Source organism: Convolutriloba macropyga, chromosome 6 (genome assembly GCF_964194025.1).
Source record: "Convolutriloba macropyga chromosome 6, txConMacr16.3, whole genome shotgun sequence".
Lineage (NCBI taxonomy): Eukaryota > Metazoa > Xenacoelomorpha > Acoela > Convolutidae > Convolutriloba > Convolutriloba macropyga.
In genome coordinates this window covers 22785326-22891270 of record NC_134473.1, presented here as the reverse complement: position 1 = coordinate 22891270, position 105945 = coordinate 22785326, and the positions used below count along the sequence as shown (strand labels likewise).

The 105945-nt window shown below is 31.3% G+C and overlaps 2 protein-coding genes across 2 annotated transcripts in view; one reads left to right on the top strand and one right to left on the bottom strand.

The window, feature by feature from the left end:
* LOC142340873 (putative 4-coumarate--CoA ligase 1) overlaps positions 1-13325 on the top strand; it is a 27837-nt gene extending 14512 nt beyond the window's left edge. Inside the window, exons 3-5 of the mRNA XM_075391629.1 lie at positions 11006-11212; positions 11874-12024; positions 12860-13325. Of these exons, the coding sequence (XP_075247744.1) occupies positions 11006-11212; positions 11874-12024; positions 12860-13227 (726 nt within the window). The 3' untranslated portion in view covers positions 13228-13325. The remainder of the gene's footprint in view (positions 1-11005; positions 11213-11873; positions 12025-12859) is intronic.
* A 3536-nt stretch (positions 13326-16861) lies between these two features.
* On the bottom strand, positions 16862-99459 carry LOC142340872 (uncharacterized). Its single transcript, XM_075391628.1, has 4 exons — positions 99005-99459; positions 33438-33540; positions 18575-18843; positions 16862-17911 (listed from the first exon to the last, which is right to left on the bottom strand). The coding sequence occupies exons 1-4, from the start codon at positions 99123-99125 to the stop codon at positions 17121-17123; spliced, it is 1284 nt and encodes a 427-aa protein (XP_075247743.1). The 5' UTR covers positions 99126-99459; the 3' UTR covers positions 16862-17120.
* Positions 99460-105945: the final 6486 nt, after the last annotated feature.

Sequence of the window (105945 nt, the reverse complement as noted above, 5' to 3'; positions counted from 1 at the left end):
CTCATTTTAAAAGCACATATTAACAAGATTTAAAAATCATCGGATAAAATATGAAGTACATATATTCATTTTTTCTTATCTACAAGATAGATGGGACCTGTCTGTCCATAACAGGAACAGTTAACCAGTCGACAAAAAGAAGAAAAGGGGCAAAGTTCAAAAATCCATGGAATTTTGTTAAATCCAAGAGTTGCTAATGTCGTCAGAACAATTAGCTTTTAACTAAAAATCGTGATAGATTCATTTATAAGTCCTGAAGGGACACAACTTTGGTGAGCTTAAGCTATCAGAGAGGAGAACAAAATTTTACAGATACAATCAAAACAGAAAAAAAATCATGAAAACCCAGTGTACAGTGTATTGAAGTCATTAACATCATGAATTATTATCTGAATATTACGTAGTACGATTTCAGTTACTTATTTTGGCAATGAGGGCAATATTTAAAGGTAAATTTGGTTATATTTACTTCGAGTCTCATTTGATAATCAGTGGTATTTACCATTAACTCAAATATTTCAAATGAAAACGCTTTGTGACCAAGATATAAAACATCGGCGGCAACATAAAACAAAAAATGTTATATAGTTAAACGGGAATATTTTATGGAATCTTTTCAATTAATTATTTTGTTAATTAGCGCAAACTAGAAACGTAAATTTGGGTATACGCACTGGAGTTTCATTTGGTAATCAGTGCGATTTATTAACTCGAGAATTTTAAAGGAAACCGCTTGGTGACCATGATATCCAATATCAGCGATAACCTAGAAGAAAAGATTTGAAATTTGAATCAAATAAAATTTGATGGGACCTGTCATTGATGAGTCTAGGTCTGAGGTTGGCAAAAAGAAAAACAAAAAAAGGAAAACGTCAAGAAATTGTAAACAATCTGACAGCAAATGAAAAAATCGATAAAACCATTTGTTCTCAACTGATGGCGTTAAATAGTTTAATTAGCGCCAAAAAAAGGAAACTATAGAGACAATTTCCTCAAGTTCTTTAAAAAATGATTTTGAAAAAATTGTCGAAGTTACTAAAACAATAAGGTATTCAGTGCACAATTTGGATAATTGTGGTTAAATTGTTGTTTGTTCAAACAATAATAACAATCCCTAATTACTGTGGTAATGTGACATAAAAACTCACCAAATACAAAACCATATACGATAATTACAAATTGTTAAGGATAACTTGTAGTATCAGTGCTATTGAAGCCAATATCCTTCAAAAGGAAGCAATAAATACCTTGATTTATAAATGGAAGCGAATGATTGGAAGCCAGTGGGATCACTCATTGATCAGAATAAGTCTATGACTACAAAATTACAATAGACACAGGCCAAATTCAATAGAAACTTGCAAGAAGGAAACGTTTGAGCCAATAGAACCATAAGCTATTATCTGATAACAGTTTTTATTATCAGCTAAGATTTTTTAGCGCTAACGGTAATTTCTAAAATTGTTATAGGATGACAAGATCTGAAAAAGGAACCATAATTATGAATAAGTAACCAAAAACCACAAAGTTTCAAGAAAAATACTAGCATCTGTGCCTTAATTGGAATAACCGGTTGGCAAAAAGAAAAAAGAGGCGAAGTTCGAAAATCGATGGAATTGTATAAAATCTAAAACTATCATGTGCCGTTGGAAACATTACCTTTTACCTATAAATTTGCAATAGATTCACTTTATAGTTCTCAAGGAATATGATTTTGGTGAGTTTAGGTTTGAAGAGAGGACAACAAAAAAATCAACAGACAAAAAATTGCAGAAAAATAAAAATATATATATATGAAAATACGGTAAACAATGTAATGTATTCATTGACGTCATGAGCTAATAGCTGATTATTATTTGGTATGTTTTCAGTTTTTTGATTTTGCTACTGAGGGCAAAATATAATTGTAAGTTTGTATGTATTCACTTGAGTTTTATTTGATAATCAGTGCGATTTATTAACTCGAGAATTTTAAAGGAAAAGGCTTGGTGACCATTATATCCAATATCGGTGATAACCTAGAAGAAAAAATTTGAAACTTGAATCAAATGAAATTGGATGGGACCTGTCATTGATAAGACTAGGTTTGAGGTTGGCAAAAAGGAAAACCAAAAAGAAAACGACAAGAAATTGTAAACAATCTGACAGCAAATGAAAAAATCAATAAAACCATTTGCTCTCAACTGATGGCGTTAAATAGTTTAATGAGCGCCAAAAAAGAAACTATGCAGAAAATTTCCTCAGTTTCTTTAAAAAATGATTTTGAAAAACTGTCGAAGTTTTTTAAACAATAAGGCATTTAGTGCACAATTTTGATAATTGTGGTTAAATAGTTGTTTGTTTAAACAATAATAACAATCCCTAATTACTGCGGTAATGTGACATAAAAACTCAGCAAACACAAAATAATGTACGATAATTACAAGTTTTTAAGGATAATTGTAGTATCAGTGCGATTAAAGCCAATATCTTTCAAAAGGAAGCAATAATTACCTTGATTTATAAATGGAAGCGAATGATTGGAAGCCAGTGGGATCACTAATTGATCAGAATAAGTCTGTGACTACAAAATTACAATAGACACAGGCAAAATTCAATAGAAATTTGCAAGAAGGAAACGTTTGAGTCAATAGAACCATGAGCTATTATCTGATAACAGTTTTTATGTTCAGCTAAAATTTTTTGGCGCTAACGGTAATTTGTAAAATTGTTATAGGATGACAAGATCAAAAAAAGGAACCTTAATTATGAACAAGTAACCAAAAACCACAAAGTTTCAAGAAAGCTACTAGCATCTTTGCCTTAACTGGAATAACTGGTTGGCAAAAAGAAAAAAAGGGGCGAAGTTCGAAAATCGATGGAATTGTATAAAATCAAAAAATATCATGTGCCGTTGGAAACTTTACCTTCTACCTATAAATTCTCAATAGATTCACTTTTTAGTCCCCAAGGATTATGATTTTGGTGTGTTCAGGTTTTAAGAGAGGACAACAAAAAAATCAACAGACACAAAATTGCAGGAAAATAAAAAAAACAATATATGAAAAAACGGTAAACAATGTAATCAATTCATTGACGTCATGAGCTAATAGCTGATTATTATTTAGTATGTTTCCAGTTTTTTTATTTTGTTATTGAGGGCAAAAAATAATTGTAAGTTTGTATGTATTCACTTGAGTTTTATTTGATAATCAGTGCGATTTATTATTAACTCGAGAATTTCAAAAGAAAACGCTTGTGACCTTGATATAAATTATCGGTGGTAATATAAAAGAAAAAAGTTGAAATACAAATCAAATGAAATTCAATGGTACCTGTCATTGATGAGACTGGGTTTCAAGTTGGCAAAAGGAAAAATAAAAAAGGAAAAGGTCAAGAAATTGTAAACATTTTGGCAGCAAATGAAAAAATCAGTAAAACCATTTGTTTTCAATTGATGACATTAAATAGTTTATGTAGCGCCAAAAAAAGAAGCTATTGAGACCTGTCAGTTGACAAAAAATATCTTGCGGAAGAATACGCAACAATAACTTGCAAAATTTGAAACAAAAATAATAACTTGAGAAAATTGTCTAGGTCATTAAAACAATAAGGTATCCAGTGCACATTTTGGATAATTGTGGTTAAATTGTTGTTTGTTTAAACAATAATAACAATCCCTAATTACTGTGGTAATGTGACATAAAAACTAAGCAAATACAAAATAATATACGATAAGTGCAAGTTTTTAAGGATAACTTGTAGTATCAGTGCTACTAAAGCCAATATCCTTCAAAAGGAAGCAATAATTACCTTGATTTATAAATGGAAGCGAATGATTGGAAGCCAGTGGGATCACTCATTGATCAGAATAAGCCTATGATTACAAAATTACAATAGACACATGCAAAATTCAATAGAAATTTGCAAGAAGGAAACGTTTGAGTCAATAGAACCATAAGCTATTATCTGATAACAGTTTTTATGTTCAGCTAAAATTTATTTTAGCGCTAACGGTAATTTCTAAAAATGTTATAGGATGAAAAGATCTAAAAAAGGAACCTTAAATATGAACAAGTAATCAAAAACCACACAGTTTCAAGAAAACTACTAGCATCTGTGCCTTAATTGGAATAACCGGTTGGCAAAAAGAAAAAAGGGGCGAAGCTCGAAAATCGGTGGAATTGTATAAAATCAAAAAATATTAAGTGCCGTTGGAAACTTTAACTTTTACCTATAAATTTTCAATAGATTCACTTTTTAGTCTTCAAGGATTATGATTTTGGTGTGTTTAGGTTTTAAGAGAGGACAACAAAAAAATCAACAGCACAAAATTGCAGAAAAATAAAAAAAACAATATATGAAAATACGGTAAACAATTAAATGAATTCATTGACCTCATGAGCTAATAGCTGATTATTATTTAGTATTATTTCAGTTTTTTGATTTTGTTATTGAGGGCAAAATATAATTTTAAGTTTGTATGTATTCACTTGAGTTTTATTTTATATTCAGTGCGATTTATTGTTAACTCGAGAATTTCAAAAGAAAACGTTTGTGACCTTGATATAAATTATCGGTGGTAATATAGAAGAAAAAAGTTGAAATACAAATCAAATGAAATTGAATGGTACCTGTCATTGATGAGACTAGGTTTCAAGTGGGCAAAAGGAAAAATAAAAAAGGAAAAGGTCAAGAAATTGTAAACATTTTGACAGCAAATGAAAAAATCAGTAAAAACCATTTGTTTTCAATTGATGACATTAAATAGTTTATGTAGCGCCAAAAAAAGAAGCTATTGAGACCTGTCAGTCGACAAAAAATATCTTGCGGAAGAATACGCAACAATAACTTGCAAAATTTGAAACAAAAATAATAACTTGAGAAAATTGTCTAGGTCATTAAAACAATAAGGTATCCAGTGCACGATTTCGGTATTTTTATTTGAACATCATTAATAATCCCTAAGTGTTGTGATAATTTGAAATAAAAAGTAAAAAGAAACGAAAAAATATACAAAAGTTACTAAATTTTAAAGACAACTCGTAGTACAAGTGCAATTAAAGCCAATATCTTTCAAATGGAAGCAATAATTACCTTGATTTATAAATGGAAGCGAATGATTGGAAGCCAGTGGGATCACTCATTGATCAGAATAAGTCTATGACTACAAAATTACAATAGACACAGGCAAAATTCAATAGAAATTTGCAAGAAGGAAACGTTTGAGTCAATAGAACCATGAGCTATTATCTGATAACAGTTTTTATGTTCAGCTAAAATTTTTTGGCGCTAACGGTAATTTGTAAAATTGTTATAGGATGACAAGATCAAAAAAAGGAACCTTAATTATGAACAAGTAACCAAAAACCACACAGTTTCAAGAAAGCTACTAGCATCTTTGCCTTAATTGGAATAACCGGTTGGCAAAAAGAAAAAAAGGGGCGAAGTTCGAAAATCGATGGAATTGTATAAAATCAAAAAATATCATGTGCCGTTGGAAACTTTACCTTTTACCTATAAATTCTCAATAGATTCACTTTTTAGTCCCCAAGGATTATGATTTTGGTGTGTTCAGGTTTTAAGAGAGGACAACAAAAAAATCAACAGACACAAAATTGCAGGAAAATAAAAAAAACAATATATGAAAAAACGGTAAACAATGTAATCAATTCATTGACGTCATGAGCTAATAGCTGATTATTATTTAGTATGTTTGCAGTTTTTTTATTTTGTTATTGAGGGCAAAATATAATCGTAAGTTTGTATGTATTCACTTGAGTTTTATTTGATAATCAGTGCGATTTATTATTAACTCGAGAATTTCAAAAGAAAACGCTTGTGACCTTGATATAAATTATCGGTGGTAATATAAAAGAAAAAAGTTGAAATACAAATCAAATGAAATTCAATGGTACCTGTCATTGATGAGACTGGGTTTCAAGTTGGCAAAAGGAAAAATAAAAAAGGAAAAGGTCAAGAAATTGTAAACATTTTGACAGCAAATGAAAAAATCAGTAAAACCATTTGTTTTCAATTGATGACATTAAATAGTTTATGTAGCGCCAAAAAAAGAAGCTATTGAGACCTGTCAGTTGACAAAAAATATCTTGCGGAAGAATACGCAACAATAACTTGCAAAATTTGGAATAAAAATAATAACTTGAGAAAATTGTCTAGGTCATTAAAACAATAAGGTATCCAGTGCACGATTTCGATATTTTTTTTGAACATCATTAATAATCCCTAAGTGTTGTGATAATTTGAAATAAAAAGTAAAAAGAAACGAAAAAATATACAAAAATTACTATATTTTAAAGACAACTCGTAGTACAAGTGCAATTAAAGCCAATATCTTTCAAATGGAAGCAATAATCACATTGATTTATAAATAGAAGCCAATGAGATCAATCATTGATCAGAATGGGTCTATGACTACCACATTACAACAGATACATGCAAAAATCAAAAGAAAATTGCCAGTAGAAAATATCGGAGCCAATAGAACCATAAGCTTTTCTCTGATAACGCTTTTTATGTTCAGCTAAGAATATTTTTAACGCTAATGGTAATTTTTAATATTGCTATAAGGTAACAAGATATCAAAAAACAACCACAATTATGAACAAATAACCTAAAATCATAAAGTTGCAAGAAAACTAGTAGCAATTGGGCATTAGATGGAATAGCCAGTCAACAAAAAGAAAAAAATGGGCAAAGTTTGAAAATTCATGGAATTGTATAAAACCAAAAATATCATGTGCCGTTAGAAACGTTAGTTTTTAACTAAAAATTCTCACTAGATTCAAGTATAGGTCCTCAAGGGATACGATTTTTGTAAGTTTGAGCTCTAAGAGAGGACAACAAAAATCTACGTACACAAAAATGCAGAGAAAAAATTATGAAAAAACGGTAAACAATGTATTGAACTCATTGACGTCATGAGCTAATATCTGGCTATTATTTGGTATAATTTGAGTTACTTGTTTTAATATTTAGGGCGACATATAAATGTATATTTCTGTATATTCACTTGAATTTCATTTGATAATCAGTGCGATCTATTATTGACTCTAGAATTTCGAAGGAAAACGCTTGGTGACCTTGATATAAAGGATCGGTGGTAATATAGAAGAAAAAAGTTGAATTTTGAATCAAATGAAATTGGATGGGACCCGTCATTGTTGAGACTTGGTCTCAAGTTGGCAAAAACAAAAACAAAAAAGAAAAAGGTCAAGAAATTGTAAACATTTTAAGAGGAAATGAAAAAAATCTATAAAATCATTTGTTCTCAACTAATGGTAATAAGTAGTTTAATAGGCACCAAAAAAAGAAACTATTGAGACCTTTCAGTAGACATAATAGGTTTTGCTAGATAAAAAACAACAATAACTGGCAAAAACCAGAAATATAAAAGAATTTGAGTAGATTGTGTCAGTCGTTAAAACAGTAAGGTATCCAATAAGGTATGCACAATTTCAATTTCTTTAGTTTAATTAGTGTTCGTATAAACATTAATAACAATTCCTAACTTTTGTGACAATGTGAAATAAAAGCAATTAAAAACAAAAAATACAAAAAACTACTAAGTTTTAAATACAACTTGTAGTATCAGTGCCATTAAAGCCAATATCTTTCAAAAGGAAGCAATAATCACCTTGGTATATAAATGGAAGCCACCAATTGGAAGCCAATCAGATCACTCATTGATCAAAATATGTCTATGACTACCAAAAATACACTAGAAACAGGCAAATTTCAATAGAAGATTGCCGGAAGAAAATGTCGGAGCCAATATAATCATTTGGGTTCCATTTGATATTCAGTGCCATTTTTTTCACTCGATAATTTCAAAGGAGAACGCTTGGTTACCTTGATATAATATATTGGCGATAAAATAGACAAAAAAGTTGAAACTTAAATCAAAAGAAATTGGATGGGACCGGTCTTTGATGAGACTAGGTTTCAAGTTGGCAAAAAGGAAAACAAAAAATGAAAAGGTCGAGAAATTGTGAACATTCTGACAACAAATGAAAAAATCAATAAAACCACTTGTTCTCAACTGATGACATTAAATAGTTTAGTTTGCGCCAAGAAGAAGAAAGACACTATTGAGACCTGTAAGTAGACATAATAAACAACAATTACTGCCAAGAATCAGAATTTAAAAGGAATTTGAGCAAATTTTCGAAGTCATTAAAACAATAAGGTATCCAGTGCAGAATTTCGATAATTTTGGATAAAGTTATGGATAAAATTCCCAAATTTTAAAGACGACTCTTAGTATCGGTATCATTAAAGCCAAAAGGTTTTTAAAAGGAAGCAATAATCACCTTAGCTTATAAATGGAAGCCAATGAGATCAATGAGTTATAAGAATAAGTCTATGGCTGCAAAAAGACAACAGATGCAGGAAAAATTCAATAGAAAATTGCCAGGAAAAATTGTCGGAGCCAATATAACCAAAAGCTAATCTCTGATAACACTCTTTATGTTCAGCGCAGAGGTTATTAAACGCTAATGGTAATTAACATTGTTATAACGTGACAAGATATCAAAAAGGAACCACAATAATGAACAAATAACCAAAAATCATAAAGTTTCAGGAAACCTAGTAGCATCGGGGCATGAAAAACCATTCAACAAAAAATGGACGAAGTTTGAAAATCCATGGAATTGTATAAAATCAAAAAATTTCATGTGCCGTTAGAAACATTATCTTTTAACTAAATATTAATAATAAATTCAATTATAAATCCTCAATGATATGATTTTGGTGAGTTTAAGCTCTGAGAGGACAACAAAAATCTACAGACACAAAACTGCAGAAAAAAAACAATTTTTGAAAATACGGTAAACAATGTTTTGAATTCATAGACGTCATGAGCTAATAGCTGATCATTGTTTGGTATGTTTTCAGTTACTTTTTTCATTAAGGGCAACATGTAATGGTAAATTTGCATATTTTCATTTGAGTTCAATTAATAATCAGTGTAATTTTTTTAACTCGAGAACTTCAAATGAAAGCGCTCGGTGATCATGATATAAAATACTGGCGGTAACATAGAAGAAAAAGTTGACATTTGAGTTTTTATGAAATTGGATGGGACCTGTTAATGGTGAGACTAGGTTTCAAGTTGGCAAAAGGAAAAACAAAAAAATAAAAGGCCAAGAAATTGTAAACATTTTGACAGCCAATAAAGAAATCAATAAAACCTTTGTTCTCAACCAATGACATTAAATAGTTCAATTAGCGCTAAAAAAGAAACTATTGAGAACTGTCAGTAGACATCAAATATCTTGCAAAATAATAAGCAACAGTAACTTGTAAACATCGGAATAAAAAAAATAATTTGAGAAAAATGTCGAAGTCATTAAAACAATAAGATATCAGGTGCCAAAATGTCAACATATTTTGTTAGGTTTTTGTTCGTTTAAACATTAAAAACAAATCCTAAGTGTTGTGATAATGTGAAATAAAAAGCCAACAAACACGAAAAAATATACAAAAATTACTAAGTTTTAAAGACAACTCTTAGTATCAGTGCCATTAAAGCCAATAGCTTTTACAAAGAAGCAATAGTTGCCTTATTTTATAAGTGGAAGCCAATGAGATCAATCAGTGATAAGTCTATGGCTGCGAAAAGATAACAGATACAGGCAATAATGAACACAAAATTGCCAGAAATGTGTCGGAGCCAATATAACCAAAAGCTACTCTCTGATAACATTCTTTATGTTCAGCTAAGTGTATTTTTAACGCTTGTGGTAATTTTTAAATTTGTTATAAGGTAACAGGATATCAAAATAGAACCACAGTTATGAACAAAAGTTTAAAAGTAAGAAAATCGCAAAAGTTTCAGAAAACTAGTAGCATCAAAATCATAAGAGCAAGAGCTAGAAAACCCTAACCGGAACATTTTTTGATTCAAAATAGAGCACAATGAATCTGTCATTAGGGATACAGACAAAGAGGTTAATAGAATTGACTTTAAAAACGGTTGAAGTTCAAGTTTTTTTTTCGAAAGAAGTTTCAGGCTTATTAACCGCTAGCTATGCATGGAAAGAACATAGGTTCACTTGATCCTCTGTAGGAAGACAACTGTTTTCAATCAATGAGGCGAAGACATGTGACGAGGCAAATGCTGGCAAAACATAAGACAATAATTCATTAAAACCTACGAAATTGTCGAAATTGTAGTGTCGAAGCTATGAAAACCATGAGCGATGCGTTACAAAAAAAATAAATGTTTATTGGGCCCCTTTCGGTTGTAAACGATCTCTTTATTAAAAGATTCTTGATATGAAAAACTGCTTCTTTCGAAAAGACGCGAGAAAAACTAAAAAATTTACCAGTAAATATTTAAAGTGTGCTCTCCGATAGAAATCGAATCTTTTGGATTGTAATTTTCCCGATGAGACCAAAACTAGCTTTTCTTATTCGTGCTCCTTTTTGAAGAACCCAATAATTCCTTTTTTGCCGTTAAAAACAATTTTATCGGGTTTTTGTTACAAAAATAACTAAATTTTATCAAAATGACGCTAAAAGTGAACGAAGTCACACACAAATATCAAATGTACTTTCAAATATCATGCACTTTGAACATCGATAACTCTTTGAACATCAAAAAATGGAAATTCAAGAGAACAATTAATTTCAATTTATACGCCTGAAAAGCTTTCTTTTTATACTAATCACGATTCTCTACAAAGAGTATATCGATCGGCCAAAATTGGTTAAACATAAAAAGAAGAAAACCCATTTGAGTATATAGTACCTACCCCCAAAAAGTGGACTTGGAACAATAAAAAAATAGATGACTACGGGCACGTTTTAAAATGAGCTATGCTTTTATTCTAACTTCACCGCGTTCACAGCTAAAATTACATGATTTTCGGATATATTAATTGTTTTTCGCGACATTTCACGGCTATACGAGGTTACTCCTCGATCCGGTCAATTCAATGATAAAACTAGTGTTTATTTTTGCAAAGAGTCTGTTGAATTGGTGACCATTCTGTTTCAGGACGTTGTTTCTGCGTCTGCGCCCCTCTCTCTTGACTCCGCGGAGGAACTTGCTAATGTGTTGGCAGAGAGAGGCTCAAAAGAAGCAGTTATCAGACAGGGATGGGGAATGACTGAGCTCAGTGCACCGGCTTCTTTTGGGAGTCTGCTAGAGACGGATAAGGCAAAGCTATATGGGCATCTTGGAGATCCCTTGGCTATGACTGAGGTCAGTTCCATTTTAGTTTCGACTCCGGGGGGGGGGGAGGTTGAGGGCTGCATTCTCTCCATTCTCAACTTTTTTTTGTTGAGTCAGTTTTGGGCAAACATATGCTTACGTTCATCATTTTGCTAGCATTTTTGATTTGGGCGAATAACAGAAAAATATCTTAAGGTTTCTACAATATATTTATAATTTGCTCTCTTTGATACGTGATCTCTTAAAGGAATTAGTCATGCAAACAATTGAGAAAGCAAAAAAAAACTAATTTGCAAATATTTGTTAATTTGTGTTTGCACTTTTTTGCCCCTATTTTCAATGGCGAGGGAGTAGACTTGGAAATTTGTCATGCATATAGTGCAAGGTCATGATTAGCACTAAAGTGACATATGAGGGTTTCTCATTCCAGTAACATACGAAAATGACAACATAGACAAGGTTACGAAAAAGAGCTATCGGTGGAGACATGCTACGACTTTTGTTTTTGATTAGCTTTGATGAGTTTTATTAGTTTTTCTGCATAGAATAAATTGCATGAATAGTAATTAATTTGAGCAGAACATGCTTTGCAAAATAAACATTTTTTTGAAATTCAAAGTTTATTGTAATGTAAAATTTTGTTGAGTTCAAAGTTGTAAAATAAAACTAGTTGTACTTGTAAATGTCACAGATCAAGATTGTGGACTGGGAGTCAAATGAGACAGTCAGACATGGACAGGAGGGTGAGATATGTGTACGTGGTCCACAGGTGATGCAGGGATATTTCAGAAATGAGGAAGCAACAAAGAAGACTATTGACGAGGAAGGCTGGCTCCACTCTGGTATTGTTTGTAGCGGATTTATTTATGATGTGATCCTAGTATTTTTCAGTCTACAAACTCATGGTATTTAATGGATTCAAATCATGCAACATGATGCAAAACTTGCAAGATTCTCTTGGGCCAAGAATCTTGTCCAAAAACTAAACAGCCTCTCATTTCTTCTGTTCACAAACGACTAGGGCGGTATATGTTTTTTCATATCCAAAGACATTGGGTTGTAGTGGTTCTGACTTTGTCAGATCTGCAGTTGGTAATTCAGAGAGAATTGGAAATCACAAAAGTAGAGTCAACCAATAAAACCCGGTCATCATTTCGAAGTGTCCATCCTTGTTGCTCCGGGCGCAAATTTCAAAGCTTTGGATTTCTTTTTGGTGCAATTAGAACAAATTGCATAAATAGTAATTAATTTGAGCAGAACATGCTTTGCAAAATAAACAATTTTTTGAAATTCAAAGTTTATTTTTTAGTATTTTGTCCAACCACCAAGTCTTATGCATGTCGGGTAATGTGGGATGGTTGCTCGATTTTCTATGGACTGCCTCTTAAAATTCTGCAATGAATTAATTATGGTGAGATCAAATTTGAGCCCACCCCCCCCCCCCCCCCCTGAAAATGATCAGCTTGTTCACGGAATGGAAAGAAAACAGTTCCGCCATAGGATTTTTTTCTTTTAACGCAATTGACTTTTCGTTAACTTAAAAGATCAGCTGACTACCAACCCCGGGCAAGACCGGATGGTTATCCTGCAACGTCTTGCAAGATAACCAGTCGGTTTCCACCACGGAACATCTGGTTATCTTCTGATAACTTAAAATGCACTTAATGCCATTTTTAGGTGACATCGGAAAATACGCTAACTCTCAACTCCTGTACACGGATCGACTTAAAGAGATTATCAACACCAAAGGAAATCAAGTAGCCCCCGCAGAGCTCGAGGGCATCCTTCTGAGCCACCCCGCAGTGAAAGAAAGCTGCGTGTTCGGAATACCACATTCGTCTCTCGGAGAAGCACCCTCAGCTGCAGTTGTGCTTAAGCCTGGTAGAGATTATTCAGGGGTCTCTGAGAAAGAACTGCGGAATTTTGTTGCGGGAAAAGTGGCACCGTACAAGCAACTGGTCGGAGGAATCCGGTTCATTGATTGTATTCCCAAAACGGCTAGTGGGAAAATTCTGAGACGAGTGCTGAGAGCACGATACATTTAATGAAGTTCAGAAAAAATATAGGCGAAAACAGTAAATAACTAATTATAGGTCTATAATTTGCAACAGCTATGCTTAGATTTATATATTTTTATTATAAATATAGTTTTGTCTATCACCCCCCCCCCCCCACACACACACACACACACACACGCACACACACACGCACACACACACACACACACACACGCACGCACGCACGCACACACGCACACACACACACACACACACACACGCGCGCGCGCACACGCACGCACGCTTTCTCTCTCTCTCAATGGGGCGAATATAAAAAAAGTTTTAAAAAATAGATGCTTTAAATCTAACTTCACGGGTAACAATAAATGTATATGCCTTTCATGGAATGAGTTTCAAATTTTAATTTCGATTTTTAACATGCATGCAGGGAACGCAACCGAAGCATGAAAACAATAATTTGCCAAGTGTCCAAATCCGGGGACGCCTTTTTCAATCTTTTGTTGACACTGAAGGCGACATGCACTGACGGAGAAATCGGTATTATTGAAAAGAATAATAAGTTTCAGGAATTATTTACCGGTAGTACTCCGAGATGCGTTGAAATAAGCCAAATTTGGAGACAATTTTTATCACACATTGTTCCTTGAACAACTTTTTTTTATGGGTTCCTGCGTAATCTCTTTTGAGCCATATGCGTTCTACGGATGAAATTTTGCATACATTTGTTGAAATTATCACAAACGTAAACTACGATGGATGCTCCTATTAAAACGCAGTGACTAAGTATCGATAATAACCCTAACTTTCACACATATTACGAAAACAAATAAAGATTATTCAAATTATATTATGGATTTTCAACGTTTCAATGAAAAAAGAGGCCTTTCCCATTATAGGTCCCCATGAAATTATAGCCCCCCATTATGGTATATTCACCATGATTGGGGGGCTATACGTTATCTAACCACTTAGTCGGGGGGGGGGGGGCTATATTGGGAAAGACCCAAAAAAGTTGATTGTATTTGTTAATTTAATAGCGACATGCATAATAGCGTCTGGCAAATTCAAATTTCACAGCGAGTTTGCACTGCTCAAAAAATTCTTTTGATTTAGCTCATTATTTAAGCCGGGCCTAGGTTGATGAAATTCTATTCTTGAACAAAAAGCTTTGCACTTGAGCGAATTTTTTCAACTTACACTTTTTCAGATAAATTGGCAACAAATCAACAAAATTTTGAAAATCTAGTTCATTTTGGAAAAGTATTATCCCCAGGGTTGCCGACACAATTTCTGCAAGCAACTACTTCTAGAACGCTCATATCTCAAAAACCTTTTTTGTCTCACTTATTTTGGGGAGCGAACTATGTAATCAACTGTCTTTAGTTTTGTCTATTTTGTCAAATCAATGAGCTTATTGTGAGAGTTGTGAGTGGTATCATATAGAAAGCCAGTCATTTAGAGTATACAATTCAAACCTATCATTAAAACTCTGTCTTTTTCGAAGAGTTATCGAGGTTTAAATTTTTTGTAAAATTTTTATTCTTCACACTGACTTTGTCAACAATTTAAAACCATGTTTGGTCATTTTTTGAGAATGTTTGCACAATTATATTACTAAGTTCAACGTTTCAGTATTTTAGTACCAATCGAATGATAACCAGGCTGTTTTTGCTTTCCCAGTGGTTCTTACAATAAAACATATTTGGATTTGAATTTAGAATATGTAATTTGAGTACGCTAAAGCAATTTATGTACTTTATTGGTGCCTAGATACTGTTGTCTGGTTTGGTCTGCCGTTACCCAATGATTTTATGACTTTTACACTGTGTTTTCATTAAAGTTTTTTTTTAATTTTCAAACGCTTCTTGTTCTTTAAATTTTGTTACTACGTCTTAATACAGTGAAGGTCCCATGAAAGTTCAATTGAGGTCTAACGGAACCTATACAAAGATTTGAGTTTACGAGTTGCGGCACTGAATACTTCGAATTTGTTTATTTTCGTATATCCTTGTTGATTTGTTGAGTTTTGACTCTAATTAGAAAAGTTTTTAAAAATTTTTGCAATTTGTTAACAAAACCACAAATAATAACTTCCAGAAAGAAAACGCGTTTTGCAAACCCACAAAAGTATTGTAGTGCTTCGCGAGAAAAAAATAGCAATTGAATTTAGCGCATTTTTTTCCATTTTCAAAAGAAATTTCATTTTATGAGCAAATCGCCGTCGGCATTGAATTTTTATTCTGGAATCTGATTAATTCATCAAAAGGCAGTCATAGCTTTTCGGTTTTTTTGTCGTTTTGGGAGACAGAAAAAACTCGTTTTTTAAAAATTGTTCTTTAATAATATTTCATAGGAACTTTGCATTTTATCTTCTGTTCCTTTAATGCAGAAACAATTAGTTTTTAATTAGCCAACTAAACTGCAATCTAATATTTGGCGGCCCATATTAGAACAAAACTTTTTAGCTGGTGGAGAATTTGCAAAGTTTTTTTAAATTGGAAAGTCAGCACATGAAAAGATTCTCTTAACGAGATGATGAGAAATGCGCATAATTACAATAAACGTACACTACCGACGTTAAATTCACATCAAAGGCAACAAACATTGGGAATACAGACAACTCTAAATAGATGAAACTTGTTCAGTATTATCAGAATTGACTTCGGTATGTTTATTATTCGTTTTCGTAGCTGTCATTTCATTTGCTGTCTCTTCCGAATTGGGACCCATTTGTTCAACTTGACTTCTCGACTCCACCCACAATCGTCCTCCGGAAACGTCTATGTTGTTATCATCATCTGCGTTTTCGATCAGAATTTCGGGCATGTAAATTTGTTGATGGGGGTTGTACGAGCCGTTTCTAACGGGACGTCTTATCAAGTTTTTCCTCTTAAGCTGAGTATAAACTGCATAAGCTAAGATGACTCCAAAAAACCCGACAAAAAACAAAACTAAGCAGACTATTACGAAGTTAGTATTTATAAACACATTTATGTCTGCCATTTTAGTCCGATATGGTCTGTTAATTTGACAATGAACTATACGTGAAGCTTAGCTAAATGCTATTAGGTAAGTAATTTCAGCAATTTGAGCAAAATGATGTTTGTTGTTTTGAAACAAATTCGGGCTGTTTAACTGTAAACAAGTGGATTAAAGCATGTGACATTTATATACGGTAAGTAATGAAACTTTGTAACTCGAGCTTAAAGGCTGCCTTATTTGACCAATCAAAGTCTTCCAAATTGAATTGGGACCTTTTGATTTTGACCCTAATATGACTTCATGTCTGAAAATGGTACAAGGGAGTGACAAAAGTTGACAGTTTGCCATATGTAAATTTGCAGCATCAATTTATCATACTGCAGGAGTTTGAAAATTGAAAATTAACAATTGAACCGAAAATTGTTTCCATACAATGTTTGAACAAAGTCAGATGGCCTGCAATAGACAATTGAAAATTAAATAAAGCAAGTCGTTTACATTTGTCGCAGTACGTTTGCTGAGAACATGTTGTAACGATTGTCTTAATTTCAAATTTTGATTTTTTCCTAGACAAACATTGGAAACTTAACAAAGCATATCCTTTAGCTATGACCAGATGCTGATCAGCCAATTGTTACTCGAATCATGCAAGTTCGCCTCTTTTGATTTGCTCATTTCCCAGATTTCTTTTTGCAGTTTGCCGAGTGTTTTCATAAAGGCAGTTATTTTTATGGGAGGTTTGCTATTTTTCAGCTGATCCATGGATGAGCTGTTTATAATATTTCACTTCTTTACAAAAATAAAAAAATTAATGAAAAAAAATGAAGAAGGGGTTGTATGCAATAATGATATATTCATAGTATTTTAAACATTTTCAGGTTTAAATACAACATTGTCGTGTTTTAAATAATACGGAGTACAAAATATACAAGTTCCAGCTAAGATTCTGCATCACACCTTGCCATAGTCCCGTCCACGAACAACCTCCTCAAACTTGGGATAGTTTTAATGTCCGGATTTGGTCCGTCTAAACTGGCTAAAGTTTCAGCCGCCTTCTTACACAACATGCATTCTCGCTTCGTATCGTTTTCGTCATGATCAACAACTTTAAACTCCGTTCGCCATTTGTGGTATTCCATAAACGCCGTCTCATTTTTGAGCAAATAGTCAAGATATTTTCCCAGTTCGGACATAGTTTTGAACTGCCTGACGTGAATAAACGACCCAGGTAGCAACTCCTTATAAGATTCCCACCACCCATTAACTATTGGAATTGCAAATGATTGTATGGCGTTTGAAAATTTCTCCGAAATGTAACCACTGCAATTTGAGTTCTCAAACGAGAAGTAAAATTTGCAACCTTCTATTACTTCTTGTCGTGAAATTTGGGGATTTCTGGTAATTTGAAAAGACCCGTGATTGATTATATTGTCGGAGGCAGGGTGGAAACATGTGTTGGGCGCGCTACCCCACATATGAATTTTTTCTGGCAAGTTTCGGATGACATCCAAGCCTAAATCTACCCGTTTGGTCCATGTGTTCTGGCAATTGTTGATCGCCCAACAGAAACTTTTGCTCTTGTTGAAAGATTGAAACTTCTGTTTGATTTGGTCGAAAGTTAGCATGTGGTTTTGCTTGGCGACGTAGAAGTAGTTGAAATTGAAAGTGGCGTTTTTTGATTGGTAGATTGTCCAGTTAAACATGGAGTCAATGGCCCCATTTAGACCACCTAAAGAGATCAAAGTCTATAATAGACAGCACGTTCAAAGCAATTCATGTTTTTCCAAAACAATAAATTTTAGCAATGGGGGTGTAAATGTATGGGGGCCAATATACATGCCAGGCCCTCGCGTTTTCTTCATTTGGAAAGATAAGAGGGGTACCATATTAAAATTTCTGAAGAGATTTCGTTTTGAAAAAATTGAAAAATGTAATAATTGAAATAAGATTTCGTTTTGAAAAAATTGAAAAATGTAAAATTTGAAAGACTGATGTGAGACCACCCAACCCAACGAAACAGCACGCAAATTATCAATTTTGGAATATTTCGCTATTTTTTTTTTGGCTCAAAGCCGTTAATTTTCTGAACTAAAAAGCTACGCCATTTCAGTCATGATGGTTCTGAAATATTTTTTTTCCAGTTTTGACTTAAACTTAACGGCTTTTTCTTATACAAAAACGCCATTTATACTTTACAATGCAAATGTAACACAGCTTGAAAAATAAGAAAAAACCGCCAAGAGACAAAAGTTGAAACTTAAGAAAGCGTCGATATAATATGCACGAGGAATTAAGATTAGGGCTCGTATTTTAAGGTTCGTGTTTCATACCGATAAATTTAATTTAATGAGACAGATAAAACATTTTGTAGCAAATTTAAAACTGATCTTGCCTAAGTTAGCCATATTCATGACAGACTCCGCGTGAGTTGAGACCCAGATTTGTTCTGGCCTCCGAGCGTAGCTATTTGTCCCCCACAACCGATCTAACTGCCTGACACCTGGAGTAGCCCTGGCAAGTACCACATCGAATCGGTTGAGATCATGAGGCTTCAAACCAGCACCAGAGTGATGATAGCAATCGAAGTTCAAATTGCATTCTTTCCTGTAGTCGAAATCTGTCTTCGCGTATCTTGCGGGAAATTCAACCATTTGAATGCTTCTAAAATCGAATGTTTTCAGTTCACAGGATGAAGTAAACTATAATTAGGCACCAAGATTACGTAATAATATGGCTACAGGTTTGGTTTAATGTGCTGCATTTTTTATTTTACGGTACCTCTTTTCGCGCTCAGCATTTTATCTGTCTATCACCTTTTTTCTTTGATTTCAAAAGTAGAGCCGGACCATCAAGCTATGAACGATTTAAGTTTTTTAAATATAAAGTTTCTGTAAAAGAAAAAAATGAAGACAAAAAAAACATTGAAAGCTAAAAAGATGTTCGCTGATTTGAATGAGTAAAAATCATTTTGTGTTCCAAGGATTTGGAAAACTAAACAAAATAAACAAATTAATTCTTTTGCCTACAAATTGATGAGAAATTGGTGGCTAAGATATAGATTGTACACATAGATTGAACACGAGCGTTCGCACATATTTTTACGACCTCGCATATCCAATTCCGCTTATTCATTTCGGATAATTGTTTTCAAAATTGCATAATTTGTTTTTGATATATTGACTTTTTTGTTCAAAATGTTCATATCCATAGTATCAGGAACACTTAGGTTATTCTAATGAATGATCAGCGATAGCAGGTCTAATAGTTCTGATTGTAGTCAGTCGCTGTCTTTTTGAAAAATACTTTCCCTCTTTTTTTCTTATGTTAATTACCGAACAGAACAATTCAATTGAAGGCTTACTTTTAGCAGGTTCACTTATCTTGCCGAGTATTTTAGAAGAAACCTATCAAGCGCTATTGATTAAAAGCTTATGATCGTTCGCACTTCCAAAAACTCATTGCGTTTTTGTCTTATCAAACTGTTGACAGGTCATTTATCACATGATTGGCGTTTATGAAGAAGGAACAGTTGACCACGTCTATTTTCGCAGTGAAAATAGCAGATTTCTACCATATTTAAATGAATATTTCTACTTTACTCTTTATTTCTCTTTCTTGATCCAGTCGGATAAAAAAATTGACATGACTGCAGGTTTTAGCGGCTTCCTATGGATAAAAAATCAATTTTTTGATTTCAGTTGATTGCTAAAACTTCCCATGAGTTTGAAATCAAAAAGTTTAAGAAACATGGTCGTCATCTTCAAATTTGCACTTTGCTTTTCCTTTTTATTTTTTTTGTTACCTCGTATCATTAAATACAGATTGGATATCACAATTTTGATGTTGACAAAAAACACAATTGAACATATCTGAAGTTTTTAGTGGACTGCTTATTGTTTTAACAGCCTCGACACCGGTTTATCGTGAAAATTTTAATTAATTTTCGATTTTAGTCTGTATTTGTTGTTCTTTTCGTGGTTTTCTTTGCCGAAGTACGCGAATCTATTTAATGACTTCAAGAGAAAACTACGACTTTGAAATTATCCGGTTCCGAGAAAATCAATTGTTTTGTTTTAGGTTTGCCCTTTGTTCTTATTTTTTGTCTACCTGTCACCTATTCTCAATATTTAGTGTTCAGATATCAAACTATTGGTGTTCAAAGAAATCATATAAATTTTTATGGAATAAATCATGACTTTATTGGTTTCGGCACTGTTCTCTCGCGAAATTTAATTGAACTTTTGTTTTTCGTCTATAATGTTTTTGTACGACATTTGACGTACGACATATCATGACTGATGACCGGTCTCATTTTTTAAATTGGAGGTATGACTAAAAAAATCCTTATAATATTTTCAGTTGAAATTGTTTGTTCTTAATAAAGTTTGTTGTAGTTGTTTGATTTTTTGTCTGTATTGTATCGTAGTCTTAATAATGGCAATTTCCATCGGACCTCTAATGTTGCATCATTTACTTACTAAATGATTTGAGTTGGAAGCATTTTTTATTCATAAACCAATTACTTCTAAACAATAGGGGGCTTGCTCGGAACATTATGTGCAAACACAAATCACCGAGCTTCCTTGTTAGGTGTCAGTATCAAAATTAAAATTTGATATGTCCTAGAAAAAAACGTTAGGGCCAGATAAGTTGTCTTTCTTTTCATTTTAAGCAGTTGCTTCATTCACATAATTGGTTTTCATGGCGTAAAACAAAATTGTTCTTTACTAGAAAGCATAATTCAGCTCTCAGTGACAAAGCTTACAGACCCCGTGTTAAAAGTAAGAACAATTACAGGAAATGAAAGAACTCAAAATTTTAGACTGGTTCAAGGTCAAATACTTCCTTAGCTCTAAAATTGAAAAAATAAACATTTTTCACTTTAGGTAATCAGACACTTAATGGGACTTGTTATTAAAGGGCAAGAAATAGGCAAGACTCCAATGCCACATTTGCCCAGTTAAAAGTTGAAACCATTACGTAGTTTTTATTATGTGAACTAGCGAATGGGCTCGATATTAAAAATATTAGTCTACCACATGAAAAAGACGATGAGAAAACTGAAATAACCAAGAGTTTTCTTTAAAAAAAAAATGAAAGATAAAGTTGCGGAAAACTCTTAGGTAAGCATAGTAGGTTTTGATAGGTTTTATTGGAGATGCAAAAAAGCATTATAAAAAACGCAAAAAGCAAAGCAAAAATTTATTAGGTTTTATTGGGCGACAAAAAGAGCGACAACCAAAAAAACAATATTGTATGAAAACAAATAGCCTCTGCGTAACTTATACCATTAGTTGCCAGTTGAGTAGTTCAAACAAGAAACATTATGGAGAATTGGAACTCCTGTTGATGGCGCAAAAATGACGCATATAACATAGTAAAAACATAATCAAATGAATTTGCCGCATTTGATTTGAAAAAAAATTCTGCAAAAAATTGTCTTTTATAAAAAACAAGTATCTAAGCATCAATTTTTCTAAGGTTTGATATCTTCAGATTTGGTTAAACTATGTTTTATCACTACAGTGTGATTGTTGCTTACTGTATTGCCAATTGCCTAAGGTACCTAGCTTTGGATTGCGCCAAAACAATCTGATGAAGCCAAAGATGAACTTGTTTCTCTTTGTTTTTGATTTTGTCGTTATATAGTACTTTTTTGTTCTTCTTGATTTTGATGGGTCACGTTTTGAAATTAAATTAATTTCTGTCCACGGTACGGTAGGAATAATTGGTTTTCAGAGTTCTACTTTTTGGAAAATTTTCATTGAACTTCCGACTGAATTTGTTTTTTTTTCTTAATTTTTATGCTTCTGTTGAAACTCAATAAAATATTTGATTTTAATCAACAAAATAATCACGAAAATAGAATTGATGAGAATTTCCTGCAAAAGGCACTCACGTAGCTGTTAAGAAGAATAGATTATAAAAGTGTAAAAAAAATGTATGAAAAAATTTGCCCAATAGCCTTGACACCGGGGAAAATTCTGCAACAAATGAGTTAAGGAAAACTTGTTGACTCAAATTTTTCGAAACCAGTTAATTTGTAATTTTTTTGAATTTTGTAAGTTTGTAAATGAAATTTTTTGTGCGTAGGGTTTTCTACTTTAAAGCTATGCAGTGGTTTAGCATCAAATCAAAAAAGTTCCTTGAACATCGATATACTTTGTATATAACTTTGACAAAGCTTCAAAAGTTCCAATTCTTCCTATTCGCAACAAAATTGTTGCCCACAAAATGTTTCTGCATTTTCGTGTACAGTTTTGATCTAAGTATCCAAAGGTATTAGCATTGATCTGAATTATAGAAAAAGAACACAATTGGATTTTTTGCGTTGGTGCCCCCCCCAGCTTAGTGGGTTCATATTATTTGCATCCAGACGCACGTGCAATATTTTTTCATTATGATCTATGTTGCCAATGTTTTTGCAACTTTCAAGATGATTCAAAAACCGCCAAAATTGCAACAAAAACTTGACTCTTTCGTCCAGCAACGTGAAACTTAGACGTGCTCGTTTAACAAATTAACAAATGATTAGACTAGAGATATGTTTTAAAACATATTTTTGGCGACCATCCGCCTTGATGATAAGGACATAAAACCTTCTGAATTAAATTTAATTTTTTTTTTTGAAACAAAGAGGGGGCATGAGCACACCCCAGGACTAATATCCAAGACTACGACAGAGTTTCTTATTGCAGACGAGCCAACCAAACACGAAGAGTTTTTTTAAGGGTTTTCAGACGTCACCCGACCAAGAAGGCCTGACATTTTTTTGGTTACAGACGTCACCAAGAGATGATCGCCCGAGGTTCCAGACGTCACCTTAGAAGTCCTTTCCCCGGTTAGACGTATCCAAAAAAAAACGTGATTTTTTTTGCGACAAAAAATCTCAAACACACAAAAATTGTCCCCCAACGAGCTTTTGGTAGGTGGTTTCTGAAAGAAATAGCCGTGAGCAACTACAAGTCAGCAATTAACGAAAAAAAACACAAATTGCCCGAAAAAAACGACATAGCGTTTTTTGCATCGGAAAAACTCAAAAACAATTTTCTCAATTTGTCGCAAAAAATCTACATGAAAGTAAAATTTTTATTTGAATCGAACACTTCAGTTGGACTTAAAATCAACTTTATTTTGGTTGAACACCTTATGTAAAATTTTTGCTCAAAAATGAGAAAGTCGCAAAAGTGCTTTTTTGAGCTTCAAAAATCAAAAAAACGTTTTTCTAACGCCTTAATGAAAACTTTTTATTAAATCCAAAAAACCCATTGATTAGCCCCCCTGGGTTCGTTGGAAAAGAAGCTTCAAAATTAATTTATCGATTTTGCATTTTTGTAAAAAAGCAACTCAATTTTGACAAAATTTGCTTCCTTGACTACAAAAAATCAAAAAACGTTTTTCTAACGTTTTAGGGAAAACCTTTTAAAAAATCCAAAAAACACATTGATTAGCCCCCCTGGGTTTGTTGGGAATTAAGCTTCAAAATCAGTTTATCGATTTCGCAATTTTGTAAAGAAGCAAATCAATTTTGACAAAAATTGCTTCTTTGAATCTAAAAATTCAAAAAACGTTTTCCTAACGTTTTGAATAAAACATTTAATAGTTCCACTGAAACCCATTGATTAGCTCCCCTGGTTTTGTTGGAAAACAAGTCTCAAAATCAGTTGATTGAATATACAAACTTATAAAGAGGCAACTTGAAATTTGCAAATTTGCTTCTTTTACTTAAAAAACTAAAAAAAAAAGACTTTTCTAATGTTTATTGGAAATTTTCAGGAGATAACAAGAAAGCGTTCGAAATAGCTCCTTCCGTTTGTTTGAAAATAATCTGAAAATTTATTTCATTTATTTCAAAACTGCAAAGAAGCAACAGAAAAGTGGCAAAATTGTTTCTCTGTTATAAAAAAAATCAAAAAACGTTTTTCTAACGTTTTTTTTCTTATTAAAGGAAAAATCAATCAATTTTTAAAAAAGAGCTATTAAATATACCTCCGCAGTTCATTAAAAAACAAGCTGAAAAACTATATAACCATTCTGCAAAACCGAAAACAACAGACAGAAAATTACTGAAAAGCTTCTGACAAAAAAACCTGCAAAGAAGTTTGTGTTTTCTTTGATCTTAATTGCATACTACTAGCCGCGAGCCTAGTTAATGGGGTAGTATGCATTCCTAAGAAAAACCGACATTTACACTTATTTAGTTTTCAATTTTGCATACTACTAACCGCGCTTCTAGTTAATTGAGTAGTATACACTGAAAATTCCTTCTCAAGAGAAATAAAAAAAGGGAAGATAAGATCTATTTTTTTTCCTCAAAAAACAAAGAAATCAAAAGCTCTGGAATAATTCCCCACTAAAATTCGCTCACGCAAATAGTCCTTTTAAATTGGAAAACTCAAACGTCTCTTTTTTGTCCGCGGTCTAAGAAGTTGCCGAAAGAAGTCCCTTTTTCCCCTTTGGTCTCAGTAGTCACCAATTGAAGAGGAGTGTGTTTCTTTTGGGTCGCAGTAGTCACCAAAGTAAAGATGAGCATTTCATAGGTGGCAGATTTTATCCAGTAACAAATACAAGCAGTTTTTGATGGTAGCAGTTGTCCTAAACTTCATAAGAATTGCAAAACAGAATTTCTTGGAAAAGAGCTTCAAAGTAGACCCAGCTTATAAGCAACCAGTCGTCTCTGCTTGTCTGTAGCTCACGTTGCCTGGTTGCACCGCATTTTAAATTCAGAAAAGGAATAACTTATTTTGCAGAAGTATCCATATATATTTAGTTTGTTTGGTTTTTAGGTTTTATTTGTTCCTAAGACTCCACACACACACACAAAATAGAAAACAGATCAGAAAAATTTTTCTGGTGCCTTGATTGTATTTAAGGGAGAGAAGAAGGTTTAAAACTAGCAAAAGAATCGTTGCAAAGTCATATATGTAAAAAAAATTGAAAGCAATTATTTGGTCCTGTTCAACAAATCAACGGTACACACGCGCGAACGCTTAGTTTTTCCTTTTTTTAAACAATTTTTTAAGCTAGATTTAGCACAAAAAAAACACATTTAGGATTCTTGTTTTTGTGAAAAGTTGCGTTTCTACTTTTGAAGGAAAAGAGCTAGGCTGATTAGCCTACATAAACATAAAAGGTTTTTAACTTACCAGAAAAGTCGTCGCTCCGTAAATTTTGAGCCGTTTTTACCTTTACTTTACATACGACAGAACCATTACGAGTTGACTACAGCCGGTTCATCAAGATGACAAAAGAAAACAGCCAGAAGTTACAATACGCATTGAACAAGTTCAAAATGACTGAGCTCAACATGAAAAATCAGCTTGATCTCTTTTAGACATCCATTGAGCAGAGAAAAAGCTTCCGAACTCTTTCTTTGTCGATCAACAAAATTAAGGAGAGCGTTGAAGAGCTGAAGACAAATCTTGACAGCATCATGATGGAAAAAGTAAGCTCTAGTAGCATAAACTCAGTCATGAAACATCAATCGATTTTGATCTCTCGTCTAGAAAAGTTGGAACTAGAAGTCAACAGTCTCGACGATGATGGTCAATTGAGTCAATCATCAACTCGAGTGCGCAATGACATCAGCTGCGTCTCACAGTCCTCAAAAAGACAGCTCGAGTTGCGTCGATTGACACCGGTTTCCCAAAACTCAGAGCAAAACAACTTGACAGTAAAGAACCCTGCCAGCGATGTCTCCCCTCCAGTGCCCCCAAGACCGGCGAAACCATCGTTTTTCCTTCCGCAAGGAGAAAATAAACCCAACCTTCTCTCCAAATTCCTTCAGAGCAACAGCCAATTTGCGCAGGATACTAGAGAATTGACTGAAGAATCAGTAAAAAATTTTACGACGGTTGAACACATAAATCAGTCAATGTCGTTGTTAGCAGCCCCAACACCAGCATCAACCCTATTATCCAGAGAAAACATTCAGGACAGATTTGTCTTGAGTAATCCTCAATCCCCAGTACACAAAGTTGTTCTCAGAGAGCAAGAGAACACTTTCAACCAGTTTGCTTCAATTCAACAACCCTCCATTCCAATGAATCAAACTGCAGTCTTATTTCCTGTTGAATTTATTGATAACCAGCCGGAATTAATTCACTCATCAATTGGAGAATTGAACCAGTTCTCTAGTTCAAAGCTGATCACATTGCCCGAAATGCCAATAAATCAACCGGCAAATGCCGCAGTTAGACCAAAAGAAAAGTCTTCTGTTCCCTTAAATAACAAAAGAGAAGATCAAAGCATACAACGTCTTGCATTAGATTTACAAAACTCAATTCAACATAACTGCCCAGTTGACAAAACCAGTACATACCAAACATCAAGTTCATGCAATTTGAATGAGCAAATGCTTCAGCGTCCCTTTCATTCAGAAAAAGGAACAAATAGAGTGACAAATGAGACCACGCCAAATCCATATTGTTACGAAGACAGTCGACACAATCCCCTACATTTTGACAACAAACAAAGTGCAACTGCTCAAACTGATTCAAACACTCAATTTTCAGCTGTTCCAGTAAGTGAAAACCAGAACAGTGGAAAATTGGCGTCAGCAATGTCGTTACCAACAGTAGCGCAAACAAACGTTTCCCAACAATTTCAGAACCCACTTTACCCAACTGGAGTTCATTTTAGCAATGGAAATTGAACGGAAGAACCAAACAATGGAATTGTTTTCCCCTCCAATATAACACTCAACAACCAAGGTAGCAACCTTGTTTGCTGTACATCATCTCAGCCACCTAATTGTCCGCTTACTCCAGAAAATCCCTTTACAAACTACCAAACAGCCATTCTTCCCCCCTTTACTCAACATATTAGCCAACCAAACATTTCGGGAAATTCGAAACAAATTCCAATTTGGTCTTTTTCCGGAAAGCAACTGTTTCAGCCACGAACTGAATTACAAACAGAAACAATCCCGTTTGAAAATAATTTTAATTTACAAACCACAAACAAAAATTCCATTAAACTTCCACCAATAACAATATCAAATTTTAATGGTAACCCACTGAAATCCCATGAGTGGATAAACTATTTTTTCAACCTAGTTCACAATAATACTAGCCTTACGGATACACACCGTACAACATACTTACAGAACTCGGTCGTAGGAAAAGCCAAAGAAAAAATTCAAGCCTACTCGTGTGACCCAGCTTACTACGCGATTGCTTTGAAAGAGCTCATGGATCACTTTGGAGATCCCTGCATTGTTGTGAATGCTTTCATCAATCAACTGGAAGCCTGTCGTCCGAACAATGACTACAACAAACAGAGTTTCGTATCTTTTGCTTCTTTTCTCAAACGATTAGTGCAAGCTTTTGAATATTTAGGCTTCAAAGCCGACTTGTTCAACATTGATGAAAAAGGCAAAAGAAAAAATTCCACATAATATTCTGATAAAATGGACAGAGTATACAATAACATCAATTGGAAATCAACCAACCGTCTCTGATTTTCAGAAGTGGCTTGAAGTACAGGCCCAAGTATACGACAAAATCAACAGAGAAAATGTTCATGAGCCGTTTAATAATTGGAACACTTTCGGTCAAAACAGTAATAGCATTAGCAGAATTAACAACAACAATGATAATAGGAACAGCAATGCTATGAATCAATTTTCTAACATTTCACAAAAAAATTGGAAACCAAATTCATTGCACTCAAGTCGCCCTGCAAACCAGCATGGTCAACCACCTTTTCGTCCGCGTAAAGATGCTGATCAGTCAAACAAGTCTTGCGAGAAGTGCAAGGGAAGTCACATACTCGCAACATGCCCTGAATAACAGAAATTTGCGCCAGACCAAAGGTATGACATTGTGAGCAAGAACAATCTTTGCTCGAACTGTTTAAGCAACAAACATTTTAAGCAGTCATGTCCGTCCACAAAACGATGCCAAACATGTAAAGGATTTCACCACACAACTTTGCATGATCCTTCAAAACAAGTTAAGCGGCCCACCGCTGCCTTCTTAACAAGCAATCCCAATCAGCCGACACAAATCTAGCAAGCCCCCAAACACAGCCATCCTTTCAACAACAACATCAAAACAAAAGTACTGACACTGTCAGCAGTACAAAGAGCCAGCAGACAAGATACGGTCAATCCTTTTCCGGTAAAAGACAATCACAGCAACAAAATTTTCAACGCGCCCGTTTGAATGCTTCGAATCCGACCCAAAACTTCAGTATCAACCGAAATACAATTCCTCCTCTTGAATGGTATGAACAACTACAAATAATGCCAGTTTCATTTGTAAACGGAAGTAAAGTGTTTGATACCTACGCCTTGATTGACCCCGGAAGCCAGTTCACCTTCCTGCTGGATAAAGTTACTAGCTTTCTTGAGCTTCCCTGCGAAGCACAAGCATCAACAACTCTGCAGTACCTAAACACTGAACATGAAATGCCACTGTCCAAAATTAGTGAAACAGTGACAGTAACGCCTTATGACAAAATCAATCAACACTTCAGCATTGCAAGAGCTTATAGCACGCCATGTCTCAATGTATCACCCGCTAACGTTCTTGAACTCAATCAATTATGTGACACCTTTAAGGAACTTAGTCACATTTATTTCCCTGACATAGCCAACGGTGCAATAGGCGCCCTTCTTGGTGTCAATACGTTTGCCTTCATATATCCAGTCGACGTAATCCAAGGTAGCAAAAAAGCGTCCATTCGGCGTAAAAACAAAGCTTGGTTGGACTCTCGCTGGAGAGTACGAGCTATCTTCTAAAACAATCAACGCAAACAAGCCCCCTCGCCAACCATTCATTTACCATGTCTGCCGGAAAGACACTGAAGAGGAACCATTGAACGAATTAGTTCAAAGATTCTGGAAAATAGAAGGTGAAGGTACATTACCCGAACAGAATGAAGACAGCTCACTAGACCAATTAGCAGTGCAAACAATGGAAAACTCAATCTGTCACAACGGTGAAAGATATCAGATTGGCCTTCCTTGGAAACCTGTAAAGAAACTCCAGAATAACTATTTCTCAGCAGTCAGTCAACTAAAAAGTCTACAAAAACGACTACAAAACGATCCCGGTCTCAACCAGAAGTACAACCAGACACTCCAAACAGACTTGGATAAAAATTTTGTCAAGCCAGTCGAAATGCAAGCACCACCCCCAGAGTCAATATGGTACTTACCTCATCATCCAGTCACTAATCCAAACAAACCCGGAAAAGTGAGAAGAGTTGCCAACGCAGCATCAAAATTCCGCGGTGAGTCACTGAACTCAAATCTTCTAACTGGTCCTGATTTGCTAAATAACTTAGTTGGAGTGCTGTTGAGATTCAGAGAACACCCGGTTGCTGTTTTGTCAGACATCGAAGGAATGTTTATGCAGATTACCATGAGACAAGAAGACCAGTCTGCTCTTCGTTTCCTTTGGATGATAGACAACTCCATTCGACAATTTCAATTCACTAGATTAATCTTTGGCGCAACATGTTCACCATTTTGCGCAATTTATGTGCTCAAAAAATGTGCAGAAGACAACAAAAGTGAATTTCCAGCCGCCTTGAACGCTATTAAACACCACTTTTATATGGATGACTACATTCAGTCCCTGCCAACAATTTCAGAAGCCAAAGAAGTCATATCACAGACAACAAGATGCCTGAAAAATGGTGGCTTCAGGTTGACAAAATTTGTTTCGAACCAACCAGATGTATTTGCTGAAATCTCTTCCGACGACAAAGACGAAACAAAAGAGATCATAAGAGTCCTTGGTCAAAAATGGAACATAACAACTGACGATTTTGTCATGTTTCCCCTACAACAATTTCCTAAAGATGCAACAGTGTACACACAAAGGAAAATTTTCAGTTTGGTATCTTCAATCTTCGATCCCTTCGGCCTGTTGTCTCCCCTGACAATTAGAATCAAAATGATTTTGCAGCAGATTTGGAAACTTGGAAGAAAATGGGATGATTTGATACCACATGAACTACACCATAACCTTCAGAAAGTTCTAAACAGCTACTTTGCCATGCCCGAAATCCGAATACTAAGAACTGTTCACAATTTCAGTAAAATCACAAGCAGCCAACTTCATATATTTGTGGATGCCTCAATGGCAGCTATGGCAGCCGTTGCTTACCTCCGTACAACCAATAGTCAAACCACTCCGCCACAAGCATGCTTTCTCATGGGAAAATGCAAAGTTGCTCCCATTAAACAAATAAGTGTGCCAAAAATGGAACTAGAAGCAGCTGTCATAGGAGTGCGCCTTCTACAACTGATCCAAAGAGAAATGACACTGACATTCGACCAAATTTTTCTCTGTTCCGACAGTCAAGTAGTTTTGGACTGGATAGCCTCAAATAAGAAGCAAAACGTTTTTATTTCAAACAGATTGCGAGAAATTCATAAAAGTTCTTCACCCCAGCAATGGCATCACATCTCAGCTTATCTCAATCCCGCCGATCACGGAACTCGCGGTCTTGAGACAAACGAAATTCAGCAGAAATGGTTAGATCCACCCCAATTTCTTTGCCAAAGCGAGTCGACATGGAATGAGATAAACAAACCACGCGCAACAAGTGCGGCAGTCACGAGAAGTCCCAAGACAATTAAACCTATAGTCGATCCGAGTAAATTCTCAACATGGAACAAACTTCTTCTGACAGTTGCAACAGTTTTCAACCTAATTAATCGTGCAAAGAAAATGCGAACGAACAATCACCAATACACAACTGAAGACATTCAATTATCAAGAAATTATCTCCTGAAGTTATCTCAGGACAGTTTTTTCCATTCGACCGTTAATTCCTTACAACGTGGAATCAAACTAGATTCTAAGTGCAAAATACGATGCTTAAATCCGCTGTTGGATGAGGACGGATTACTCAGATCTTGTGGTCGATTGCAGTATGCACCAACACAACTGGATTTGGAAAAAGTCCAATAATTTTGCACGCCAAGGACAAAATTGTTCGTTTGTACTTGGAACATGCCCATCAAATATGTATTCACCAGTCCACAAAACCAACAAAAGCATTCATTCAACAACGTTACCATGTGATTGGCCTTCGGAAAGCGTTAGCAAGCGTACGGTTTCATTGTTTCTTATGTCGACGCTTTGACACGAAAAACATTCAACCAATTATGGCACGATTACCTAGTTTTTGTTTTCCAACAACAAAAACACAGTTCCACTTTGCTAATTCTGGTGTAGATTTCATTGGACTCTTCTACATCGAAGATTCCAAAGGCATTTTAGAAAAACATTATGGTCTAATATTTACATGCATGGTGACGCGAGCAGTTCACTTAGAAACGTGTCCAGACCTCAATACAGATACGTTTCTCATTGCCTTCAGAAGATTTTGCAGTCGTCGATGCCAGCCCCAACTTCTCTACAGCAACAACGGGAAAACTTTCGTTGGCGCTTCTGAAGAACTGAAGAAAACTGTTAAAGCCTTGGACAATGACAGAATCTACAAAGCTTTAGCAGTAGCCAATACAACGTGGAAATTCAATCCCCCATATGTCCCTCATTTTGGCGGTGTCTGGGAGCGTTCGATCCAGAGCGCCAAAAGAACGCTCATCCTCATTCTAGGATCCAGAAGACTCTCTTTTGACACTTTCCTAACAATTATGGTGGAAACAGAATCAATCCTCAACTCCAGACCACTGACTAACGTTGCTGAGCAGCCTGACAACGAGGAACCTTTGACTCCAAACCACTTTCTTATCAAGCGTCCCTTCAAAAGCTTGCCACCAGGACAATTTGGAGACCAGCAACCTGCAAGCTTGAAGACATGGAAAAACACGCAGAAGCTGATGAACCATATATGGCGACGCTTGGTGAAAGAGTATCTGCCAACGCTTAGCCGACGGTCGAAATGGTCAAACAGCAACGATCGACCTCTCAAAGTGGACGACATTGTTTGGGTGTTGAAAGACCAAACACCAAGAGGCATTTGGCCACTGGGAAGAGTCATGGAGACAACGCCAGGACGAGATGGAGAAACACGAGTCGTAAAGGTAAAAACGGCTTACGGCACGTTCGTTCGCCCCGTTTCCGGTCTCGCACGCGTTTTTTCTCCGTAGTTTTTTTTTGATTTTTTCTCGCTCCGGTTTTAGGCAACGTAAGTTACCCCTTTCCCACAAATTGATGTACTGACCATATTGACAACATTTCAGCCTACAGTTTCAGAGCCAATTTCAAAGAAGATGAGAAAAGACTTCAATCAATTGATGCCTCCGGAAACCCTTGATGCCCCCTTTGTGCCCTTGCAGCATGTTGCCAATGTTATTGCAACTTTCAAGATGATTGAAAAACCGCCAAAATTGCAACAAAAACTTGACTCTTTCGTCCAACAACGTGAAACTTAGACGTGCTCTTTTAACAAATTAACAAATGATTAGACTAGAGATATGTTTTAAAACAATCTACTATGTAATGACACGTGCCCTGTAACTTGGGGGATGCATGACGTACGGGGGGGGGGGTACAAACGGAAAAGATCCGAACAATCATGCGTAAGTTTGATAGCCAGAAATCAGCTCCTTTAAAGTTTCTCTTAATCTTCATTCACGGTTTTAAGAGTATTGTAAGTGATTGGAACGATTGTAATGCTTCCGACCGAAATATCCACCGCAATGAACCTTGAATTTGGAATAAATAAACGCAGCTAAATGTCTGATAATGCACACAGACAACCTCTAAGCATAAACATTTCTCGGGTTTGATGTCTTCAGATTTGATAAAAACATTTGATAACTTTTGTACTGTGGAGATTATTCTTCTGGTAAAACCCCTCCACACCCAAGTGCCCTGTAATCAAAACCAAAGAAACCTCATAATCAGATTTAAGCCCGTTCAAGAGCTGGTTGGTGAGCTCAAATTTTTGTATAGCTAATCCTAGCCTGTTTCCGTTTCAACGCTGGCTCAAAAATAATTCCCCATGTTCCTCGATTAAAATTTATAACCAGATCTGGCAATTAAAGGAGTTTAGTTGCCAAAAATTAAAAAAGCTTAAAATTTTGGCTTCAACTTACTGTGATGGCAGAGGTTTACATGTTTATATGATCATTTCATGAGCGTCATGATTCGTTTATAATGATCCATATCCATTAAATTTTATTCAAGAACTCAACTTCTCGAGTTTGCCTTTTTTGAAGACATTTTAATACAGTTACCGAAAAAATACTTCCGAGAAAATATCCAAATAAAGACAACATTTCATCGAATTAATACTCTATGGAAGAATTTGTTCTCTTGTCGTACCGTGAGAAGAGGACAGGTTCTTTTACGGCAGCAACATTGTGTGATGGTCTGCTCGTTGTTTCGTCATAATTCATTTCATCAGAAGCATCAGTTTGCCCACCTCCTACAAAAAGTTGCAAAAACTTATATTATTGCCAAGAACAACAGTAAGTATATCACACAGAGTGCTGTAAATAAATAACTAAGTAAATAAATAAATAGCATATTCTAAAAAATATACCATTATTTACTAAACCTGAAAAAATACAACGAAAGTGACATAGAAAAAAGAACTAGAAATTGGTAGGATCGTTGATAAAACCATCGGCAAACAATTTGTATCAACCCAGATTTAGAATGTTTGGCTAAATGAAGAATGAAACGAGAAAACATTGATCAATTGTTATGTTTCTAGCGCAGCAAAATTGCAAAAAAAAATTCACTCAACAAATCAATAATTGCCATAAACGAAATTTTTTTGATATACAGATTTAAATATAGTGCAAAGCTACTTATTGCAAAATTTCAGAACAGTTTTTGCAAATCTGATTATTTCAAAAAATTCAAACTTTTTAAATTTTAGTCAAACTAGGTTTTCGAGTCCCTGTTGCAGCGCATTCTGGATATTTGTAAGAATGGCAAAAACAATTGATACTGTATAAAAATTCTTGTATAAATAAGTTCAATGCATTATTTGTCGTTAATTATGTTCTATGTCTGAGCCAGTCTAAAGCTATTTCAGTTGTATCTCATACAATTTTTTAAGCCAATTTTTTTAAGAAGAGAAATTAGAGCTACTGCTGGGCTTATAGGGCTTTTGGTGAGATTATGATAATAAAGGATCTTATGTTTGCCTTTTCATTTTGACCAGTGATCAAGTCTATACCTTCAACAGTTCTCAGTTTCAATTGTTGCAAAACACTGAAACATACCTGAACAATTTAGTTGCAACCTCACAATTAGTATTACGCTGAATAGTATTCATATCAACTAGAAGGCTAGGTAATGTGCGTTCGCACATAAAGTTCAGACCCCGCTCATCCACAGTTTTGGCATAACTCCCCAAAAATTCAGCTATTTTCCAAATAAAAGTCTAAGAACAAAAAGATCGCAACCAACGCAAATAATTCAGTGCAGTCAAAATTGCCACATAAGATTGATGAGAAGAGCCATTATTAAGAAAGGAAGTCAAGACGAACAACAAAATCAAGTAGCTTATTAACAAGGTCAAAATAGCGTCGGATAAAACTAAACAAAGTAACTTGTAATTCACTTAAAAAGATATGTAACCACTCAATAAAAAAGCTCGGTAACAATTAGAAAAAAAGAACAAAAAAAATGAGGGCATTAAGAACTGTAAATAATGAATTATTATATGCGGTTACAAAAAGAACACCAAATAGAGACAGCAAGCAAAAATTCAATTAAAACTTGCGAGAAAACGCTATCGAAGCCGTGAAGCCATATTTTCCCCGCAACTCTGTTCAGTTGAAATTTTCCTGAACATTGATAAAGTGAAATTGAACCTCTTTAATGAGAACAGGTCACAAACTACAAAAATGAGAAAAAAAAGGCAAAATTAAGTAACTTTTTTGTATTTTTCGAAAACAATTATTTGCAAAATCATGAAGACCATCAGCTGCAAAATTACATAATTAAATAGGTTCGTCTAATCGTCCAAAACAGCGCTTAAGACCTGTAAATTTTCAGAATTTGTCATGTCTACGAAAAAAACTCCAAATATAGATGATTTTACTTTTTTTGCGAAAAACCCGAGTCGGGGCCAGGAAATTCATAACTAATTCCTTAAAAAACATTAAATTTTTGTAAACTTGCAGTTTCCCTCCACAGCAATACTGTCATATGTGATCTGTGATTAACGAATATAGGTAACAAATAGACAAAAAGAACAAAAATGCTAATATAAAAACTTTTTTTTTGTCTTGATAGCCATCAGTTATCTACTCAAATAAGTATATAGTCTTATTCATTTCTCCACTTAAAGCAAATGAGACCTGTAATCATCCCGGAAACTTCATTCAATAACAGAGACAAAGTAAAAACGATAGTTGGCAAATGTAAAAAATTCAATTAATTTTTTCGAAAAAGGGGTGTCAAAGACGTTGAAACTAAAATGTTTGTCTTTGAAAACTTTTATATGTTCAATTGTGCCTTATTTTGAACGCCAATGGTGTAATATACGAACTGCCAATAATGTAATGATGCGACAAAAAGGAGGAAAAACCGTGAAAAAAGGTCAATGCCTAAAAATCATTTAAAAAAATGTGAAATCCAGTAGTATGAAAGCCAGAAAAACATAACTTAACGCGTAAAACCCCAAAAAAGATTAAAATTAATTCAGTAGGAAGAAGAGGAAGAAGAATCAGTCTTTCTTGGCTGACACTAAGCTACAAATTTAGCAAAATAGGAGGAAAATAGTGGCAAAAATCAAGAAGCCATTGTTTATTTTAAAACAAAAAAAAATTAAAAATCAAAACGGCCATAATCTTTTGAGTAAAGAAATTAATCACATAAAATTGGAACTGCTTAGGAAACCTTGTAGAACTATCAACAGCGAGGTTTGATTTGAGTTGTTCTCTTCTTTAATTAAAATAAAAAAAATCAATTTTTTTGAACTTTTAAATAAAAAAGATCAATTAAAATAAAAAGATCAATAAAAAAGATCAGAGAAGACCGACTGATTACAATCCGAACTATTTTTGGAATGTAACAATCCAAGATTGGACTAAAACCAGCTTTCTATTGCTGTTCGTTCATTAAGAGCACTGATTGGTTTCAAATGTAATAGATCTAGATAAATTTTCAGTTAAAATATCAGTAATAAAGACTGCGTTTTTGATAGTCATAGAGTAAAGTTAGCAAAAAACGGTAAAAGTTTAATTCCAGACGTTTCTCAATGGAAGTTGAGATAAAACTAGCTCTCTTTATATTTTATAAAGATTTTGATAGTTGTTTTAGAGTGTGTAATTCCGGCAAATTTAATCAAAGTGGACTAAAAGAGCTTAATTCGGGCAATTTTTAATGAAAAGGGCTGAGTTTTGAAAAATTTGGCTAAACTTTTAACCAAAAAGTTAGATCAAAATAGTCAACAATACTTTTTGTCTTAAAAAAATCAACAGTACTTTTGATTGCAATTTTTACATATCCTAGAAAGATTGACGAAAAATTAAGCAAAAATTCCGGTAAATGTGAATTAAAATAACGCAAATTGAGCCACGATAAATCGCTCTAATAACAAATTAGGAAAAATTTTTTCAATCTTGTTTTTTACGCTTGACGGGCTTTTAATGTTAGCACTCACACCTCTCTACGATGAATATATCGATCGATCAAAATTAACTGAACAAAAAACCCATTTTAGTATGTAGTTCTTCCCCCTCGGAACAAAAACAATAAAAATGATGGTGAGGTTTTTAATTGCTTTATTTTCCACAGGTAAAAACAACACTCTGTCAAGATACAAACTGCTGTTTTTTCCGGGCAAAGAGTTTTTTTTAACAAATGATATGCTTAGGTAATCATCAGTAGTAAGAAACCAGTACACCCTCTGACACTTTTTGGCTCTTTTTCCCCAAACATGTTCAATCATGTGCACGGATGGAAAAATCTTGGCAATTATTCCCTGTATGTTAGGATTGTTGGCTAATTATGTAATGGACTTACCTTTACTCCATTTCGAAGCACAAAATTTTATAGGTTTATACGGAAAGTTAACACACTGTGGAGAATACTCTTTGTATTCCCGGCAAATGCCTGAGGGCTATAAATCCAGTAAAAACTTTTGCGCGGTACCAGAAGTCGGGGCGTCTAATGTGAATGAACTATATAATGGTATTGCGAAGGCAGGCTTAATTCCTGCTTACGCAATTTTGAAGCGCACAGGATTGTATGTTTATAAGGGATATTTTCACGCTGGAGAATACTGTTTGCATGCACGAGAAATGCCTGCGGGCTATAATCCCATTTGTCATGAATGATTTTGCGCAGTATCAGAAATCTGGGTGTCTAATATAAATAATCTATGTATTGGTATTGCGTATGCAGTCTCACGTTGAAAATAATATTTTTTAATTACATGTGAAACGTCTGGGTTTGAAAGGTTTTACTTTCTGATGAAAATATTACCTAAGGGCAATTTTTAGAAACAAACTCAAACTCAAACCCGCACTCGTCTCGTTCAGACTGTTAATAGACTTACCATTCATTTATTTCACAACAAGCCATATGATTCAGACGTATTACGTTTTGACAAAATTCGTATCCGAAAACAACAAGTTTGAACACAATAAAAGGAAGTTAATGATTCTTCATTAGAGTTTATGCCAAAAAGGAACAAGAAAGCATCCTGACACATATATATCTACTGAAACTCTGACCTCTTTAATTGTTATTTTAATACAGCAAAGATCAGTGGTTTTTGACAGAGAAGACAATCGTCGATTAGAAAGAACACAAGTTGAGAGTAACTTCTACCCCCCGCATTTTAAACCAGGTTAATTCATCATTTGAATAGATTTCATCGTTTGAAGTGATACTAAGAAGTCAAAACAAAGTCCACGAGGAGTCCGAAAAGTATAGAAACATCTTGTTTTTTAGTTTTGAAGGATCTATCACAAAACGAGTAGTGTCGAGAAGAACAGTTGGGTGTAACAACAACTTGTCACTTTGGTTGCAGAGAATACAAAGACACCGGAAAAAACGGAAAAAATCTCTTGTTTAACAGTATTAAGGCTCCCTCAAAAAACAAATTGGCATAAGGAAGCAAAAAAAGGAGATCATCAGGAAACCAGAGAAGCAGCATTTTGTTTGTCTATCAACAGATCGCATCAAGAATCCCTAAGCAAGAGGAGTGGTTCAAAACAGAAAACTTGTGGATAGTAAGTTAAAAAATTTTTTTTATCTTCATGTAGATCTTCCATCATTTCAACCTATATAACTCATCCACGGATCAAGAAAAGGTAATCGGAACATCAAAATAGTTAAAAATTAGCATCCCTTAATCATCAGCAAGCTTTTTTCTCTATGTTTTAAAGGCGAGGACCTGAGATTGGTCAATTAGCAAATAATTGAGACACATTTTCATTTGTTAAGATTGCATCACACAAAAAAATTTATGACCTATCAGATTTGAAATGTGAAAACTACTTTAAAAGACTAACACAGAACTATTTTTTAAAAACACCATCTTTTTCCTCTTAATGTACAAGTCCCAGAGAAAAATTTCTTGAGGAAAAGTTGTTCCATTAGTGAAAACTAACACATATATATTTTAAAAGACATCAATTTTGCTCACACAACATATATATGAGTCATCAAAGGTCAATTGTACATCATTTTCTTCCTCTTAATGTACAAGTTCTAGAGAAAAATTTCTTAAGGAAAAGTTGTTCCATTAGTGAAAACTAACACAAAACTATTTTAAAAAATATCAGTTATGCCCATATAACATATGTATGAGTCATCAAAAGTCAATTGTACATCATTTTTTTCCTCTTAAAATACAAGTTCTAAAAAAAAATTTCTTAGGGAAAAGCTGTTCCATTAGTGCAAAATTAACACAAATAAACTTTAAAAACATCAATTTTGCTCAGATAATATATGTATGAGTCATCAAAGTCAATTGCACGTCTTTTTTTGCCTCTTAATGTACAAGTCCTGGAGAAAAATTTGTGAAGGAAAAGTTGTTCCATTAGTGCAAAATTAACACAAATATACTTTAAAAACATCAGTTATGCCCATATAACATATGTGTCAGTCATCAAAAGTCAATTGCACATCAATTATTTCCTCTTAAAATACACGTTCTAAAGAAAGATTTCTTAAGGAAAAGTTGTTCCATTAGTGAAAACTAACACAAATATATTTTAAAAAACATCAATTTTGCTCAGATAACATATGTATGAGTCATCAAAGTCAATTGCACGTCTTTTTTTGCCTCTTAATGTACAAGTTCTAGAGAAAAATTTCTCTAGGAAAAGTTGTTCAATTAGTGAAAACTAACACAAATATATTTTAAAAGACATCAATGATGCCCACACAACATAAATATGAGTCATCAAAGGTCAATTGTACATCATTTTTTCCCTCTTAATGTACAAGTTCTGGAGAAATATTTGTCAGGGAAAAGTTGTTCCATTAGTGCAAAACTAACACAAATATACTTTAAAAAACATCAGTTATGCCCATATAACATATGTTTGAGTCACCAAAGGTCAATTGCACATCATTTTTTTCCTCTTAAAATACAAGTTCTAAGGAAAATTTTCTTTACGAAAAGTTGTTCCATTAGTGAAAACTAACACAAAAATATTTTAAAAAATATCAGTTTTGCCCATATAACATATGTATGAGTCATCAAAGGTCAATTGAACATCATTTTAGTTCCTCTTGATGTACAAGTCCTGGAGAAAAATTTTTAAGGAAAAGCTGTTCCATTAGTGAAAACTAACACAAATATATTTTAAAAGACATCAATTTTGCTCAGATAACATATGTATGAGTCATCAAAGTCAATTGCACGTCTTTTTTTGCCTCTTAATGTACAAGTCCTGGAGAAAAATTTGTGAAGGAAAAGTTGTTCCATTAGTGCAAAATTAACACAAATATACTTTAAAAAATATCAGTTTTGCCCATATAACATATGTATGAGTCATCAAAGGTCAATTGAACATCATTTTATTTCCTCTTGATGTACAAGTCCTGGAGAAAAATTTGTTAAGGAAAAGCTGTTCCATTAGTGAAAACTAACACAAATATATTTTAAAAAACATCAATTTTGCTCAGATAACATATGTATGAGTCATCAAAGTCAATTGCACGTCTTTTCTTGCCTCTTAATGTACAAGTTCTAGAGAAAAATTTCTCTAGGAAAAGTTGTTCAATTAGTGAAAACTAACACAAATATATTTTAAAAGACATCAATGATGCCCACACAACATAAATATGAGTCATCAAAGGTCAATTGTACATCATTTTTTCCCTCTTAATGTACAAGTTCTGGAGAAATATTTGTCAGGGAAAAGTTGTTCCATTAGTGCAAAACTAACACAAATATACTTTAAAAAACATCAGTTATGCCCATATAACATATGTTTGAGTCACCAAAGGTCAATTGCACATCATTTTTTTCCTCTTAAAATACAAGTTCTAAGGAAAATTTTCTTTACGAAAAGTTGTTCCATTAGTGAAAACTAACACAAAAATATTTTAAAAAATATCAGTTTTGCCCATATAACATATGTATGAGTCATCAAAGGTCAATTGAACATCATTTTAGTTCCTCTTGATGTACAAGTCCTGGAGAAAAATTTTTAAGGAAAAGCTGTTCCATTAGTGAAAACTAACACAAATATATTTTAAAAGACATCAATTTTGCTCAGATAACATATGTATGAGTCATCAAAGTCAATTGCACGTCTTTTCTTGCCTCTTAATGTACAAGTTCTAGAGAAAAATTTCTCTAGGAAAAGTTGTTCAATTAGTGAAAACTAACACAAATATATTTTAAAAGACATCAATGTTGCCCACACAACATAAATATGAGTCATCAAAGGTCAATTGTACATCATTTTTTCCCTCTTAATGTACAAGTTCTGGAGAAAAATTTGTCAGGGAAAAGTTGTTCCATTAGTGCAAAACTAACACAAATATACTTTAAAAACATCAGTTATGCCCATATAACATATGTTTGAGTCACCAAAGGTCAATTGCACATCATTTTTTTCCTCTTAAAATACAAGTTCTAAGGAAAATTTTCTTTACGAAAAGTTGTTCAATTAGTGAAAACTAACACAAAAATATTTTAAAAAATATCAGTTTTGCCCATATAACATATGTATGAGTCATCAAAGGTCAATTGAACATCATTTTAGTTCCTCTTGATGTACAAGTCCTGGAGAAAAATTTTTAAGGAAAAGCTGTTCCATTAGTGAAAACTAACACAAATATACTTTAAAAAACATCAATTTTGCTCACTTACCATATGTATGAGTTATCAAAGGTCAATTGCACATCATTTCTTTCCTCTTAATGTACAAGTCCTGGAGAAAAATTTGTTAAGAAAAAGTTGTTCCATTAGTGAAAAGTAAAACAAAACTACTTTAAAAACATCAGTTATGCCCATATAACATATGTGTGAGTCATCAAAGTTCAATTGCACATCACTTTTTCCTCTTAAAACACAAGTTCTAAAGAAAATTTTCTTTACGAAAAGTTGTTCCATTAGTGAAAACTAACACAAAACTATTTTAAAAAATATCAGTTTTGCCCATATAACATATGTATGAGTCATCAAAGGTCAATTGAACATCATTTTAGTTCCTCTTGATGTACAAGTCCTGGAGAAAAATTTTTAAGGAAAAGCTGTTCCATTAGTGAAAACTAAAACAAATATACTTTAAAAAAGATCAATTTTGCTCAGATAACATATGTATGAGTCATCAAAGTCAATTGCTCATCATTTTTTGCCTCTTAATGTACAAGTCCTAGAGAAAATTTTCATAAGGAAAAGCTGTTCCATTAGTGAAAACTAACACAAGTATACTTTAAAAAACATCAATTTTGCTCACTTACCATATGTATGAGTCATCAAAGGTCAATTGCACATCATTTCTTTCCTCTTAATGTACAAGTCCTGGAGAAAAATTTGTTAAGAAAAAATTGTTCCATTAGTGAAAACTAAAACGAAACTACTTTAAAAACATCAGTAATGCCCATATAACATATGTGTGAGTCGTCAAAGGTCAATTGCACATCATTTTTTTCCTCTTAAAATACAAGTTCTAAAGAAAAATTTCTTAGGGAAAAGCTGTTCCATTAGTGCAAAATTAACACAAATAAACTTTAAAAAACATCAATTTTGCTCGGATAATATATGTATGAGTCATCAAAGTCAATTGCAGATCATTTTTTGCCTCTCAATGTACAAGTCCTAGCGAAAAATTTCTTAAGGAAAAGTTGTTCCATTAGTGCAAAACTAACACAAATATACTTTAAAAAACATCAATTTTGCTCAGATAACATATGTATGAGTCATCAAAGTCAATTGCACGTCTTTTTTTGCCTCTTAATGTACAAGTCCTGGAGAAAAATTTGTGAAGGAAAAGTTGTTCCATTAGTGCAAAATTAACACAAATATACTTTAAAAAATATCAGTTTTGCCCATATAACATATGTATGAGTCATCAAAGGTCAATTGAACATCATTTTATTTCCTCTTGATGTACAAGTCCTGGAGAAAAATTTGTTAAGGAAAAGCTGTTCCATTAGTGAAAACTAACACAAATATATTTTAAAAAACATCAATTTTGCTCAGATAACATATGTATGAGTCATCAAAGTCAATTGCACGTCTTTTCTTGCCTCTTAATGTACAAGTTCTAGAGAAAAATTTCTCTAGGAAAAGTTGTTCAATTAGTGAAAACTAACACAAATATATTTTAAAAGACATCAATGTTGCCCACACAACATAAATATGAGTCATCAAAGGTCAATTGTACATCATTTTTTCCCTCTTAATGTACAAGTTCTGGAGAAATATTTGTCAGGGAAAAGTTGTTCCATTAGTGCAAAACTAACACAAATATACTTTAAAAAACATCAGTTATGCCCATATAACATATGTTTGAGTCACCAAAGGTCAATTGCACATCATTTTTTTCCTCTTAAAATACAAGTTCTAAGGAAAATTTTCTTTACGAAAAGTTGTTCCATTAGTGAAAACTAACACAAAAATATTTTAAAAAATATCAGTTTTGCCCATATAACATATGTATGAGTCATCAAAGGTCAATTGAACATCATTTTAGTTCCTCTTGATGTACAAGTCCTGGAGAAAAATTTTTAAGGAAAAGCTGTTCCATTAGTGAAAACTAACACAAATATACTTTAAAAAACATCAATTTTGCTCACTTACCATATGTATGAGTTATCAAAGGTCAATTGCACATCATTTCTTTCCTCTTAATGTACAAGTCCTGGAGAAAAATTTGTTAAGAAAAAGTTGTTCCATTAGTGAAAAGTAAAACAAAACTACTTTAAAAACATCAGTTATGCCCATATAACATATGTGTGAGTCATCAAAGTTCAATTGCACATCACTTTTTCCTCTTAAAACACAAGTTCTAAAGAAAATTTTCTTTACGAAAAGTTGTTCCATTAGTGAAAACTAACACAAAACTATTTTAAAAAATATCAGTTTTGCCCATATAACATATGTATGAGTCATCAAAGGTCAATTGAACATCATTTTAGTTCCTCTTGATGTACAAGTCCTGGAGAAAAATTTTTAAGGAAAAGCTGTTCCATTAGTGAAAACTAAAACAAATATACTTTAAAAAAGATCAATTTTGCTCAGATAACATATGTATGAGTCATCAAAGTCAATTGCTCATCATTTTTTGCCTCTTAATGTACAAGTCCTAGAGAAAATTTTCATAAGGAAAAGCTGTTCCATTAGTGAAAATTAACACAAGTATACTTTAAAAAACATCAATTTTGCTCACTTACCATATGTATGAGTCATCAAAGGTCAATTGCACATCATTTCTTTCCTCTTAATGTACAAGTCCTGGAGAAAAATTTGTTAAGAAAAAGTTGTTCCATTAGTGAAAAGTAAAACAAAACTACTTTAAAAACATCAGTTATGCCCATATAACATATGTGTGAGTCATCAAAGTTCAATTGCACATCACTTTTTCCTCTTAAAACACAAGTTCTAAAGAAAATTTTCTTTACGAAAAGTTGTTCCATTAGTGAAAACTAACACAAAACTATTTCAAAAAATATCAGTTTTGCCCATATAACATATGTATGAGTCATCAAAGGTCAATTGAACATCATTTTATTTCCTCTTGATGTACAAGTCCTGGAGAAAAATTTTTTAAGGAAAAGCTGTTTCATTAGTAAAAACTAACACAAATATACTTTAAAAAACATCAATTTTGCTCAAATAACATATATATGAGTCATCAAAGGTCAATTGAACATCGTTTTATTTCTTCTTGATGTACAAGTCCTGGAGAAAAATTTTTTAGGGAAAAGCTGTTCCATTAGTGCAAAACTAACACAAGTATACTTTAAAAAACATCAATTTTGCTCACTTACCATATGTATGAGTCATCAAAGGTCAATTGCACATCATTTCTTTCCTCTTAATGTACAAGTCCTGGAGAAAAATTTGTTAAGAAAAAGTTGTTCCATTAGTGAAAAGTAAAACAAAACTACTTTAAAAACATCAGTTATGCCCATATAACATATGTGTGAGTCATCAAAGTTCAATTGCACATCACTTTTTCCTCTTAAAACACAAGTTCTAAAGAAAATTTTCTTTACGAAAAGTTGTTCCATTAGTGAAAACTAACACAAAACTATTTCAAAAAATATCAGTTTTGCCCATATAACATATGTATGAGTCATCAAAGGTCAATTGAACATCATTTTATTTCCTCTTGATGTACAAGTCCTGGAGAAAAATTTTTTAAGGAAAAGCTGTTTCATTAGTAAAAACTAACACAAATATACTTTAAAAAACATCAATTTTGCTCAAATAACATATATATGAGTCATCAAAGGTCAATTGAACATCGTTTTATTTCTTCTTGATGTACAAGTCCTGGAGAAAAATTTTTTAGGGAAAAGCTGTTCCATTAGTGCAAAACTAACACAAGTATACTTTGAAAAACATCAGTTATGCCCATATAACATATGTTTGAGTCATCAAAGGTCAATTGCACATCATTTTTTTCCTCTTAAAATACAAGTTCTAAAGAAAATTTCTTTAGGGAAAAGCTGTTCCATTAGTGCAAAATTAACACAAATAAACTTTAAAAAACATCAATTTTGCTCACTTAACATATGTATGAGTCATCAAAGGTCAATTGCACATCATTTTTTTCCTCTTAGTGTACAAGTCCTGGAGAAAAATTTGTTAAGGAAAAGTTGTTCCATTAGTGGAAACTAACACAAAACTACTTTAAAAAACATCAGTTATGCCCATATAACATATGTTTGAGTCATCAAAGGTCAATTACACATCATTCTTTTCCTCTTAAAAAAAAATACAAGTTCTAAAGAAAAATTTCTTAAGGAAAAGCTGTTCCATTAGTGAAAACTAACACAAATATACTTTAAAAAACATCAATTTTGCTCACTTAACATATGTATGAGTCATCAAAGGTCAATTGCACATCATTTTTTTCCTCTTAGTGTACAAGTCCTGGAGAAAAATGTGTTAAGGAAAAGTTGTTCCATTAGTGGAAACTAACACAAAACTACTTTAAAAAACATCAGTTATGCCCATATAACATATGTATGAGTCATCAAAAGTCAATTGCACATCATTTTTTTCCTCTTAATGTACAAGTCCTGGAGAAAAATTTCTAACGAAAAAGTTGTTCCATTAGTGAAAAGTAAAACAAAACTACTTTAAAAACATCAATTTTGCTCACATAACATACACATGAGTCATCAAAGGTCAACCGTACATCGTTTTTTCCTTCTTAATGTACAAGTCCTAGAGACAAATTTCTCAAGGAAAAGTTGTTCCATTAGTGAAAACTAACACAAAACTATTTCAAAAAATATCAGTTTTGCCCATATAACATATGTATGAGTCATCAAAGGTCAATTGAACATCATTTTAGTTCCTCTTGATGTACAAGTCCTGGAGAAAAATTTTTAAGGAAAAGCTGTTCCATTAGTGCAAAACTAACACAAATATACTTTAAAAAACATCAATTTTGCTCAAATAACATATATATGAGTTATCAAAGGTCAATTGAACATCGTTTTATTTCTTCTTGATGTACAAGTCCTGGAGAAAAATTTTTTAGGGAAAAGCTGTTCCATTAGTGCAAAACTAACACAAATATACTTTAAAAAAACATCAGTTATGCCCATATAACATATGTTTGAGTCATCAAAGGTCAATTGCACATCATTTTTTTCCTCTTAAAATACAAGTTCTAAAGAAAAATTTCTTAGGGAAAAGCTGTTCCATTAGTGCAAAATTAACACAAATAAACTTTAAAAAACATCAATTTTACTCAGATAATATATGTATGAGTCATCAAAGTCAATTGCAGATCATTTTTTGCCTCTCAATGTACAAGTCCTAGCGAAAAATTTCTTAAGGAAAAGTTGTTCCATTAGTGCAAAACTAACACAAATATACTTTAAAAAACATCAATTTTGCTCACTTAACATATGTATGAGTCATCAAAGGTCAATTGCACATCATTTTTTTCCTCTTAATGTACAAGTCCTGGAGAAAAATTTGTTAAGGAAAAGTTGTTCTATTAGTGGAAACTAACACAAAACTACTTAAAAAAACATCAGTTATGCCCATAAAACATATGTATGAGTCATCAAAGGTCAATTGCACATCATTTTTTCCTCTTAATGTACAAGTCCTGGAGAAACATTTCTAGAGAAAAAGTTGTTCCATTAGTGAAAACTGACACAAAATTACTTTAAAAAACATCAATTTTGCTCACATAACATACACATGAGTCATCAAAGGTCAACTGTACATCGTTTTTTCCTTCTTAATGTACAAGTCCTAGAGACAAATTTCTCAAGGAAAAGTTGTTCCATTAATGAAAACTAACACAAAACTTCTTTGAAAAACATCAATTTTGCTCAACTAACATATATAGGAGTCATCAAGGCTCAATAGTACATCATTTTTTCCTCTTAATGTACAAGTCCTAGAGAAAAATTTCTTAAGCAAAAATTGTTCCATTAGTGAAAACTAACACAAAACTACTTTAAAAAACATCAATTTTGCTCACATAACATATATATGAGTCATCAAAGGTCAATTGTACATCATTTTCTTCCTCTTAATGTACAGGTTCTAGAGAAAAATTTCTTAAGGAAAAGTTGTTCCATTAGTGAAAACTAACACAAAACTATTTTAAAAAACATCAGTTATGCCCATATAACATATGTATGAGTCATCAAAGGTCAATTGCACATCATTTTTTCCTCTTAATGTACAAGTCCTGGAGAAAAATTTCTTAAGAAAAAGTTGTTCCATTAGTAAAAACTAACACAAAACAACTTTAAAAAACATCAATTTTGCTCACATAACTTTTAAATGAGTCATCAAAGGTCAACTGTACATCGTTTTTCCCTCTTAATGTACAAGTCCTAGAGACAAATTTCTCAAGAAAAAGTTGTTCCATTAATGAAAACTAACACAAAACTACTTTGAAAAACATCAATTTTGCTCAACTAACATATATAGGAATCATCAAAGGTCAATTGTACATCATTTTTTTCCTCTTAATGTACAAGTCCTAGAGAAAAATTTCTTAAGGAAAAGTTGTTCCATTAGTGAAAACTGACACAAAACTACTTTAAAAAACATCAATTTTGCTCACATAACTTTTAAATGAGTCATCAAAGGTCAACTGTACATCGTTTTTCCCTCTTAATGTACAAGTCCTAGAGACAAATTTCTCAAGAAAAAGTTGTTCCATTAATGAAAACTAACACAAAACTACTTTGAAAAACATCAATTTTGCTCAACTAACATATATAGGAATCATCAAAGGTCAATTGTACATCATTTTTTTCCTCTTAATGTACAAGTCCTAGAGAAAAATTTCTTAAGGAAAAGTTGTTCCATTAGTGAAAACTGACACAAAACTACTTTAAAAACATCAATTTTGCTCACATAACATACACATGAGTCATCAAAGGTCAACTGTACATCGTTTTTTCCTTCTTAATGTACAAGTCCTAGAGACAAATTTCTCAAGGAAAAGTTGTTCCATTAATGAAAACTAACACAAAACTACTTTGAAAAACATCAATTTTGCTCAACTAACATATATAGGAGTCATCAAAGGTCAATTGTACATCATTTTTTCCTCTTAATGTACAAGTCCTAGAGAAAAATTTCTTAAGCAAAAATTGTTCCATTAGTGAAAACTAACACAAAACTACTTTAAAAAACATCAATTTTGCTCACATAACATATATATGAGTAATCAAAGGTCAATTGTACATCATTTTCTTCCTCTTAATGTACAAGTTCTAGAGAAAATATTCTTAAGGAAAAGTTGTTCCTTTAGTGAAAACTAACACAAAACTATTTTAAAAAACATCAGTTATGCCCATATAACATATGTTTGAGTCATCAAAGGTCAATTGCACATCATTTTTTCCTCTTAATGTACAAGTCCTGGAGAAAAATTTCTTAAAAAAAAAGTTGTTCCATTAGTAAAAACTAACACTAACACAAAACTATTTTAAAAAACATCAATTTTGCTCACATAACTTTTGAATGAGTCATCAAAGGTCAACTGTACATCGTTTTTTCCCTCTTAATGTACAAGTCCTAGAGACATATTTCTCAAGGAAAAGTTGTTCCATTAATGAAAACTAACACAAAACTACTTTGAAAAACATCAATTTTGCTCAACTAACATATATATGAATCATCAAAGGTCAATTGTACATCATTTTTTTCCTCTTAATGTACAAGTCCTAGAGAAAAATTTCTTAAGGAAAAGTTTTTCCATTAGTGAAAACTGACACAAAACTACTTTAAAAAACATCAATTTTGCTCACATAACATACAAATGAGTAATCAAAGGTCAACTGTACATCGTTTTTTCCTTCTTAATGTACAAGTCCTAGAGACAAATTTCTCAAGGAAAAGTTGTTCCATTAGTGAAAACTAACACAAAACTATTTTAAAAAACATCAGTTATGCCCATATAACATATGTATGAGTCATCAAAGGTCAATTGCACATCATTTTTTCCTCTTAATGTACAAGTCCTGGAGAAAAATTTCTTAAGAAAAAGTTGTTCCATTAGTAAAAACTAACACAAAACTACTTTAAAAACATCAATTTTGCTCACATAACTTTTAAATGAGTCGTCAAAGGTCAACTGTACATCGTTTTTTCCCTCTTAATGTACAAGTTCTAGAGAAAAATTTCTTAAGGAAAAGTTGTTCCATTAGTGAAAACTAACACAAAACTATTTTAAAAAACATCAGTTATGCCCATATAACATATGTATGAGTCATCAAAGTTCAATTGCACATCATTTTTTCCTCTTAATGTACAATTCCTGGAGAAAAATTTCTTAAGAAAAAGTTGTTCCATTAGTAAAAACTAACACAAAACAACTTTAAAAAACATCAATTTTGCTCACATAACATATACATGAGTCATCAAAGGTCAACTGTACATCGTTTTTTCCCTCTTAAGGTACAAGTCATAGAGACAAATTTCTTAGGGAAAAGTTGTTCCATTAGTGAAAACTAACACAAAACATCTTTAAAAGACATCAATTTTGCTCACATAACATATACATGAGTCATCAAAGGTCAACTGTACATCGTTTTTTCCTTCTTAATGTACAAGTCCTAGAGACAAATTTCTCAAGGAAAAGTTGTTCCATTAGTGAAAACTAACACAAAACAATTTTAAAAAACATCAGTTATGCCCATATAACATATGTATGAGTCATCAAAGGTCAATTGCACATCATTTTTTCCTCTTAATGTACAAGTCCTGGAGAAAAATTTCTTAGGAAAAAGTTGTTCCATTAGTAAAAACTAACACAAAACTACTTTAGAAAACATCAATTTTGCTCACATAACTTTTAAATGAGTCATCATAGGTCAACTGTACATCGTTTTTTCCCTCTTAATGTACAAGTCCTAGAGACAAATTTCTCTTGGAAAAGTTGTTCCATTAAGGAAAACTAACACAAAACTACTTTGAAAAATATCAATTTTGCTCAACTAACATATATAGGAACCATCAAAGTTCAATTGTACATCATTTTTTTCCTCTTAATGTACAAGTCCTAGAGAAAAATATCTTAAGGAAAAGTTGTTCCATTAGTGAAAACTAACAAAAAAACTACTTTAAAAAACATCGATTTTGCTCACATAACATATATATGAGTCATCAAAGGTCAATTGTACATCATTTTCTTCCTCTTAATGTACAAGTCCCAGAGAAAAATTTCTTAAGGAAAAGTTGTTTCATTAGTGAAAACTAACACAAAATTACTTTGAAAAACATCAATTTTGCACTAATAACATATGTATGAGTCATCAAAGGTCAATTGTAAATCATTTTTTTCCTCTTAGTGTACAAGTCCTAGAGAAAACTTTTACAAGGAAAAGTTGTTCCATTAGTGAAAACTAACACAAAATTATTTTGAAAAACATCAATTATGCACTAATAACATATGTATGAGTCATCAAAGGTCAATTTTAAATCAATTTTTTCCCTCTTAGTGTACAAGTCCTGGAGAAAAATTTGTGAAGGAAAAGTTGTTCCATTAGTGCAAAACTAACACAAATATACTTTAAAAAACATCAGTTATGCCCATATAACATATGTGTGAGTCATCAAAGGTCAATTGCACATGATTTTTTCCCTCTTAAAATACAAGTTCTAAAGAAAAATTACTTAAGGAAAAGTTGTTCCATTAGTGAAAACTAACACGAAAAAACCTTATAAAAGATCTATTTTGCTCTTATAACATATATATGAGTCATCAAAGGTCAACTGTAAATCATTTTTTCCTCTTAGTGTACAAGTCCTGGAGAAAAATTTGTGAAGGAAAAGTTGTTCTATTAGTGCAAAACTAACACAAATATACCTTAAAAAAACATCAGTTATGCCCATATAACATATGTTTGAGTCATCAAAGGTCAATTGCACATCATTTCTTTCCTCTTAAAATACAAGTTCTAAAGAAAAGTTTCTTAAGGAAAAGCTGTTCCATTAGTGAAAACTAACACAAATATACTTTAAAAAACATCAATTTTGCTCACTTAACATATGTATGAGTCATCAAAGGTCAATTGCACATCATTTTTTTCCTCTTAATGTACAAGTCCTGGAGAAAAATTTGTTAAGGAAAAGTTGTTCCATTAGTGAAAACTAACACCAAACTACTTTAAAAAACATCAGTTATGCTCATATAACATATGTATGAGTTATCAAAGGTCAATTGCATATCATTTTTTCCTCTTAATGTACAAGTCCTGGAGAAATATTTCCAAAGAAAAAGTTGTTCCATTAGTGAAAACTGACACAAATCTACTTTAAAAAACATCAATTTTGCTCACATAACATATACATGAGTCATCAAATGTGAAAGTACATCGTTTTTTCCCTCTTAATGTACAAGTCCTAGAGACAAATTTCTCAAGGAAAAGTTGTTCCATTAATGAAAACTAACACAGAACTACTTTGAAAAACATCAATTTTGCTCAACTAACATATATAGGAGTCATCAAAGGTCAATTGTACATCATTTTTTTTCCTCTTAATGTACAAGTCCTAGAGAAAAATTTCGTAAGCAAAAATTGTTCCATTAGTGAAAACTAACACATAACTACTTTACGAAACATCAATTTTGCTCACATAACATATATATGAGTCATCAAAGGTCAATTGTACATCATTTTCTGCCTCTTAATGTACAAGTTCTAGAGAAAAATTTCTTAAGGAAAAGTTGTTCCATTAGTGAAAACTAACACAAAATTATTTTAAAAGACATCAGTTATTCCCATATAACATATGTATGAGTCATCAAAGGTCAATTGCACATCATTTTTTCCTCTTAATGTACAAGTCCTGGAGAAAAATTTCTTCAGAAAAAGTTGTTCCATTAGTAAAATCTAACACAAAACTACTTTTAAAAACATCAATTTTGCTCACATAACATATACATGAGTCATCAAAGTTCAATTGTACATCATTTTCTTCCTCTTAATGTACAAGTCCTAGAGAAAAATTTCTTAAGGAAAAATTGTTCCATTAATGAAAATTAACACAAAATTACTTTGAAAAACATCAATTTTGCACTAATAACATATGTATGAGTCATCAAAGGTCAATTGTAAATCATTTTTTCCCTCTTAGTGTACAAGTCCTAGAGAAAAATTTCATAAGGAAAAGTTGTTCCATTAGTGAAAGCTAACATGAAGAAACCTTAAAAAACATCAATTTTGCTCTTATAACATAAATATGAGTCATCAAAGGTCAACTGTAAATCACTTTTTTCCTCTTAGTGTACAAGTCCTGGAGAAAAATTTGTGAAGGAAAAGTTGTTCCATTAGTGCAAAACTAACACAAATATACTTTAAAAAACATCAGTTATGCCCATATAACATATGTGTGAGTCATCAGAGGTCAATTGCACATCATATTTTCCCTCTTAAAATACAAGTTCTAAAGAAAAATTACTTAAGGAAAAGTTGTTCCATTAGTGAAAACTAACACAAAACTATTTTTAAAAAATATCAGTTTTGCCCATATAACATATGTATGAGTCATCAAAGGTCAATTGAACATCCTTTTATTTCCTCTTGATGTACAAGTCCTGGAGAAAAATTTGTTAAAGAAAAGCTGTTCCATTAGTGAAAACTAACACAAATATATTTTAGAAGACATCAATTTTGCTCACACAACATTTATATGAGTCATCAAAGGTCAATTGTATATCATTTTTTCCCTCTTAATGTACAAGTCCTGGAGAAAACTTTGTTAAGGAAAATTTGTTCCATTAGTGAAAACTAACACAAAACTACTTTGAAAAACATTAATTTTGCACTTATTACATATATAGGAGTCATCAAAGGTCAATTGTAAATCATTTTTCTCCTCTTAGTGTACAAGTCCTAGAGAATAGAGAAAAATTTCATCAGGAAAATTTGTTCCATTAGTGAAAACTAACACAAAAAAACCTTAAAACACATCAATTTTGCTCTTATAACATATATGTGAGTCATCAAAGGTCAATTGTAAACCATTTTTTTCCTCTTAATGTACAAGTCCTAGAGAAAAATTTCGTAAGGAGAAGTTGTTCCATTAGTGAAAACTAACACAAAACTACTTTGAAAAACATCAATTTTTTCTCACATAACATATATAGGAGTCATCAAAGGTCAATTGTACATAATTTTTTCCCTCTTAACGGACAAGTCCTAGAGAAAAATTTCTTAAGGAAAAGTTGTTCCATTAGTGAAAACTAACACAAAACTACTTTGAAAAACATCAGTTATGCCCATATAACATATGTGTGAGTCATCAAAGGTCAATTAAACATCGTTTTTTCCCTCTTAAAATACAAGTTCTAAAGAAAAATTTCTTAAGGAAAAGTTGTTCCATTAGTGAAAACCAACACAAAACTATTTTTCAAAAATATCAGTTTTGCCAATATATCATATGTATGATTCATCAAAGGTCAATTGAACATCCTTTTATTTCCTCTTGATGTACAAGTCCTGGAGAAAAATTTGTTAAAGAAAAGCTGTTCCATTAGTGAAAACTAACACAAATATATTTTAGAAGACATCAATTTTGCTCACACAACATTTATATGAGTCATCAAAGGTCAATTGTATATCATTTTTTCCCTCTTAATGTACAAGTCCTGGAGAAAACTTTGTTAAGGAAAATTTGTTCCATTAGTGAAAACTAACACAAAACTACTTTGAAAAACATTAATTTTGCACTTATAACATACATAGGAGTCATCAAAGGTCAATTGTAAATCATTTTTCTCCTCTTAGTGTACAAGTCCTAGAGAATAGAGAACAATTTCATCAGGAAAATTTGTTCCATTAGTGAAAACTAACACGAAAAAACCTTAAAACACATCAATTTTGCTCTTATAACATATATATGAGTCATCAAAGGTCAATTGTAAACCATTTTTTTCCTCTTAATGTACAAGTCCTAGAGAAAAATTTCTTAAGGAGAAGTTGTTCCATTAGTGAAAACTAACACAAAACTACTTTGAAAAACATCAATTTTGCACTAATAACATATGTATGAGTCATCAAATGTCAATTGTAAATCATTTTTTCCTCTTAGTGTACAAGTCCTAGAGAAAACTTTCACAAGGAAAAGTTGTTCCATTAGTGAAAACTAACACAAAACTATTTTTCAAAAATATCAGTTTTGCCAATATATCATATGTATGATTCATCAAAGGTCAATTGAACATCCTTTTATTTCCTCTTGATGTACAAGTCCTGGAGAAAAATTTGTTAAAGAAAAGCTGTTCCATTAGTGAAAACTAACACAAATATATTTTAGAAGACATCAATTTTGCTCACACAACATTTATATGAGTCGTCAAAGGTCAACTATACATCGTTTTTTCCCTCTTAATGTACAAGTCCTGGAGAAAACTTTGTTAAGGAAAATTTGTTCCATTAGTGAAAACTAACACAAAACTACTTTGAAAAACATTAATTTTTCACTTATAACATACATAGGAGTCATCAAAGGTCAATTGTAAATCATTTTTCACCTCTTAGTGTACAAGTCCTAGAGAATAGAGAAAAATTTCATCAGGAAAATTTGTTCCATTAGTAAAAACTAACACGAAAAAACCTTAAAACACATCAATTTTGCTCTTATAACATATATATGAGTCATCAAAGGTCAATTGTAAACCATTTTTTTCCTCTTAATGTACAAGTCCTAGAGAAAAATTTCTTAAGAAGAAGTTGTTCCATTAGTGAAAACTAACACAAAACTACTTTGAAAAACATCAATTTTGCTCACATAACATATATAGGAGTCATCAAAGGTCAGTTGTACATAATTTTTTCCCTCTTAACGTACAAGTCCTAGAGAAAAATTTCTTAAGGAAGAGTTGTTCCATTAGTGAAAACTAACACAAAACTACTTTGAAAAACATCAGTTATGCCCATATAACATATGTGTGAGTCATCAAAGGTCAATTAAACATCGTTTTTTCCCTCTTAAAATACAAGTTCTAAAGAAAAATTTCTTAAGGAAAAGTTGTTCCATTAGTGAAAACTAACACAAAACTACTTTGAAAAACATTAATTTTGCACTTTTAACATATATAGGAGTCATCAAAGGTCAATTGTAAATCATTTTTCTCCTCTAAGTGTACAAGTCCTAGAGAATAGAGAAAAATTTCATCAGGAAAATTTGTTCAATTAGTGAAAACTAACACGAAAAATCCTTAAAACACATCAATTTTGCTCTTATAACATATGTGTGAGTCATCAAAGGTCAATTAAACATCGTTTTTTCCCTCTTAAAATACAAGTTCTAAAGAAAAATTTCTTAAGGAAAAGTTGTTCCATTAGTGAAAACTAACACAAAACTATTTTTCAAAAATATCAGTTTTGCCACTATATCATATGTAAGATTCATCAAATGTCAATTGAACATCATTTTTTTCCTCTTGATGTACAGGTCCTGGAGAAAACTTTGTTAAGGAAAATTTGTTCCATTAGTGAAAACTAACACAAAACTACTTTGAAAAACATTAATTTTGCACTTATAACATATATAGGAGTCATCAAAGGTCAATTGTAAATCATTTTTCTCCTCTAAGTGTACAAGTCCTAGAGAATAGAGAAAAATTTCATCAGGAAAATTTGTTCAATTAGTGAAAACTAACACGAAAAAACCTTAAAACACATCAATTTTGCTCTTATAACATATATATGAGTCATCAAAGGTCAGTTGTAAACCATTTTTTTCCTCTTAATGTACAAGTCCTAGAGAAAAATTTCTTAAGGAGAAGTTGTTCCATTAGTGAAAACTAACACAAAACTACTTTGAAGAACAACAATTTTGCTCACATAACATATATAGGAGTCATCAAAGGTCAATTGTACATAATTTTTTCCCTCTTAACGTACAAGTCCTAGAGAAAAATTTCTTAAGGAAAAGTTGTTCCATTAGTGAAAACTAACACAAAACTACTTTGATAAACATCAGTTATGCCCATATAACATATGTGTGAGTCATCAAAGGTCAATTAAACATCGTTTTTTCCCTCTTAACATACAAGTTCCACTGAAAAATTTCTTAAGGAAAAGTCGTTCCATTAGTGAAAACTAACACAAAACTATTTTTTAAAAAATATCAGTTTTGCCCATATAACATATGTATGAGTCATCAAAGGTCAATTGAACATCATTTTTTTCCTCTTGATGTACAAGTCCTGGAGAAAAATTTGTAAAGGAAAAGCTGTTTCATTAGTGAAAACTAACACAAATGCATTTTAAAAAACATCAATTTTGCTCACATAACATGTATATGAGTGATCAAAGGTCAATTGTACATCATTTTTTCCCTCTTAATGTACAAGTCCTGGAGAAAAATTTGTTAAGGAAAAGCTGTTCCATTAGTGGAAACTAACACAAATATACTTTAAAAACATCAATTTTGCTCACATAACATATATATGAGTCATCAAAGGTCAATTGCACATCATTTTTTTCCTCTTAGTGTACAAGTCCTGGAGAAAAATTTGTTAAGGAAAAGTTGTTCCATTAGTGGAAACTAACACAAAACTACTTTAAAAAACATCAGTTATGCCCATATAACAAATGTATGAGACATCAAACGTCAATTGAACATCATTTTATTTACTCTTGATGTACAAGTCCTGGAGAAAAATTTGTTAATGAAAAGCTGTTCCATTATTGAAAACCAACGCAAAACTACTTTAAAAAACATCAATTTTGCTCAGATAACATGTGTATGAGTCATCAAAGTCAATTGCACATCATTTTTTTCCTCTTTATGTACAAGTCCTAGAGAAAAATTTCTTCAGGAAAAGTTGTTCCATTAGTGAACCCTAACATAAATATTTTTTACAAGACATCAATTTTGCTCACACAACATATATATGAGTCATCCAGATCAATTGTACATCATTTTTTCCCTCGTAATGTACAAGTCCTGGAGAAAAATTTGTTAAGGAAAAGCTGTTCCATTAGTTCAAAACTAACACAAAACTACTTTAAAAAACATCATTTTGCGAGTCATCAAAGGTCAACTGTACATCTTTTCTTCCCTCTTAATGTACAAGTTCTAGAGAAAAATTTCTAAAGGAAAAGTTGCTCCATTAGTGAAAACTAACATAAATATATTTTAAAAGACATCAATTTTGCTCACACAACATGTATATGAGTCATCAAAGGTCAATTTTACATCATTTTTCCCCTCTTAATGTACAAGTCCTGGAGAAAAATTTGTCAGGGAAAAGTTGTTCCATTAGTTCAAAACTAACACAAAACTACTTTAAAAAACATCAATTTTGCTTACATAACATATTCAAGAGTCATCAAAGGTCAACTGTACATCGTTTTTTCCCTCTTAATGTACAAGTTCTAGAGACAAATTTCTCAAGGAAAACTTGTTCCATTAATGAAAACTAACAGAAAACTACTTTCGAAAACATCAATTTTGCTCACCTAACATATATATGAGTCATCAAAGGTCAATTGAGCATCATTTTATTTCCTCTTGATGTACAAGTCCTGGAGAAAAATTTTTTAGGGAAAAGCTGTTCCATTAGTGAAAACTAACACAAAACTACTATAAAAAACATCAATTTTGCTCAGATAACATATGTATGAGTCATCAAAGTCAATTGCACATCATTTTTTGCCTCTTAATGTACAAGTCCTAGAGAAAAATTTCTTAAGGAAAAGTTCTTCCATTAGTGAAAACTAACACAAATATACTTTGAAAACATCAATTTTGGTCATATAACATTTGTATGAGTCATCAAAGGTCAATTGCACATCATTTTTTCCTCTTAATGTACAAGTCCTAGAGAAAAATTTCTTGAGGAAAAGTTGTTCCATTAGTGAAAACTAACACAAAAGTACTTTAAAAAACATCAATTTTGCTCACATAACATATATATGAGTCATCAAAGGTCAATTGAACATCATTTTGTTTCCTCTTGATGTACAAGTCCTGGAGAAAAATTTGTTTAGGAAAAATTGTTCCATTAGTGAAAACTAACACGAAACTATTTTAAAAAACATCAGTTATGCCCATATAACATATGTATGAGTAATCAAAGGTTAATTGCACATCATTTTTTTCCTCTTAATGTACAAGTCATAGAGAAAAATTTCTTAATGAAAATTTCTTCCATTAGTGAAAACTAACACAAATATACTTTAAAAAACATTAATTTTGCTCATATAACATTTGTATGAGTCATCAAAGGGCAATTGCACATCAATTTTTTCCTCTTAATGTACAAGTCCTAGAGAAAAATTTCCTAAGGAAAAGTTGTTCCATTAGTGAAAACTAACACAAAATAACTTTAAAAAACATCAATTTTGCTCACATAACATATATATGAGTCGTCAAAGGTCAACTATACATCGTTTTTTCCCTCTTAATGAACAAGCCCTAGAGAAAAATTTCTTAAGGAAAAAATGTTTCTTTAGTGAAAACTAACATAAATATTTTTTAAAAGACATCAATTTTGCTCACACAACATGTATATGAGTAATCAAAGGTCAATTGTACATCATTTTTCCCCTCTTAATGTAAAAGTCCTGGAGAAGAATTTGTCAGGGAAAAGTTGTTCTATTAGTTCAAAACTAACACAAAAACTACTTTAAAAACATCAATTTTGCTCACATAACATATACAAGAGGCATCAAAGGTCAACTGTACATCGTTTTTTCCTCTTAATGTACAAGTTCTAGAGACAAATTTCTCAAGGAAAAGTTGTTCCATTAATGAAAAGTAACAGAAAACTACTTTGAAAAACATCAATTTTGCTTAACTAACATATATGGGAGTCATCAGAGGTCAATTGTACATCATTTTTTTCCTCTTAATGAACAAGTCCTAGAGAAAAATTTCTTAAGGAAAAGTTGTTCCATTAGTGAAAACTAACACAAAATTACTTTAAAAAACATCAATTTTGCTCACATAACATATATATGAGTCATCAAAGGTCAATTGAGCATCATTTTATTTCCTCTTGATGTACAATTCCTGGAGAAAAATTTTTTGGGGAAAAGCTGTTCCATTAATGAAAACTAACATAAAACTACTTTAAAAAACATCAATTTTGCTCAGATAACATATGTATGAAACATCAAAGTCAATTGCACATCATTTTTTGCCTCTTAATGTACAAGTACCAGAGAAAAATTTCTTAAGGAAAAGTTCTTCCATTAGTGAAAACTAACACAAATATACTTTGAAAACATCAATTTTGCTCATATAACATTTGTATGAGTCATCAAAGGTTAATTGCACATCATTTTTTTCCTCTTATTGTACAACTCCTAGAGAAAAATTTCTTAGGGAAAATTTGTTCACAAAAGTACTTTAAAAAACATCAATTTTGCTCAAATAACAAATATATGAGTGATCAAAGGTCAATTGAACATCATTTTATTTCCTCTTGATGTACAAGTCCCAGAGAAAAATTTCTTAAGGAAAAGTTGTTTCATTAGTGAAAACTAACACAAAATTACTTTGAAAAACATCAATTTTGCACTAATAACATATGTATGAGTCATCAAAGGTCAATTGCACATCATTTTGTTCCTCTTATTGTACAACTCCTAGAGAAAAATTTCTTAAGGAAAATTTGTTCACAAAAGTACTTTAAAAAACATCAATTTTGCTCAAATAACATATATATATGAGTCATCAAAGGTCAATTGTACATCATTTTCTTCCTCTTAATGTACAAGTCCCAGAGAAAAATTTCTTAAGGAAAAGTTGTTTCATTAGTGAAAACTAACACAAAATTACTTTGAAAAACATCAATTTTGCACTAATAACATATGTATGAGTCATCAAAGGTCAATTGCACATCATTTTTTTCCTCTTAATGTACAAGTCCCAGAGAAAAATTTCTTAAGGAAAAGTTGTTTCATTAGTGAAAACTAACACAAAATTAATTTGAAAAACATCAATTTTGCACTAATAACATATGTATGAGTCATCAAAGGTCAATTGCACATCATTTTTTTCCTCTTATTGTACAACTCCTAGAGAAAAATTTCTTAAGGAAAATTTGTTCACAAAAGTACTTTAAAAAACATCAATTTTGCTCAAATAACATATGTATGAGTAATCAAAGGTCAATTGCACATCATTTTTTCCTCTTAATGTACAAGTCCTAGAGAAAAATTTCTTAAGGAAAAGTTCTTCCATTATTGAAAACTAACACAAGTATACTTTAAAAAACATCAAATTTGCTCACATAACATATGTATGAGTCATCAAATGTCAGTTGCACATCATTTTTTTCCTCTTAATCTACAAGTCCTAGAGAAAAATTTCTTAAGGAAAAGTTCTTCCATTATTGAAAACTAACACAAGTATACTTTAAAAAACATCAATTTTGCTCATATAACATTTGTATGAATCATCAAAGGGCAATTGCACATCATTTTTTCCTCTTAATGTACAAGTCCTAGAGAAAAATTTCTTAAGGAAAAGTTGTTCCATTTGTGAAAACTAACACAAAATTACTTTAAAAGACATCAATTTTGCGCACATAACATATATATGAGTCATCAAAGGTCAATTGAACATCATTTTATTTCCTCTTGATGTACAAGTCTTGGAGAAAAATTTGTTAAAGAAAAGCTGTCCCATTGGTGAAAACTGACACAAAACTACTTTAAAAAATATCAATTTTGCTCACATAACATATATAAGTCATCAAAGGTCATTTGTACATCATTTTTTTCCTCTTAATGTACAAGTCCTAGAGAAAAATTTCATCAGGAAAAGTTGTTCCATTAGTGAAAACTAACACGAAATTACTTTTAAAAACATCAATTTTGCTCACATAACATATACAAGAGTCATCAAAGGTCATTTGTACAACGTTTTATCCCTCTTAATGTACAAGTTCTAGAGACAAATTTCTCAAGAAAAAATTGTTCCATTAATGAAAACTAACACAAAAGTACTTTGAAAAACATCAATTTTGCTCAACTAACATATATAGGAGTCAACATAGGTCAATTGTACATCTTTTTTTTCCTCTCAATGTACAAGTCCTAGAGAAAAATTTCTTAAGGAAAAGTTGTTCCATTAGTGAAAACTAACACAAAATTACTTTTAAAAACATCAATTTTGCTCTTATCCCATATACATGAGTCATCAAAGGTCAATTGTAAATCATTTTTTCCTCTCAATGTACAAGTCCTAGAGAAAAATTTCTTAAGGAAAAGTTGTTCCATTAGTGAAAACTAACACAAAATTACTTTTAAAAACATCAATTTTGCTCACATAACATATACAAGAGTCATCAAAGGTCATTTGTACAACGTTTTATCCCTCTTAATGTACAAGTTCTAGAGACAAATTTCTCAAGAAAAAATTGTTCCATTAATGAAAACTAACACAAAAGTACTTTGAAAAACATCAATTTTGCTCAACTAACATATATAGGAGTCAACATAGGTCAATTGTACATCATTTTTTTCCTCTTAATGTACAAGTCCTAGAGAAAAATTTCTTAAGGAGAAGTTGTTCCATTAGTGAAAACTAACACAAAATTACTTTACAAAACATCAATTTTGCTCACATAACATATATATGAGTCATCAAAGGTCAATTGAGCATCATTTTATTTCCTCTTGATGTACAAGTCCTGGAGAAAAATTTTTTAGGGACAAGCTGTTCCATTAGTGAAAACTAACACAAACATACTTTAAAAAACATTAATTTTGCTCAGATAACATATGTATGAGTCATCAAAGTCAATTGCACATCAATTTTTGCCTCTTAATGTACAAGTCCTAGAGAAAAATTTCTTAAGGAAAAGTTCTTCCATTAGTGAAAACTAACACAAATATACTTTAAAAAACATCAATTTTGAACATATAACATTTGTTTGAGTCATCAAAGTTCAATTGCACATCATTTTTTTCCTCTTAATGTTCAAGTCCTGGAGAAAAATTTGTTTAGGAAAAGTTGTTCCATTAGTGAAAACTAACACAAATATACTTTAAAAAACATCAATTTTGCTCATATAACAGTTGTATGAGTCATCGAAGTTCAATTGCACATCATTTTTTTCCTCTTGATGTACAAGTCCTGGAGAAAAATTTGTTAAGGAAAAAGTTCTTCCATTAGTGAAAACTAACACAAATATATTTTAAAAAACATCAATTTTGATCATATAACATTTGTATGAGTCATCAAGGTCAATTTCACATCATTTTTTTCCTGTTAATGTACAAGACCTAGAGAAAAATTTCATCAGGAAAAGTTGTTCCATTAGTGAAAACTAACACGAAAAAACTTTAAAACATCAATTTTGCTTTTATAACATATATTTGAGTCATCAAAGGTCAATTGTAAATCATTTTTTCCTTCTTAATGTACAAGTCTTAGATAAAAATTTCTTAAGGAAAAGTTGTTCCATTAGTGAAAACTAACAGAAAACTATTTTAAAAAACATCAGTTATGCCCATATAGCATATGTATGAGTCATCAAAGGTCAATTGCACATCATTTTTTCCTCTTAATGTACAAGTCCGGGAAAAAAATTTCTTAAGAAAAAGTTGTTCCATTAGTGAAAACTAACACAAAACTATTTTAAAAAACATCAATTTTGCTCAAATAACATATATAAGAGTCAACATAGGTCAATTGTACATCATTTTTTTCCTCTTAATGTACAAGTCCTAGAGAAAAATTTCTTAAGGAAAAGTTGTTCCATTAGTGAAAACTAACACAAAATTACTTTACAAAACATCAATTTTGCTCACATAACATATATATGAGTCATCAAAGGTCAATTGAGCATCATTTTATTTCCTCTTGATGTACAAGTCCTGGAGAAAAATTTTTTAGGGACAGGCTGTTCCATTAGTGAAAACTAACACAAATATACTTTAAAAAACATCAATTTTGCTCAGATAACATATGTATGAGTCATCAAAGTCAATTGCGCATCAATTTTTGCCTCTTAATGTACAAGTCCTAGAGAAAAATTTCTTAAGGAAAAGTTCTTCCATTAGTGAAAACTAACACAAATATACTTTAAAAACATCAATTTTGCTCATATAACATTTGTTTGAGTCATCAAAGTTCAATTGCACATCATTTTTTTCCTCTTAATGTACAAGTCCTGGAGAAAAATGTGTTTAGGAAAAGTTGTTCCATTAGTGAAAACTAACACAAATATACTTTAAAAAACATCAATTTTGCTCATATAACAGTTGTATGAGTCATCGAAGTTCAATTGCACATCATTTTTTTCCTCTTGATGTACAAGTCCTGGAGAAAAATTTGTTAAGGAAAAGTTCTTTCATTAGTGAAAACTAACACAAATATACTTTAAAAACATCAATTTTGATCATATCACATTTGTATGAGTCATCAAAGGTCAATTTCACATCATTTTTTTCCTGTTAATGTACAAGACCTAGAGAAAAATTTCATCAGGAAAAGTTGTTCCATTAGTGAAAACTAACACGAAAAAACTTTAAAACATCAATTTTGCTTTTATAACATATATTTGAGTCATCAAAGGTCAATTCTAAATCATTTTTTCCCTCTTAATGTACAAGTCTCAGATAAAAATTTCTTAAGGAAAAGTTGTTCCATTAGTGAAAACTAACAGAAAACTATTTTAAAAAACATCAGTTATGCCCATATAACATATGTATGAGTCATCAAAGGTCAATTGCCCATCATTTTTTCCTCTTAAAGTACAAGTCCGGGAGAAAAATTTCTTAAGAAAAAGTTGTTCCAATAGTGAAAACTAACACAAAACTATTTTAAAAAACATCAATTTTATTCAAATAACATATACATGAGTGATCAAAGGTCAACTGTACATCGTTTTTTCCCTCCTAATGTTTAACTCCTAGAGACAAATTTCTCAAGAAAAAGTTGTCCCATTAATGAAAACTTACACAAAACTTCTTTGAAAAACATCAATTTTGCTCAACTAACATATATAGGAGTCATCAAATGTCAATTGTACATCATTTTTTTCCTCTTAATGTACAAGTCCTAGAGAAAAATTTCTTAAGGAAAAGTTGTCCCATTAGTGAAAACTAACACAAACTACTTTAAAAAACATCAATTTTGCTCACATAACATATATAAGTCATCAAAGGTCAATTGTACATCATTTTTTTCTTCTTAATGTACAAGTCATAGAGAAAAATTTCTTAAGGAAAAGTTGTTCCATTAGTGAAAACTAACACAAAATTACTTTACAAAACATCAATTTTGCTCACATAACATATATATGAGTCATTAAAGGTCAATTGAGCATCATTTTATTTCCTCTTGATGTAAAGTCCCGGAGAAAAATTTTTTAGGGACAAGCTGTTCCATTAGTGAAAACTAACACAAATATACTTTTAAAAACATCAATTTTGCTCAGATAACATATGTATGAGTCATCAAAGTCAATTGCACATCATTTTTTGCCTCTTAATGTACAAGTCCTAGAGAAAATTGTCTTAAGGAAAAGTTCTTCCATTAGTGAAAACTAACACAAATATACTTTAAAAACATTAAGTTTGCTCATATAACATTTGTTTGAGTCATCAAAGTTCAATTGCACATCATTTTTTCCTCTTAATGTACAAGTCCTGGAGAAAAATTTGTTTAGGAAAAGTTGTTCCATTAGTGAAAACTAACACAAATATACTTTAAAAACATCAATTTTGCTCATATAACAGTTGTATGAGTCATCGAAGGTCAATTGCACATCATTTTTTTCCTCTTGATGTACAAGTCCTTGAGAAAAATTTGTTAAGGAAAAGTTCTTCCATTAGTGAAAACTAACACAAATATACTTTTAAAAAACATCAATTTTGATCATATAACATTTGTATGAGTCATCAAAGGTCAATCGCACATCATTTTTTTCCTGTTAATGTACACGACCTAGAGAAAAATTTCATCAGGAAAAGTTGTTCCATTAGTGAAAACTAACACAAAATTACTTTACAAAACATCAATTTTGCTCACTTAACAGATATATGAGTCATCAAAGGTCAATTGAGCATCATTTTTTTTTCCTCTTGATGTACAAGTCCTGGAGAAAATTTTTTTAGGGACAAGCTGTTCCATTAGTGAAAACTAACACAAATATACTTTAAAAAACATCAATTTTGCTCAGATAACATATGTATGAGTCATCAAAGTCAATTGCACATCATTTTTTGCCGCTTAATGTTCAAGTCCTAGAGAAAAATTTCTTAAGGAAAAGTTCTTCCATTAGTGAAAACTAACACAAATATACTTTAAAAACATCAATTTTGCTCATATAACATTTGTTTGAGTCATCAAAGTTCAATTGCACATCATTTTTTTCCTCTTAATGTACAAGTCCTGGAGAAAAATTTATTTAGGAAAAGTTGTTCCATTAGTGAAAACTAACACAAATATACTTTAAAAACATCAATTTTGCTCATAAAACAGTTGTATGAGTCATCGAAGGTCAATTGCACATCATTTTTTCCTCTTGATGTACAAGTCCTGGAGAAAAATTTGTTAAGGTAAAGTTCTTCCATTAGTGAAAACTAACACAAATATACTTTAAAAACATCAATTTTGCTCATATAACAATTGTTTGAGTCATCAAAGTTCAATTGCACATCATTTTTTCCCTCTTAATGTACAAGTCCTGGAGAAAAATTTGTTTAGGAAAAGTTGTTCCATTAGTAAAAACTAACACAAATATACTTTAAAAAACATCAATTTTGCTCAGATATCATATGTATGAGTCATCAAAGTCAATTGCACATCATTTTTTTCCTCTTAATGTACAAGTCCTTGAGAAAAATTTGTTAAGGAAAAGTTCTTCCATTAGTGAAAACTAACACAAATATACTTATAAAAAACATCAATTTTGATCATATAACATTTGTATGAGTCATCAAAGGTCAATTGCACATCATTTTTTTCCTGTTAATGTACACGACCTAGAGAAAAATTTCATCAGGAAAAGTTGTTCCTTTAGTGAAAACTAACACAAAATTACTTTACAAAACATCAATTTTGCTCACATAACATATATATGAGTCATCAAAGGTCAATTGAGCATCATTTTTTTCCTCTTGATGTACAAGTCCTGGAGAAAATTTTTTTAGGGACAAGTTGTTCCATTAGTGAAAACTAACACAAATTTACTTTAAAAAACATCAATTTTGCTCAGATAACATATGTATGAGTCATCAAAGTCAATTGCACATCATTTTTTGCCGCTTAATGTTCAAGTCCTAGAGAAAAATTTCTTAAGGAAAAGTTCTTCCGTTAGTGAAAACTAACACAAATATACTTTAAAAACATCAATTTTGCTCATATAACATTTGTTTGAATCATCAAAGTTCAATTGCACATCATTTTTTTCCTCTTGATGTACAAGTCCTGGAGAAAAATTTGTTAAGGTAAAGTTCTTCCATTAGTGAAAACTAACACAAATATACTTTAAAAACATCAATTTTGCTCATAAAACAGTTGTATGAGTCATCGAAGGTCAATTGCACATCATTTTTTTCCTCTTGATGTACAAGTCCTGGAGAAAAATTTGTTAAGGTAAAGTTCTTCCATTAGTGAAAACTAACACAAATATACTTTAAAAACATCAATTTTGCTCATATAACAATTGTTTGAGTCATCAAAGTTCAATTGCACATCATTTTTTCCCTCTTAATGTACAAGTCCTGGAGAAAAATTTGTTTAGGAAAAGTTGTTCCATTAGTAAAAACTAACACAAATATACTTTAAAAAACATCAATTTTGCTCAGATATCATATGTATGAGTCATCAAAGTCAATTGCACATCATTTTTTTCCTCTTAATGTACAAGTCCTTGAGAAAAATTTGTTAAGGAAAAGTTCTTCCATTAGTGAAAACTAACACAAATATACTTTTAAAAAACATCAATTTTGATCATATAACATTTGTATGAGTCATCAAAGGTCAATTGCACATCATTTTTTTCCTGTTAATGTACACGACCTAGAGAAAAATTTCATCAGGAAAAGTTGTTCCTTTAGTGAAAACTAACACAAAATTACTTTACAAAACATCAATTTTGCTCACATAACATATATATGAGTCATCAAAGGTCAATTGAGCATCATTTTTTTCCTCTTGATGTACAACTCCTGGAGAAAATTTTTTTAGGGACAAGTTGTTCCATTAGTGAAAACTAACACAAATTTACTTTAAAAAACATCAATTTTGCTCAGATAACATATGTATGAGTCATCAAAGTCAATTGCACATCATTTTTTGCCGCTTAATGTTCAAGTCCTAGAGAAAAATTTCTTAAGGAAAAGTTCTTCCATTAGTGAAAACTAACACAAATATACTTTAAAAACATCAATTTTGCTCATATAACATTTGTTTGAATCATCAAAGTTCAATTGCACATCATTTTTTTTCCTCTTAATGTAAAAGTCCTGGAGAAAAATTCATTTAGGAAAAGTTGTTCCATTAGTGAAAACTAACACAAATATACTTTAAAAACATCAATTTTGCTCATAAAACAGTTGTATGAGTCATCGAAGGTCAATTGCACATCATTTTTTTCCTCTTGATGTACAAGTCCTGGAGAAAAATTTGTTAAGGTAAAGTTCTTCCATTAGTGAAAACTAACACAAATATACTTTAAAAACATCAATTTTGCTCATATAACAATTGTTTGAGTCATCAAAGTTCAATTGCACATCATTTTTTCCCTCTTAATGTACAAGTCCTGGAGAAAAATTTGTTTAGGAAAAGTTGTTCCATTAGTAAAAACTAACACAAATATACTTTAAAAAACATCAATTTTGCTCAGATAACATATGTATGAGTCATCAAAGTCAATTGCACATCATTTTTTGCCTCTTAATGTACAAGTCCTGGAGAAAAATTTGTTTAGGAAAAGTTGTTCCATTAGTAAAAACTAACACAAATATACTTTAAAAACATCAATTTTGCTCACATAACATATATATGAGTCATCAAAGGTCAATTGAGCATCATTTTTTTCCTCTTGATGTACAAGTCCTGGAGAAAATTTTTTTAGGGACAAGCTGTTCCATTAGTGAAAACTAACACAAATATACTTTAAAAAACATCAATTTTGCTCAGATAACATATGTATGAGTCATCAAAGTCAATTGCACATCATTTTTTGCCGCTTAATGTACAAGTCTTAGAGAAAAATTTCTTAAGGAAAAGTTCTTCCATTAGTGAAAACTAACACAAATATACTTTAAAAACATCAATTTTGCTCATATAACAATTGTTTGAGTCTTCAAAGTTCAATTGCACATCATTTTTTCCCTCTTAATGTACAAGTCCTGGAGAAAAATTTGTTTAGGAAAAGTTGTTCCATTAGTAAAAACTAACACAAATATACTTTAAAAAACATCAATTTTGCTCACATAACATATATATGAGTCATCAAAGGTCAATTGAGCATCATTTTTTTTCCTCTTGATGTACAAGTCCTGGAGAAAATTTTTTTAGGGACAAGCTGTTCCATTAGTGAAAACTAACACAAATATACTTTAAAAAACATCAATTTTGCTCAGATAACATAAGTATGAGTCATCAAAGTCAATTGCACATCATTTTTTGCCGCTTAATGTACAAGTCCTAGAGAAAAATTTCTTAAGGAAAAGTTCTTCCATTAGTGAAAACTAACACAAATATACTTTAAAAACATCAATTTTGCTCATATAACATTTGTTTGAGTCATCAAAGTTCAATTGCACATCATTTTTTTCCTCTTAATGTACAAGTCCTGGAGAAAAATTTGTTTAGGAAAAGTTGTTCCATTAGTGAAAACTAACACAAATATACTTTAAAAACATCAATTTTGCTCATAAAACAGTTGTATGAGTCATCGAAGGTCAATTGCACATCATTTTTTTCCTCTTGATGTACAAGTCCTGGAGAAAAATTTGTTAAGGTAAAGTTCTTCCATTAGTGAAAACTAACACAAATATACTTTAAAAACATCAATTTTGCTCATATAACAATTGTTTGAGTCATCAAAGTTCAATTGCACATCATTTTTTCCCTCATAATGTACAAGTCCTGGGGAAAAATTTGTTTAGGAAAAGTTGTTCCATTAGTAAAAACTAACACAAATATACTTTAAAAACATCAATTTTGCTCATATAACAATTGTTTGAGTCATCAAAGTTCAATTGCACATCATTTTTTCCCTCTTAATATACAAGTCCTGGAGAAAAATTTGTTTAGGAAAAGTTGTTCCATTAGTAAAAACTAACACAAATATACTTTAAAAAACATCAATTTTGCTCACATAACATATATATGAGTCATCAAAGGTCAATTGAGCATCATTTTTTTCCTCTTGATGTACAAGTCCTGGAGAAAACTTTTTTAAGGACAAGCTGTTCCATTAGTAAAAACTAACACAAATATACTTTAAAAAACATCAATTTTGCTCAGATAACATATGTATGAGTCATCAAAGTCAATTGCACATCATTTTTTGCCGCTTAATGTACAGGTCCTAGAGAAAAATTTCTTAAGGAAAAGTTCTTCCATTAGTGAAAACTAACACAAATATACTTTAAAAACATCAATTTTGCTCATATAACATTTGTTTGAGTCATCAAAGTTCAATTGCACATCATTTTTTCCCTCTTAATGTACAAGTCCTGGAGAAAAATTTGTTTAGGAAAAGTTGTTCCATTAGTAAGAACTAACACAAATATACTTTAAAAAACATCAATTTTGCTCACATAACATATATATGAGTCATCAAAGGTCAATTGAGCATCATTTTTTTTCCTCTTGATGTACAAGTCCTGGAGAAAATTTTTTTAGGGACAAGCTGTTCCATTAGTGAAAACTAACACAAATATACTTTAAAAAACATCAATTTTGCTCAGATAACATAAGTATGAGTCATCAAAGTCAATTGCACATCATTTTTTGCCGCTTAATGTACAAGTCCTAGAGAAAAATTTCTTAAGGAAAAGTTCTTCCATTAGTGAAAACTAACACAAATATACTTTAAAAACATCAATTTTGCTCATATAACATTTGTTTGAGTCATCAAAGTTCAATTGCACATCATTTTTTTCCTCTTAATGTACAAGTCCTGGAGAAAAATTTGTTTAGGAAAAGTTGTTCCATTAGTGAAAACTAACACAAATATACTTTAAAAACATCAATTTTGCTCATAAAACAGTTGTATGAGTCATCGAAGGTCAATTGCACATCATTTTTTTCCTCTTGATGTACAAGTCCTTGAGAAAAATTTGTTAAGGTAAAGTTCTTCCATTAGTGAAAACTAACACAAATATACTTTAAAAACATCAATTTTGCTCATATAACAATTGTTTGAGTCATCAAAGTTCAATTGCACATCATTTTTTCCCTCTTAATGTACAAGTCCTGGGGAAAAATTTGTTTAGGAAAAGTTGTTCCATTAGTAAAAACTAACACAAATATACTTTAAAAACATCAATTTTGCTCATATAACAATTGTTTGAGTCATCAAAGTTCAATTGCACATCATTTTTTCCCTCTTAATGTACAAGTCCTGGAGAAAAATTTGTTTAGGAAAAGTTGTTCCATTAGTAAAAACTAACACAAATATACTTTAAAAAACATCAATTTTGCTCACATAACATATATATGAGTCATCAAAGGTCAATTGAGCATCATTTTTTCCTCTTGATGTACAAGTCCTGGAGAAAACTTTTTTAAGGACAAGCTGTTCCATTAGTAAAAACTAACACAAATATACTTTAAAAAACATCAATTTTGCTCAGATAACATATGTATGAGTCATCAAAGTCAATTGCACATCATTTTTTGCCGCTTAATGTACAGGTCCTAGAGAAAAATTTCTTAAGGAAAAGTTCTTCCATTAGTGAAAACTAACACAAATATACTTTAAAAACATCAATTTTGCTCATAAAACATTTGTTTGAGTCATCAAAGTTCAATTGCACATCATTTTTTTCCTCTTAATGTACAAGTCCTGGAGAAAATTTTTTTAGGGACAAGCTGTTCCATTAGTGAAAAATAACACAAATATACATTAAAAAACATCAATTTTGCTCAGATAACATATGTATGAGTCATCAAAGTCAATTGCACATCTTTTTTTGCCGCTTAATGTACAAGTCCTAGAGAAAAATTTCTTAAGGAAAAGTTCTTCCATTAGTGAAAACTAACACAAATATACTTTAGAAACATCAATTTTGCTCATATAACAATTGTTTGAGTCTTCAAAGTTCAATTGCACATCATTTTTTCCCTCTTATTGTACAAGTCCTGGAGAAAAATTGGTTTAGGAAAAGTTGTTCCATTAGTGAAAACTAACACAAATATACTTTAAAAAACATCAATTTTGCTCACATAACATATATATGAGTCATCAAAGGTCAATTGAGCATCATTTTTTTTCCTCTTAATGTACAAGTCCTGGAGAAAATTTTTTTAGGGACAAGCTGTTCCATTAGTGAAAACTAACACAAATATACTTTAAAAAACATCAATTTTGCTCAGATAACATATGTATGAGTCATCAAAGTCAATTGCACATCTTTTTTTGCCGCTTAATGTACAAGTCCTAGAGAAAAATTTCTTAAGGAAAAGTTCTTCCATTAGTGAAAACTAACACAAATATACTTTAAAAACATCAATTTTGCTCATATAACAATTGTTTGAGTCTTCAAAGTTCAATTGCACATCATTTTTTCCCTCTTATTGTACAAGTCCTAGAGAAAAATTTCTTAAGGAAAAGTTCTTCCATTAGTGAAAACTAACACAAATATACTTTAAAAACATCAATTTTGCTCATATAACAATTGTTTGAGTCTTCAAAGTTCAATTGCACATCATTTTTTCCCTCTTATTGTACAAGTCCTGGAGAAAAATTTGTTTAGGAAAAGTTGTTCCATTAGTGAAAACTAACACAAATATACTTTAAAAACATCAATTTTGCTCATAAAACAGTTGTATGAGTCATCGAAGGTCAATTGCACATCATTTTTTTCCTCTTGATGTACAAGTCCTGGAGAAAAATTTGTTAAGGTAAAGTTCTTCCATTAGTGAAAACTAACACAAATATACTTTAAAAACATCAATTTTGCTCATATAACAATTGTTTGAGTCATCAAAGTTCAATTGCACATCATTTTTTCCCTCTTAATGTACAAGTCCTGGAGATAAATTTGTTTAGGAAAAGTTGTTCCATTAGTAAAAACTAACACAAATATACTTTCAAAACATTAATTTTGCTCAGATAACATATGTATGAGGCATCAAAGTCAATTGCACATCATTTTTTGCCTCTTAATGTACAAGTCCTGGAGAAAAATTTGTTTAGGAAAAGTTGTTCCATTAGTAAAAACTAACACAAATATACTTTAAAAACATCAATTTTGCACATATAACAATTGTTTGAGTCATCAAAGTTCAATTGCACATCATTTTTTCCCTCTTAATGTACAAGTCCTGGAGAAAAATTTGTTTAGGAAAAGTTGTTCCATTAGTAAAAACTAACACAAATATACTTTAAAAAACATCGATTTTGCTCACATAACATATATATGAGTCATCAAAGGTCAATTGAGCATCATTTTTTTCCTCTTGATGTACAAGTCCTGGAGAAAATTTTTTAAAGGACAAGCTGTTCCATTAGTGAAAACTAACACAAATATACTTTAAAAAACATCAATTTTGCTCAGATAACATATGTATGAGTCATCAAAGTCAATTGCACATCATTTTTTGCCGCTTAATGTACAGGTCCTAGAGAAAAATTTCTTAAGGAAAAGTTCTTCCATTAGTGAAAACTAACACAAATATACTTTAAAAACATCAATTTTGCTCATATAACATTTGTTTGAGTCATCAAAGTTCAATTGCACATCATTTTTTTCCTCTTAATGTACAAGTCCTGGAGAAAAATTTGTTTAGGAAAAGTTGTTCCATTAGTGAAAACTAACACAAATATACTTTAAAAACATCAATTTTGCTCATAAAACAGTTGTATGAGTCATCGAAGGTCAATTGCACATCATTTTTTCCTCTTGATGTACAAGTCCTGGAGAAAAATTTGTTAAGGTAAAGTTCTTCCATTAGTGAAAACTAACACAAATATACTTTAAAAACATCAATTTTGCTCATATAACAATTGTTTGAGTCATCAAAGTTCAATTGCACATCATTTTTTCCCTCTTAATGTACAAGTCCTGGAGAAAAATTTGTTTAGGAAAAGTTGTTCCATTAGTAAAAACTAACACAAATATACTTTAAAAAACATCAATTTTGCTCAGATAACATATGTATGAGTCATCAAAGTCAATTGCACATCATTTTTTGCCTCTTAATGTACAAGTCCTTGAGAAAAATTTCTTAAGGAAAAGTTCTTCCATTAGTGAAAACTAACACAAATATACTTTAAAAACATCAATTTTGCTCATATAACATTTGTTTGAGTCATCAAAGGTCAACTGTACATCATTTTTTTCTTCTTAATGTACAAGTCATAGAGAAAAATTTCTTAAGGAAAAGTTGTTCCATTAGTAAAAACTAACACAAAATTAATTTACAAAACATCAATTTTGCTCACATAACATATATATGAGTCGTCAAAGGTCAATTGAGCATCATTTTATTTCCTCTTGATGTACAAGTCCTGGAGAAAATTTTTTTAGGGACAAGCTGTTCCATTAGTGAAAACTAACACAAATATACTTTAAAAAACATCAATTTTGCTCAGATAACATATGTATGAGTCATCAAAGTCAATTGCACATCATTTTTTGCCTCTTAATGTACAAGTCCTAGAGAAAAATATCTTAAGGAAAAGTTCTTCCATTAGTGAAAACTAACACAAATATACTTTAAAAACATCAATTTTGCTCATATAACATTTGTTTGAGTCATCAAAGTTCAATTGCACATCATTTTTTTCCTCTTAATGTACAAGTCCTGGAGAAAAATTTGTTTAGGAAAAGTTGTTCCATTAGTGAAAACTAACACAAATATTCTTTAAAAAACATCAATTTTGCTCATATAACAGTTGTATGAGTCATCGAAGGTCAATTGCACATCATTTTTTTCCTCTTGATGTACAATCCTGGAGAAAAATTTGTTAAGGAAAAGTTCTTCCATTAGTGAAAACTAACAGAAATATACTTTAAAAAACATCAATTTTGATCATATAACATTTGTATGAGTCATCAAAGGTCAATTGCACATCATTTTTTTCCCTGTTAATGTACAAGACCTAGAGAAAAATTTCATCAGGAAAAGTTGTTCCATTAGTGAAAACTTACACGAAAACTATTTTAAAAAACATCAGTTATGCCCATATAACATATGTAGAGTCATCAAAGGTCAATTGCAAATCAATTTTTCTTCTTAATGTACAAGTCCTGGAGAAAAATTTGTTAAGGAAAAGTTCTTCCATTAGTGAAAACTAACACAAATATACTTTAAAAAACATCAATTTTGCTTTTATAACATATATTTGAGTCATCAAATGTCAATTGTCAATCATTTTTTCCCTCTTAATGTACAAGTCCTAGATAAAAATTTCTTAAGGACAAGTTGTTCCATTAGTGAAAACAAACAGAAAACTATTTTAAAAAACATCAGTTATGCCCATATAACATATGTAGAGTCATCAAAGGTCACTTGCACATCATTTTTTCTTCTTAATGTACAATTCCGGGAGAAAAATTTCTTAGGAAAAAGTTGTTCCATTAGTGAAAACTAACACAAAACTATTTTAAAAAACATCAATTTTGCTCACATAACATATACATGAGTCATCAAAGGTCAACTGTACATCGTTTTTTCCCTCCTAATGTTTAAGTCCTAGAGACAAATATCTCAAGAAAAAGTTGTCCCATTAATGAAAACTAACACAAACTACTTTGAAAAACATCAATTTTGCTCAACTAACATATATATGAGTCATCAAATGTCAATTGTAGATCATTTTTTCCCTCTTAATGTACAAGTCCTAGAGAAAAATTTGTTAAGGAAAAGTTGTCCCATTAGTGAAAACTAACACAAAACTACTTTAAAAAACATCAATTTTGCTCACATAACATATATAAGTCATCAAAGGTCAATTGTACATCATTTTTTTCCTCTTAGTGTACAATTCCTAGAGAAAGAGAAAATTTTCATAAGAAAAAGTTGTTCCATTAGTGAAAACTAACACGAAAAAACTTTAAAACACATCAATTTTGCTCTTATAACATATATATGAGTCATCAAAGGTCAATTGTACATCATCTTTTCCCTCTTAGTGTACAAGTCCTAGAGAAAAATTTCTTCAGGAAAAGCTGTTCCATTAGTGAAAACTAACACAAATATATTTTAAAAAAACATCAATTTTGATCATATAACATTTGTATGAGTCATCAAAGGTCAATTGCACATCATTTTTTTCCTGTTAATGTACAAGTCCTAGATAAAAATTTCTTAAGAAAAAGTTGTTCCATTAGTGAAAACTAACACGAAAAAACTTTAAAACACATCAATTTTGCTCTTATAACATATATATGAGTCATCAAAGGTCAATTGTACATCATCTTTTCCCTCTTAGTGTACAAGTCCTAGAGAAAAATTTCTTCAGGAAAAGCTGTTCCATTAGTGAAAACTAACACAAATAGACTTTAAAAAACATCAATTTTGCTCACATAATATATGTATGAGTCATCAAAGGTCAATTGCACATCATTTTTTTCCTGTTAATGTACAAGACCTAGAGAAAAATTTCATCAGGAAAAGTTGTTCAATTAGTAAAAACTAACACGAAAAAACTTTAAAACACATCAATTTTGCTTTTATAACATATATTTGAGTCATCAAAGGTCAATTGTAAATCATTTTTTCCCTCTTAATGTACAAGTCCTAGATAAAAATTTTTTAAGGAAAAGTTCTTCCATTAGTGAAAACTAACACAAATATATTTTAAAAAAACATCAATTTTGATCATATAACATTTGTATGAGTCATCAAAGGTCAATTGCACATCATTTTTTTCCTGTTAATGTACAAGTCCTAGATAAAAATTTCTTAAGGAAAAGTTGTTCCATTAGTTAAAACTAACACGAAAAAACTTTAAAACACATCAATTTTGCTCTTATAACATATATATGAGTCATCAAAGGTCAATTGTAAATCATTTTTTCCTCTTAATGTACAAGTTCTAGAGAAAAATTTCTGAAGGAGAAGTGGTTCCATTAGTGAAAACTAACACAAAACTAATTTGAAAAACATCAATTTTGCTCTTATAACATATATATGAGTCATCAAAGGTCAATTGTACATCATCTTTTCCCTCTTAGTGTACAAGTCCTAGAGAAAAATTTTCTAAGGAAAAGTTGATCCATTAGTGAAAACTAACACGAAAAAACTTTAAAACACATCAATTTTGCTCTTATAACATATATATGAGTCATCAAAGGTCAATTGTAAATCATTTTTTCCTCTTAATGTACAAGTTCTAGAGAAAAATTTCTTAAGGAGAAGTGGTTCCATTAGTGAAAACTAACACAAAACTACTTTGAAAAACATCAATTTTGCTCTTATAACATATATATGAGTCATCAAAGGTCAATTGTACATCATCTTTTCCCTCTTAGTGTACAAATCCTAGAGAAAAATTTTATAAGGAAAAGTTGTTCCATTAGTGAAAACTAACACAAAACTACTTTTAAAAACATCCATTTTGCTCACATAACATGTATATGAGTAATCAAATGTCACTTGTACATCATCTTTTCCCTCTTAGTGTACAAGTCCTAGAGAAAAATTTCTTCAGGAAAAGCTGTTCCATTAGTGAAAACTTACACAAAACCACTTTGAAAAACATCAATTTGGCTCTTATAGCATATGCATGAGTCATGAAATGTCATTTGAACATCATTTTTCCCTCTTAATGTACAAGTCCTAGAGACAATTTTCTCAAGGAAAAGTTGTCCCATTAATGAAAACTAACACAAAACTTCTTTGAAAAACATCAATTTGGCTCTTATAGCATATGCATGAGTCATGAAATGTCATTTGAACACACAAATATACTTTAAAAACATCAATTTTGCTCATATAACATTTGTTTGAGTCATCAAAGGTCAACTGTACATCATTTTTTTCTTCTTAATGTACAAGTCATAGAGAAAAATTTCTTAAGGAAAAGTTGTTCCATTAGTAAAAACTAACACAAAATTAATTTACAAAACATCAATTTTGCTCACATAACATATATATGAGTCGTCAAAGGTCAATTGAGCATCATTTTATTTCCTCTTGATGTACAAGTCCTGGAGAAAATTTTTTTAGGGACAAGCTGTTCCATTAGTGAAAACTAACACAAATATACTTTAAAAAACATCAATTTTGCTCAGATAACATATGTATGAGTCATCAAAGTCAATTGCACATCATTTTTTGCCTCTTAATGTACAAGTCCTAGAGAAAAATATCTTAAGGAAAAGTTCTTCCATTAGTGAAAACTAACACAAATATACTTTAAAAACATCAATTTTGCTCATATAACATTTGTTTGAGTCATCAAAGTTCAATTGCACATCATTTTTTTCCTCTTAATGTACAAGTCCTGGAGAAAAATTTGTTTAGGAAAAGTTGTTCCATTAGTGAAAACTAACACAAATATTCTTTAAAAAACATCAATTTTGCTCATATAACAGTTGTATGAGTCATCGAAGGTCAATTGCACATCATTTTTTTCCTCTTGATGTACAATCCTGGAGAAAAATTTGTTAAGGAAAAGTTCTTCCATTAGTGAAAACTAACAGAAATATACTTTAAAAAACATCAATTTTGATCATATAACATTTGTATGAGTCATCAAAGGTCAATTGCACATCATTTTTTTCCCTGTTAATGTACAAGACCTAGAGAAAAATTTCATCAGGAAAAGTTGTTCCATTAGTGAAAACTTACACGAAAACTATTTTAAAAAACATCAGTTATGCCCATATAACATATGTAGAGTCATCAAAGGTCAATTGCAAATCAATTTTTCTTCTTAATGTACAAGTCCTGGAGAAAAATTTGTTAAGGAAAAGTTCTTCCATTAGTGAAAACTAACACAAATATACTTTAAAAAACATCAATTTTGCTTTTATAACATATATTTGAGTCATCAAATGTCAATTGTCAATCATTTTTTCCCTCTTAATGTACAAGTCCTAGATAAAAATTTCTTAAGGACAAGTTGTTCCATTAGTGAAAACAAACAGAAAACTATTTTAAAAAACATCAGTTATGCCCATATAACATATGTAGAGTCATCAAAGGTCACTTGCACATCATTTTTTCTTCTTAATGTACAATTCCGGGAGAAAAATTTCTTAGGAAAAAGTTGTTCCATTAGTGAAAACTAACACAAAACTATTTTAAAAAACATCAATTTTGCTCACATAACATATACATGAGTCATCAAAGGTCAACTGTACATCGTTTTTTCCCTCCTAATGTTTAAGTCCTAGAGACAAATATCTCAAGAAAAAGTTGTCCCATTAATGAAAACTAACACAAACTACTTTGAAAAACATCAATTTTGCTCAACTAACATATATATGAGTCATCAAATGTCAATTGTAGATCATTTTTTCCCTCTTAATGTACAAGTCCTAGAGAAAAATTTGTTAAGGAAAAGTTGTCCCATTAGTGAAAACTAACACAAAACTACTTTAAAAAACATCAATTTTGCTCACATAACATATATAAGTCATCAAAGGTCAATTGTACATCATTTTTTTCCTCTTAGTGTACAATTCCTAGAGAAAGAGAAAATTTTCATAAGAAAAAGTTGTTCCATTAGTGAAAACTAACACGAAAAAACTTTAAAACACATCAATTTTGCTCTTATAACATATATATGAGTCATCAAAGGTCAATTGTACATCATCTTTTCCCTCTTAGTGTACAAGTCCTAGAGAAAAATTTCTTCAGGAAAAGCTGTTCCATTAGTGAAAACTAACACAAATATATTTTAAAAAAACATCAATTTTGATCATATAACATTTGTATGAATCATCAAAGGTCAATTGCACATCATTTTTTTCCTGTTAATGTACAAGTCCTAGATAAAAATTTCTTAAGAAAAAGTTGTTCCATTAGTGAAAACTAACACGAAAAAACTTTAAAACACATCAATTTTGCTCTTATAACATATATATGAGTCATCAAAGGTCAATTGTACATCATCTTTTCCCTCTTAGTGTACAAGTCCTAGAGAAAAATTTCTTCAGGAAAAGCTGTTCCATTAGTGAAAACTAACACAAATAGACTTTAAAAAACATCAATTTTGCTCACATAATATATGTATGAGTCATCAAAGGTCAATTGCACATCATTTTTTTCCTGTTAATGTACAAGACCTAGAGAAAAATTTCATCAGGAAAAGTTGTTCAATTAGTAAAAACTAACACGAAAAAACTTTAAAACACATCAATTTTGCTTTTATAACATATATTTGAGTCATCAAAGGTCAATTGTAAATCATTTTTTCCCTCTTAATGTACAAGTCCTAGATAAAAATTTTTTAAGGAAAAGTTCTTCCATTAGTGAAAACTAACACAAATATATTTTAAAAAAACATCAATTTTGATCATATAACATTTGTATGAGTCATCAAAGGTCAATTGCACATCATTTTTTTCCTGTTAATGTACAAGTCCTAGATAAAAATTTCTTAAGGAAAAGTTGTTCCATTAGTTAAAACTAACACGAAAAAACTTTAAAACACATCAATTTTGCTCTTATAACATATATATGAGTCATCAAAGGTCAATTGTAAATCATTTTTTCCTCTTAATGTACAAGTTCTAGAGAAAAATTTCTGAAGGAGAAGTGGTTCCATTAGTGAAAACTAACACAAAACTAATTTGAAAAACATCAATTTTGCTCTTATAACATATATATGAGTCATCAAAGGTCAATTGTACATCATCTTTTCCCTCTTAGTGTACAAGTCCTAGAGAAAAATTTTCTAAGGAAAAGTTGATCCATTAGTGAAAACTAACACGAAAAAACTTTAAAACACATCAATTTTGCTCTTATAACATATATATGAGTCATCAAAGGTCAATTGTAAATCATTTTTTCCTCTTAATGTACAAGTTCTAGAGAAAAATTTCTTAAGGAGAAGTGGTTCCATTAGTGAAAACTAACACAAAACTACTTTGAAAAACATCAATTTTGCTCTTATAACATATATATGAGTCATCAAAGGTCAATTGTACATCATCTTTTCCCTCTTAGTGTACAAATCCTAGAGAAAAATTTTATAAGGAAAAGTTGTTCCATTAGTGAAAACTAACACAAAACTACTTTTAAAAACATCCATTTTGCTCACATAACATGTATATGAGTAATCAAATGTCACTTGTACATCATCTTTTCCCTCTTAGTGTACAAGTCCTAGAGAAAAATTTCTTCAGGAAAAGCTGTTCCATTAGTGAAAACTTACACAAAACCACTTTGAAAAACATCAATTTGGCTCTTATAGCATATGCATTAGTCATGAAATGTCATTTGAACATCATTTTTCCCTCTTAATGTACAAGTCCTAGAGACAATTTTCTCAAGGAAAAGTTGTCCCAATAATGAAAACTAACACAAAACTTCTTTGAAAAACATCAATTTGGCTCTTATAGCATATGCATGAGTCATGAAATGTCATTTGAACATCATTTTTCCCTCTTAATGTACAAGTCCTAGAGACAATTTTCTCAAGGAAAAGTTGTCCCATTAATGAAAACTAACACAAAACTTTTTGAAAAACATCAATTTTGCTCAACTAACATATATAGAGGTCATCAAATGTCAATTGTAGATCATTTTTTCCCTCTTAATGTACAAGTCCTAGAGAAAAATTTCTAAAGGAAAAGTTGTTCCATTAGTGAAAACTAACACAAAACTACTTTGAAAAATATCAATTTTGCTCTTATAACATATATATGAGTCATCAAAGGTCAATTGTACATCATCTTTTCCCTCTTAGTGTACAAGTCCTAGAGAAAAATTTTCCAAGGAAAAGTTGATCCATTAGTGAAAACTAACACGAAAAAACTTTAAAACACATCAATTTTGCTCTTATAACATATATATGAGTCATCAAAGGTCAATTGTAAATCATTTTTTCCTTTTAATGTACAAGTTCTAGAGAAAAATTTCTTAAGGAGAAGTGGTTCCATTAGTGAAAACTAACACAAAACTACTTTGAAAAACATCAATTTTGCTCTTATAACATATATATGAGTCATCAAAGGTCAATTGTACATCATCTTTTCCCTCTTAGTGTACAAATCCTAGAATAAAATTTTATAAGGAAAAGTTGTTCCATTAGTGAAAACTAACACAAAACTACTTTTAAAAACATCCATTTTGCTCACATAACATGTATATGAGTCGTCAAATGTCACTTGTGCATCATCTTTTCCCTCTTAGTGTACAAGTCCTACAGAAAAATTTCTTCAGGAAAAGTTGTTCCATTAGTGAAAACTTACACAAAACCACTTTGAAAAACATCAATTTGGCTTTTATAGCATATGCATGAGTCATGAAATGTCATTTGAACATCATTTTTCCCTCTTAATGTACAAGTCCTAGAGACAATTTTCTCAAGGAAAAGTTGTCCCATTAATGAAAACTAACACAAAACTTCTTTGAAAAACATCAATTTTGCTCAACTAACATATATAGGAGTCATCAAATGTCAATTGTAGATCATTTTTTCCCTCTTAATGTACAAGTCCTAGAGAAAAATTTCTAAAGGAAAAGTTGTCCCATTAGTGAAAACTAACACAAAACTACTTTAAAAAACATCAATTTTGCTCACATAACATATATAAGTCATCAAAGGTCAATTGTACATCATTTTTTTCCTCTTAGTGTACAATTCCTAGAGAAAGAGAAAATTTTCATAAGAAAAAGTTGTTCCATTAGTGAAAACTAACACGAAAAAACTTTAAAACACATCAATTTTGCTCTTATAACATATATATGAGTCATCAAAGGTCAATTGTACATCATCTTTTCCCTCTTAGTGTACAAGTCCTAGAGAAAAATTTCTTCAGGAAAAGCTGTTCCATTAGTGAAAACTTACACAAAACCACTTTGAAAAACATCAATTTGGCTCTTATAGCATATGCATGAGTCATGAAATGTCATTTGAACATAATTTTTACCTCTTAATGTACAAGTCCTAGAGACAAATTTCTCAAGGAAAAGTTGTCCCATTAATGAAAAATAACACAAAACTTCTTTGAAAAACATCAATTTTGCTCAACTAACATATATAGGAGTCATCAAATGTCAATTGTACATCATTTTTTTCCTCTTAATGTACAAGTCCTAGAGAAAAATTTTTAAAGGAAAAGTTGTCCCATTAGTGAAAACTAACACAAAACTTCTTTGAAAAACATCAATTTTGATCACATAACATATATAAGTCATCAAAGGTCAATTGTACATCATTTTTTTCCTCTTAATGTACAAGTCATAGAGAAAAATTTCTTAAGGTAAAGTTGTTCCACTAGTGAAAACTAACACAAAACTACTTTGAGAAATATCAATTTTGCACTTATAACATATGTATGAGTCATCAAAGATCAATTGTAAATCATTTTTTTCCTCTTAAGGTACAATTCCTAGAGAAAATTTTCATAAGGAAAAGTTGTTCCATTAGTGAAAACTAACACGAAAAAACTTCAAAACACATCAATTTTGCTCTTATAACATATATATGAGTCATCAAAGGTCAGTTGTAAATCATTTTTTCCTCTTAATGTACAAGTTCTAGAGAAAAATTTCTTAAGGAAAAGCTGTTCCATTAGTGAAAACTTACACAAAACCACTTTGAAAAACATCAATTTTGCTCTTATAGCATATGTATGAGTCATGAAATGTCATTTGAACATCATTTTTCCCTCTTAATGTACAAGTCCTAGAGAAAAATTTCTAAAGGAAAAGTTGTTCCATTAGTGAAAACTAACACAAAACTACTTTGAAAAATATCAATTTTGCTCACCTAGCCTATATATGAGTAATCAAATGTTAATTGTACATCATTTTTCCCTCTTAAATAATGTACAATTCCTAGAGATAAACTCCCTAAGGAAAAGTTGTTCCATTAATGAAAAATATATGTGTCATCAAAGGTATATTGAACATCTTTTATCCTTTCTCAATGTACAACTCCCAAAATATTTTGTTCAGGAAAAGCTGTTCCATAATCTAAACTAACAGAACATTTCTCTCAAAATTATCAGTTTTGCTCATACAATGTATATCTGAGTCATCAAAATTAGAAATTTTAAGTTAAATTGTTATTTAACATATGTTGACAAATGAGTCATCAAACGTCTGTTTGTGTCACTTTTTTTTCTTATGGTACAAGTCCCAGAGAATGAAATTTCTTTAGTAAAATTTATTTCATTATTTACAGTTAACATAATTACTTTAGAAGAATGTTGATTTTGCACACATAAAGCATATAGGAGTGACCAAAGGTCACTTGTACATCATTTTTATCCACATAATGTACGAGTCAAAGAGAAAAATCTCTTAAGTAACAGTTGTTTCATAAATTAATTAAAAAAAAACAACTGTACATCATTTTTTCTTCTGAATGTATTTGTAACAGTGAAAAACTTTAATAGAAAAAGCTATTTCATAGGTCAATTTTGGCACAAAATCATTTCAACGACTAATCATGCTTAGATAGAGCAATTGTGAGTCTTCAGAAGTCAATTGTACAATTTTTTAACGAGTGATACAACATAGTTCACTTAGTGAGAGTTATTTTACAGGTGAAATAAAAATAAATTCATTCAAAATTTCATGACAATCGTGCTCCTACACTAAGAATTAAAAATGAGTGGTTATTTGTGTGGCTTTTTCTGTCCAACTAATGATGCAAATCTTACTTTTTAAAAATACTTTGATAGATGAAATGTTAAAGAGAAGACTTAGAAAAATAACTGATTATGCTCCTATAATTTCTTTTGTCATAAGAAATCAATTGCAAATCTTTTTAGGTATCTTTGTGCGCATGTGAAACAGCAAAATATACTTGATGAAAGTTTTTCTTCAGGTGAAATCCTAAAAAATGTAATTTGTTTAAGTTTGTTGGTCATGAACTATATATGAGTCATCGGATGCCAATTTTTACATTTTTTAAGATGTTTTAATATCCAATTAAAAAACCAAAGTGTGCTGAAAGAACGAGGTTTTATAGGTAAATTTATTTGAATGTCTCAAAAATGCATCTATTTTATGCTCAAACTCACTCAAATATTTTAATCCTGAGAGGTTCATGGTAAACTTTTATTCCTTTTAGTGAACAAGTATTGCAGCAAAGCTTACTGAGGGGACCTTGTTTAATATGTGTACACTCGGCCAAAATTTTTTTAAAATGTGTTAGTTTTGAAGCTCATTCATTATGTATGAGTTATCAGAGGTCAATTGTACATCTTTTTATACCTCTCAAAGTTTGTGCGAAATAACAAAGTTTATTTAAAGAATGTTTCTTTGCAGGTTTACATGTGAAGAATAATCTTTTAGACAGCGTTACTATCACAAACCTACACTGTTTAGATGTTGGCTAAGGTTAATTTTTTTTCTGTCTCTTTATCTTCTACTGCTAAAAAATTAACTTTAATTAATAATAAAATTTTCTCAAGTGAAACTAGACAAAATTTTTCAATTATGCGTCAATATCATTTTTCAATCATTTTGAGTTTTTGAGTTTTTCACTACTGCACATTTTTTGTCTCCTAATGTATATGTAATGCAACAAAGTTTACTCCATGAAATTGTTATAAAGGTGAAAATTTGAACGAAAAACGTCCAAGGTGTATCAATCTCATATCTCTACCCTATTACACCCTTTGTTAGTCATCTGATGTTTTTTTCTATATGTCTTAATATACAAGTAATGCAAAAAAAATTTCTAAAATGAGCGTTTTGAAATAATTTGGTATGCAAACAAAAAATTCTTAGAAGGAGCATCACTCATACAACTAAACTACATACGGGTTGACGGAAGCATTTATTCAACTTTCTTCAACTCCTAATGTACAAACAGTACAGCAATATTTTCTCACTGTTAAGTGTTTCATGCAATGCTGCTAATAATTTTGCTATGTAACTTATGGCTTACTCACTGCTTATGAGTCATCAGAAGTAGTCTGCAATCCATTTCTTTATATTTCTCAATGTTCATGTAAGGCGACAGATTCTATTGTATCAAAGTTGTTTTATAGGTAAAAGCTTAAACATAAGTCTTCATAAATGCACCAATTTCATAATCAAACACTTATTATGTGGTATCAGAGGTAAGTTGTTTATCATTTCATATCTCCTAAAAAAACAAGCAAAACAGCAATTTTATTTTTTGATAGACATTGTTTTAAAGTAAGGATCAAAACAACACATGCTTTGTCTGTCTGGTTAATCGAGTGCTCAAAGAACACCAATACAGATGTCAAAAATTTCAGGTTTTGGAGCAAAGATTACCTACTAGAAAACACAAAGCTGCTTAAAAAAGCAAGAAATTAAAATTTTTAGCTCTTTTAAATAATGAGCTTAGAGACATGTACTTTTAGTTAAAACGGTTCGAAAAGGCATGTTCCTTGGGAAAAATCCGTGTGTCTTCGGCGCGCAGTAGTGTACTACCAACTGTCATCCTGCGCGCCAAAAACACGGATTTTTCGCAAGGAACATATCCTATCGAACCGTTTTAACTAATTGTACATGTCTCTAAGCTTATAATCTAAAAGGGCTATAAAATGTTAATTTTTTTGCTATTTTAAGCAGCTTTGTGTTTTCTAATAGGTAATCTTTGCTCCAAAACCTGAAATTTTTGACATCTGTATTGGTGTTCTTTGAGCACTCGATTAACCAGACAGACAAAGCATGTGTTGTTTTGATCCTTACTTCAAAACCATGTTTATCAAAAAACAAAAATGCTGTTTCGCTTGTTTTTTAGGAGATATGAAATAATATACAACTTTTCTCTGATACCACATAATAAGTGTTTGATTATGAAATTGGTGCATTGATGAAGACTTATGTTTAAGCTTTTACCTATAAAACAACTTTGATACAATAGAATCTGTTGCATTACATGAACATTGAGAGATATAAAGAAATGGATTACAGACGACTTCTGATTACTCATAAGCAGTGAGTAAGCCTGAAGTTACACAACAAAATTGTTAGCAGCATTGCATGAAACACTTAACAGTGACAGAATATTGCTGTACCTTTTGTACATTAGGAGTTGAAGAAATTTTAATAAATGCTTCCGTCAACCCGTATGTAGTTTAGTTGTATGAGTGATGCTCCTTCTAAGAATTTTTTGTTTGCATACCAAATTATTTCAAAACGCTCATTTTAAAAAAAAATTTTTGCATTACTTGTACATTAAGAGATATAGAAAAAAACATCAGATGACTAACGAAGGGTGTAATTGGGTAGAGATATGAGATTGATACACCTTGGAAGATTTTCGTTCAAATTTTCACCTATATAACAATTTCATGGAGTAAAATTTGTTGAATTACCTATACATTAGGAGACAAAAAAATCTACAGTAGGCCTCTAAGGACACTTAATGATTGAAGAATGATATTGACGCATAATTGAAAAATTTTGTCTAGTTTCACTTGAGAAAATTTTATTATTAAGTAAAGTTAATATTTTACCAGTAGAAGATAAAGAGACACACAACTCTTCTATCTTCTTCTATAAAGAAGATAGAAGACAAAGAGAAAAACACATAAAAAACTCATACAAAATGAATGAGCTTCAAAATTAACACATTTTGAAAAATTTTTGGCCGTGTGTACACATATGAAACAAGATCCACTCAGTAAGCTTTGCTGCAATACTTGTTCATTAAAAGAAAAAAAGTTTACCATGAACCTCTCAGGATTAAAATATTGAGTTTGAGCATATAATTGATACGTTTTTGAGACTTTCAAATATATTTACCTATAAAACCTCTTTCTTTCAGCACACTTTAGTTTTTTAATTGGATAGTAAAACATCTTAAAAAATGTAAAAATTGGCATCCGATGACTCATATATAGTTCATGACCAACAAACTTAAACAAATTACAATTTTTTAGGATTTAACCTAAAGAAAATCTTTCATCAAGTATATTTTGCTGTTACACATGCGCACAAAGAGACCTAAAAAGATTTGCAATTGATTTCTTATGACGAAAGAAATTATAAGAGCATAATCAGTTATTTTTCCAAGTCTTCTTTTTAACATTTCATCTATCAAACAGTTTTCAAAAAGTAAGATTTGCATCATTAGTTAGACAGAAAAAGATTCAAGCCAAACAAATAACCACTCATTACTCATTCTCAGTGTAAGAGCACGATTGTCATGAAATTTTGAATGAATTTAATTTATTTCACCTGTAAAACAACTCTCACTAAGTGAACTATATTGTATTACTCGTTAAAAAAATTGTACAATTGACTTCTGAAGACTCACAATTGCTCTATCTAAGCATGATTAGTCGTTGAAGGGTGTCAATTTTGACCTATAAAATAGCTTTTACTTTTAAAATTTTTCACTGTGACAAGTACATTCATAAGAAAAAATTATGTACAGTTGATTTTTTAATTTTTTTTTGAAACAACTGTTACTTAAGGGATTTTTCTCTCTGACTCGTACATTATGTGGATAAAAATGATGTACAAGTGACCTTTGGTCACTCGTATATACTTTATGTGTGCAAAATCAACATTCTCTTATAGTAATTATGTTAACTGTAAATGATGAAATAAATTTTACTAAAGAAATTTCATTCTCTGGGACTTGTACCATAAGAAAAAAATAATAGATACAAACAGACGTTTGATGACTCATTTGTCATCATATGTCATTTAACAACTATACTTAAAATTTATTTTTGATGACTCATATATACATTTTATGAGCAAAACTGATAGTTTTGAGAGAAATTTTCTGTTAGTTTAGTTTATGGAACAGCTTTTCCTGAACAAAACATTTTGGGAGTTGTACATTGAGAAGGGAGAAATGATGTTCAATTTACCTTTAATGACACATATCTATGTTATTTGAGCAAAAATTGAAATTTTTAAGGCAATTTTCCTTAGTTTCCATTAATGGAAAAACTTTTCCTTAAGAAGTTTATCTCTAGGACTTGTACTTTAAGACGGAAAAACGATGTACAATTGACTTTTGATTACTCATATAAATGCTATGTGAGCAGAATTGACATTTTTTAGAGTAGTTTTGTGTTAGTTTTGACTAATCGAACAACTTTTCCTTTAGAAATTTTTCTCTAGGACATGTACATTAAGAGGGAAAAAATGATGTTCAAATGACATTTGATGACTCATGCATATGTTATAGGAGCAAAACTGATGTTTTTCAAAGTAGTTTTGTGTTAGTTTTCACGAATGGAACAGCTTCTTAAAAAATTTTTCTCTAGAACTTGTACTTTAAGAGGAAAAAAATGATGTACAATTGACCTTTGATGACTCATAAATTTGTTATGTGAGCTAAATTGATGTTTTTCAAAGTAGTTTTGTGTAAGTTTCTACCAATTGAACAGCTTTTCCTTAAGAAATTTTTCTCAAGGACTTGTACACTAAGAGGGAAAAGATGATGTACAGTTGACATTTGATGACTCCTATATATGTTATGTGAGCAAAAATGATGTTTTTCAAAGTAGTTTTGTGTTAGTTTTCTTTAATGGAACAACTTTTCCTTAAGAAATTTTTCTCTAGGACTTGTACATTAAGAGGGAAAAAATGATGTACAGTTGACCTTTGATGACTCATGTATACGTTATGTGAGCAAAATTGATGTTTTTTAAAGCAGTTTTGTTTTAGTTTTCAATAATGGAACAACTTTTCCTTAAGAAATTTTTATCTTGGAATTGTATATTAAGAGGAAAAAAATGATGTACAATTGATTTTGATGACTCCTATATTTGTTATGTGAGCAAAATTTTTTTTTTTTCAACGTAGTTTTGTGTTAGTTTTCACTAATGAAACAACTTTTCCTTGAGAAATTTTTCTCTAGGACTTGTACATTAAGAGGGAAAAAATGATGTACAGTTGACCTTTGATGACTCATGTATATGTTATATGAGCAAAATTGATGTTTTTTAAAGTATTTTTGTTTTAGTTTTCAATAATGGAACAACTTTTCCTAAAAAATTTTTATCTTGGATTTGTACATTAAGAGGAAAAAAATGATGTACAATTGATTTTGATGGCTCCTATATATGTTATGTGAGCAAAAATGATTTTTTTTCAAGGTAGTTTTGTGTTAGTTTTCACTAATGGAACAACTTTTCCTTGAGAAATTTTTCTCCAGGACTTGTACATTAAGAGGGAAAAAATGATGTACAGTTGACCTTTGATGACTCATGTATATGTTATGTGAGCAAAATTGATGTTTTTTAAAGTATTTTTGTTTTAGTTTTCAATAATGGAACAACTTTTCCTTGAGAAATTTTTATCTCTGAAATGTACATTAAGAGGGAAAAAATGATGTACAATTGATTTTGATGACTCCTATATTTGTTATGTGAGCTAAATTGATGTTTTTCAAAGTAGTTTTGTGTAAGTTTCTACTAATGGAACAGCTTTTCCTTAAGAAATTTTTCTCAAGGACTTGTACACTAAGAGGGAAAAGATGATGTACAGTTGACATTTGATGACTCATATGCATGTTATGTGAGCAAAATTGATGTTTTTAAAAGTTTTTTTGTGTAAGTTTTCACTAATGGAACAGCTTTTCCGTATGAAATTTTTCTCTAGGACTTGTACATTAGGAGGGAAAAAATGATGTACAATTGAACTTTGATGACTCATATATATGTTATGTTAGCAAAATTGATGTTTTTTAAAGTAGTTTTGTGTTAGTTTTCACTAATGGAACAACTTTTCCTTAAGAAGTTTTTCTCTAGGACTTGTACATTAAGAGGAAAAAATGATGTACAATTGACATTTGATGACTCCTATATATGTTATGTGAGCAAAAATGATGTTTTTCAAAGTAGTTTTGTGTTAGTTTTCTTTATTGGAACAACTTTTCCTTAAGAAATTTTTCTCTAGGACTTGTACATTAAGAGGGAAAAATGATGTACAGTTGACCTTTGATGACTCATGTATACGTTATGTGAGCAAAATTGATGTTTTTTAAAGCAGTTTTGTTTTAGTTTTCAATAATGGAACAACTTTTCCTTAAGAAATTTTTATCTTGGAATTGTACATTAAGAGGAAAAAAATGATGTACAATTGATTTTGATGACTCCTATATTTGTTATGTGAGCAAAATTGATTTTTTTCAAGGTAGTTTTGTGTTAGTTTTCACTAATGAAACAACTCTCCCTTGAGAAATTTTTCTCTAGGACTTGAACATTAAGAGGGAAAAAATGATGTACAGTTGACCTTTGATGACTCATGTATATGTTATATGAGCAAAATTGATGTTTTTTAAATTATTTTTGTTTTAGTTTTCAATAATGGAACAACTTTTCCTTAAGAAATTTTTATCTTGGAATTGTATAATAAGAGGAAAAAAATGATGTACAATTGATTTTGATGACTCCTATATTTGTTATGTGAGCAAAATTGATTTTTTTCAAGGTAGTTTTGTGTTAGTTTTGACTAATGAAACAACTTTTCCTTGAGAAATTTTTCTCTAGGACTTGTACATTAAGAGGGAAAAAATGATGTACAGTTGACCTTTGATGACTCATGTATATGTTATATGAGCAAAATTGATGTTTTTTAAAGTAATTTTGTTTTAGTTTTCAATAATGGAACAACTTTTCCTTAAGAAATATTTATCTTGGAATTGTACATTAAGAGGAAAAAAATGATGTACAATTGATTTTGATGACTCTTATATATGTTATGTGAGCAAAATTGATTTTTTTTCAAGGTAGTTTTGTGTTAGTTTTCACTAATGGAACAACTTTTCCTTGAGAAATTTTTCTCTAGGACTTCTACATTAAGAGGGAAAAAATGATGTACAGTTGACCTTTGATGACTCATGTATATGTTATGTGAGCAAAATTGATGTTTTTTAAAGTGTTTTTGTTTTAGTTTTCAATAATAGAACAACTTTTCCTTAAGAAATTTTTATCTCTGAAATGTACATTAAGAGGAAAAAAATGATGTACAATTGATTTTGATGACTCCCATATATGTTATGTGAGCAAAAATGGTTTTTTCAAGGTAGTTTTGTGTTAGTTTTCACTAATGGAACAATTAGGACGTGTACATTACGAGGAAAAAATGACATACAATTGACTTTTGATGACTCATATATATGCTATAAGAGCAAAATTGATGTTTTTTAAAGTTTTTTGTGTTAGTTTGCATTAATGGAACAGCTTTTCCTTAAGAAATTTTTCTCTAGGACTTGTACATTTAGAGGAAAAAAATGATGTACAATTAACCTTTGTTGAATCATATATATGTTATGTGAGCAAAATTGATGTTTTTTTAAGTAGTTTTGTGTTAGTTTTCACTAATGGAACAACTTTTCCTTAAGAATTTTTTCTCTAGGACCTGTACATTTAGAGGGAAAAAAATGATGTACAATTGACATTTGATGACTCATATATACATTATAAGAGCAAAATTGATGTTTTTAAAATTAGTTTTGTGTAAGTTTTCACTAATGGAACAACTTTTCCTTAAGAAATTTTTCTCTAGGACTTGTACATTAAGAGGGAAAAAATGATGTACAATTGACCTCTGATGACTCATATAAATTTTATGTGAGCAAAATTGATGTTTTTAAAGTAGTTTTGTGTTAGTTTTCACTAATGGAACAACTTTTCCTTATGAAATTTTTCTCTGGGACTTGTACACTAAGAGAGAAAAAGATGATGTATAATTGACCTTTGATGACTCATACATTTGTTATAAGAGCAAAATTGATGTTTTTCAAAGTAGTTTTGTGTTAGTTTTCACTAATGGAACAAACTTTCCTTCAGAAATTTTTCTCTAGGACTTGTACATTAAGAGGGAAAAAATGATGTACAATTGACCTCTGATGACTCATATAAATTTTTTGTGAGCAAAATTGATGTTTTTAAAGTAGTTTTGTGTTAGTTTTTACTAATGGAACAACTTTTCCTTAGGAAATTTCTCTCTAGGACTTGTACATTAAGAGGAAAAAAATGATGTACAATTGACCTTTGATGACTCCTATATATGTTATGTGAGCAAAATTGATGTTTTTTAAAGTAGTTTTGTGTTAGTTTTCTTTAATGGAACAACTTTTACTTAAGAAATTTTTCTCTCGGACTTGTACATTAAGAGGAAAAAAATGATGTACAATTGACATTTAATGACTCCTATATATGTTATGTGAGCAAAATTGGTTTTTTTGAAGTAGTTTTGTGTTAGTTTTCACTAATGGAACAATTTTTCCCTAAAAGATTTTTCTCTAGAACTTGATTAAGAGGGAAAAAATGACGTACAATTGACCTTTGATGACTCATATATATGCTATAAGAGCAAAATTGACGTTTCAAAGTAGTTTCGTGTTTGTTTTTAAAGTAGTTTCAAATTTCACATATGACAGGTCATAAATTTTATGTGATACAATCTTAACAACTAAATATGTGTCTTAATTATTTGCTAATTGACCAATCTCAGCTCCTCGCCCATAAAACAAAGAGCAAACTTCTTGCTGATGATTGAAGATGCTACTTTTTAACTATTATGATGTTCCGACTACCTTGCATTGATCCGAGTTATCTAGGTTGAAATGATGGAAGAGCTACACGGAGATAAAAGACATTTTTTAACTTACTTTCCACAAATTTTCTTTTTTGAACCACTCCACTTGCCTAGGGATTCTTGATGCGCTCTGATGATAGATAAACAAAATGCTGTTCCTCTGGTTTCCAGATGTTGTCCTTTCTTTGCTTCCTTATGCCAATTTGTTTTTGATGCGCTCGGAATTCAAACAAGTTTTTTTTTCGTTTTTTGTGTCCTCATGCTCTCTGCAACCAAAGTGACAAAATGTTGTTCCACCTAACTGTTCTACTTGACACCACTCGTTTTTCTGATAGATACCTCAAAACTAAAAAAAGATGTTTCTATACTTTTCGGACTCCTCATGGACTTTATTTTGACTTCTTAGTATCACTTCAAACGATGAATTCTTTTCAAATGATGAATTAATCTGATTTAAAATGCGGGGGGTAGAAGTTACTCTCAACTTGTGTTCTATCTAATCGACGATTGTCTTCCCTGTCAAAAACCACTGACATTTGCTGGACAAAATAACAATTAATGAGGTCAGAGTTTCAGTAGATTAATATCTGTCAGGATGCTTTCTTGTTCCTTTTTCGCATAAACTCTATTGAAGAATCGTTAACTTCCTTTTATCGTGTTCAAACTTGTTGTTTTCGGATACGAATTTCGTCAAAACGTAATACGTCTGAATCAAATGGTAGGTTGTGAAATAAATGAATGGTAAGTCTATTAATAGTCTGAACGAGACGAGTTCGGGTTTGAGTTTGAGTTTGTGTTCTAAAAATAGCCCTTAGGTAATATTTTCATCAGAATGTAGAACGCTTCAAACCCAGACGTTTCACATGTAGTTAAAAATATTATCTTCAACGTGAGACTGCATACATAATATCAATATAGATTATTCATATTAGACACCCAGATTTCTGATACTAAGCAAAATCAATCATGACAGATGGGATTTATAGCCCGCAGGCATTTCTCGTGCATACAAACAGTATTCTCCAGTGTGAAAATATCCCTTATAAACATACAATCCTGTGCACTTCAAAATTGCGTAAACAGGAATTAAGCCTGCCTTAGCAATACCTTTATATAGTTCAATCACATTAGACGCCCCGACTGCGGAAAAGTTTTCACTGGATTTATAGCCCTTAGGCATTTGCCGGGTATACAAACAGTATTCTCCACAGTGTGTTAGTTTTCTGTATAAACTTTCAATACTTTGTGCTTCAAAATGGATTAAAGGTAAGTCCATTATATATTTAGGCAACAATCCTAACATACAGGGAACAATTGCCAGGAACTTTCCATCCGCGCGCATGATCGAACATGTTTGTGGAAAAATAGCCAAAAAGTGTCATAGGGTGTACTGGTTTCTTTCTACTATCATCAAAACAAATTTGTATAGTATAGATTAAAAGTATAGGTTCACAGTATTGTTCCTGTCAGGTAATTCTGTTTTCTAACGAGTAAATTTTTTTCTTTTGATTATAGGCAAAATTTAATTTACAAAAGATTGTTAAAGTAATCAGAGTATTAAAAAAGCTCTTATTCAATCAAATAAAAAGATGTCATGAAGAAATGTTATGAACTAACCTAAATGTTTCTCACGTTTTTTTTGTTTGAAAGATATAGTTCAAATGCATTATAACCATTATTTTAAATTTAGACCAGATGTAGTGATAAAATGCTTGTTAGGTGACCAAATAAGTTAAAAACTTCAGGATCATTAGACATTTTGAGAAGTTGCAAAAATAAAATAGTTTTCCCAGACATTATTTTTCAATAAGATAGCGCTTCTGTGCGTAAACCAGAGATTTTTGAGCATTTTCTCGAAAGAACAGATTTCAATGCATTGCCGGCATAATTTTTGAATGTGCAAAAGGTAAAATTTGCGCAATTTTCTTGCAGCTATGAAGAAATCCATACTACGTTTTTTTTTGAAAAATTTAGAAAAATCCAGGTTCGATGCCGAATCGAATGGTTAACCTGTAAGAAATTGCAAGTTTCCTGCAAGATATTACAAGGCGATGCATCTCCTTGCAAGTTTTTTTTCCAAAAACTTACAAGCTCTTACAAGTTAACCATTCGTTACAAGTTCTTTCAAGTTAACCATTCGACAAACAAGGCTTTACAAGTTAACCATTCGACTTACACTTACAAGTAACTTACAAATTAACCGCGCGCACACACACACGCACACACACACTAAACCGTAAAAAACGTTGCAAGACATGAATGTAAACAAATGTTTGGAAAATTTAGAATCTGGAAAAGTGCGAATTGAAATTTTAAAAAAGGACATAAAAATGAAGCGCCACTAAATTATTTTAAGAAAATGCTGACAGTTGGATTTAGAAATTCAACCAAAGTCAGTATTTTGGGAAGATTTTTGAAAAAGAAATCGCGAGGAAGCTAATTGAGAACTACTTTTTTTAAATGTAATTGCAAAAGGATCTCTCTTAAATTGATAAAATTAAAAAAATAACCATTTTGTCTGCTCAGGTTGAATTGTATTATATTATCCAAGCAGAGCAACTAACTCTCACGTGCTTTCTACAGTAAATGATTGAAAGTTAAATTGAATTAACCAATAAGAGTTGTGCTCGACCGCAACGAATTTTCAAGAATCTTACAAGTTAGCCATTTGTCTTGCAAGGTCTTACAAACTAATCGTTCGACTTACAAGTTCTTACAAGTTAATCATTCGACTTGCAAGTTCTTACAAGTTAACCATTCGGTCTCAATCCGGGATGATAAATTTTAGAACGAAATTGACAGAGATGCCGTGAGAATTAGCATTAATAGACCTAAGAATAGGGAAAAAAAGATTCAAATTGTTTTTGTTTTGGTGTTCCCGACGACGCCTTTTTAAAGAAAAATCTTCAGTTGAACGTTGCTTTTTGGTAACACAGTCTAGATATAAAGCTTAGTTGTTCTGACCCACTTTAGTGGGGGAGGAACTATATACTCAAATTTTTTTGTTCAGACAATTTTGGCCGATCGATATAATCATTGTAGAGAGATGTGAGTGGTATCATTGAAAAGCTCGTCCAGTGTAGAACGCGGAATTAAAAAACTTTTTCAATTTTCCGTTTTGACAGGGAGTTATCGAGATTTCATGTTTTGTAAACATTTGACGTAATTCAGCTGTTTTTATTCACATTTTCGCTATTTTTGACATAATTTTTGTAAATTTCGCTAAAGTTTGTTCAAATTTTTCGCTGTAGTGTCGTTGATTTTATCTCTAAAGATGAATGAGGGTTGCTGAATTCTTCGAGCCGAGTTTTCGGGCAAGAATTTTTGCTAAATTTTTCAAACGTCGACTTTTTTCGAGGCCAATTTTGTTTTCTTAGCCCAATTATTTTAACTCTGCTGGAAGTAGATACCTTAAAACTGCGGCCATATTCTTCTTAAGCTGAAAAAAAGCTGGTTCTTTATCCGCTGGATTTGAAATTCTTCTGGATCTATTATTTCGCTAGTTTTTTGCAATATAAAACTCGATAACTATTCAAAATGCATTTTTGTTTTTCACGAACTGAAAATTTTGTTGAAAAAGTGATCTATTTCGCAACCATTTGAACAAATGAGTGTTTTGTTAGACCTGCAGTAACATCGGGGTTGATCTTGATCTCGCCATGGATCCTTACGAAATTTTTTTAAGATTTAGATTATAATGGAGCGCGACTTTTTTTCAAAATATTACCACTATGTAAATGTTTTTTATGTAAGCTTCTTTTCTACGTACAACTACTTCAAATCAGGGCTAAATGAATGGCAGACACTAATTTTAAAAAACGAAGCCCAACGAGATTATATTACGGTTTCCGAATAAGCTCATGATTTTTATGGCTCTGACGAACTGTTTTCCTAAAAACTTTACTTCTTGGATTTTGATTTCATTTGTTATCTTTTTTGTATTCCAAAGACTGATTGTACCCTGTCTAAGATCCAATTAACTTTTAGGAGGTAGAAATGAATTTAGAAATTTCTTTCAGTTTTTTTCTAACGTTTGAATATAATTGTTTAAAGAAAACATCGGTTTATTTTGAACTTTGCCACAATTTTAATCTTATTTATCTCAATTTCGGGCGCAATCTCATTAGATACAAGAAGAAACTGATTTTTTTGGGTTATAACTTAATGTTCGTAATGGTTTTATGTTCAACTAATGGTCTCTTTCTTCTTACTATGCGTTTTCAAGTCTTTATTTTTGAGCATAGTTGAATATTCTATAAGTTTATTTTGTTTCCTTGTCAACTTATCACATTATTGACGAGCCCATTTGAAAGAAAGCATAGTAGAAAAATGCACAGCGTTGGAAAAAAAGCATATCTTGGTATGTTAATTGTTTTAGCTATATAGTTAAAGCTTTTGGGTTGAGACACAGTTAGCTCGCAAAATTTAACTGCTTTTTTTATTTTTGCTAATGCTTGTCTTTTTTTGTTGTCGTACGCCATATAACTGTTAACGATAGGCCTCAATTGCTTCCCCAGGACTTATAACTCAACCTAGTTACAGCTTTTAGTTTATAGCTGTTTTAATGACTTTAAAATTGAACTAAGAAGAAATTTTTTTTAACTTTGAAAATTTTGCTTTCATTTTTGCAACCATGTAACTCAATCGCACTAATTAGAAGTCTCAATTAAATTTGTTGATTTACACACTTTTTGCGCTGGGTTATACGTTGTGGCCTATTGCTTCGACAATTAATTTCACAAAAAAGTTTTAGAGATTTCTACACAGTTGAACTTTTCTTTTGCGTTTCTTTTTGTTGTCATATCCTCGTAGTCCTTCTATAAGGAGCGCTCTTTGATAATAGAATGAAAAAGTGACAATTTACAGTATGATTTAATAATTATAGTGCCTTGAATAGTGTGATCTCGTAAAGTTTTTGAAGTTTTCTCTTCTTTATATATTTGCTGTTGTTTTGTGGGGTCGTGATTTAGTCTCGTTATAAACCAGCCCATTTGCCTTCCTGAGGTATCGCAACTTTTTCCATCGCTATTTGTTGAAATTTCAAGTCTGCTAAGATTTTTTGGAAATATTTGTTTTCAAAAACATTTGGGTTTTTGAGCTGCGTCATTTTTTCAAATAGTTTTTCGGTCGATTTGTAGCTACGTCTCTGTAAACACAGGTCACAACCCGTTTCCGGTGAACTATAACTTGATCTCTATAACAGTTTTGTTTTCAGACAATTGTTTATTGGCCTTGTTAATACTGTTACTACGAGATTTCTTTAAGTATTTGAGATTTTTTATATTTGCATATTTTTAATTTATGTACAAAGCATTTTTGTTTTGTTTTTAATTTGTAACACTAATCGTAGGTTCCATTGGCTTCGAAATTTCGTACAATTATATATTGGATAATTATTCGTCTCAATTGCTTCCTATGGAGATATAAATGAACATTTTAGGGAATTCAGTTGATATCTAATGGCATTAGTAACGGTAAAATTGATTGCTTTCAAAAATGGAAACGTATTTTTGAACTTCTCACCTCTTTGCTTTGCTCTTTTTATCAACCTGTTAACAAGTCGCATTGACGATAGGTCTCATATCTTTTCTAATGAAGTATAGGTTCAATTTTTTCGTTTAGGTTTTATCTGATGCGAGTTTGATTTTGATATGGTTTTATTTATTATAGCCATCAAGTGTTGGTCGTAAATAATGTTTTTTGTTTGATATTTATTACTGTCCTTTCTTGTAGTCCTATTATCAACAACGTTCATCGGCCCTTTAAGTTGGCATTATTGTATTCCATTGGTTGTTTATTTAACGATATGTATGTTGTTGAAGGTTTTCTAACTCTTCATCATTTGGTAGCCAATTAACTCAAGAATATGGATCAGCGGGGTCGGAACATTATGTGCGTGCGCAAATTACCGAGCCTCCTTGTTGAGATAAGTATTATGAAAGAAAGTAGCCTATTTTAAAACAATAAATTTCAAATTGATTTCGAATAGTTTTTTACATTTTTTACTAACCTTTTATCCAGAAGTTATATGCCAACAAGACCATGCAGACAATAACAATCGGACGCATAAGCAATCTCCTTAATCTGTAGCGTGAAATCATTTTTTCTTCCACTTGAAATTGTTTAATCATTAAAAGGTTTATGAGAATAATATGCCGAAATTATTTTGAAACGGTACAAAATGGTTTAATATTTCGGTACCGTTTTTAAGAGATATTTAACACTGGACGTTAAAAATGTAATTTATCACAAATTTTCATACAGTAAAGGGCTGAAAAACAATAGCAGCTATCTCTCTTTTGTTTCGGAGACTGCATTTTATGAGTGGAGATTGAGAGCGAGAAACAAAAACACATTAAGTTCCCATCTGTTTATTTTTTAATCGAATAATCTGCGCTAAAAATGAATACACCGGCACCATAAACGAATTAAATTTTCAAGACAAGAGTCAAACATGAACTGCGCTGTGCTTAATGTTCATGTTTTATAAATGTTTTCGTTTCAACGCAGTAAAAACAGTTTGAAAACGAAAGTGTAAATGGCCTACATTGTCAATTCTTCTGGCTTAGCATATAAGAAAACCGAAACGTACAGCAGCATTACTAATCAGATGTTTTGCGTGACCTCTGCGTAATATAGTTGCAGTGTAACTCAGCTGAAAATGGTGGCTACAGAGCGATTGTTAATACAAAAATTAATCACCAGCGCAGCAGAAGTTGCTATACATATACTTTCTACAATCGAGATCGCCGATTCTTCGCAAGTGTTTCGGGAAACAAGACCTTTGAACAAGGTTTTTAGCAAAATTTACAAAGACTTGTCATTGAAAATCGGCTAATCAAGATCTTGATAAATTTAATTGGGCAAGAAAGACACTCAAGATCTTACATGACCTGACAAGATGTGTTAAATTGTTTGTTTCATAATCTGAGTCATAATCGATTTTCCAACTGTGACATTGGCATCAAAATATTCCTTCTTATAATACTTTACTCAGTATCCGGGAGTTTCTCGTGGACGAATTAAAAATTGAAAATGACACTCATCAGCTATCAATACAGTTCTTCAAAATTTACCTGGTGACCAGTTATTATTGCTCTTAGGTAAAGATATCGGGACCTTTTCTGCTGCCCCCCTCCCCCCACCAAGCTTAGCAAGTGCATGCTATTTGCACGCCCCAAGAGCGCGTGCCATATTTAAAAATATTTTGGTTTAGCATATGGCATATGTAAATAGGGGCTCATGTTTAATGCCACATTTAACACGTTTTTTTAATCGTTGTCCAACTGGACGGTCATTTTTGAAACGCAGCAAGGAGGCTCGGTAATGGAATTTGCACATAATGTTCTGACCCCACTTATCTGCAAGTTTGGATCAATTGTCTACCAAATGAGGAGATAGAAAACTTTCAAAAAACCACACATTTTGATCAAAAATAATTGGTGTATGAATAAAAAATTTGCTTCCAAATCCAATCATTTAGTAATGTATATAATGCCACTTAGTGAGACGATAATTATGAAGACTACGAGACAAGACAAACAAAAAAATCAAAAAACAACACACAATTGTATCAAAAAATCAATGTCAATCAAATTGAAAAAAATTACATAATAACAAAGTCTAAAATAGCGTCAAAAAACCTAAAATAAACACAAATTATTTTGTATTTTACTAGAAAAAACATGGGACCAGTGCTTACTGACACTCGGTAAAAAGTAGAAGAAAAAGAACAAAAATAACACAGATAAAAAAGATTTCTTGAAAACAAATAATTTCAAAAAATGAAAACATAAGAGCAAAAACGAAAAAATTGAAAATATACATATGTATTTTTTCTAAAACAATGAGCTTCAAAGACATAAAAACGTCAGATAGCAACTGAAATCTATAGACAGACTTTTTTTGCAAAAATTTTTTGATATCTGTCATAATTCAGATTATGTCATACGTCTACAAACAGAACGATAAATAGACAAAAATCAAACATTTAAACATCTTGCGAAAAATCTGCATGGAACTCGTTAAAACAGTAAGCAGTGCACTGAAAACCTTAGATATGTTCAAATGCTCTTTTTTAACGCCACTAATGTGAAACTTGACCTGCAGTTGATGAGACTAGGTGACAACAAGACAGAAAGGAACAGCAAAGGTAAAATAAAAAATCAGCTCATTTTTTTTTCAAACATTTTGTTCCAGTCATGCAAAATTTTAGCTATCAACTAAACTCAGTACGTAAATGGGTTCCCTTGTTCTTCCATAGGAAGACTTTAAGACCTGCAATTATCCAGAATTTAACATTCGACTACAAAACGAACAACAAACGACAAAATTCACAAATAAAAGTAACCTTTTGCTAAAAACCGGCATCGAGGGCGCTATAGCAATCAACGTTGCACTAAAAACTTTCGATATGTCCAATTCTGACTTCACTTGGCACTAATGATTTTTTAATTAAGTTCAGTATTTGTTTGTTGTTCAAATAAGGCTAACTTCAAATAAGGGTAAATTCAAGTAAGAGCAAATTTTGATGACACAAAAATCAACAAGTCAAGATTGAGTTTTGGTTGGTGGAATAAACTTCAAAAGTATTTAAAAATTACGCTATGCTTAATTTGGGAACAATAATGACCTTCGTGTGAATAGATGTTTGGCATTTTCCTGCTGATATTTGAATAATAATTGAAGGTTGTGAGTTGATATTAGCGTCAGCGTAAGTGATTAAAAAATTTGAAGATTAGAGGCATAAAAAACCACCACCCTATTTTAGACAAGCTTTTAACCGGCTTCTCTCCCTTTTGGGTAAAAAATTAGCCGAGCGATTTCTCAGGCAAATGCCTTCGAAGACGAAAAGAACTGCGTATTAATGACAATTTATCAAAATTACCTCAAAATTTTCTAAAGTAAATTGGGTTTCCCCTTGCCCCCAGCTTCTTTGAGTCCGTGCAGCACATCTGTCAAAAATCTGTCACATGTCAGAGCAAACAAGAGCAAACTAAAAATGTTTCAACTGATTACAAAAACAAGCACACAAACGATCATTGTTCCGACCCTCTTGAGGGGGGAGGAACTATATACTCAAATGGGTTTTTTTTGTTCCGTGAATTTTCGCCCTTCGATATATTCATCGTAGAGAGTTGAGACTGGTACCATTAGAAAGATCGTCCAGCGTAGAATATGGAATTTAAAAAAAATTTTTTAATTTTCGTTTTCTACAGGGAGTTATCGAGGTTTAAACTTCTGAGAAAAGAAGAGTGAATTCACGTTGTTTTTATCCACATTTTCAGGAATTTTTGCCTAAACTTTCGTCAATTTTGCTTAAAATTTGTCACAATTTTTAAGAATAGTGTCGTTGATTTTATTTTTGAAGACGAACAAGCATTGTTGATTGCTTTGATTTAATTTTTTTGGTCAAAAAATCTGGATAAACATTTCAAAATTTAGCCTTTTTCATCAAAAACAGCACGAAATTAGCTACTTTAGTCCACTTTGATTAAATTTGCCGACAGTACACCCCAAACAACACTCATACAATCTTTGTAGACTCAGAGGGGGGCTATTTCTACTTCAGAGTCCAATGAAAGTGCACTGTAGTTAAAACTTTGCCGTTTTTTGCTAACTTTTTTCGTTGATTATCAAAAATGCAGAATTTATTTTGAGTTTTCAACTAACAAATTATCTATCTGCAATATTCGAAAAAACAATTGTTCCTAATGGACAATAAGTATTAGCTGGGCTAGTTCTGGGCCATTTTTGGACTGTTACAATCCAAAAAAAATCGGGTTGTAATCAGTCGGTCTTTTTTTTTTTAAAAAAAGACTTTTTTTTAATAATAAAGAACAGAACATATCAAATCAAAGCTCAGGAGTGATAAGTCCAACCAATTTGCTTGCTAAACAACTCCAAGCTAATGCATTTAGTTTTTTAATTGAAAGTTTATGGTCGTTTCTTTTTTTTAAAAAAATAATTGACTTTTCAATAAATAATGGCTTAATTAACTTTTCCTCTATTTTTTTCTTAATTTGTTCAACTTCCAGCTTAGTGTCAGCAAAGAAAGACTGCTTCATCTTTCTACTGATTTAACATTTATTCTCGGTTGCAGTTTTAAGCCTGAAGTTATTGTTTTCTGGCTTTGATACTACACGATTTCAGATTTTTGTTTGTTTTGTTATTTGCCAGTTTTTCACGTTTTCTATTTTTGTCACATTATCACATTATTGACAGTTCTCATGTCACCTTATTAGCATTCAGAATAAGGCACGATTGAACATATTAAAGTCCTGAAAGATATACATCATCGTTTCAACGGCCTCGACGCCTCTTTCTTGAAGAAATCAATTGTATTTTTTAATTTTGTCTCTAACTGTCATTTATACTTTGTCGTTTCGGTCGTATGAAATTTCCTGTATAGTGATAGCTTTCATTGGCTTTTCATGGAAGAATAGAAGAACCGATATTCTGATATTAGTAGATAGCTGATGGCTTTCATGACTTTGAAAACATTCGTTTTCCAAAATTAAAAAAAAAAACTTTTTAACTTCGCAATTTTGTTCTTTTTATGTTTCTTTTTGTTACCTAATCTTGTTAGTTAATTACAGGTCAAATATGACATTATGGGTGTCAAGGGAATAAAAGGGATTGGTGTCCCAAAATCTTTTTTTTTAAAGAATTTGTTATGACCATACTGGTTTCGACACCGGTTTTTCACAAAAAAAGTAAATTAATTTGATTTTTGTCATATTTGACGTTCTTTTTGTAGATGCACTAAATATTCTGGATAATTACAGGTCTCGAGGGCTTCCTTTTCATGAATAAACGACCCTATTTAAATAGCTCTTTTTGTAATTAATGCCTTTCATGACATTGAATATAATTTGCTTTCGAAAAAAAAAATTAAAAGTATTACATACTTTAGCACTTCGCTTTTTTGTCTACTTGTTACCTAGTCTTACTAATGAATGGCCACGTACTACATGATAGCTGTTTGAAGAAGGCGCAAAATATATTTTGAGTGCCAAAATTTGGCTTGACGGTTTTGACAGCGTTTTCTGGCAAGTTTCAATTGAAATTTTTTTGTTCTTTGTTGTTCTTTTTAGCCGCTTTAAAAAATGAATAAGGACAGGTCCTAATGCCCTTCTGTAGAAGCAGTGAAGTTATTTATTACTTTGAAGTTAACTGTTTCAAAAAAATAAGTTAATTTTTTTACTTTACTGTTTTTGTTTTTTTTTTGTATAATTGTTACCAAACCTTTTTATGGACTGGTCGCATATGTTTTCTGGTGATTTATAAGTTATTTTTGTTTAGTTTTAGGTTTATCTGACGGTATGTTGACTTTGTTATTAAATTTAGTTTTTAAGAGGGACATAAATTTTTTGATGTAATTAATGTTTGTTGTTGTTGTTGTTTGATTTTGCCGTTCGTCTTGACTCGCTTTCCTAATATTGACATATTACAGCAATCTAATGCATCAATTTTTACTCCACTGAGTTATTTGTTTTGGATGCTATCTTATCGTTCATACAGAATTTTTTGAAAAAGACTTGGGCTTTTTTGGGATTCGCAAAAAATAATTTTTGGGTTTTTCTATCTGTTCCTCATTTGGTAGACAATTATGCCAAAATTGTGGATGGGCGGTGTCGGAACCTTATGTGCCATCGCACATTACCGAGCCGCCTTGTTTATATCTAAATTTAGCAACTCAATTAAGGCAGAAGAATATGTTTAGCAGTCGTTTTCTTTTCAGCACACCAAAAATAAAGGCACGATGAAATCGTACTTAGGGAATGAAGAACTGTATTGATTAAACAAAGATCTTAGAAGTATTATTTTAAAACCGACCGTAGATCATAATTTACTGCGCGTGATTATTAAGATTGAAGAATTATCAAAAAACGTTGAAACATGCTTTCTCACTACTTTAAGTGATTAGGTCTTGTTTGATGCCCCTTTCATTAAAATGTGCCCATTTGAAAGTCTAAAGTTATTTTGATGACGCCAGAATCAAGAAATCAAGATTAATGTTAAATTCAACGAACAAAATTTATAGGACGTAACAAGAGCAAGAAAATTAATTTGAGAAAAAAATAGGCCTTCTATCTTATTTATAACATTGTCTTCCTGAAATTGATATTCTCTGCAAGTTGTGTGTATAAGTTAGCAGCAGCATCGTAGTGATTACAAAAAGTGAAAGATTAAAGTTATAAATAACCACTAGTCATTCTTAGAAACGAATTTAGCCGTCTCGCAAGATGTGTGGCTTTTTATTAACAAGTTAACCAACTAATGTACTCTATGGTAAAATGTTATGCTTAATTGAGAGCAATGTACGATGTAGGGTTATCTCCTAGCATAGTGACAATTTCACACGTAATTTAGCTGATACTATTCGGTTTTTCCAGCAAACTAATTGCAACACAGTTTCTCAGGCAAATGGTTTCGAAGGCAAAAAATGCGTACATGAATAATTCATTTTCTTAGTTACCTCATCTCAAGTCACCTGGTATCAAGTGAAATTTGTAGCAAAATGGAAAAAGTGTTACTTGCGACCGCCGATACACTCACGAATTTATAACACAAACATTTTGTTTCTCTTATTACTTTCTCATTTTTTATTCAGTTGTCTTTGTTTGTTGTTCGGATAAGGCTGAATCACTCAAGCAAAAAAATAAAAATCAACCAATTTTCTTAAAGAATCACATTATAAAATTTCCTTCCAATTGTTTTCTTACTAAAAATAAAAGTACCTTTTAAAAGCTCTTGCGTTACTATTCAAAGGAATTTTTTCATGTAAGAGCAAGAAATCATTCAACGTTTTGTTGAAAATGCTTTTAATTTTTGCCAACCGAACCCATTGTGGTAACTTACTCCATTTTTCTTCGCATTGACAAACAATCGAATTAATTCTAAAGTAGGTTTCGACATTCTGTCTAATTTTGAATTATTTTGTTCGAT

What these genes read in the sequence shown, in the direction of transcription:
- LOC142340872 (XM_075391628.1), bottom strand. Translation starts at nt 99,125, where the DNA reads ATGATTAAACAATTTCAAGTGGAAGAAAAAATGATTTCACGCTACAGA. An exon ending in ATATAACTTCTGGATAAAAG is followed by an intron (nt 33,541 to 99,004) that starts GTTAGTAAAAAA and finishes AACTTTTTGTAG; the next exon opens with GAGGTGGGCAAACTGATGCT. An exon ending in CATGAATATGGCTAACTTAG is followed by an intron (nt 17,912 to 18,574) that starts GCAAGATCAGTT and finishes TGATCTCTTTAG; the next exon opens with GTGGTCTAAATGGGGCCATT.